Source organism: Eublepharis macularius, chromosome 9 (genome assembly GCF_028583425.1).
Source record: "Eublepharis macularius isolate TG4126 chromosome 9, MPM_Emac_v1.0, whole genome shotgun sequence".
Classification (NCBI taxonomy): Eukaryota; Metazoa; Chordata; class Lepidosauria; order Squamata; family Eublepharidae; genus Eublepharis; species Eublepharis macularius.
In genome coordinates this window covers 33,873,748-34,017,926 of record NC_072798.1, presented here as the reverse complement: position 1 = coordinate 34,017,926, position 144,179 = coordinate 33,873,748, and the positions used below count along the sequence as shown (strand labels likewise).

The following is a 144,179-nucleotide window of genomic DNA, read 5'->3' as shown; positions in this document are numbered from 1 at the left end:
TGCATGATCTTGTTGGAGGCCACATTGGTCAGGCTAAATTTCCCCAGGGGAAAATCAGCACAAGCCCAGGGGAAAAGTTGAGTTGCTAGCTAAAGGAATGCAAGAGGTAACCATCCTGGCTAGCATCCAAAAACCCTTGAAACTTTTTGGGAGACCAAAAAGGACCTTTAAACTTGGCTCTTCCTCAAACATCAGCCACCTCTGATGCATGGCAGACTGTTTTTGAAAATTAGGAGAATTTCAAAGCCAGATGGCATGAAGCCAGTTTAAAGAGAAAAAGTGAAAAATGCCACTGGGCTAGCACAAGCCCCTAAGCATGAAGTCATTTATTTGGATCCGACCACTTTCAATGGCATTAGGTGTTTTTGCTGTGATTTTTCACCCTGTGAAGGGTGGAACTAATACTTGGGATGACACCAGTAGTATGCCACCCGCATTCTGTGATGGTATAAGGCCATGAGGACTGTACCATAAGTTTTTCTGAATGCTTACAAGAGTCTTTACTTTTAGTTATTAAGGTGTACACTTTCACGACTTGCTGGGGGGAGACTGTAACTGAGAGAATATTGCAGAGGTGCCTCCCTCCTCCCTGCCAGTCCTCTTTCCAAAGAACAAAACAAACAAAAAAGACTTGAAGGGGGGTGAGTGAGAGTAATTGGCCATGGGAGGCCACTTTGAAGAAAAATGGGAAAACTACAATGATCATCTTTCCAAATGGAATCAGAAAGCTGAGAAAATCATACCATTAGGGATTATTTGGGTACTTTGGGAATAGTAATTTTCAGGAAAGAGTCTCAGCTGGGGCCATTCTTGTACCTTAAGAGCCACCCCCTGAAAATGATTCCTCTCCCTTCCTCCTTGGAAGTTAAATTTTTGAAAAAAGCTGTATAGCTGTCTGGCCAGCAGCAGGTATTTTGTGAACCATTTGCACATGGCTCCAGGTATAAAGGGTTCTGTGCCAAACTTAACATTCCTGTATACTTTTTGAGGAAGGGAAGTTCACTCTTTGAGCTCCCCTGCTCCAAGCTCATCACTATCACTCATCAGGACTCAAGCCCACACTATCAGTGCAATCCTAAGAAAAGTTACTCCTATCTAAGCCCATTGGCTCAGATGGGAGTAACTCTTCTTAGGATTGCACTACATGTCTGGGATCTGAAGGGGATCTAATTTGGGGGACAATCAGTCTTTGCATCACCAACAATTTGTGGCCCAGGGAAGTAACCATATGATAGGGCCGGGAGCAGGACAAGGGATAAGGTCTGATCCTTAAACGCTTTTGGAGGATAAGTTTGTTCTTTGTCCAAGCAATAAGGGGACACAGCCTGAGACTGGTTTTTAACACCCTACACTCCAAATCTAGCAGAAGCTGTGTTACATCTTTCAGAAAGTATGGGTGTATCTAAGATGGTAATTTGCTCTGCTTTCACTCATGGAATGGAGAGCAGGCAAGAGGTTTGGACATGTAGATATGCACAAGAGACTCTGTTTGATTTAGGCATGGTAGTAATAAGAGTATTCTGAATCTGTTGTCTTCAACTTATGAACACAACATCTTTCCAAAAGTCAAAGATTTGCAAGGTGTTTTGGCCTAGTGCCAGTTGAATTTAATCACTAAACGCTCATCTCAAATTTGTTAGGCTCAATGGTTTGTAAAAAAATGTCATTAAACATGCAAAACACAAGACTGATACTTACAGTGAAATCCGAAGCAGAGTCTAAGCCCATTGAAATCAATGGGCTTAGAGTGGAGTAGCTCTGCTTAGGATTTCACTTTTTGTCTACAAGAAAGGGAGGGAGAGACTATATGGAGTGAGCCCATGCTTTGGGCATTGTGGCACATCAGAGACTAGCATCTTCTTTTGCAGTTTCTAGTGTGGTCCGGAGGGTGTGTTAATTGGTCAATGCATTCAGCATAATAGAAACGTTGGTGTGCTGTCATGAATACAATGACTGTTATATATGGAGCACTTCTCACAATGAATAGTACTTTGCACCAGCAACAATGGGTCACCTAGAGCTGAATTTATTCATCAAGTTGCTCCTCAAAAATTCTTTCTGAATGATGACATTGAATATTCACTGGATGTCTCTAAATAGTTATACTTTTTCCAAATAATTTCCAAATGCTTGATATCTGTATGGGACACCCGATAATATTGTTTTCAGTACTTGATATTAACTGTCACATATCAAACACTGAAATCAGTTCTGGTAGGACTGACAGCAGATACACACATAGCACTTTTCAAACTTTTGACCATCTGAGAACACCTCCCACATTGGTTGTTGTGGATTTTTCCGGGCTGTATTGCCATGGTCTTGGCATTGTAGTTCCTGACGTTTCGCCAGCAGCTGTGACTGGCATCTTCAGAGGTGTAGCACCAAAAGACAGAGATCTGAGAGATCTGAGAGATTTCTGTCTTTCGGTGCTACACCTCTGAAGATGCCAGTTACAGCTGCTGGCGAAACATCAGGAACTACAATGCCAAGACCACGGCAATACAGCCTGGAAAATCCACAACAACCATCGTTCTCCGGCCATGAAAGCCTTCGATAATATACCTCCCACATTGATTTGACTGTTCAGGAATCCCTGCACTTTGAGGGCTTAGGTTTTTTAAATGCTGGGGGCTGGCTGAAGCTCTCCTGCTGGCTGTTTTTGATGGCCATTTAAGGAATTAGCATAGAGAACTTAGTGCAGCTGCACAGAGAGGGACCAACTTGGGGGTGTCTGTAAAATCCCCCCTTTGTTCAATCCACTTGAAATGTAAGGGTTCTTTAGATTAGAGGGTGGACTGTGTTCTGTGCAATTTTGATCCCATTAAGTGCAAAACAGCTGCCCCAAAGCATCCTATTGATTCCCCCTCCCCTTCCCCACCGAAAAGAACAGCAATGAAAATCAGGATAACAGAAAAAATGAGCAATTTTTAAAAACCTGACCCATCAATGCCCCACCAGAAAACTACTCAACCATATTAAATGTTTCATATAACAGCCCAAGATATAAAACCACAACAAATATTTTCTAGATGCACTAATCCCTACCTTGTGCTGGTCACCCGCCTTCAGGAACATACATTCAAATCCAGCAGACTGTTGGATGAGGGACCTCAATAGATGGAGGGACTCACAACAGACGGCTGTGGCCTTACCTCCCCATTCCCCTGGCCTACCCTGCTGCAGTCCCCCCATTGCAACCTGTTTCTTCTATGTTACACCAGAAATGATGTCATTAGCCGGTGCCATGGGTGGGTATATGCATGCATGACACACATGCCTGTGGCCTGCCTCCCTTGTTTGCCAGTGCCTCCCTCCACTGACAAGTTAAGCAGCAGTGAGGAGTGGCAGTGGTGGGGTGGGTGGGCCCCCCATCATAGCAGGATCTGGCAGCCCTGTGTCTCAGGGTTTATGGAGCCAGACACCCAAGCTGACAGTTTTCCATGAGCCCATGTGCACATAATGTTCTGAATCTAAACACTAGCACAGCATCTTCAAAATCTCTCACCAGCCTGTGTGTTTCCATAAATGTTTCAAAAAATGTAGGAGACACCTGCAAAAAGTTGGGACATCTGTGGCCTGAATATCTGCACACTATCCTTCACATCCTCCAATTGCTTTCTTTCCTGAGTCCCACTGGACTGACATGAAACTTATGATCTGCTGTTTAAGTACGCCTCTCTTCCTGCCATGAATCTTTTTCTATGCCATGGTGAAAACATTTGAAATGTGGGGAGGGACCTGGCGCCCCCCATTAAAAGGATCAGGTAGTAGGTAATGTGAAAGACCTCTACCTGAGACCCTGGAAAGTTGCTACCAGTCTGAGTAGACCATACTGACACTGATGGACTGAAGGTCTGATTCAGTATAAAGTGGCTTCATGTGTCTATGCATCATGGTCCTAGCCTGTGGCAAACGGTTCATGTGTACTTACCTTCAGGTGCATCTTTGTAACTATATACTATGCACATAGTGTGTTGTAAGCCACTATGTTTCCAATCCTTCCTGCCAGTATTTTATAGGGGTGGCATATGTACATACCACATGCTTGCCAATGGCAATGCGATATTTGAAATGCTTTCCCAAGGCCACTATGTATATATTTGTTGCAAGTGGGTCCTCCTATCCTCTTTGAGGCTCATTGCTGGTAAGATCTGGTAAGATCCCCCCATTAGACAGTTTGAGACAATTCATCAGATGAAATTCTGGGAAAATATATTGGCTCTTCACTGATCAGCTGCAAGTATCTTGTTTGCATCCAGAAAGGTAGTTCCCACTGTTGAGAACACAGGAATCAGAGACCATCTATCAAGGTTGAACTGAGATTATTTGGATTGATTTTATTGAACAGCAGTTGAGAAATGAAAACACCTAGGGGTATCTCAAAACTCTTCTATTATCAAAGTAAAATGTCTGAACACACAATTCAGTTTTTAGACATGGATGAAAACATTTTGTTAAGATGCTCCACAGATGGGAACAACATTGCCCAAGACAGATTTTCCTCCCCTGGCAGTTTCCTATTCACCATCTAGAAATATTGTTGCATATTGTTTATGAATTTGCAATAGAAGCATATCATGCATTTCAAATAAAACAAAAGGGAAGAGTTGGAATGATTTTTACTCCCCCCCACCAAAACAAACCCTGATTAGCTAGTAGCTTTTGTAGGGGGGGGGGGGAGATACCTTGATGTGTTTCCTCTTAAATTCCTTCTTTAAAAATGATTCCCCCCCCCATTTCTGTCTTTCCCACATTTAGGAAGCTTTTCTCCTCAGAGCAGTCTAGGCTTTGTGCATAAGCTTTACCTCTGCAATTGCTTACGTATTTCTCCTGGTGGTAACAGAACTCATTTATTTGCCATTGGTGACAGACATGGTAAGAGGAGTTCTACAACAGTGCTTCAAATGAGGACTAAAACTTCAGCAAAACTATCCTTGATGATGCATGACTAGGGAGAACTTCATTTCATTTATTTAGGTGACTGTAGAGAACACCCCATCCTAGTCAAGAACATTTTGTAAATCTATACACACATTAAAAGTCTACTAAATCCCAAACACAAACAAATGCTAAACTCCCATTCTATTGGCTTAACTGTAGTGGAACACCAAAGTCAACCAGTCAACCCAAAACAGCCCGATTGGCGGCCGGTGCACGCCACGGGCTGCAATTTGCCTCCTTGAAAGGAGGACAAGACAGCCCAGTTTCCCGGCATCTGGGACTTTTCTGGGGGGCAGAGCCTGCAGTCTGTTCAGGAGGCTCCGCTCCCTTTAGCCGCAGTCCTTTGCACCCTAGGCGCTTCCCCAGTAATGGGGAAGAGGGGTCTGCCGGGAGTGGATGGTACTGCTTGAGACGGCTGCCATGCTGCATGGGCAGACTGCCTTGGGGAACCCCGTGTACAAGTCCTTTCCTTACTGCTGTATGGCTGAGATTTAGGAGCTTGAAAGGGGGGATCCAGTTTGCCGGCTGTCTGGGTACAGGCCATCCACTAGGATGGCCCAAACCTGGGGATTTGGGGTTCGCCCAGGCAGGTCAAGGCAGAGGTCCAGTGGGTGACCACGTGGCTTGACCTGTACCAGTTGTCCTTGCTGTAGTTATTTGTTGCTGTTCTGGGTTAATGTTTATTAATAAAAGTGGCCCTTGGATCAAAGCTTGGTATCTGTCTCTTCATTCTGACTGTGGTGGCAAATAAAAATTAGGGTTGGTTACTGATTGCATTTAAATCAATTTTCATCTCATCAAAACACAATCTAGAATGCTAAAGGAAGTGAGAGAATTGGAATAAACATATATGCCATTCATGATCAGAAAAAAATAATCTTTAATATCAAGGAGACCCTGTATATCTGCTTCGCATGCAGAAAGTCCTTGGTATTTTCAATTCTTGGCATCTCCAATAAAAAGGCCAGGTATTAGGTGACATGAAAAACCTCACCCTGAGACCTCAGAGAACTTCTAGCAGTTAGCATAGACAAGACTGGCGTGGATAAACCAAAGGCCTTATTCAGCATAAGGCAGCTTCAGGTGTTCAATACATTTTCTGTTTCTAGTGTGCTCTTTCTCCAAATAACTCGTTTATTAGCTACTTATTCGATTTTTACCCCACTTCTCTCCCATAAGAGAAATGAAGGTGGCTTACATAGAGTGTGGCTGGGAAGTCTCCAAGCCTGTCCCAGTAGAGCCAGACCTGCTTAGTTTCAGCAAGCTGGATTCATCACACGAACTCCAACCATGCTTGCACAAGAACAAAAAAAAAAAAATATGAAGAAGCTGAAACAATATCTGGAGAAGAAATGGGAGGTGGGAGGAAAACTGTGGCAGTTTGAGAACTACTGAAGTATAATAAAATGTAGAGGGGGGTGACTTTACCGGGGGGGAGAAGAGATAAATGTGAATTTATAAGCAGTTAGATTAACAGATTGACATATATATAGATATATATAGGCTAATAAACAGAATATTGATAGAAAATAATTAACTATAAGGATTAAAGTAAAGGATTGAGTAACCAATAATATTTTCTTTCTTTGACAAGATTTGTACAATGCACCAAACTGAATGTCTGAAGGTATAGACGAGTCAAATTGATTGACTATGTGATGAGAGCTACAGAGAATTATTATAAAAAGACAGAATGAGTAATATATAGAGAATAAGTCAAATTGTTTGATTTAAATGAATGTAAGATTTATATGGTTTATGATATATAGAAATACTTAAAAAATGGAAAATGGGACAAATTGTTTAAGATGGAAACAAAGACTTACAGTTTGGGTATATAATATTAAAAATAGTTAAGATGTACTGCTTAGAATAATGGAAAATATATATTTGTTTTAGATAGAGGAATCTAATAGAAGTAAGGGAAAAGGGACAAAGGGTTGGAAAACTGTTGGAAGTCAAAAAAGGGGGGGAAAGGGAGGGGGTTAGAAATTGAAAATTGGGGAAAATTGAATGTAAATGTAAAAATAATGGACTCTAACCCAATAAAAAATTTTTCAAAAAAAAAAAAATGAAGAGAATACATTGCGCCTATTGTTTGTGCCTGCATAGTCAGCACCCTTTATTCATCCCAAGAACTGATTGTACCATTAGCTGAGTTCACTGGCAGACACACGAATGGCATACAGAGACACCTAAATAGTAAGTCTCAACCCCCAAAACCTAATGTTTCCCTTTTAAAAATTGGAGGCAGATTGTACTGTTTATTGAATGTCCTTGCTATTGATCATACTGAAGTATTGATCATACTGAAGTATGATCAATAGCAAGGACATCTGCTGCAATCTGCCTTGAATCTCAGTGAGAGGGACAAACTATAAATAGCGCAAATGAATAAATAGAGTTGTGGGGGAGAGCATCTGTGAGAAACCAATTTCATGCAAATGGTCATATCTGGATTCATTTGGTTGTACCAACACAGCTCAGCTGTTTGATTACAACTGGGTGAGCACAGTGTGGGCTGAACCTGAAGGTCATCACGTATACCTGTTCAGCTATTGATAGGTTCTATGATGTTTATCCCTAGTCAAACTCATTTGAAATGTGGTGCTGGAGGAGAGTTTTGCAGATACCATGGACAACCAAAATTACAAATAAGCGGGCACTAGATCAAATCAAGCCTGAATTCTCCCTAGAAGCTCAAACAACAAAACTGAGGCTATCATAGTTTAGTCACATCATGAGAAGACAAGATTCTCTGGAAAAGTCAATAATGCTAGGGAAAGTGGCAATAGGAAAAAAGAAAGATCTAAAATGAGATGGCTTGACTCAATAAAAGATGCCTCGTCCTCTAGTTTGCAGGATCTGAGCAAGTCTGTTAGTGATGATAGGATGTTTTGGAGGTCTTTCCTTCATAGGGTCGCCATAGGTCGGCGGCAACTTGATGGCACGTGACGTAACACCCTCCCCGCTAGCCAAACAGGTAGAAAGTGTCTGGTTCTGCAATGTGAAGGGCTGCCACTATCCCTGGCTATACATCAGAAGCAAGAAGTGAATTAGCATGTTAGGGATCTGTAGTGCTCTTGTGCTGGTGCTCTCTAGTGATCCTGTGAGTCTTCCATTAGGCTCCCAAGAGCTGATCCTGTTTTTCACACAGAATTCAACTGATTTAAATGTGCCCATTCAGCTTAACGGGAGTGACAGTCTTCCCTACAAAATTCCCAAATGCTTTCTGCAAATTCTTATCATCACCTGCAGGAATGCAAATGCACTTGTCAGGATGGAACAATTGGAGAAAACCATGAGAAGAAGCTATGTTGCCAAACAGAAAAGGAAAACAAAGCAAAGGTAAATGAGGTAGATAAAAGATAAGGGGGAAAGTCCTTGGCTTTCAGAAAGGAATTTCTTGTTTTTTAAAAGACCTTTTTTTACTTCAGCGGTGTGAGCCTTTCGCAAGCAGTGGATGCCAGCTGGGAAGAAACAGGTGCGAAGATGCTTCCCTTTATGACGTGGCCTCTTGCCTAATAGGCTTGGAACTCAGGCCACCAAATGCATTTCAATTAGAATCCCAGGCTTGTCCCAGAAATGCCAAAGCAATCTGCAGCACAGGCAAAGCTCCAGGTTAAGAAATCCAACCTATTAACTGCTTGTGCAGATCTAAGCAGGTGAGGTGAAGATCCACCTTTGCTCCCCTGGCCAGACGGTTCTGTGCTGCTCCAGATGAGAATGTCCAGATCATAAAAATGAAATGTCACACCCCCAATGGAGATGCTAGACTCAAACACTTGGATGAAACTAGGGCATATTAACAGCTGACCCATACAACTGCCTAAAGCTCCCCATGCCTTTGGTGAAGGTTCCCTCAAAGGCTCCCCAATACCGTTGCCAGCATTTGGGCAACTGAACACTGGCCTTAGCCTCAAGGTGGCAATGATTCTATACTTGCGTTTCCTTGCCTCCATATAAACTTATGTCAAGAGATGCTGACCACCTTCATCATCCCCTGAAGCTGGTCAGTAGTACATGAGTTCAAGTGGCATTACTGTGCACTGAAGGAGTTCCATATCCAGCTGCCCCCAGATACGTACAGCCACCTGGGGCTGGTTTTTGTGCCTCCTCTCATCCTCAGAATCCTCACCAATCTAGTCAAACTTCAGGCACATAACCCATACTATTCCTGTCAACACCATAACCGGCTCCTTTCTAATCTGATTTGAAGCCTGGTTATAGGACTGAAGTAGCCTTGGTTACCTTAGCTGATGACCTGTGCCAGACTGCCAGTTTTCTGCCGTGGTTAAGAGCAATAGGACTCTAATCTGGAGAGCTGGACTTGATTCCCCACTCCTCAACTTGAAGCCAGCTGGGTGACCTTGGGTCAGTCACAATTCTCTCAGAGCTCTCTCAGCCCCACCCACCTCACAGGGAGGTGAGGATAACAATAACACACTTTGTAATCCTCTCTGAGTGGGTGTTGCTTTCCTGAAGGGTGGTATATACACTGAATGTTTTATTATTATTATTATTATTATTATTATTATTATTATTATTATTATTATTATTTAAGATGGACAGAGGGAGTATGACTCTATTGATTCTCCTGGATCTCTTAGCGGCTTTCAATACCATTCCTTTCTTTTTCAGAGCTCCTATGATAAAATGATCTTCTTGTGCAATAGCTAATAGAATAAAAAATTAATTTCTAAAAGAAAATATGCTAGACAGAAATTTAACAACCAACAGGGTTATATTTGGATCACTATCTACCATCAGCTAGGGAAGAATCTCCTCTAGAAAATTATGAACTGGAACCCAAGTTAAAAGTGGTAAAATCCAACAATTCCTAAAAACAGTAATAAGAGGGTATTCCAATATTTTACAAGACAAAGTGTCAATTTTACACTGACCACAAGAACAAAGGTGATCTGAATATGGAATATGATAAAATCTGCCATTCAGTACTTCAGAGGGGTTACCATTCAACTGAGCTAGGGAAAATGCCTGGACATAATAAAAATTTGTTAATTTGTTAATTTGTTTTATTGTTTGTATATTGATTTTAGTTCTTGTTTTTATCGATTTTAACTGTTCACCGCCCAGAGCCCCTGGGGATGGGCGGTATATAAATTGAAATATAAAATAAATATAAATAAAATAAAAGTTAAGTATCTCATGTTTAATGGTAAGGACCATGAAGGTAAGATACCAAGAAATTGGCTCAAGCAGACTGTATGAGCCTGCATCACCATACTATTGTAATCAAGGACGGTAACAACAACAACAACATTTGATTTATATACCACCCTTCAGGCCAACTTAACGGTTCACAAAGTGTGTTATTATTATCCTCATAGTCACCCTATGAGGCTAAAAGAGCTCCAAGAAGCTGTGACTGACCCAAGGTCACCCAGCTGGCTTCAAGTGGAGGAATGGGGAATCAAACCCAGTTCCCAAGCTAGAATCCTATTGCTCTTAACCACTATGACAAACTGATAAGACAACACTTACCAGTAGATAGGGTCTCTGCCTCATCCAGTGCAAGAATGTCTTTGGTTGTGTGAGCCCCAACAGGCTTTCAATACCATTGATCAAGGTATTTTTCTAGACCACCTTTCTGGGCTGGAACTGGGAGGTGCTGTTTTGCCATGGTTCCAGTCCTACTTGGAGGCAGGTTTCAGAAGGTATTACTGAGAGTACTACTGCACAGCTCCTTGACTTCCTGACAAGTGGGGTTCCAGAAGGTTCCATCTTGTGCTCGATGCTTTTCAACATCTATATGAAACTGCTGCAAGAGGTTGTGCAGAGATTTGGACTGGGTTGTCACTAATATGCATATGATATTCAGCTCTATCTCACATTTCCAACTGATCTCGGTGTGTGTGTGTGTGTGTATGTTATGGAACTGGTGTCTGGATGCAGTTTGGGTGGAAGCAGGCTAATAAACTGAAGCTTAATCCAGACAAGATGGAAGTGCTAACGGTGAATGGAAAGTGACCCATGATTTAAGGTGTTATCTGTTCTGGATGGGGTTGCATTCCCCTTGAAGGAACAAGTCTTTAGTCTAGGGTTGCTCTGGGACTCTGGCCTATTGCTGAATTAGCAGGTGGCAGCTCTGTGTGCCTTTTGCCAACTTCGACTGATAAGCTAGCTACAGACTTTCTAGAGCAGAAAAGATCAGGCCCGTGTATCATATGCCCTGGTTACATCTAGATTCATTTTCTGCAATGCACTCTACTTGGGGCTACTCTTGAAAAGTGTTCAGAAACGGTGCAGAATGCTGCAGCCCGGAGGGTGACTGCAGTGGGTCATAGGGACCATATCACTACAGCCTTGGCCCATCTACATTGTCTACTAATTTGTTTCTGTCAGCGGTTCAAGGTGCTGAAGTAAGGCTTCTATGACTTGGGACCAAAATACCTGAAGGACTGCCTGGTCACTTATAGGCCTACCTGATTGCTACAAAACATCTTCTGTATACTTTGGATCCTCCACCTTCTGAGAGTAGGTTGGTGGAAACCCAGGAGTGGGCCTTCTTGGTCATGGCTAGAGATGGGCACGAACCACATTACGAACTTCAAAAACCCACGAAATTGGCGATTGCGCGATCACGATCCAGCGGTTCGTGATTGTCCACGGCCAATGAACCAGCGTTCGGGAGACACCTGGTTCGGTGCGTTCGGCCACAGTTTGGGAAGGCAGACAGTCAGGCGCCAGCAATCAGTTTCCCTGGCAACAGAGCCGGGGGAATGCCTGAACTCTGTCTGCGCTCCTTCTATCACCCTGGAAACCCAAATGGAATCCCAGCTTACCTTGATCGGCAGGTCTTCCTTCCAACCACAGAGCTGCAAAGCGGTTACAAGTTGGGAGAAGAGGGAGGGGGAAGGGGGTGTTCTGTAGCCATGAGCACTCCAGTCTCATCCCTGCAAACCCTGATAGGCAGCTCTGACGGCCAAACACAGACCTCCTGCATTGCTCAATGGGACCTGTGCTTATAAATAGCCATGGGCTCCCAGGCTGGGTTTCATATTCAGCGAGCAGTGGAGTGGGACAGAGCTCTTGCTTGCCACTTGCTAGCCTTTGGGGAGAGAGACTGAGAGTATAATTGAGCTTGGATTTTTGTGGGAGTTTCCTGGGGGCCTTGGATTGGAGAGGGTATAACTCCAAGATCCCTTTTGCAATCTTGTCCAAACTTGGGTGATGGCTGTAAGAGAGCCTGCAAAAGACTCCCCGGGAATATGGGCTCTCTAAGTGCCACGGGGGCCGTCCCGCGCCCAACAAACCATGAACCGTGAACCGGTTCGGCAACAGAAAATGTTCGTTGTGGTTCGCAATCTCGGGATCATCATCGGCACTGAACCACGAACCACTGGTTCATTAAATTTTTTTGGTTCATGCCCATGTCTAGTCATGGTATTAAAACTCTGGAATTCTCTGTCCCATTCTGTTGCCATCTTCCACCAGCAGGTAAAGACTTTTGTTTTGTTTTGTTTAGTATTTCCTCAGTGATCCATCTCTCCTGCCCTATGTTTTAATTTGTTTTCATGGTTTTGTATGTGTATTATAGCTTGGTTCTAATTGTTTCAATGATGTGTTTTGGTTTTAATGGTTTTTCAAGGGTGTTTTCCTTATGTATGTCTTTAATCTGTTAGCCATCTTGATGGTTCTGAGGCCAGAAAGATAGGGTATAAATTTTGTAAATAATAGTAATAACAACCACCATCTCCAATTGGTTAGCCATTGCCTAACCATTCCCAGGTGTCAGGATTCAGACTAGTTAATATCTGATCTCCTCTATAAGAAGACTATATAAAGCAGACAAAAGAACAACAAGCAAAAGCAGCCATGCTCTGAGCTAATTGCAGAACTCAAAAATATTCCTGCTTGGGCCTGAAGTGAATTCCATGTTGTGCCTACTGAAGGGCAGATTGGGCAGGCAACTTCCTCAGTATGAGCCTGCTGAAGAAAGGTAGGATGGTGTTCAGTAGTTCCCTCTTCCTCTCTTCCTATTGGCCAGGTTGCCTGAGAGCCAAGCTACAAGTGACGCCTGACACAGGTTGGACACTTGTCAGCTTCCCTCAAGTTTTGATGGGAAATGTAGGCGTCCTGGTTTTACAGCTTGGCTCTCTATTACAGCTGCAAGACCAGGATGCCTACATTTCCCATCAAAACTTGAGGGAAGCTGGCAAGTGTCCAACCTGTGTCAGGTGTCACTTGTAGCTTGGCTCTGAGACAGCTTGCCTGTCTGGCTCTGGCCCACAAGAATCCCCTTTCCAATGGAGTGGGGCAGAAATGCACCAAGCTTCATATTAGTCTGGTGGCTAAGCATGGAGGTTGTTTGTTTCATGAGAGTGTTGCAAAGGAGCACACAAGCATTCTTAGCAATCAAAGTATTAACAATACTTGTTTTGCTATTGAAAAGCAAAGGAGCAAAAACAGCTCCATAGGGATCTTAGTACTGCCATAAAGTTCTTTGATTAAAGTATAAAGACTTTGGATATACTCATTTTTTACTCTGCAACGTCTAGGTTCCTGTCATTTCAGGACTTTGCAAACTCCTTGAAAGGAGATGTCTCTCTGCCTAGGCTGAGGCTCCAGTGGCCAAGCAGGGCCATTATCTTTTCCAAGCCAGCTGGCAGCTCCAGAAACAGATGTGTCAAGTTTGAAACAATGGTAACTTGCTGTCCAGAGAGGTTAAGAAAACATCAGCTGAGGTGGAGAAGAGCTTAATTACACAGCACACGGCCCGCTGGAGGGAAAGTTTCTCAACATTTCAAATGAAATGGTTATGCACTTGGGCTGAAATCACTCCTCCTTCCAAAGAATAGAGCTGTTAGCTGACCACAGCATCCAGATTGACAACTTAAAACAACTTCTCACAAATTAAAATTCAGCCCATTTTCTTTCCTAGCAATTCTCACTTCATGGGTTTTTTTAAAGAAGTGTGTGCCTTAAATGTAACATAGGCAGACAACTAAATATGTGTTTGCAAAACTTTCTTTCTTTCTTTCTTTCTTTCTTTCTTTCTTTCTTTCTTTCTTTCTTTCTTTCTTTCTTTCTTGCTTTCTTGCTTGCTTGCTTGCTTGCTTGCTTGCTTGCTTGCTTGCTTGCTTGCTTGCTTTCTTAAGTGAGCCCTCAAGGAGCCCAATAAGCTTGGTCCCAGAGCCTGACTGCAGCTCTGAGACAGGGTTGGGGCTAGCCCACCACCCCACAATCAAATGAGAATTGAAAGGGGGGGAAAGAGACAGAAGAGTGAGCCCTCAGCTGGGGAAACCAAATAAGCTTGATCCCAGAGCCTGACTGCAGCCCTGAGACTGGGTTGGGGCAGAACCCTAGGCTAGCCCTCCACCACCCCACAAAAATTTAAAGGAAAAAAAATAAACAGAAGAGCAAGCCCTCAGCCAAGGAAACCCAATAAGCTTGCTTCCACCCTGAGGCCCTTCTCTAGGGGAGACTTGACCAGGCCTCCCTGCAGAGTGCAGGGTAAATCTGCTGTTCATGTGTCTGGTGGCAAATTCAAAATCAAGGTAAAAAGGACGTGGAGCTCCATTATTCTCCTTTTCTTTCTCCTAATGCCCCCCCCCCAATCTCAGTTCATCTGTGAGCACTTCTGGAATGCTGGAATGGAGTCCCATCATAAGGCTGCCATAGAGTGTTGGATAGCCACATCCTTATCTGCACCACGATATTCAAACAAGCTCTATAGAACATGCTGGCTTAGGGTTGCCAGGTCCCTATACCCTCCCGGGGGGGGGGAACCTGGCACTTACCCCAGGTCTTGAGTAGGCTTCTATTTGTGTATGTGTGAAGTCACTTCTGGGAAGAGACATCATCATGCCAGCCATGGCCATGCTCTCATGCTTTGCACAGGGCTAATTCTGGCCTGTTTGGTGCCCAAAATGCCCACAATGAAGTGCGTGAGCTCACCCGTGGCTGCCGCGATGACATCACTTCAGGAAGTGATATTGTCCCACACCCTGGGAGCACATGTGTCACACATGTTCCTGGATTGCCTGGCAATCTCTGTGGGTGGCCCCAAACTTTTCTCTGGTCGCCAGCAACCCACGGGCAAGAAAGTAAACCACCAGGAGATTTCCCACCACCGTTGGGCACCTGGGATCCGTACGCTGGATGCATCTTTTGATGTGGGTATGTATTCACAATCAATGCTCAGCTAGGTTTGGGCCTGTAAAATCAAGAGGGTTTGCACAGGGCATCAGATAATCTCTTATGTAAATGGTTCTTTAATTATGGATTTTATAGATTTCACTATTTTTTAAAAATGCTGTTTTATTACCTCTGGATATTGCAGCACTGTTTTGCTACAGTCCACCTATCAATGGGGTATTTATTTTTCTGATGTTGGCAAGATAACTAATTTCCTGTCTCATCTTTTGCAAACCATTTGCTTTTTTTTTTTTTTTTTGGTTCAGCTAATATTTGAAAGCCCTCCCAGTTTAGTAACCTAAGCAGATTTCATTAACCTGCTGTTTACTTTCTTTTCCAGATCAATTAGTGAAGGCAATAAATTAAATGAAACCCAATACCAATTGCTCTGGCACCCCAAGTAGCTACCTCTTCTAAAACTCGGCCCACTGCCATTTATCATTACTGTTCATTAATGATCTTTTGGCCCATTTATAGCTCATCTGGCAACAATTCTAACCAAAGCAATTTTAGTTCATTTTTCAAGCACAATTTTGTGAGATGTGGTATTGAATGCTTTACTACACCCAAATTCTGTTGCATTCCCCAATTTCTGCTAGAATTAATCATTCTATTTTTAAGAATTCAAGTCTCCCTGGAATGATTTAGCCTTTATTGTTTGCAGAGGCAGCTCTTCTATTCAGGTGAGAAAAGCACACTGGGAGAATTTTCATTTTAAAAATAAGACAAAGAGCCATACAGGCAAAACAAAATAAGCTTTATAGTAACCCATTCCTTTCCTAGTTCAGTGTCTTCGGCTTTTCCTTTTACCTTCTATGAAGTGCAGGGACATTTTTGCATATGTTTCCATACGCAAAGGGTCAAGAGACCTTTTGTTGTCTTTAATGAAAGTTTAACATTCAGAGGAAGAGCTGGAATACCTCTTAATGGTATCCTGAGGCACTTGAATAGCATTCAAAGGGAATCAATATGTGTCACACACAGACCTTCCATTAGCAAAAGGCATTTGGACGGCTCCAGACTTGTCACAATGATACGGCATGTGAAATTGAGTCCCTGGCACAGTTTATTTTCCCATCTGTAATTTTGGTTTTGCTTGTTCGGTGTTCTATCACTTAGGTGCAGGACCTAGTTATCATTTATGGAGCCCTGTCAGAGCATATACTACCACATTACAGAGTACAGAAAGAAACCAGTGTCAGCTCCAAGAATTCTGCTCAGCATCAGATGATGGGGAAAATAGGGAAATGGGAAAAAAGACAGAAGGACAAAGGTGACAAATAGAAGAACATGAGAAAGGAGAAAAATATAAAGAAATGCTTCTTACTCCCTAGCATTGTACATTTGGGTATATTCAAGATGAAATTATATCCAAAATTAGCTTTTTGATTTCTACCAAAAAACACTCGCCAAATTCTGGGAGTAATTAAAGTTTCTTTCCTGGAATTTTCAGGAGTGTTTGGGGTTTCGAGGAGGTGAAGGAGTGGGAAGGGAAAGAGGAAGCCAAGCTGGGAAACAGCTGTTAGTCAGCATCTCTCTTCCAGTGGTATGGAAAGAAATGGCTGTTGTGACAGCCAAGTCTCACAGGAGTCTGGGAGCCTGCCAGCCCGCCTACCATTTTTCTGGCTGAGATGGTTGGCTATGCTGCCTCTAATGCTGACAGCACGGGCTTCTAGTGGGGACTATGCTGGCATGGTAAATAGAGGGTTGGCTTTCTCTTTTCCCCTCCCTCCATCCCCACCCCTGCTGCCTTGGGGGTGGTGGAAATAACAAAAATAACGGTTCATATCAGTACACAGTCTTCATATACAGACCTATACATAAAGTGCTAGTGCAAACCGATGGTATCGCCTATGAACAATTAATACTTCTAAAGTCCATCAAAATTCTTGGAATTTATTCCAAAATTTCATAGGGTCAAATTTCAAGTATAGGTCTGAATACATGCAGGTTGGATTAGACCATCTGACAGGCAGGCCGGTTCATTGGGGGGGGGGGGTCCTGTTTCCGAGTCTTTGTCAAAGATGGTTATCTCACCAAAATAATTTTCAGTATTCAAAAACTCCCATTCAAACTCCACTAAAGAAAACTTCGAATGCTGCTCCTGAGGAAGGCTGCATGTCCAATCTTAGGCCAATCTTAGGCCTAGGACTGATCAGGTGAGGTGCCCTGGCCAATCACACAGACTTTCTTGGAGGGGAAGAACTTTTAAACTGCAGCCACTGGTTACATTTACATTGTCCTTTTTGTGCCCCTTGTGTGCTGTGCTCAGTGCTTCTCATCAGTTTGATCTGATTAATTTATTATTACTTGTTTTCTAGACTAGAGGACTGGGTGGAGGAGAAGCAAATTATTTACCCAGTCCAAGCAGGTTTTAGAAAGGGCCTAGAGACTATTCATCAGTGCCAAACTCTCTATCATTTGGCATATTTGGGTATTTATGGCTACTTGAAGTCTTTATACATAGCATTTGTTGATTTGGCCACAGCATTTGACTATCAATAGATGCCACCTGTGGGCAAAGTTGGCGGGCTTGAACATCAACAGGACTTACACAGTGGCATCCTTGGTAACCCTATCAGTCAGTGCAGTTCCTTTAAATACCTTGGTGTTACTTTTAGAGAGACCTTAAATTGGAATGCTCATTTTGAAACAGTAAAATCTTCAGTGCTAAGAATGTTAGGGTCTGTCATGTATTTCTACTACTCGAAGGCTGGATGTCTTATAGATCCAGTTTTGAAATTATTTGAGAGCGAGGTCATTCCTCATCTCCTCTATGGAGTTGAAGTTTGGGGATGGAGAGAGGCAAACCTATCTAGTATAGAAATAATCCGGAACCATTTCTTAAGACATATCCTAGCCCTCCCCAGGAGGTCTCCAGCTGCTTTGATCAGGTCTCCCCTCCCTTAGAGCCCGAGTGCATCTGGCCATTATAAAAGACTGGGTAAAGAATAAAAATCCTACCCAAGTTTCACTCAGTCAACAATCTTTCAGTTCTTTGATGGCCAATACATCGCAGTGCTCTGTTTACCTTAATGAGATATCCTTAAGGTACTCCATTCCTGATGATCTTATAGGGTCTCTGGCCACTTACCCCCAATTTAGGGACTGGATTTTTAACTCCGACACATTGATCAATCACTCCCAAATTCTAAATTCAAAAGCAGCACCGTGGTTCAAATGTATTAAATTTGACCACGTCCACTCTCCTTATCTGGCTAACATCTCTAATCATAATCATAGAGCATCCTTTACTCTATTGCGATTTCAATCCATGCCCTCGGCAATATTGTCTGGACGTTATTCTCAAACTCCTATAGCCCAAGCAGTCTGTATCTGTGGATCCAATTTTTATCTGGTCTAAGCTTATACACAAATGCGGAGAAAATCTCATTTTTGCTTTCTGATGTTGATGTGTACATTTCATACAGAGTTTCACTTTTTGCCTTTGCTGCTATGAAAATAAGCTCTAATGCAGCCAAGAAAGAGGGTGTTACTTGAACTCTCAGTTTACTTATTGATTGATGGTTTTAAATGATGTCTGTTTTAATGGAATTTTTGCAAATCTGTACTGTATATAGTTGTATTTTACCTAACTCTTATATTATTTAATGGGTTTTTTTGTAATTTTGTGACGGCCTATGGCTATATACAATAAACTGTGAACTAATTTATTATTACTATTTGCTAGCCTTTCCTCCATTCTTTTCTTTCAGGAGAAGGTTAGTAAGGGGGGCACATTTTAGTCAAGGGGGCAAGTTTGGGAGTGGTGTCTGAAGAAGGGAGCTCTGACTCTCAAAAGCTTATACCCTGAAAATCTTGTTGGTCTCTTACGTGCTACTGGACTGAAATCCTGGGAGAGGTTTTGTTTTTATTTTTGTTTTGGGTTCTATCCAGTTTAATATTTAGTTTGTTTCGATCTTCTGCCTTTCCTTTTTTGTGCTTCTGAGGAGTTTTTTCTTGCTTTTCTTGTGTCTCCCTCCCCCCGCCCAACTTGGGCCATTGACTTTTCTGGTTACGTTCAGTTAAGGGGGTTATCTGTTTTCTACATTTTTGCAGATTAGTGTTTTTTTAGTACTATTGCATTTTTTAAGTAGGTTTGGTAGGAGACTCCCTTTCCTCCACAATGCAATTGGTGAAGGTTGCTCCAGAAACTAGTGGCAATTTTCACATCTTTTTCTACTTTGTGGAGATGATGGCTGGGGACATGTTATTCAAGCAGCTGTAAAATTGGACTCCTTTGTCTAATTCATTTGAAACTTGGGAATCTTTAGAAGATTGGATAGGTTCCCTGATATTTCGATATTGTTTGGTTAAAAAAAAAATCCATCCTCTCAGGAAAATCTATCATTTTCTACATATGAAAAACAATGGGCAGACATTTGATCCAATCTTAATGAAAACAGAAATGAATGTAACAAGTCGTTATGATACAGCAACACCATTTCCAAGAATTCTTAAAACTGATACACCCTTGCGTTTCTTATGATACAGAATTAAAACAATTTTTCCAGTGCATACCCAAGTGATGCCATTTCCACAGACTCAAACTGTGCCCTGCCCCCCACAGCTGCTAATTGCCCTGCTGTGAGAACCATACAGAAAACATACAGTTGACCTATATATTCACCTTAACAGGGAGTCCAGGGAGTGACGTGAGGTTGAGAAAAAGGTGCAAGGGAAAAGGGTTATACTTTTCTCCCCCCATCTAATGTCACTGATCCAAATACCACCCCAACCAGGTATGGCTGCTATTTACTAACAATAATGTTTGCAAGATCATAGAATCATAAGGTTGGAAGGGACCTCCAGGGTCAGATAGTCCAAGCCCCTGCAAAATGCAGGAAATTCACAACTACCTCCCCCCACACCCCAAGTGACCCCTGCTCCATGCCCAGAAGATGGCAAAATACCGTCAGGGTCCCTAGCTGACCTGGTCTAGGGAAAATTGCTACCTGACCCCAAGGTGACGATCGACATTACCCTGGGCATGTAAGAAGGGGCCTCAAGAACTTAGCACTGATGTAACCCTTCCTGCCCTCCCTCTCATGAACTGCTTAGGTTCACAGAATCAGCATTGCTGTCAGTTGGCCATCTAGCCTCTGCTTAAAAACCTCCAAAGAAGGAGAGCTCACAAAGCTCATATACTTCAGCCCTTTGCTAGTATCTTCCCAAAGAGTGTGATTTATGATTCAGAAAGTTGTCAGCTCGAGTTTCTCCTTAGTTGTGAACTTATCAGGTGGCCTTAGCCTCATCCCCTCACCTGCAACATGGAGGTCATAATGCTAATCTGTTTTATAGACTCATTGAAAAGAATATTGAGATAATGTATTAGAATCGGTTTGCCTAATATAAAGCACTAGTTAAATGTTAAGTTTTCAACCCCCACCCTCCAACACTGCAGATAGGAGTCTAAAGCTGAACCTGTGGTTATTGAGTAAGAAAAAGAATGATCTGACCGACAGGGTCTTTTCAGCTCACACTTTTATCTATTACAGTGTTCCAGCCTTATCTCTCTCTCTCCTATGTCACAAGTGATATGCTTCATCTGATGAAGTGATAAAATGGGCTGTCTAGTTTATGAAAGCTTATGCTTCCATAAAGTCATTACTGTGCAGTCCTAGGCAGAGTTATTCCAGTCTAAGCCCAATGAAACCAACAAGTTTAGGCTGGAGTAACCCTGCATAGGGTTGGGCTGCAGGTGTTCTGAGATTCCACAACACTCCTTTTTCTTCAAGCACTATGTAGGAGTTCTTGGCTGTGGTACATACAGCTACAATTCAGGTTTATGTAAACAAAAAGATGTTTTTTTCCAAATGTTTGAGAGAGGGAAAGGGCAGGTCCCATCGTCTGCACATGACACCGCTTTTAATGAGATTATTATAGAGAGGACACTTAAGCCAAGGCGAGGGCTGAAAGGAACTGTGTGCTTAATGTACTGTAATTATAACTGCAAATTGAACTTCAGCCCAAGGCTTTACAGCACAGCTATAAAAACTAAAATCAATTTTAATCTTTAAGGGCACTTTGCTACATTCTTCTTCTCCAAGGCTAGCTTAGCTAGGTCAGCCCAGGTAGAAGCTGAAAATTTAGTATGAGCTTTATCTCCCTTAGCTATAAATGTCATTTCCTGTATCAACGATTGGCTTATGGCCAACCACATTATACTTCCCTTATGTATATCTATCAAAATATTAGAATGCATGTTTTAGGGGACATCCACCAGTTTGTATGAACCAGGGCAAGGCCTATAATTCCATCTTCCAGACCAAGTTAAGTGCACATTCAAATGTCAGTTGATCTTAACTGTACTGCCATTTCCTTGTTGTTTCTTCAATGAAAAGCCCTGGAAGTTTGCTCTCATATGTATTTTACTCACAGCTACATTGCATCATGGTAGAGCAAACCTTTTTTACACTGCCCTTGTGCATGCATATTTTTCTTGAAGACCATTGCTTGAACAGCTTTGAATATCTTGCTATTTCAAAAACACAATTTTTGTTCAGGTACAGCCTCAAAATGTACTCATAAATGTGACTTGTAAATGAGTTGAAGTTGTCTTACACTACACTTGATCTTAGCCAAAAGGCTGAGAAGTGGCCTTAATATTATATTAAGTCAAATTCCTGGTCCATCTATCTTGGACTTATCTACTATGGTCTGGCAGCAGCTCTCTAGGGTCTCAAGCAGAGAAAACTCTTACTCTGAGATCTTAGAGATGCAAGGGAGGGACTGGATATGAGAACTTCTGCATGCAATGCATACACTCTCTACCGGGGAGCAAGGACCTCCTTCCTATTAAATTAATTCACTGAAAATATTATTTATTTATATTTATGCCCCACTTCCTCATGCCCAAATGGTGGCTCAATGCAGGTATGAGCTGCATATGCTGAAAACATCATTACAAAAAAACTAAAAAGAACAGAAAAATCCCACCCCCCCCCAGCGCCAATAATTTTTGTCTCACCCTCTCAACTCATTTCACTGTAGTTTGGTTGAAGTATCCTCAAAAACATCTTTAAACATGAAGTCTTTACAATGCTTCTGAAACACTGCCATTTTGGGAATCTTCCTCACCTCCTCTGGAAGGTTGTTCCAAAGAACATGTGGAAGAAAGAATTGCTTGAACCATGACAGAGCTAATAGACTTCAAGGATAGGACACTCAAAAGAAAGTTTTGGGAAGATCTAATTGGTGCACAGGTTCATACCTTCAGTCCTTCAAATACATGGGGCCCAGGCTTTGAAGAGCTTGAAGAGCAGCTCCTTGGATTTTACAGAGAAGCAAATAGGTAGCCAATGTAGAGAATGTAAAATTGGGGTGATATGGTCATAACTCAGAGCTTGAGTCAGTAAATCAGCAGCTACATTCATAAGAACATAACATAAGCAAAGCCATGTTGGATCAGGCCAGTGGCCCATCCAGTCCAACATTCTGTCACACACAGTGGCTAGAAATCCAGTGCCATCTAAAGGACTGTCAGTGAGGCCAGGACACCAGAAGCCCTCCCACTGCCTTCCTTCCAGCACCAAGACAACAGAGCACCACCTCCCCACAAAGAGAATACCATCTATCTCCTGTGGCTAATAGCCACTGATGGACCTCTGCTCCATATATTTGTCCAGTCCCCTTTTGAAGCTGGCAATGCTTGTAGCTGCCACCACCTCCTGTGGCAACGAATTCCATGTGTTTATCACCCTTTGTGTAAATTCAATACCAATTGAAGTTACCAGATTGCCTTCAAGGGCAGCTGCATAAAGAATGCATTGCAGTAGTTCGATGTTGAAGTTACAGAATCATGGATCAGTGTAGCCAGCTTGGCAGGTTCTAGATAGGGAGTAGAGATGGGCACGAACCTGAATACGAACCAAAAAGCCCCATGAACTAGCCCGGTTCGTGGTTCACAAATGAGTGGTTCGTGGAAGCTCGTTTCCACAAACTTCCACGAACTGGTCTGCTGGTTTATTTGGTTCATTTTAGAACAGCAATGCCCCTTTCCCTGCTGCCGCAAACTAGAAGGGAAAGGGGCATTTAAACCCGTGGATCAGCTGCTTGTCGGGGAGATCCCCAATAAGCTGCTGATCATTTAAACAGCGGGCCAAGCCCCACCCACCGTTTAAATGGCCATTTCCCCTCTGCTCCGAGCAGCAGGGAAATGGCCATTTATACTGTGGGTGGGGCTTGGCTGGCTGGCTGGGAGTTCCCAGTTGGCCAGCCAAGCCCCACTGTTTAAATGGCCATTTTCCTGCCGCTCAGAGTAGTGGGGAAATGGCCTTTTAAACTGTGGGTGGGGCTTGGCTGGCTGGGCAGGAGTTCCCAGCCGGCCAGCCAAACCCCACCCACAGTTTAAATGGCCATTTCCCTGCTGCTGGGAGTGGCCATTTAAAAAGCCCCTGTTTAAATGATCAGCTGCTTGTCGGGGATCTCCCTGACAAGCAGCTGATCTGGGGGGTTAAATGCCCGTTTCCTTGCTGCTGCTAAGCGGCTGGAAAGGGGCATTTAAACCCAATGAACCATGAACTGGTTCGTGAACTTGCCCCAGTTCATGGGAGTTTGTGGTTCCTGGTTCGTGAAAAAGCCATGAACTACGAACCACATGGTTTGGTTTTTTTGTGGTTCGTGTCCATGTCTAATAGGGAGCCACTTTCCATTCTACGTGCAGTTGAAATAATGCACTTGACTGAATTTGTCCAATCCGTATTCAGAAGTGATGGAAACATTAGGGATGATTTGATTTGCAGAAATAAAGAATATGAACATTGCTCAATTCCTGTCCCCCCAGATAATCACTTTGTGTGATTGCATTGATGATTTGTTCATAGTTGAAAACAAGCAGTATTTGAAATAGTTTTGCTTTTATGTAGTGTCTATATTCAGCCCGGTTGCTGGCTGGCTAGCTGTTGTTGGTACATACCTACAATTTATTGGCTAGCTCAGCTTATATATGTCCCAAAGTCTCAGATTTAGAATGTGCATGCTGCTTTTGTACCTGTGCAGTCAACAGCATTAATCAGTTAGTGTCATTCATCATTTGGCACATGCTCGGAACTTACTGGACCGAACTACAGTTCACAGATGGCAGTGTAATAATGCACAAAGTATTTGCAATCCATTTAATAACCTTCAGTTAACATGAACATTCTCAGCTTCAGAAGTCAGGCAGGCAAAATTGGCAAGGCTGTAATAGTAAAAAACATGAAGGATGAAGATTACACTTTTAACGAGGGTTGCCAGTCTCCAGGTGGTGGCTGGAGATCTCCTGGAATTACAACTGATCTCCAGGTGACAAAGATCAGTTCCCCTGGAGAAAATGGCTGCTTTGGAGGGTGACTTCTATGGCATTATGCCATTCTGAGGCCCCTCCCTTTCCCAAACCTTGCTCTCTCCAGGCTCCATCTCCAAAATCTCCAGGAAATTCCCAACCTGGACCTGGCAACCCTACTTGTAGCCCAGGCATTGGGGACAAGGGCAAGTTCCAGGCTTAAGGCCTCCTTTCTTAAAGCCCCCCCCCTCACTCACACATGTTGGCTTAACTAACGATTTATTACAACAGGAAAATTACAGTTTTGCACACAGCATAAGGTAATCCCCACCCCTAACTCCTTTCTCCTCCATGAACCAAAGGCCTAGTTGTCAGCATCCCAGAAATGCTGTTTTCCTGTTGAAGTTGGTCCAGTCACACTCCCTCAGAAGCAGGTTTCCAGTGGGAAGTAAAGTTCTCAAGGCTTCTCTCCTCACTAGAGATGGGCACGAACTGCATTACGAACTTCAAAAACTCACGAAATTGGCGATCGCGCGATCGCGATTCGGCGGTTTGTGATTGTCCACAGCCAATGAACCAGCGTTCGGGAAAGGCCTGGTTCAGTGCATTCAGCCATGGTTCGGGAAGCCAGACAGTCAGGCGCCAGCAATCAATTCCCCTGGCAACGGAGCTGGGGGAATGCCTGAAATCTGTCTGTGCTCCTTCTGTCGCCATGGATACCCGAATGGAAGCCCAGCTTACCTTGATCGGCAGGTCTTCCTTCCAACCACGGAGCTGCAAAGCGGTTACAAGTTGGGAGAAGACACCCAGTGGAGGGAGGGGGAAGGAGGTGTTCTGTAGCCATGGGCACTCCAATCTCATCCCTGCAAACCCTGATAGGCAGCTCTGACGGCCAAACACAGACCTCCTGCGTTGCTCAATGGGACCTGTGCTTATAAATAGCCATGGGCTCCCAGGCTGGGTTTCACTTTCAGCGAGCAGTGGAGTGGGACAGAGCTCTTGCTTGCCACTTGCTAGCCTTTGGGGAGAGAGACAGAGAGTATAATTCAGTTGGAATTTTTGTGGGAGTTTCCTGGGGGCCTTGGATTGGAGAGGGTATAACTCCAAGATCCCTTTTGCAATCTTGTCCAAATTTGGGTGATGGCTGTAGGAGAGCTTGCAAAACACTCCCCAGGAATATGGACTCTCTAAGTGCCACGGGGGCCGTTCCATGCCCCATGAACAGTGAACCATGAACTGGTTCGGTAACAGAAAATGTTCGTTGCGGTTTGCAACCTCGGGATCGTCGGCGGCACCGAACCACGAACCACTGGTTCATTAAATTTTTTTGGTTCGTGCCCATGTCTACTCCTCACCACTCCAGTTCAAAGATAGATGGAGCTAGGGGCTAGGGTCTAACCTCCTCCAGAAGATGTGATGTCCCCAAAAAAGGGAGAGCCCGCACCAAAGCTTCTTCAGCTGAGAACTTCTAGTACACCAGTCCTTGGAGAGACCAAACTGACTAGGCCCCTTGCTCCACCTCCCCCCAGTTCTTTTTTTCCCAGTCACTCCTGCACACACTCCTCCTAATATGCAAAGTAAGCAGTTTCATTATCCATCCAAAAGCATATATCCTCAAAGCTATATACACTGGTGAATAGAAACAAGGTTCAAAGCCTGTGAGGCTACCAGGAGAAGTGGGGGCATGAGAGCATTGGGAACTGAGGCTGGTAAAGAAGACAGATCAAGAAAACAAGGATAAGAAAGCAGGGCCTTGCTGACTGTGTTCTTAAAGAGAATATTCAGATGGGTAGATCTGAAATAGGACAGTTTATATAGAGCCATCAGTCAATCAGAAGAGAGGGCTGGGAGGAATTTTTAGAGCAAAGGAAGTTAGGTAATGTCTGCCACTTATCAAGCCTTCCAAGAGGCCTTGCTAGATGATGCTGATCTTAGTCCCATCAACTGATATGACCAAACATGAGCTCCCTAGTTGGACAAAAAATATTTTGGGAGGTAGAGTTTAGTTGAAGAATGGTGCTGGCCAATTGTTCATTATCATTTGTTGATAGTTATTAGTTCATATGGTCTTTTTCAAGTAAATTACTTATGTGGGGTTTTTTTTTTGCTTAAAATGATATATTTCAAGATATAGAGCTGAGCAGATAATTAAATATATTCATCAAATTGTTCAATACATTTCTACACAATACCTTTGAATAAATTATTCAACTTCTTAATTATTCATCTCACACTAATTACTAATTTTAATCATTTGGGCATCAGTCCTAGAAATTTGCACATTAAAAGATAATATTTTGGTGAGTGGTTTCATGGAATTCAGTGGCATTGCTTACTTTACTAAATTTAAGCATACATGCCAATGCTTTTCATTGTATTATATAGCCTGGAGAATGGCCTTCCTTGTTCCTGATTCCTAAGATCAGCTGATCTATTCTAACAGTGTCATCAGTTCACAGGAACTGAACACAGATACAAAGAGACACATCCTTCAAGCACAATTGAAAGCATATATACTTGGAATTAAGTCATGAAAACCAATGAGACGTACTTATAAGAACTCTTCCCCATCAGACCAAAGGAATACCCAGTGAGGTGTTCTAGGGGATTGGGCTGTAAAAACACTTTCCTTTGAACTCTTGTGTGTTCAAGATTGCAAACTTAATAACAACATGCATGCTTTGCAGCAGGCCCAATAACATCACTTCTGATGCAATCTTTGAGACTGTCACTTCTAGGTCATACTGGAAGTGAGATTATTGGGGCCCATTCAGAACACCTGTGCTCCCATTTCACTGCATGTCTGCAGCCTGCCTGCAGCCTACCTCCACACCTTTCCCCCCCTGCTGGCCAGGTGAGTTGTGTTGGGGGCGGCAGCTGGAGGTGGGGGGGGGGCTGGCAACCCTAATTTTTGGTAATCCTCCTTGGCTAAATCAATTGGTGTGATTATGCAAGTTTTAGACCATATTTTAATACACAATAATTTGGAGGTTGCCATTTCCCTAGCCATCTGTCTTCCTAGCAAGGGATCCCCTTTTTCTTTCTTCTCTGCTGTGTGAATCCAGTTTTAGGAAGGCTGACAAGCTTTACAGATGATCTCTGCAATGATCTCAACATTTTTTTCACCAAAGATTAACACACACACCCTGCCTTCAGTATTTCTTGCCTCTTATCCCCCCTCTTAACTGAAGCTCAGAACTTATATAATTATCTGCAATGCATTTGAAGGGGAGAAACTTTATGGTCCAAAACAGCCAAGGAATGACATGGTGCATATCTGAAAAGACTGAACAATTGTATCTTGTCTTTTAAAAAATGCCTTGTGGAATAGTCTGCACTGAAAAAGAGCTTGTGTCATGGTCCAGGACTTTGTCCTGTGTGCTAATTGATGTAGAGCTTGTTATGACTAATTGTTCAGATGTCTATTTAGTATTGACTTGAGTGGAACCTAAGACATGCTTCAAAGAAATGATGGACCCAGGAAAAATACTAATTGTGTATCAGCAGAAGAGGAATGGACTCCTCCCCTTCTGTTCAATGCCTGAGAGCTTCTTGCAAAACATGAAGGAAATCTGTGACTGCTGAACTGTAACCCCTGACAGCTGTCTTCATGTTGATAGTATTTGAAAAAGCAGCTTATTCTCTGGGGTCTACTTAAGAATTTACTGTGGAAAAGTGAGGGGAAACTATTTGAAGACTTTCTGTCCTGTGACTAGCGGGGAAAAGTAGTACAGCTTGTCTCTCTCTTTCCTGATAAATTAACCCATGTTATTGTCCCTCATTCTTGTGAAGTCTTTGGCAACTCCAGGGCTCAGTGGCCTCTCTGAACTTCAAAGGAACTTTAGAAATCACTACAAAGCCTGGAGCTCAAAGTTCTCAGCCAACCACCATGACATTAAATCAAAGCTCCTAACTTGTTTGCCAATGATCTTGTGTGATTGCCAAATCTAGTCTAGCCTGTAGCTTCAGGACAATGAATTTTCAAGCAATATATTCATTAAAAACTCCCTTTGTTTATAAAAAAAAATACAAGAAGGAAAGTTTCTTGTATGGCTTGGGTGTTATTTTATGCATATGTGATGATTTTTGCCCAGAGGTTTGCTCAGCTCCCCAGATGTAGCAAGAGTTTGAAACATTAATGGTTCTGAAATACATATTGTAGAATTTGACTGTTTAAAAATTGCTACTGTTCTGCATAAAACACATACAGAACATCTTCCACTTTGAGCAGCATACTAGAAGTCAGACAGTATCTGTTTTCAAAGCAAACTGTGGTGTCTGTAACCAACCCTACAAAAGAAACCAAGCAAGATTCTAAGTAACCTTAGATTTCCAGGGTATGAGCTTTTGGGAATCAAAGGTCTCCTGGTTGCTCCCAAACACGTAATTAGAAGCATTGCAGTACCCTCTTTTATAGGACCCTGATGGGACTGCTTCTCAGCTTGAAACTTTCTATTTAGGCAAAATTTCCCAGCATGCACTTCTAATAAAACAGGAGGCACCCAAATAAAGTCTGATTTCTAAGCGTAGAATCATGTTACTGAATATGACCTCACTTAGGTTGCTAGCTACTTATAGGGAGACGAGAATTGATTTGCTTCTTCGAGCATATCCCTTCTGAGGCAGACCTCTCAGGGAGGCCACTGTGAGAGCATTATATAGCATAAAGTCATGGCAGGAGAAATTCTAACTAATTTGAATTTTTAGTTTCTTAAGCAATATAGTCCAGTAGCACCTTTAAAACTAACCAACTTTACTGTAGCATAAACTTTTGAGAACCACAGTTCTCTTTGTCAGAATGGGGCCGAAACTCATGATAATGAAAAAACCCAGACACATTAAATCACAGCCAGAGGGGGGAAAAAAAATGGTGCATATTTGGTTGGGAAACCCTAGATCCAAAACTGAAATGGAATTTTTTTCAGTGAACACCCCTAGTGAACAGAAAATGGAGGAAATGAGAACCATATATGCCACACAGAGCTCCTTGGGGGAAGCCAAGAATAAAAGTATAATAAATAACTAGGATCATTATATTGAAAGAATCTTGATGATATTTCTACCCTGACTTCTGAAATTCCTATTTTAGCAAGGGTAGGGGGTCAGTCAACATGGACAGAAAGGATATCATAATTTATATTCATCTGAGCAAGCAGAGCAGCTGCACAATACATGCTGAGAATACAAAATGGCACCAATTACATACAAGCTAGTTCGGGCAACTTGTATATTGATGATACCATATGAGATTCTTCTACATTTACACGTATGGTTATGAATAAGTTGGGAGCCTGTGAGGAACTGTGAGTGAGAGTGAGTGCAGTTCTCCTCTTCTATTTTGAAATTTACAAAGGAATATTTTTTCTATATATCTAGAGAAGTTTGTTAGATATGTTTAAAGAAAAAAGTGAGTGTTTTGCTGGTTAGCTGACATATTTATCACACTCTGGACTTGTTTGAAATTGAGATAGTGTCCCCTTGTTCATAATACTGTTTATTCTGAGTGAATGGAAAGATGGTTTTGTGACATCTTTGAAAAAGCGTTTGTTCTAGCAAAGCCTCTTATCGGCTGAGATAAATCTTGCAAGATCTCCTGAGATTCCATAGGTACAAATACAAGTTGCAATTTCCCTCACTAGAAAAGCTGGCTGAATCCAACTCATCATCTAGCAATTCCTTATTCATTTCCAAAATTACTTAATTGTATGTTTGTTGGGCTATGAACAGAACTTATTTATCCCCTCACTGATTTCTGTTTATATTGACCAGGAAATGTATAAGCTTGAAATTTAGGGTCCTACCTTCTTCTGCAGTCTTATTATAACCAGCTTATTTTTTATTTTTAATTTTGTGCATTATATCTATCTACCTGCAATTTTTATGTTATTAGAAGGATTTTATAGGCTGAGTTTGGGACTAGAGTCTTTGTATCAGGCAGTTTTATTTGTTGTATTGTGATTTTATTGATTTTTTTTTGTATTGGTTTTAACTGTTGTAATTGTTGTAAACCACTTTGAGTTCTTAATTGAAGAGAAGAGGTATAAAAATTGAATGAATGAATGAATTCATATTCCTGCTTACAAGTTGTATTTTTTTTGTGAAGTTAAATTGCTGAACACCAAAGGGCTTCCCACACTGTGCACCCTAATTGCAGAGCATCTGTCAAAGTCTCCATGACATTCAAATTTTCTTCCATTTTCAAGTAGTTTTTTAAATAAATAAATGACAAAAGAAAAACCAAATGAAATATGTCAAGACAAAAGACTTAAATGCATTTAAACAACGTTCTGGGCTTCACAATTTTTTTTTTAATTTGCAAAATTTACAGGTTGTATTTCAATATCCCAAAGTGGTATTCAGATTAAAATAATAAAAAATATGAATACATAAACAGAACATCATAACAACATCATAATAAACTAATGCAATATTACAGCAGCAAAAATCAAAACAAAACCCAAGTCTAGACAATCAGAACCAAAAAAGCCTTAAAAAAAAAGTATTTGAAGAAAAGCAGCATGAAGAATCTTATGGAAAGGTGGTTCTACAGCTCTGGATTCACCACCACTGAAAATGTCCCCCTGTATCCTACAGTGGTTGCTCTAAACCAATCGTTCCAATAAATCTAAATCAAGAGTGGCATCATTCTATATTCTTGGCAGGGCATGATATTTTCCAGACAAGCAACCCTGCAAATGGACACTTGGGTTCCATACTAAACTGGCCTCACTTAAGCAGTCAGGGCTTCATAATAGTGAAATTTGTATTTGGTCTAATTAGGCCATTGATTTGGGGAAATGGGAGGGGGAGCTTGTAAGATCTCTTCAGAGGCAGAATGGCTGTGGTCCTTTGAGTTTCCACAATGCACATGAACACAGAAAATATATTAAATGCACACGGTGACTCAATACATCTTTCCTTACAAATGAAGCTGTAAATTAAAAACAAACAAACAGTCAGCTATGTTCATCATGAATCAAGATTGTGTTGGCATTGGATAATATGAAAGATCTGATTGATATGCGACTGCTAACTTACATGCTATAAGCCATCAACACAGATGTGTGAACTGGCTGAGAATGTGACCAGACCAGAACCAGATCCTCCAGATGAATCTCAGCCTTTTTCTTGCTTACTGAGAAGCATGTTAATGGACTGACCTGCAGAGGAAATAATTTTGGTAGTCTTGCATTACAAGTGCTGAGATCTATCTTCTTGCTTTAAATCCACATATGAAAACTGATTAACACAGTAACGCCTACTCAACAGGCAGGGTTAGTGAAAATTAGTAGTGACTTAGTCAAGAGAACTATGACACAACTCCTGGGAAAATGGGAATCTTTAAAAAAAATTCTAGGTTTATGAGTGTCTGTCTAAATATATCATATTAAAACTTTGATTCACCCAAAAGTTAATTTCCAGATGGATTTTCATCTCTGCTGGTGTCTTCAGGTCAAGGAGCTAGGCTGGGGAAAAGATATTATTATGCATTCAACTTTGCTCTGTAAGTAGGAACACCTCTTTAAAACTTCCCACAAGATCGTTCTTGAATGTTCTCATTCCAAACTATCCTCCAGTCCTCCCCATGATGGAGAATTCCCTTTGTTTCCCAACTCAGCTTCTTCATTGTACTGGCCTGTTGCTGTTCTTGATTAATCTGAAATATTAGATACAGTGAAACATGCTGCTTACATACCAGGTTTATAGGAGCAAAGGGCACCATTAGCAGGTGACATGTACATTCAAAACATGCCTTAAATGTTGCCAGAATTAGATGGTCAAATTACTCATGACTAATTAATTAGACTATGAATTTTTGAGCTTTTCCTCCACAACTAATTTTTATTTCCAGGAGCTTGTTTGTAGTTCATTTGTATTCCAGGGGAAAAAAGCTGTGCGTATCTTTTAAAGCTAATTATGTATTTGTTATTGGAGCCATGAGATTCTCTACCCAAAAGATTCATTTATTTATTATTTCTTCATTTGATTTTAACTGTGGAAGTCAAAGTGATGTGCATGACCTATTTTATCTCACAACCATTTTGTTTTGCACAATTATTTAAGTTGCAATCCTAAGAACTTTTTCTCTTCAGTAAGCCTCATTGAGCCCTGACCTAGATAGCTCAGATAAGCCCAATTTCATTAGATCTTGAAAGCTAAGCAGGTTTGGCCTTGGTTAGTAATAGGATGGGAGACCTCCAAAGAAAACCAAGTTGCAGAGGCAGGCACCTATGTAAACCACCTAGGTTAGTCTCTTGCCAGTGATTGTCTTAAGTAAGCTATGACTTGATGGCATTCTCCACCTTCAAGCCCCATTGAATAAAATGGAACTAACTTCTGGGTAGAACACTTTCTGGGATTAAGCCCCATGAACAGGATTCTGAGTAGACCTGATGAAGATGTTCTCTCAGGCTCAGCTGGGTTGCATCTTGGGGTCTGCAAAGCTACTGGACTGGCACTTTCAGGAAAATGTGTTAGGGAGATGTTGGGGGGAGGTGAAAGTGAGTTACTGGTCTTGCGTCCGTTACTGGTGGAGAACAAAGACCAATCCCACAGTATTCCTGGATGTCTGCAATGTAACAAACCACTGCTTGCTTGCTTATTTATTTATTTATTTATTTATATTCAGTTTATATTCTGCCCTCCCAACACCAGCAGGCTCAAGGCAGATATAGTACCTTTCAGCATGCACAGAATGATATAATGTTGTGGCAAGTTTATCTTTACACCACAACCTCATAAGAGGTCTCCAACATTAAAATCCAATGTATCATGCTAGGCCTGAAGAATAGGACTTTCATGAATATACAGTAATTCCTAAATGCGTGTAAACAACAAAAGAGGGAAACAAAAGCAAAATGAGACATTTCTGAACAAATAGGTTTATGAAGCACATTATCCAGCACATTTAAATTTGCATTTCAAAAGATGCCCTTACAGTTATCATCAGGAGGGACACAGATATTTTTCAAAATTGGATTTATTGAATTAAATTTTATAGTATGGGAACAAAGAGATCAAAAATCAGTGTAAGGAATAGAACCTAGTATGCGGCAAACATGAACAGTTTGTTCCTGCTAACAATGTCATGGTACACAGCAAGCTAAAATCTAAATGTAACTGTACTTCTGCAATTTGAAACTCGCTGTTCTTGTTCGGGGGTGAGTACCCCAAGCACCCTGGACTTGCCACAGACCCCTTACCTGCAAACTGATGGCACGCCAGCAGCACGCACAGAGAGCCTAGAGGAGTTGACACAGCTCCAGCCAATGGAGAGGGAGGGGGGAAAGGGGCCAGCTGGACAAGCCAGCCAGGCATGTGCTGCCTTGCCAAACCTTAAAGGGCAAGAGGCATGCATGCCTACCTGAGACACGGATGCCAGGACAAACAGGCTAGACACCCCTACCCAAGTCCTAGGGGGAACCAGCAGCAAAGTTTACCCTGGGGAACTGGCCAGAATCCAGGAGGCCAGAGTGGCTCCTCATGGGCAGATGCAGAGGTGGCCAAGCCACATTGCCTGAAAAGGCCCTGCCAGCCCCATCCTGCAAGAAAGGATAACCCAGGAGGCCAGGGTGGCTCCTCGTGAGCAGAGGCAGCCAAGCCGCATTGCCTGGAAAGACCCTGCCAGCTCCATCCTGGAAAGGATACGGGAGGCAGGAATGAGAGGAGGAACACCTGAGGGTGCCACCAGCTGGGTTACATCTAGCTCCACCCTGCAAGAAAGATTAGGAGAGCAGGGAGAGACTGGGATGAGAGAGGAAACACCTGAGGGCATACCCAGCTGGAGGGCACCTGGGATAGGACAGAGCCTGGGAGGAAGGGAGGGGGAAGTTGGGAGAAGCCCTATAAAGGCAGGCTCAGTAGGCAGCTTGTGGTGGGTTGTGTAGGAGTGGTGAGAGGTGAAGGAATGGAGGGTTTAGGAGTGGGAGCTCAACAGGCCTGTGAGTGGTAGAGAGGGAGCAAGGGTGGTATATACCTCCCCTCCTTCCACAGAGCTGGAACCTGTGCTGTCACTGTCTGTGCCTGGGAGCTGTACTTCAGGCCCACCAGTGCTCTGTGCAGCTGTGCCCATGCCAAAGCCGGACAGTTCTACAGCCTGGATATTTTTCAAGGTGCTGTTTTGACCTTCCAAGTTCTAAATGGCTTGGAACCAAGGGCCTCAAAAGCCACATTCTCCCATATGTAAAGCAAAACTCTACATTCCACTTTCATTAGAGTCAAGTTGATAATTACCCAGCACTATAGATTGGGAAATTCCTGGAGATTTGGGGGTTTGAGCCTGAGGAGGGCAGAGTTTGCAGAGGGGAGGGACCTCAGCAGAGTATAATGACAGAGTCTGCCATCCAAAGCATCCAGGGGAACTTACCTCTGCAGTATTTTTGTGGTGGCACCAAAGGCTCTTGAATTCCTTAAGCAGAGTTGTTCATTGGACTCCATCTCTGCTTGTCTTTAGCCACCAGGTACAGATGATCTTACTTCAAAGTACTTTCAGGTTCAAAAGAGATTAGAGCTTAATTACTGGGGAGGTTTTTCTGTTTTTTCCCCTCTGTTGATTAAGTGGTCTGCTGTTGATGGTTGATTTCCTGTTCTATGGCTTTAGCCTGTTAATGCTTTGTTTATTTATGGTATTGTTTTATGTTTCATCTGCTCTAAGTTACTTTGGAAATCAATACACAGAGAGTGCAGGGTATAAATGCTTTAAAATAAACTTGTGGATCTATGCAATTAAAAGAGGATCTTAAATACCTAATAAGCTAAATAAATAAACATGGAATAAGGATTGTGAAGCACCTGATATGTACAAGTCCTGCAATGAATCAAGTACTTGCTGTCTTTACAGGATGGAAGGGGAGCACTTTTAGGGCTGGGCACCAAGGAACTTCCCATTTCATTTTCAATACCGGGTTTTCAAGAAGAATTATGTTTCATTACTAATCTGTTCTGGGTTGGCTGGTGCTGACTTGGAACTGGTCCATTTGGCATTTTTCCATTTTCATGAGTTTTGGTCCATTGCAGGCACATTGGCTGCACATGTGCAAATGCATGCTGCTCTTTTCAAGGGGTGGAGTGAAGTCAGCTGTTTTTTTTTTTGCACTTAACCAAAATCAGCATCAACCATTAGTCCCTGTCCAGGTAAACCATTGCTCCACTAAATTTTTCCTCAAGGACAATAACACAAACAACAATGGAGCTGTAGAAGGTGAGTGTTGGTGGATGGAGCAGTGGAGGTGGGGTGTTGCCAAATAGGAGAGTGCTCCAACAAGTGTAATGCATGCACTGCTTCATGTTCACTGCTGAAAGGTACAGACCGAAATGTAACATGCAAACTTTTGGGCGGGAGGGACTAGTTACAATTTAGTTTCCTGGATTTGGTTCATTGTTCTGGAGGCTGCTTTAATGAGCCAAACCAGCGAGTTCTCTGTGTATTTTTGGCTCATTTTCCCCATTCTGAACACCCCTAATTGCTTCCCACAGGAAGGCTATTTTCACTAGTGCTTCTATGGTAATTCTAAAGTGTGCTTTAGGACATTTTTAAAATTTCAGTTTGAGACTATGAATTTTGTCTTAACACCAATATTTTTAGAGATGAATCAGATGAAACTGACCACATAAATGTAGATTGTTCATACCTTAAAACTGAGACAGCAATCCAAAGCAGGTCTACTCAGAAACTTATTTAGGCCTATTCAGTGGAGTTTACTTACAGGAAAATGTTCTTATGTCTAGAGAAATCATCTCAATGTTATAACTCATAGGAAAGATCTCAGAGGTTCAACAGACCACCCCATTCTTTGGGACCCCCGGACAGAACTTTATTCCCCAAATGCAGAGTATTGAAAGAGCTTGAGTTGGATCCTGCCAGAGAGTGTAGGAACCATGTTAGGCTTACCATCTCCTCACTGAGAGCAGAGTCACCTGGGCTCAGGAGCACATGGTCTGCAGCTGCTAGAGGAGGTAAGGGCTTTTTGCCTTTCTTGGCTGTGGTGGGTTAAGCTGAGAAGCTAAGGGTGGTCCTCTCTAGCTTTGGGGCTTTTTGTGTGTAGTTTTGTGTTGATTTGAGTGTAGTTTTGAGGCTGAGTGTGTTTGGGCTTGATTGTGTTTGAGGGTGAGTGTGTTTGTAAGGCTGCTGGGGGTTGCTGGAGTACAAGCCACACACCCCCTTTGTGCTCACCTCCTGTGCTTAGCAGGAAGTGACCTTTTGCATTGAAAAGGCAACTGCTGGGCAGGGGCAGGGCAGAGCAGAGTCACCTGGGCTCAGGAGCACATGGTCTGCAGCTGCTAGAGGAGGTAAGGGCTTTTTGCCTTTCTTGGCTGTGGTGGGTTAAGCTGAGAAGCTAAGGGTGGTCCTCTCTAGCTTTGGGGCTTTTTGTGTGTAGTTTTGTGTTGATTTGAGTGTAGTTTTGAGGCTGAGTGTGTTTGGGCTTGATTGTGTTTGAGGGTGAGTGTGTTTGTAAGGCTGCTGGGGGTTGCTGGAGTACAAGCCACACACCCCCTTTGTGCTCACCTCCTGTGCTTAGCAGGAAGTGACCTTTTGCATTGAAAAGGCAACTGCTGGGCAGGGGCGCGAGCCTTTGGCGCGAGCCGAAGGGCGAGAGCTAAAGGGCTCTTGGCCTGTGGCTCTTAGCCGGGGGATCATAGCCGTTTTCTTTCCTCTTAGTGTGTTATTCCTAAAACAGAATAATGAAGTCAGAATGCCAGCAGGGGGTTGGGGGCTTTCCAGTGTATTGCACTGAGTGTCACATGTATGACTATCTGCCTTCTGGTCAGAAGTCCTGGATGTGTGCTCGCTGCAAGGAGCTCCTGGTTCTCAGGGAACGAGTACGTACCCTTGAGGCCAAGGTGGCTGACCGGGAGAAGCGGAGACAGTTAGATAGGCACGAGGACAAGATTCTCAGGGACAGGACAGATGTGTCCCACTCTAAAAATGGCAGCGTTCTTGTTGTCAAGGAGAATGAGGATCTTGTGGAATCAGGGCACCGTATTGAGGATAAGGGGAACATGCCCTCAGAAGGGACCTCTTCTTCAGTTGGTGAGCAGGTTTCCTTTTGCATCAAGGAACCATCCCTGGGTGGGGCGGGAGGGAGGCTCTTGGTAGTTGGTGATTCGATCCTTAGACAAGTAGATAGCTGGGTGGCACAACCGCGTTCTGACCGTATGGTGACTTGCCTGCCTGGTGCGAAGGTAGCGGACATTACGCGTGTTATAGATAGGCTGGTAGATAGTGCTGGGGAAGAGTCAGCGGTCGTGGTCCATGTTGGAACCAACGATGTTGGGAAATGCAGTCGTGAGGTCTTGGAACAAAAATTTAGGCTGTTAGGCAGGAGACTCAAGGCCAGGACCTCCAAGGTAGCCTTCTCAGAAGTGCTACCTGTTCCACGCGCAGGGCCAGAGAGACAAACGCAGATCAGGAGTCTCAATGCGTGGATGAGACGATGGTGTAGGGAGGAAGGGTTCAAGTTTGTTAGGCACTGGGATTCTTTTTGGGACAAGCGGGAGCTGTACAAGAGAGACGGTCTCCACTTGTCCCGAGAAGGAACCCGGCTGCTGGCACTTAAAATCAAAAAGGTGGCAGAGCAGTTTTTAAACTAAATGCTAGGGGAAAGCCGACAAGAGATAAAGTGTCTCTGGTTCAGGATGGTTCATCTCAGAGAGATGAAGGGCTAGGTATAACACTTCTACAGGGAGATAGATTAGAGTTGTCAACTGAGATGGAGACAAACAGTGCAGATGACCTAACTACGTCTCGAGGCAAAGTGTGCCGGGGAAGTTACAGGTGTTTATATACAAATGCTAGAAGTGTCCGAGGTAAAATTGGGGAGCTGGAATGTTTAGTGTTGGGCGAATCCATAGACATTGTGGGCATATCAGAAACTTGGTGGGATGAGGAAAATCAGTGGGACACGGTGATTCCTGGATATAAATTATATCGGAAGGATAGGGAGGGAAGGGTTGGTGGTGGGGTGGCTCTATATGTCAGAGAAGGTATACATTCCAGTAAGATTGAGAAGGTAACTGAATTAGATTCGCTTCTGGAAATGCTATGGGTTGAAATTACGGGCCCAAATGGAAACTTAACTGTGGGAGTTTGTTATCGCCCTCCAGATCAGAAAATAGAGGAGGATTATAAAATGATGACAGGATTAAAGATGGCTGCTAAACAAAAAAACTGTGTTGTAATGGGTGATTTTAACTACCCACACATTGACTGGGCCAATGGGTGTTCGAATCGGGGGAGAGAAAGTGAGTTTCTAGACTGTCTCAATGACTGTGCTATGGAACAGATGGTTACAGAACCTACTAGGGGAGAGGTGATCCTGGATTTGGTCCTCAGTAATGCTGAAGACCTGGTGAGAGATGTAAATGTGATTGCACCACTTGGGAACAGTGACCATAATGTTATTGAGTACAACATATGTATAAATAGGAAATTGCCAAATAAGACCAACACAGCCATGTTTAACTTCAAAAGGGGTAACTTTTCTGAGATGAGGGGGTACGTGAAGAAGAAACTGAAAGGGAAAGTAAAAAAGGTCAAAACACTTGGGGAATCTTGGAGACTATTTAAAACTACAATCCTGGAAGCTCAAATTAAATATATACCGCTGGTTAGGAAAGGCACAAATAGGTTTAGGAAAAGGCCAGCATGGTTAACAAGCAATGTAATAGAAGCTGTAAAAGGTAAAAAGGATTCTTTTAGGCAGTGGAAAACTAGTCGGAGTGAGGTTGATAAAAAGGAGCATAAGCTGTGGCAAAAAAAGTGCAAGTCTGTGATCAGACAGGCAAAAAGGGAATATGAGGAGCATATTGCAAAGAACATAAAGAAAAACAATAAACAATTCTTTAAATATATTAGAAGTAGGAAACCAGCTAGGGAGGCCGTGGGGCCCTTGGATGACCAAGGCGTAAAAGGATTACTAAAGGGTGATAGGGAAATGGCCGAGAAGCTGAATGCGTTCTTTGCTTCTGTCTTCACTGTGGAAGATAAGAAGTGCATGCCCACTCCGGAAGCACTGACTTTGGGAGGGGTTTTGAAAGACCTGAGTCACATTGAGGTGACGAGAGAGGAGGTTATGCGACTGCTAGATAATTTAAAAACTGATAAATCACCGGGCCCAGATGGCATACATCCAAGAGTTCTGAAAGAACTCAAGTGTGAACTTGTAGATCTCCTCACAAAAATATGTAATCTGTCATTAAACTCTGCATCTGTTCCTGAGGACTGGAAGGTAGCTAATGTTGTCCCCATCTTTAAAAAAGGTTCCAGGGGAGATCCGGGAAATTACAGGCCAGTCAGCCTGACGTCAATACCGGGTAAGTTGGTGGAAACTATTATCAAAAATAAAATTAGTGGGCACATTGATGACCAAAAGCTGATGAGGAAAACTCAGCATGGGTTCTGTAAGGGAAGATCTTGTCTCACCAATCTGTTAGAGTTCTTTGAGGGAGTGAACAAACAAGTGGATAAGGGAGACCCGATAGATATTGTTTATCTTGACTTCCAGAAAGCTTTTGACAAAGTTCCTCATCAAAGGCTCCTAAGTAAGCTCAGTAGCTATGGGATAAAGGGCCAAGTCCTCTTGTGGATCGAAAACTGGCTAATTAATAGGAAACAGAGAGTGAGCATAAACGGGCACTTCTCACAGTGGAGGGTGGTGAGCAGTGGGGTGCCACAGGGGTCGGTATTGGGTCCAATGCTTTTTAACTTGTTTATTAATGATTTGGAATTGGGATTAAGCAGTGAAGTGGCTAAATTTGCAGATGACACGAAATTGTTCAGGGTGGTGAAAGCCAGAGAGGATTGTGAGGCACTCCAAAGGGATCTGTCGAGGCTAGAAGAGTGGGCATCCATGTGGCAAATGAGGTTCAATGTAGCCAAGTGCAAAGTAATGCACATTGGAACCAAAAATCCAAAATATAAATACAAGTTGATGGGGTCTGAACTGGCGGAGACTGACCAAGAGAGAGATCTTGGAGTCATGATAGATAACTCACTAAAAACGTCAGCACAGTGTGCGACTGCCATAAAAAAAGCTAATGCTATGCTAGGGGTTATTAGGAAAGGGATTGAAAACAAATCAGCCGGTATCATAATGCCTCTGTATAAATCGATGGTGAGGCCTCATTTGGAGTACTGTGTACAGTTCTGGTCGCCACACCTTAAAAAAGATATCATAGCACTGGAAAAAGTACAGAGAAGGGCAACTAAAATGATTAAAGGGTTGGAACACTTTCCCTATGAGGAAAGATTGAGGCGCTTGGGGCTCTTTAGCCTGGAGAAAAGACGACTGAGGGGAGACATGATAGAGGTTTACAAGATAATGCACGGGTTAGAGAAGGTCGAGAAAGATGTGTTTTTCTCCCTTTCTCACAATACAAGAACTCGTGGGCACTCTATGAAATTATTGAGCAGTCGGGTTAGAACAGATAGAAGAAAATACTACTTTACACAAAGGGTGATAAACACATGGAATTCGTTGCCACAGGAGGTGGTGGCAGCTACAAGCATTGCCAGCTTCAAGAGGGGACTGGACAAATATATGGAGCAGAGGTCCATCAGTGGCTATTAGCCACAGGAGATAGATGGTATTCTCTTTGTGGGGAGGTGGTGCTCTGTTGTCTTGGTGCTGGAAGGAAGGCAGTGGGAGGGCTTCTGGTGTCCTGGCCTCACTGACAGTCCTTTAGATGGCACTGGATTTCTAGCCACTGTGTGTGACAGAATGTTGGACTGGATGGGCCACTGGCCTGATCCAACATGGCTTTGCTTATGTTCTTATGTTCTTATGTTCACTATCACACACCTTTTCCGGCATTATGGGGAAGCTACAAGGAGCTCTGAAGCCTAGCTCAGTAAAAATCACCCATTTCAAGATGATTTTCACTGAACTTGGATTCAGCATGCCACACAGCTCCTCTGTCATGTTGGAAAATGACATTTTCTGGTATGATGAGGAGTGTGCAAGCGTACCCTGCTGCCCCCCTGCCCTGGCTCTTGGGGACACTACAACTCCAAACCACAAAAACAAAAGTCATTCAGGATTGAATAACTGAGGCCCCTTTCACACTTACAGTTTAAAGCACCATTTTTTAGCAGTCAGGGCAATCACAGTGGCTTCAGCTTGGCACTGCTCCTTTCACACTGTTCCCAGCACTTTCAATTTGGCCTCTTGTGATTCCTTTTAGTCCTGCCTCAAAGCCTCTGTTCAGTTTTGGGCTTTCGGGGCATTGCAGTGCACGTCACCATTTTTTAAAAACTTTGAGCATGACAAGCCCCCCCCATGCCCCTTCAACCACCCACCCCCACTCCATTCTTCCCAGGGGTAAGGCAGGACTTCAATTTGCATGTCACCATTTTTTAAAAAAACTTTGAGCATATGTAGTAATGTTTCTAGATTATTACATCTTCTGATTGACAAGGCCCCCCATGCCCCCTCTTCAACCACCAACCCCCACCCCATTCTTCCCAGAGGTAAGGCAGGACTTCCCTCCCCAGGGGTAAGGCATGTTGAGGGTGGGAGGTGACTCATACCCACCCCCAGCTCAGATGAGACCTGCCGAGCTGTGGCTTGGCGCACCTCAGCTGAGCATGCAGCGAGCTGGGGCTCGGCTGGGGCAGGTCTCCTGCTCGGCGAAGCAGGAAAGAGGACGCCCCAGCCAAGCCACGGCTCAGCACATCTCATCTGAGCTGGGGGTGGGTATGAGTCTGCTCCCCCTCCCACCATGCCTTACCTCTGGGAAGGGAAGTCCTGCCTTACCCCTAGGAAGAGTGGGGTGGGGGTGGGTGGTTGCAGGGACATGGGGGGGCTTGTCGATCAGAAGATGTAGTAACATAGAAACATTATTATGCATGCTCAAAAGTTTTTTTAAAAAGGTGCCATGCAAATTGAAGTCCTGCCTTACCACTGAGAAAAGTTGGGGTGGGCGATTGACAGGAGGGCTGCAGAGGAGAGCAGCAGGCTGTGAGCCTGCTCTGCTTGCATAGGAAGGCTGCAGAGCGGCCAAAAATGGCAGAAAAGGGGTTCAGAGAGCTGACTTTGGCAGGTGTGGTTAATTCCACACAAATCAATCAGCTCCCAGGGAAAAGGGAGGGGAAAGAAGTGCTGCAAAATGTTCACCCTGGCATTAATCAAGTCAGCCCTGACTGGGTAGCTGATTAAAAATTAACTGTATGTCCACAGGGAGAAAAATCAGGGTAATGGGGGGAAAGAGCAGTACCGCATTCCATGACTAGCTTGCAAGTGTGATGGTGAAGATCGGCAGCAGGAATGCCCCATTTTGCAGAGGAACGCTGAGCATCAAAAGGAAGGGTTTGGGTTTGCCCCTCATTGTGGGAACAAAACACAATGAAACATGAAACCAACAGGCAACAGCAGCATGCAAAGACTGGCACTATAGAAAAGTTGACACTTATTGGCACTATAGAAAAAGACACAAGTGATCAAGAAGTAGGCTTGTTTTTAATGTTGCTGGACTGCCCTGTTGCTCCACCTGCTGACACTCGACTTCTATGGGTCCATTTTGTATATGTGTTACTGTGCTTGAGGGAAAACCTCAGTGGATCAATGATTTAGACTAGGAGGGGGACTAATGGTTGATGCTGTTTTTGGTTAAGTGTGAAAACAGCTGCCCCAGAGCCTCGTTTCCATACCCCCCCCCCAAAAGAACAGCCTACATTTGCACATGTGCATGCAATGGACCCAAAGGGGGAAAAAATCCAAACAGATCAGTTCCAAGCCAGCATTGCAGACCCAGAACAAACTAGAGATGGAAGGGTATTATTCTAGAACTTCCCTGGAACAGAAACTGAAACACAGACTCTCTTGGTGCACACCTTTATTCAACACTCCAGTAAAAAAAGATAATTGCATCTGGGATTCATGCTTTCTTTCAAACCGTTATGATGTATGTAACTAATATGGCATGCAGACTAAACAATAAGATTATGAACAGTTGTGCTGTAAAGCATTTTTCTCTACTGTCTACCCGTATGTGTCACCGCTTGACAATGTGAATTCCCAGACCTGATATCGTCCATGCATTTGCTACAACTTATATGCCTGATATTTCTTTCCAATAATAGCTTCCCTTTAGGCATGGTTATTAAGGCCACCATCTCTGTGAAATAGCTTGTGTTCACTGAGGCAGACGCTTAATGGGAAGTGATACACTATAGCATGCTTTAATCCAATACACTGAAGGAGGTGAAATGATGGACTTTTTACTCATTTAATCCACTTAATTACTTCATTCACAAATAGTGGAAGAAAAGTCTGCACTTCAGGTAATGGCCAGAATATTTGATTCCCAAATGTTCACAGGGTCAATATGCATAAAGTGTAAAAAATGGCACCAAAACATAAATATTTCCATGCGGTGTTAGAAAAATGAGCCACCTACATCGGCATTCTGTGTCTCAACACAAGCCAGACAGATGCCTTAGTGGCACATAAAGCTGTTTTCCAAACCTTGTTAATTTTTCCTGTCAGATAGTCAAATGTATATGATTTTTTAAAATGAAGGTTGTTCCTTGGAAGAATACAATTCATTTTAAAATTACATACAACCTCTAAACTAGGGCTGGATTAAGGGTATGAGTATGGTTGCCAAAATAGTTGGGGGAATTTCTAGAGAGTTCTTTGACATGGTGACATCACTTCAGAGAGATTACCCAGAAATGACATTACCACATTGCATGACATCATCTCCCCCCACCATTTTTCTCCCACTATTCCATTGAGAGAACAGCAACAAGAGCTGCTGTAACGTAGTGGTTAGGGGCTGCAAATCAGCACATTGCTGGTTCATATCCCACTACTGCTATGAGCTCAATAGGTGGCCTTGGGTAGGCCACTCCTCTCAGCCCCAGCTTCTCAGCTGTATTGTGGGGATAATAATACACTGACTTTATTAACCGCTCTGAGTATGGCACTAATCTGTCTAGAAGAGTGGTGTCTTAAATGCAGTTGTTGTTGTTGTTTTTGTTGTTGTTGTTAGACAAGATAATGGAAGCTGGAGGTAGAAGTTTGTTCTCCAAGGCTGGGCAAATGGTAATGCTAGCTATCAGGGTCCAAGGCAAATAGAAAGAAAGGGCCTAAATATTAGCACATATTGAAAAAATTATGAAGTCATCAAATAATCTAAAGGTAACAAATATGTTCAAATCCAAGAGAAAATCTTCAAACATAAATAGTTAACTACACTTATTGCTGACTGACAGTGCACTTTGTGTGAAGCCTAATACCAGTAAAACAAGAGTGTAAAGATCCTATATTCACCTACAATCATCAGAACGAGGCAGCCAGGCTTGCTTAGGGCAGTGCCATGAGGCTAGGGGTGTCAGCCTGTTGGAGTGGGGTGCTGGATTTCTCCTAGAATTACAATTGGTTTCCAGACCAACGAGATCAGTTTTCCTGGAGGAAATGGCATCATATTAGAGTTACTAGGTCTCCTTATGTCTCCCTAGCCTCCCTAGAGTTACTAGGTCTCCCTAGCATCCTGGTGGGAGGCAGGGGGGATTTGGTGCTTACCTTTCTGGCCTGGCCATGTTCCTCCCTGCGTGCATGCAAAGCACGTGTGCCCCCTTGCATTGTGCAGGGTGGAGGCTTGTGCCTACTTTGCTGTGGACTGATTCCAGGGGCCAAAATTGGCTTGCAGTGAAGTGTGGGAGTGGTCTCAGGGCAGCGTGATAATGCTACTCCCAGAAGTGATGCTGTCATGCCGCCCCTGGAGTGTGCCCAGGAGGGCCATTCCCATGCCTCCCCCCCCCACCAGCCAGGTGATCGGTGTAGTGGGGTGTAGGGTGAAAGTGGGGGATCCCCCACTAAGGGAATGGGTTCCCTACATTATATCCCTGCTGATTTCCCTTCTCTCTCTAATCTCCACCATCCTGAGGCCCAACCCCATATCTCCATGAAATTCCCAATTCAAAATTGGCAATACTACAAAAGTCTCAGAGCATGCCTGCACCTGACTGCTGGGGGAATGGGAATGTTTGAGTGCTCTCTCATGTTAACAAACAGCTCCCTTCCCCCAGCCCCTTTATCTATTAATGATGTTGAAGAACTACACAGCAGGGAGAAGAGTTTTCTAGTCTTTTCTCTGATGCTTTATAGTTGCAGGCATTTAAAGACAAACACACAGAAGGGAAGATCCTCTCTCTTTTTTAAAGCAGTAGCCTCCTGTATGGAGTGGAACAAGTCACTGCAACACAGTTTCTAGGTCTCTGTAGCATATTATCATTCTGTTTCTGCAGAGCCAGCAGGGGAACATGTTCCTGTGGCTGAGTGGGTAGTTCCTAGAGAGCACAGTACACCAACATGGTTCAGTGCTTAGAGTGTCTGACTGGATCTGGGAAAACCTGGTTCAGATCCCCACCATGTCAAAGAAATTTGCTAGGTGAGCTTTGACCAGTCACACATTCTCAGACTAATTTACCTCACAGGGTTGTCATGAGGAAAAAATGGGGAGAATGGTGGGGTATAAATAGAACCAATCAGTCAATTAGCAGTGTCCTGAGACCTAAATAAATTGTCAAGGACTAAAGTCAGAATCAAACTAGATGTTACACTGGCTACAGGTCCAACCCAAGCCTGCTGATGCCACTTTAAGGAGAATTTAGCTGTTTAAAAATTCCCACAAAGTATGGTTGCCAGGTCTTCCTGGCAATGGGTGGGAAGGTGCAGGGGCTGATAGTCAGTGACACTGGGCACTGTGGCACTCCCAGCTCAGCCGTGCTGGCTGCAGGAGTCCTCCAGCCCTTCCACTGTCAGTATGATGACATCACTTCCACAAGTGACATTATTGGCCCTGGCTGAGAGCATACTTGTCGCCCACTTGCCTGGGCTGCCTGCCTGTGGCAGGCGATCACTGGGCAGCTTGTTTCCTCTTTTCCCACCACCAATGGGCACTTACACAAGGCCTAATCCTGCTTGAGCCCACAGCATGGCAAAAACATAATCTTAGGAGCTAAATTCTCCTCTAAAATGGCATTGGCAACCATGGGTTAGGCCTTTGGCTGCCATAATATCTAGTTTGGCAGCTGTTTTTGATTCTATCTCTCCTATATCCTTCCTTTAGTAGATGGGGGGGGATAAAGGGGGAAATAGGGATGTTGCACATTGCCACAGGCCCTTGCCAACAATGTCATCACATTGCCAGCAGTGTTGTTTCCTTTTCTCCCAGAAGTGACATCATTACACCGGCAGTGAAGCCATAGTTTGGTGGCAAAAACCATAGAGCGATTCCAGTGTGCTGCTGGCATGATGAAGTCACTTCTGGAAGTGATATCATTACATTGCTGGCAATGTGATGTCATTGATGGCAAGAGCCTGAGGTAGCAGGTAAATCCCATTCCCTACCCCCATAGTCCTCCCCTGCCCCCCTCTTTGGTTGCTAGGTGCAACCTGGCAACCCTTAGGCCCTAAATTCCCTAAAGGTCATTTCCATACTTTACACATTGAAATGCCATATTGAGCCTGCCTATTTTCCGTTTTTTATATTGCTTTTCTGTTACAGTTCTCAAAGTGGCTCAGGGCATATTAGGGTGGGGGATTGGGGCCTGGCACTCACCTTCAGGGGGGGGGGGTGCACAAGCAAAGCATGCTCCCACAAGTGTGATGACATCACTTCTGGGAAGTGACATCATCACGCGCCGTGCCCCACCCCCCCGGAGCACACCCACGCTCCTCAGGGACTTGGATCAGGAGCGCTCCTGCCCTCCGCAATGGCCCCAAATGGGCCTGATCCGTGCCAAAATGGGCTCATTTTGGGCAACTTTTGGTGTGGATCAGGCCCCTTTTGAGCTGCTGCAGAGCGCAGGAGCACTTCTGCCCTCCGCAGCGACCCAAAACGGGCCCGATCCGTGCCAAGACTAGCCTGAAATGGCCTAATTTGGGCACAGATTGGGTCTGTTTTGAGCTGCTGCAGAGTGCAGGAGTGCTCCCGCATTCCGCAGTGGCCCCAATCCAGGCCAAACTGGGTCAATCCAGGTGGCTGCTGCACACAGGAGCACGCAGCACCACAGGGGAGTGTGCACAGAAGGTGCGCCCCCCTGGCAGCCAAGTAAGTGGGGGCAGGGTGTGAGGGTGGGGGTGGGGGATCCCTCACCCCACCGGTGGTATGGTATCCCTAGGGCATATACATGGATTTCCCTTCCCCCTTTTCTCACAGTAACTCTGTGAGGGAGAGATTGAATAACGGGCTGAAGATCTCCCACTGAGCTTTTTGGCTGAGTTTAGAAGTAAGCACTTAAAAAAATAACCCTCTAGTTTTATTAGCTTACTGGTTAATTTGCCCCTGCTATCAGCTTTGAAAGATTTCATTAATGTGGTAGCAGCCAGAAATAAAACAATTTTTAGGCATTCCTTAATTTTAGAGCCATATATGTTGATGACCATTCCTACTGTATGCAGAAATATTTCCTTTTGCTAGTCTCAACCCTGACTCACAATAATATGAAGTAGGAAGGATTTAAAATGTCTCATTCCTGTTATTTTGACCAGGAAAAAATCCTCATTTTGATTTCACTTCTCCTTTGTGTAATCATATTTGAGAGTCTGGTATAAGTGTATATAAAACAAACAGACCTACAAAACCAAGAGCAAAAAGTGGAGAATGGAAACCATTGACAAAAATATTAATGAATATAAATTAAATAGAATAAGGAACATTTACTCATACCTAGTCTGAACAAACAGGTTTTTTTTCTTTTTCTGTACTGATATTCTATGTTCTCTATTTATTTTGTCAGAGATTGTTGGGGGCAGTATTGCTCTGTATATTACAGATGGCACAGAGTCAAACAAGCTAGAAAACATTAGAGGAATAAACTCCCCTACAGAATAGCTACAGGTGGAAATACTGGGCCCTGGATTACTTAAAAGTGAGGTTGTATTATGCCTCCCCCCAATCAAATCCATGAGGCAGATCTCAATGTGGAGAGAGAAATTAGAAAGGTGACTGAAGTGGAAAATAACACTTGGTGACTTCATCTACCCTCACACTGAAGAACTAACGTGATTGAGTCTGTGGATACCAACTAGAGTTGCCGGGTCCCTTGCTTGCTTCAGCAGGAGACCTCTTGCACCCCCTGGGCTGTTCACACCACTGCTTAGCTGAGTGGTGGGAGAAAAGGGGGGAAATGGGGGCAATTGCTGGTGATACAGTGACATAACTTCCTTCAAGAAATTTTGCCAATGATACTCTCACATTTGGCCAAAACTTTATGGTGAAACCATTGAGTTTGGGCTGAATGGTAGAACATGGCTGGTGAAGCAATTATGTTACTTTCAGTCACACCACAAGTGATTTCATCATGTTGCTGGTGATGTTGGCAAGTTGCTGGTGAGGAGCCCCTCCCCCTGGGAGTCTCCTGCTGGTTATCATTGCTAACTCCCAGTTGGGAAGTTCCTGAAGATTTAACATTGGAACCGGAAAGAACAGGGTTTGGGGAGGGGAGGGAATTTAGCAGATTATAATGCTGCAGAGTCCACCTTCCAAAGCAGCCTTTTGTTCAGAGGAACTGATTTCTGTAGTCTGGAGTAGAGATGGACATGAACCTGAATACGAACCAAAAAACCCCATGAACCAGCCCGGTTTGTGGTTCGCAAACGAGTGGTTTGTAGAAGCTTGTTTCCACAAACTTCCACGAACTGGTCTACTGGTTCATTTGGTTCATTTTAAAACAGCAATGCCCGCAGCGGCAGGGAAAGGGGCATTTAAACCTGCAGATCAGCTGCTTGTCGGGGAGATCCCAAGAGAGAGATTAGAGCATGCTCCTTTCCAATGTCAGCTTCTCAGGCAGAGGCCCCATATCAGAAAGAGAAAGAGACTCACTGGGAAACTAAGGCTGAGAAGGACAGGACACACAGCTCTTTTCATTTTTTTTGTGTTGCCTAAAAAAAAAAATCCCCAACTAACTAAACATTTTTTCTAGGATGGCAATCGTCAGTTGATTTAATTGGTAGATTAATCATCTACATCTTCAGTTGATTACTTGTGGGGCCAATTTTAATCAGTATGGCTGCAAGTTAATCTCTGTGATTTTGAACTGATTTTCTTGTCAGACACCTTCAGCTTGTAGAAACATATGTGGAAAATCTTTTCAATAATATGGAAATGTTTATGCTGAATCTATCAATAAATAAGTTAAAAGAGAGAGGTTTACAGAGGGCCAAAGTGGGAGTGGGAGTTGTTACAGGCCTAAAAGGTCTTGAAGGGGCACAAACAAGGAATCACTCACTTGTGGTTTTTGCAGGAAAAAAGCACCTCAGTATAGGACCCCTGTGTATTTTATGGTGGCATGAACATAATCAATTGTATACTGGGGTGCAAAAACAACACTACATTTCTCCACTCGCCACATATACCAAGCCAAGTTGACACAGAAACCACTGCAAACTTTATTTACTGGCCTGATAGTCCTTGGCCCTATTTAAAATTAAACCACCCTGAGGTGATTTTTAGTGGCAACACCGAGGCTTTTCTGCCCTGCTTCAGTGTACTTTCATCCAGACCTTCCTCACTCTTCTATAAACCAAAGAGAAACACAGACAATAAAAACACAAACTGAGCAGGTTTATTTTACTGGGAAGAGAAATAATTAGTGGATGATCAACACTTTAAACAGTTGAAGCTTTCTGTAATGTTTGAGTCAAAGATACAGGTTTTTTCCCCCAGCAATAAGTAATTTGTGTCAAAGCAGAGAGAGTACCAGTAATGTCAATTGCTTCTGAATGCTAGTTTCAGCCACACATGACTCTGACTGAAGAGTGGGTCTGTGAACACTTCCCTTGTGCCATTTTTCTGACCTGAAACAGCCTCACAATCTCTACTTGCCATTTTGGGTCAAACGTAACAGAAACTCTGTAAGTTACCTTATATTTGTCAAAATAAGGGCAAAAAGATATATGGGCAGGTTTGCTGAGAGCAGGGGATTAGCAAGATAGAATTCTGGAGGCCGTGGTCACCTCAGTACCCATGAAACCATACAAGTGAGATGATTTGTACTCATCTGGTAATCTTTATGTAGGAGCACAGAGTGGGTCTTAGTAGTCATGTGTATGAGGCCTAATTTTGAGGGAGGGATAGTGTGAGAGAAGGGGTTGACCTCCCCACACACATAACATGCTGCAGCTAACTGTTGGAGACTTGGTTAAGAGCTTAGGGGATCCAGCACTACTGCTAGAAAAGCCTGTTAATGCAGCTACAAAACATGCCTTCTAAAAACCATCTAGCCCAGAATACGACCCCCTACCTTCAAATGGCTGATCTGGTCACTTGGATCCATGCCATGGTAACATCAAGACTGACTACTGTAAAGTACTCTGCATACGTGTACCTTCAAAGTAAACTCAGGGCCAAACTACAAGTGACAAATGACACAGGTTGGACACTTGTCAGCTTCCCTCAAATTTTTTTTTTTTATAAATTTTTTTATTTTTCATAACTACAAAACACTACACAAGACTATCACAAGGAAAGGGGAGAGGGAAGGGACAAAGGGGGGTGGAAAAAGAAAAAGGGGGGGGGAATGAACTACAAACACTAAACACTACACTTCAATGTTTCCCTTCATACTGTCATAATACAAAAATAGCTCCATAGGATAATGATGGAGTGGTTAATCATACAGAGAATAAACATTTCAAATTCTGATTAAACTTTCCTCCCCCTTCTAGGTCCTGGACGCAGTTCTCTCTGTGCAACCGCTGTTGCGGTGCTCTCCTCCTCCTCCCCCCCCTCCGGCTCCTCCTTTTCTTCGTTCTTGGTGCAGCAGAGTTCTGGGTTTTTATTCTCAAAATCCTTTAGTTGATCTTCTGATAATATCTTATAGGCCTGATCTTTATATCTGAACCATATTCCTTCCGGGAATAACCATTTGTACTTTATTCCATGGTCCCTCAGAAGAGCTGCAAACTTTTTATATTTAAAACGCCGTTTCCGGACTAGAAATGGAACGTCCTTCAAAATCTTGACTTTCAAACCCATAAGGTCCAAATCCGCATTGTATGAGTTATATAGGATGGTGTCCCGAATCTTTTTAGATGAAAAGTCAATAATGATCTCACGAGGCAACTGTCGCTTTGTTGCATATTTTGAAGAAGCCCGACGGACCTCCAAAATGGCGCTTTTAACCTCTTCTTTAGTCGTCCTCGCGGGTATCGCCAATAGTTCCGAGACCACCTCCCACAGATCCTCTTTTTCCTCCTCTTTCACGTTTTGGAGACGCAAAATTGTCTGCGTTCGTTCCATCTGTAACCCGATCAGCTGGTTCTCAACCAGCTTCAGCTCCTTTTTTGTAGCCTTCACAAGTGACGCACTTTCCAGAGCAGACTTCTCTGCCCCCCCCCCGCTGCTGCCTTAATGGTTTTCACTTCGCTTTCAATTAAGCCCACCCTTTGATCAGTTTCGTTCAGCTTGTCAACAAAGGGTTTTATGGCTTCCACCACCGCCCTGCGCACCAACTCTTCGAGCGACTCCCCCTTCAAGGTAGCTGAGATTGACTTACCGAGAGCGGGACTTTGCTTCTTTGCTGCCATTTGGGGGGGGGGGGGGCGCCAACAAAATTCTGGAACTCAACGAAGGGGAAGAACGAGTCTTCTTCAGATCAACCTCTCCTTCACAAACGCTTGTAGAACAGAAGGGATTCGCTTGTTTACGGGCTTCCGCCTGTTTCTTTTATTTGCCGTTTCTCGTTGCCCGGCGGCACTCGAGGCGCCGCGCACGTCTGCCGGCCTCCATAGGGACAAACGGGCAATTCCCCCCCCCCGCATTAATTTCGGGGAGTTCTTCCCGCCGCGTCCCGGACCCTGGCTCCCTCCCTGGGAGTCCTGGGGGCTAATCCTAGCGGATCAGCCGCCCGGTCAGGGTGCCCGGTCGTTTCCTCCCGGACCAGCCGAGAGGAGCGTCCGGCATGGCTGAGAAAACGAAACCGAATCAGCTTCCCTCAAATTTTGATGGGAAATGTAGGCAGCTTGGTGGAATGTTGGTCAAGTGACAGTTGAAAACTCCATTGGACAGCAGTTGGAGAGCCAAGCTGCAAGACCAGGATGCCTACATTTCCCATCAAAACTTGAGGGAAACTGACAAGTGTCCAATCTGTGTCATTCGTCACTTGTAGCTTGGCCCTCAGAGACTCCAGTTGGCGCAGAATGTTGCAGCTCAATTATTATCAGAAATTAGGCAGAACTTGCATTGTACCCATTCTGCAGCTATTCCATTGGCTACTCATCAATTACTGAGCTCAATTCTGTCAGGTCCAGTGTATATCTAAACTGTACTGACTCCATTTTCTAATGCTTCTAGTGTTTAAGTGCTTTCTTCCCAGGTGCACCAGTTCCCAGGCAGCATTCCCACCGGAGGCGACTGTTTTGTCTAACACCGTTCCACCAAGCATTGGCCTTGAAGGAGAGCAGCTTCCCAGGACTGAGAGATGTTGTTATGAGAACTGTAGGGGGAGGCAAATCCAGATGGGTATTGTTACTTTGTACCTCATGCTTTGCCCTTCATTGGTAACAATGACTGTGTACCATCCTGAGTCTCCTATTCAGGACTGTGGACTATAATGGACCTTTTCTGCAGTAAAGTTTCCTTATTCAATCAATGGACTCCTGTTTGCTTTTGAAAGGGAACCTGTAGGAAGAGCCTTATCTAGCCACAAGCTGACATTTTGTTACCAATCATGCCTGAGTCGGGCCCAGCGGAATCCAAGGGAGTCCCGGACAAGGATCCCTTGTTTGATCCGTATGCGTCCCCCGACAGTCAAACAGCGCAACCCCAAGAACCTCAAGAATCGGTGTCGGTCGGGGCCGGAGCTTCAACCTCCACACCGCCTCTCATCGACCTCGGAGGTGAGGGGACCAGGCCGAAGGCTACCGCTCTCCCCTTGATCTCGTTACCCACCCCGTCGGAGTGGGGAGCCAGACCCCGAGAAACGCGAGAGCGCCGGGCCGGAGGACTACATCCTAGAGTTTCGATGGACGGGCGCCGAAGCCTAGGAACTGTCCCTGAGCTGGATAGCAGCCAGCCGTGGCTGTTTTGGAACAGGACGACCGAACGTACGGACGGGAATACATCCCACCACGGCGCCCTGAGTTGGGATTATTCGGAACTTGCCCCATGGAAAGAGCCAACGGAAGTTCCTGAACAAAGTTGGGTGCAGATGCAAAGTCGCACCCATGCTGTAGATTCCGGGATCTCGGCAGTGACGGGTCTAGCCAAAGGAATTTTAGCAGCGAGATCGAGAGTCGATCAAGGAGATCCTCCGCCTTGGGGGCCGTTTTCCCCGGTGAGTACAACCGAGGGAGATTCCGCTACGGGGCAACCGGGTCCAAGCCGAATGCAACAGTTGGAAGCTAGACTGATTGATATGGAGGAAAGTTTGGCTCATGCCATCCACCTAATCTCAGCGATGGGGGCAGGAGAGAGGCTTTCACCTGAAGAAATGGCTGTACAAATAGCCACCCTCCAAAGCGTTATGTCCTATCCAGTGGAGGAAGTTGGAGAACCGGGGGAAACGCCCGAGGAACCCCCTAGATTAGACGAAATTCCGCCTAGCGGGGATACTCCAGCTGAGGCACCCGGAGAGACTCCAACGGAAACCCCTAAATCAGACGGGGATACACCTGCCGAGGAGACTCCAGCTGAGCGGCCTGGAGAGGGGGAAGAAATACCAACCCGTCCAACCGAGACGACGGTGATACCCCCTCCTGCTTCTACAACGACGGTACGGCCGACTCAGACGGAAGAGCCTCCGGCTCCTCCTGGGGAGGAATTGCCACAACACCCACGAGAAGCGGTCCCCATTCAACTAACCCCGAGGGACGGCCTACCGGCACCTCAAGATCAGCCTCTGCTTCCCAGGATCACGGTGTCGGGAGGGGCAAGCCCGCGCGACCCACCACCCATCAGACCTTCGCCGCTGCGGCCCCTTCCGCTTCGACCGCAGTTAACCCCGTTGCAGCAACCGATACGTTTGCCACTTGATCAACCCGTGTTACCACCTCCGAACCAACCGGTGGGACCTACACCACTACGACCCCACCAACCCATCCCTCAGCGGCCAGTCACTACACAGCCGCACAGGCCACCTCCACCTCAACCGCTACTGCCAGCACCTCCTGTATTGCCACCACAAGCCCGACCGAGATTGCAGCCGCCTGTCCGACCACGACTGCAGCCACCGGCCCAGCCGAGAGCACCACCGCCAGCCCAGCCGAGACCGCCACCCCCGGCTCAACCGGTGAGGCCGCCGCCAGCGCAACCAGCACCGCTACCACAAACGGGTCCCCCCATACCTCAAGTGCCATTGATGCTTCCGACGGACTTCTACCCAGCACCGGCTCCGAGGCAAGACCTCCCGATGGGTTGGGTGAAACTGGAAGCTACTTTTGATGGAGATCCCTCCAAACTGGGATTTTTCTTAGTGCAAGTGGTGCAATTCTTCAACCGGTGGGGACACCTCTTCGGCAGCGAGGCCAGTCAAATTGAACATCTCGGCTCCCGCTTACAAGGCAAAGCAGCGGACTGGTATGTAGGACTATACAATATCGGGGCCCCGGAACTCGATACTCTCCAGGGGTTGGTGGATGCTATCCGAGCGCAATATGAAGACCCCTTAGAGGAAACCAGGGCCCGAACAGAATTGCAAGCCCTTAAACAGGGCAGTATGTCGGCGAGAGACTATATTACGAAATTCCGACAATTGGCCGCCAAATGCCCTAGGTGTGAGGAGTCCACCAAAATCATTCTGTTCAAGCAAGGACTAAACCCGAGACTTTTGGACAGAGCCCTCATGCAGGACAATCCCCCTACGTTGTTAGGCTGGATCCAACTTGCATGCGAAGTTGAGAATCGCATTTTGGAAGTCCGTTTGGTTGAACAACAACAACAAACGGGACAAAGAAGACCCTTGACTTTACAGAAGGGAGGACGGGGAGCTGGGTACGCCACCCGTGGAGCGAGAGATGCTAGATGGCAACAAGGGCTGTGTTTGCAATGCGGACAAGCCGGTCACTTTGCAGCACAATGCCCCTACCGGCCTGTGCAAAGACCTCCGCTTCAACTACGGCGCCCAACCCTTGCTCCATTTCCTACTCTCCAACGCCCGATTCCCGCGCCACGCGCGAACAGAGGCCGCGGCGCTTCCCAAAGGCCCGCCTCAGAGAGAGGACTGGAAGCGGAAGAAGTTATGGAATACGACCCCGCTTCCCCAAACGCAGAAGTCAATCCAGAAAGCCCCCAGTCGGGAAACGAGATGGATCTGTCGTAAAAGGGCCCAAACGACAGATCCGCCCCAAGCCCGTCCCTGCACGGAACCGGCCGCCTGGGTCCATCTTATTCATGCCAGTAACTCTAATCAACCCAGAGAGAAAAATGCACATCCGAGTGCAAGCCCTTATCGACTCGGGCTGTTCGAGAGACATCATCGCCCCAGCTTTAGTCAATGGACTAGTCTTACCAACTCGGGAATTACAAAATCCAGTAATCTTTGAACAAATGGATGGCACCAATATGAACCCCGTTACCACTGAGACCATCCCAGTGATCACAGGCATGGGACAACATTGGGAAAAGAGGTCTTTTGTCATCAGCTCCACTGCCAAATACCCGTTAATTCTAGGCAGCAAGTGGCTATGTGATCACAATCCCTACATAGACTGGGCACAAGGATGTATCACCTTCAGTCATGCCAACTGCAAAAATCACCGTTGGAACCAAAACTGGGGCAATGATCCAACTCATACTGAAAAGGCCCTTCTTACTCAAGAAGAAATCAACCAAATACCCGAACCGTATTGGCCTTTTCTAAACGCTTTTTCCGAGGAGGAAGCTGATACTCTACCCCCGCACCGACGAACGGACTGTGCGGTGGAAATTTTACCCGGAGCCTCACTGCCCAAAGGACGACTCTATCCCATGAGTCTCCATGAACGAGAAGAGCTCCGGAAATTCATCGACACCAACCTCCAACGAGGGTTCATCCGCCCAGCCAACAGCCCCCACGCCGCTCCGGTTCTCTTCGTGAAAAAGAAGGATGGGGGACTACGACTGTGCACGGACTTTCGAGGACTTAATGCAGTGTCCACCAACAACGCCTATCCTATACCACTCATCCGAGACCTTCTCAACGTCGTGGCCCAAGGTAAGATCTTTACAAAATTAGACTTAAAAGATGCTTACTTCCACGTCCGTATCAAGGCAGGGGATGAGTGGAAAACCGCATTTAATACGCCCCTCGGACAATATGAATACCTAGTTATGCCTTTTGGATTGACGGGAGCCCCGTCTGTATTTATGTCCATGATAAACGAAGTTCTGCACGAATTTCTGTACAAAGGGGTGGTGGTGTACCTTGATGATGTCTTAATTTATTCAGACACAGAGGAAGAACATATTCAAATGGTACAAAAGGTCCTGGCCACCTTGATGAATAATAAACTACCCATCAAGTTGTCCAAATGTGAATTCCATAAAACCGAACTCACTTACCTTGGGTATTGCATCTCCCAAGAGGGTTTAAAAATGGATCCAACCAAAATACAAGCGATTCAAGAATGGCAAACACCCACCACCCGTAAAGAACTACAATCCTTCCTGGGTTTTGCCAACTTCTATAGAGACTTTATAGCAAATTTCGCCCAAATCACGCTCCCCTTAACAGAATTGTTGAAAACAAAAGATAAAGGGGACCAAGCTAAAAAACCCTCCTCCAAACTACAATGGACCTCCAATTGCCAAACTGCTTTCGAATGCCTGAAAAAGCAATTTGTAACGGAACCCATCCTCGCCCACCCCGACGAACAGTCCCCTTTCGTAGTGCAAGTCGACGCCAGCGATACGGCAATAGGGGGAGTTTTACTGCAGAAGGGGGAGGATGGGACGTTGCGGCCTTGTGCGTTCTTGTCTAGAAAATTTTCGGAGGCGGAAAGGAATTGGAATGTGTGGGAGAAGGAGGCTTTTGCAGTAAAAGCAGCCCTTACTAATTGGAGACATTGGCTGGAGGGGGCGCGATACCCCTTCGAGGTTTGGACAGATCATAAAAATCTGGAGGCCCTCCGAAGCCCACGCAGACTGAATGCCAAGCAATTGCGATGGGCGGAATTCTTTTCCAAATTCAACTTCACTCTAAATTATCTCCCGGGCAAGACTAACTTTTTGGCGGATGCCCTATCGCGCATGCCCCAACACAGGAGCAAACGGGAGGAGACTGTCGACACGGTCTTCTCGCCTACGCAACTTGGGGGCGTGGTGACTACTCGCAGTCGAGCCAAACAGCCCCTCCCGGCCAACCAGGAGTGGAAATCGAAACTTAAAACTGAGGTGGAAAAGGAGGGGGATAAAGCTCCGCGAAACAAGCTGGTCCAATCCCCACAGGGGGATTGGCTAGCGGGGAACAAGTTTTATGTCCCGGACAGCCTCCGGCTGGAGGTTTTGCAGCGCTGTCATGATGCTCCCACTGCTGGTCATTATGGGTATCTGAAAACATTGCATCTAATCCAAAGGCAGTTCTGGTGGCCGGGCATGCGCAAAGACATTTCCCAATATGTTAGTTCCTGCCCCGTTTGCCTCAGCGCCAAAACCAGAAAAGGAAAACCTCCGGGTCTCCTGCAACCATTGGAAACACCCAACAGACCTTGGGAAATAATATCTATGGACTTTATCACTGATCTACCTGTTTCAAAAGGACATAATTGCATTTTAGTCGTGGTAGATCTGTTCTCCAAACAAGCTCATTTTATTCCCTGTACTGCTATACCCACCGCTCGAAAACTAGCAGATTTATTTTTAAAACACATCGTAAAATTACATTCTTTTCCGTCCAAGGTGATTTCGGATCGCGGCGGACAGTTCGTTGCCAACTTCTGGCGGGAGCTTTTGAGAATGTTGAATATTGAGCAAGGCATCAGTTCAAGCCACCACCCACAAACCGACGGACAATCCGAAAAAACAAACCAGATACTAGAACAGTTTCTTCGTTGCTACATTTCTTCGTTGCTACATAATTTCCAACAAGATAATTGGGTAGACCTTCTCCCTCTGGCCGAATTCTCATATAACAACAGTGTACACGCTTCAACTGGAGAGGCCCCTTTCAAAATTGTCTATGGAGCTCACTTCAATCCCTTCCCGTTGGACGCTCCCCCTCTCCATTCCTCTAATTTGCCAGATGTATCTTCGTGGTGGGGGGAGGCGGCGCAACAATGGACTCTTATTAAGAAACATCTTGAAAAAGCCAAACTGGATTACAAAAAATACGCAGATCGCCATCGTGTGGCCGAATGGGATTTACAACCTGGAGATCATGTGTATATTTCCACAAAGAACCTGAAACTAGCTCAAACAAGCCGCAAACTCGCTCTGAAATTCCTAGGACCTTTCCCTGTGCGCAAAATAATAAATAAAGTGACTGTTGCTGTAACTTTGCCCAAGAACTTACGCCACGTACACGATACGTTCCATGTCAGTCTTTTAAAAAGAGCTCCTACCGATGACAAGTGGCACATCAAAGCTCCACCCATTCCAACTTTGATTGACGACCAAATACACTATGAGGTGCAACAAATTTTGGACTCTAAACTCAAACGAAATCAGCTTTTTTACCTCATTAGATGGAAGGACTTTGATTCTGGGTACGATGAGTGGGTGAACTCTGTACATGTGCATGCTCCTAAGTTAACCAAAGCTTTTCATACTCGCTACCCATATAAACCAGGGGGGGATCTGTTTTAAGGGGGGCAGAATGTCAGGTCCAGTGTATATCTAAACTGTACTGACTCCATTTTCTAATGCTTCTAGTGTTTAAGTGCTTTCTTCCCAGGTGCACCAGTTCCCAGGCAGCATTCCCACCGGAGGCGACTGTTTTGTCTAACACCGTTCCACCAAGCATTGGCCTTGAAGGAGAGCAGCTTCCCAGGACTGAGAGATGTTGTTATGAGAACTGTAGGGGGAGGCAAATCCAGATGGGTATTGTTACTTTGTACCTCATGCTTTGCCCTTCATTGGTAACAATGACTGTGTACCATCCTGAGTCTCCTATTCAGGACTGTGGACTATAATGGACCTTTTCTGCAGTAAAGTTTCCTTATTCAATCAATGGACTCCTGTTTGCTTTTGAAAGGGAACCTGTAGGAAGAGCCTTATCTAGCCACAAGCTGACAAATTCAAGCTATTGGCTATCACATACAAAGCCTTTCATGGCCTTGGTCCCTCATATCCATGAGAGTCCCTGTCTCCCTGTGCTCTCTCATGACAGCTTCGTTCATCAGAACAGGGCTTTCTACGGGCAACATCCTGCAAATGGGCAAAATCAACAGCTGCCCGTACAGCATTTTCTCTGTGGTGGCCCCCACCTTGTGGAATAGCCTCCCTGAAGACGTCAGGAAAACTCCCACTGTCCTGGATTTCTGCAAACTGTGCAAAATCAAGTTATTCAGGAGGGCTTCCTTACACAGATAACAGGGCTCCGCTTTATGGAAATGCTTCAAAGAGATGCTTTGATGAAAGGTTATGGACTGTAGACTATACTACTGAGTACTATATGTTATTGTATGTTCCTACTGGGTAGTTTAGACATCATGGTAATTGCTTATGTTTGTTATCAGATTTCTGCTTGTTTTCAAATTTCTGCAATTTATACCCTATGGTATTGTTTACTGAATATCCCTTCTGTTGATAGCATTGGCTTACACTGTGAAATCCTCCTTGAGTCTCAGTGAGAAAGGTGGACTGTAAATAATGTAAATAAAATAAAATAAACAATGTGGTACTACTTTTAATGAAAAAAGCTTGAGTATTTGAATGCTTACTTCATTTATACCTTGCCTTTCTCCCCAGTGAGGACCCATAGCCGCTTGTATTGTTCTCCTCCCCTTTATCCTCACAACACTTGGAGGAGGTCAGGCTGAGAGTGTGTAACTGGTCCAAGGTCACCCAGCAAGCTTCATGCTAGAGGGGGAGATTTGAACCTGGGTCTCCTAGATCCTAGTCCGACATTTTATCTACTACATTACCCTGGGTCTCACCAAATGCATCCAACATTTTGTCTAGGTAGGACCTAAGCGATGATCATAGCATGACCTCCCTGGATTAATCTCTTTGGTAAGCAGCTGACATTACAGACTTTTTTTAGAGTGGAGCTTGGCAGAGATCACAACAAGCACTCCCTCTTCTTCCACAGCATCCTTCTTTCCAGTAGCTCACGACAGCATACATGGACAGCTTCTCTTTTTAGGTTTGTTAGAGTAAGAGTTTGTGACCGGTCGAAAGAGATGGTTCCAGTACGTTTTATGGCTGAATGAGGATCTGCACCGTGGTATCCAGTTCAACTCCCACATTCCAGCTACTGTGCTGCACTAGTTCACATACCATAGGGTGCCATTTTGCTCTCCAGTGACTTTAGCAGAATTGACTGTGCAAGGATCTTTTCTGTGGATCCACATACCCTCTCTGCCTCAGAATTAAAAAGAAAATGAGATCATAAATGTGAAACTGGGAGAGCGGAATTAATATACTTCTTAAATCTTCTGATTTCAGAGTTTTTCTGTCAATTGCAGATGTGGAAACAGAGCCACAGTATTCTCTGCCGTGGAAATTAAACAAATGACTGTCCTGCAGGCAAAAGTTTATAATTTTAGCATAGATGCCAACTAGTGGCATATTTTGTATTTATAATTTTTCCGTATGACCATTGCCCTTAGAAACTTGCAGAGTTCCACATGCTGCTGCAGTTAGCAATTCTACTAAATTGTTTGGGAGTTTTTCTCTAGGTTTTGCCTCTCTCAGCACTTATAAAACACATCTTCCTTTCCCCTCACCTCCTTCTGCTGTTATTAAGTGAGGTCAGATGCTTCGGAAACCCAGCGACTCTAATTATCCACAAAAGTAATTAACATTTCTAATAGAAACTGCCACTGTTGGTTTTCATTGGGGGGTTGCAGGATAGCAATATGGTAAAGAGTGTGGTAATTAAAAACTCATTATTGCTGGGTCCCCTTCACGCCCTCCATTTAATAGTGCCTTTGCTTCTTAAATGGATAGACTGAGACTAGCACAGGATGACGCTCGGCTTCTCTGGAGAGCTTGGTATCCGATTTTCTTCTCCACATTGGAAAAGAAAACTTCTCTCAAGTAAGGAGGAAAGGGATAAGTAAAAAGAAATCAGCTTCTTGTAAGTAATATGTCTGACCCCACAGATAAAAACTGGCAGAATAAGAGATGTCTTAGAACTATTTTAATATGAAGAGCAGTTTATTTTGGAACAAACAAAGATTTTGCGATCTTAGGAAAAACCCATGAATTACCAATCCTTAAACATGGTAAAATATAAGGGAATGTTTCTGAACTGTACATTCTATCACTATAGCCTCTTGGGAAAAGAAAATTGATGGAGTTCCTGAACTTACCCCAGAAGCCGTCACATGAGAAGGTTACTTACAACAAAGCCATTGGTTATTGTCATGCCAAAATTGCCAAAGGACCATAAGCATCAGCTTGAAGCTATAGCTGTTCAGTTTGGTACACACAGAATAGGGATCCCGATCCCAGGTCCCTCACTAGGGGTGGGGATCACCTGCTCCCACTCTCCGCCCCCCACCTTCACTCACTTGTCCAGTGGATGGGAAAGGTGGGGGAACAGGCCTGGGAGTGATGTCCCTCCCGTGCTTCACAGTGGGTCAATCTGGGCCCTAAACAGTTCAAATCAGGCCAGTTTGGGGCCCAAATTAGCCTGCTGTGAAGCACGCATGCGCTCTTGGGCCTGCATGATGATGTCATGTCCCAGAAGACCTCATCACACAGGCTTGAGAGAGCACACATGAAGAACAACAACAAAAAAGGTGAGTGCCTGGTCCCTTCCTCCTGCTAGGAGGGTACAGGGACGTGGCAACCCTATCAAAGAGTACTTAAAGGAAAATCAGGTGAATTAATACTGGATTCACCTGAATACAGGGTGATTTTGGTGAAGTTGTGCTGTATCATATGCTGTAGGTCTGGGTGGGGTATTTTGTTTTTTTTTAGCAGACTACCTAATTGTTTTCCTCTCTATAGGGAATATTTGTGTTTAGAATGTCCAAGATTTCTCCTGTGCTTTATGCTATATAGAGAAAATACCCTTTCAAAGGTGAATTGAGGCTGCCTAGGAAAAGTGAAGGGATCCAAAGGCCTTATTTTGATCATGTCACCCATTTGCGGCTTGCAACTAACTTCTCAGAACCTCTTTCTTCTCTTTGGACATCCCATTCTACAAGAAATATTTATACTTGGCAAGCAGCACAAGTTTCTAGTTACTTATCAGCATTCTTCTGTTGTTTTATTTATTCCTTTCCCTTCTCATTCTTTATTTTTAAATTTTAAACTATCTTTATTTTTTGTTCTTAATTTGTACAGCACCTAGTATAATATTATTAACAGCAGTAACAGCGATATTTTCATACTTGGAGTAAGGGCACAGAATCTCCTCTAATTGAAGCACACATTTAGCAGTTATTTATGCTACAATAAATAATTCTTTGAGGTGACACAAAACCTCCCTTTTGTTTACATGGAAGAAGAACAATTGTAACATTCATTAAAATGCATTCATCCATGGAGTTATGATCCCTACAGTGAATTAATAAGTATTATTAATGTTTAAAGAAATTCAAATTAAAAGAAATTTATATCCTAGGAAATGATAAGGTTTTTTTCTAGGAATTCATGTTCCGTTTAAGAAGTAATAAGTGGAGGACCTGCAAAGTCTTTTGGGGAGGAATCTCATTTTCCCTTCCCCCACTATTCCTTCCTTCCTTCCCTTCCCTGAAAGCCCCCATAGACTCCCCCTTTTCCTGCTTCCTTCTTTCCTTCCCACCCACCAGCCAGCTTTACCTCCCCCCCCCCTTTTAAGCTTTTCCTCCTTCCCTCTCCCTGGCAGCCTATATCCAGGGAAACTGTGGTTGTACAGTATTGACTACGGGGCTGGGCTGACACAAGTTGCGTGGGGCTGGGTGCTGTTTTTTAAGAATTTGCCATCGACCACCATGGGTCCAACGATAAGGCAGGATTGTGGAATGTGCTGCCAAGGTTGTGTTATGAACTTTTTATGCTACCCGTTTTAACTGTTTTAATTTTACACTGAAGGTCAATGCTCTAGTCTAGACTTTCACTTCTTTTACAGAATAATAGAGAGATTCAAAGAAACTCATTGTACCTGTGAATACAATAAAGACCAGAGGTCAGTTGTGGATTGAGGTAAAGATAGGACTGCTGTTGGCTGGCTTCTTCCTATGGGTCTTCATAGTATATTTTTTTTCCTTAGCTGAGAAAAACCTGAAAAAGATTTTGAGTGTAACATAACTGGATACACTAGCAGCCAGTTATACCAGTACAAATATTTAGGATCAATGTGTTAGTTTGACATATAGAAGTCTACAGGTGATGTAAGGTAGAGGGAAAAGGCATAGATAAATGATATAAGGTGGGAAATTTAAATTTAAAATTTGAATTTTGGTGAGAGGAAGTGGTTGCACAAGAAGGGGAAAAGATGAAAGACTTTGACTTGGACATGACATGACAGGATGAGAAATTACACAAGACAGGATATCACATCCCAGCTGAGCTCCCTCCCCTCTGTCTTCCCTAGACACCACCTCCAGATCTCCAGGAATTTCCCAGGCTGGAGCTGGCAGCCCTACCAGCCAATCTATCTGGAGGTCATAGAGGCCAAGGCCTTCATCTAATGTAGTCTCCTAGCAATCATATTTGCAGGTGTGTTGCCTCTGACCTAGCTGGCTTTAAATGGAGGAGTGGGGACTGGCTCTCACCAAACTGGCTCTCTTAGATGTCATTTTCTTTTCCATTCTGCTCTGCTGCAATAGGGTAGAACAACTGGAAATCACTACAATTCCATAGACTGGGACAGAATTCTGAAATGCTGGTGCATTTGTTTTCCCCTGGTCCATTTAGCTCACAAACACCCAGACCAACAATACTTAAACAGAACATTTCTCACAGATACATTAGCTATCAGACTCACATTAAAGCTAATAGCACCAGACTGCCTGAGTGAACATCATCACACCTTCCCTATTTATTTTGTCCTGCATTGACATCCCTAAAGAGAAATACAGCAGCCTTGTTGGATGATTTAACTTTATTTGAGGTTGGCAAACAGATGCATCACATGCATCAAGTAAAATTGTGTCCAGCTAAATAAAAGATATTGCACAACTGGTCACCAAGAAATATTGGCGGTTTAAAACACAACCCAGTTAAAATGCTAGAGCTAGCTGAGAAAAAGGCCAGATTGCCTTATCATTTTTTTTTCTCTAAGGCCTAGAAAATGCTCCACTTTCCCAGCACATGGACCCGATCCAATTCAGGCCCCCATGGCAGCTATAAAAGATTTGGAAGATCAACAGTGAAATCCTATGCAGAATTATTTCTTTCTAAGCCCATTGAAATCAATGACTGGCAGTGTTATCCTATGCTGAGTTACTCCAGGCTCATCATATTGATTTCATTGGGTTTAGACGGAAGTAACTCTGCACAGGATTGCACGGCCAATCAGTGATCTCTAGTCTATAACTCACTCCCAAATTTACGCAGAGTAGAATCAGTCCAAAGGGTTTTGTGTGTGTGTGTGTGAAATGTAAATGGTTTGATTCTACTCTGCCAAAATCCCGGGTTGTATTCTGGAATGGATTCTACATATTGAAGCCTAGAATATTTAGTTTCTGCCTAGCTTCTGATTGCCCTTCTCACTCCCCTCCTCGCATTGTGAGAAGCTCACATTAAAGATTGATTTACATAGAAATTAGGTACCACAGTAAGTAACATAGACATCATATGGGAACTATAGTGTTATTACAGAAAAAATGTGTACTGCTACCATCTGTAGAGTTATAATGCAGATGGGTGTGAAAAACCTGATCTGTTACAGTAAGTATACATCTTCTTCAGGGCAACTTTTAATTTCCTTACATCACAATTTTTCAAAATTGGCTCCTATCCCTTATGAGAAACTTTGTTGTAATGAAACCAGTGCTCTTTGCTATGGCTTAGCCAAACTGACATATTGTGTGTACTTGTTATGATGTTCCTGACAAGGGAGGTTTGGCTCTCAGAAGCTTATACCCTGGAAATCGTGTGGATCTCGAAGATGCTACTGGACTTGAATTTTGCTGTTGTTAAATGGCTGTCACTAAGAAAACATGATCTTGCCCTTCCCATCCCTTGCTGAATCATTATTAACTATACATGGGGCAGGGGGGTGCCATATACTTTCCTAGACTAATTAATGGTTCGATATTTAGAGTGCTTCATTTGAATCAGACTTCATTAGCATGTAGAATGGGAACATCTTAAAATAAACTTCCCTGATTAGTTCTTCTAAAGCTCCATTTTGTGTACTCTATATAGCTTCAAAGATATCGACCAGTCCATGTCTCAAGGAGCAGGTAGTAGGCATGCTGAGCTTTTAAAATGATGACTATGTCTGCCAAGTGAGCATGTCTTGTTAGACTTCTGTGATTATTCATGAATTAAGCCTTGGATCGGCTTAGCACACCTTTGCTGTTTGCCACCCAACTTGAGCACAAGGAAAGTCATCTTTGGGGCTGTGCAATGGCTTTAGTAGATGAGTTTCATTTCCTTCTGCCTTGTGGTCATTTTTGCACCCCAGTAGTAGAGAAAAGTTAATCTTCTCTCAGGGTCATGGCTGAGTCAAACAATTAAACGGCACTAAGTACTCCATTTACCCACTGCTTACACTTGTGCAGCATCAAGCATAATTTAACAAACCTGGATAGTTTTCTGCTTGTTATTAGAGATATATATGATTGCAAGATTTATTATCTAGGGTCATGGGTTGGACATGAATGTTTGCATAAGGAAGGTATGTGAGCAGCAACAAACCAGTAAGTTTGAAAGAAAGTGAACCAGTAACTTCAAAATCCACTATGTTCTTTGGGGCTTGACAGAAGCAAGAATGTGGGTTGGGATGTTTGCTGTAATTTACGGCCCAAGAGCCAAATGCATCCCACTAGTTATGACCTACAGCCTACCAAGTGCTCAATAAAATTGTTTTTGTTACTGGTCTTGGAACTGCAAGGCCATGGTTTCCAACCTTCAGGTGGGGCCTGGAGATCTCCTGGAATTATAACTGATCTCCTGGAGAAAATGGAGATCAGTTCCTCTGGAAAAAATGGCTGCTTTGGAGGGTGGACTGTATGACAGTATACCTCTTTGAGGATTGCCCCCTCCTCAAACCCCACCCTCCCCAAATCTCCAGGAATTTCCCAACCCAGAGTTGGCAAACTTTGCAAAAACAGAGTTGTTGTCAAGCATTAGACAAGCTATGATACTAGGATAACCTACATTCAGTACCGTAAGTCATACAGCCAAGCTACAAGCGACGCCTGACAGAGGTTGGACACTTGTCAGCTTCCCTCAAGTTTTGATGGGAAATGTAGGCATCCTGGTCTTGCAGCTGTAATGGAGAGCCAAGCTGTTAAACCAGGATGCCTACATTTCCCATCAAAACTTGAGGGAAGCTGACAAGTATCCAACCTGTGTAAGGCGTCACTTATAGCTTGGCTCATAGTCTTCAGGTCCGCTGTTTGTTATAAACCTTACCAAAACAGAATGATCCACTTGTACAACGGGACACGAGTGAGATCTCAAGTTATCCTTCAGTTAATAAAATCAGTGCCCACCCTAGCAGTCAGAAATATAAATGTAGCCAGGAAAATAACAGAGAAATGGGCAATTGAAAGAAAGGAAGCGCAATACATGATAAAGTTACATACAGAAATTAATTGGTACATGTAAATAAACCACCCTGGACATTTTGGGTGTGTGTGTGGGGGGGGAGGGGTGGTAAGGTAGAAAGGTCACCAATAAATAATGGAGGAAAATTAAGTAGGGTATCTTTGAATTCCTTGCCTTTCAGTTATCCTTGAGCCTCTGCATTTGGAAAATATTTACCCTCCCCCCCATCTATTCCTTTATTGTCCCAACCAGGGCTTTTTTTTAGCTGGAATGCGGTGGAACGGAGTTCTGGCACCTCTTGAAAATGGCCACATGGCTGGTGGCCCCGCCCCCTGATCTCCAGACAGAGGGGAGTTTTAGCTTGCCCTCCATGCCAAGCGGCATGGAGGGCAATCTAAACTCCCCTCTGTCTGGAGATCAGGGGGCGGGGCCACCGGCCATGTGACCATTTTCACCGAGGGTGATTTAAACTTTAAAAAACTCCCCCCTTGTTCCAGCTGACCCAAAGTGACATCGTTGTGCAGTCCTGAATTCCACCACTGAGTTCCACCACCTCTTTTCCCAGAAAAAAAGCCCTGGTCCCAATGGTTCTCTTTGCTTCATGTTACATTCCTCCTGAATTCCAGTTTAACTAGGAGAAGTTCTACAATTAATTTCAGAAGTGCAGCATGCAGTTTATTGCAGCTTTCATTCCTTTTAGTTCACTTACATCTTTTTTCATCTTCAGGCTACTGAGGATTCTTGATCTAATCATACAAATGAGCAAATCAAGAAGACTGCTTTTTAAAAAGTGTATTATCAATGTGCACATGGACATCAGTAATACCGAAGGGACAGAAAAAACAGTGTACTTAAGAAACCAAAGGATGAGGCACACTACACACACCCAGGGTTTTGAACAAAGTTCAGATTTTTTTTAATGCATTGGATCCACTTCAGACGCAAGACTAGTAATTTGGCGCTTCAAAATATAGGGAGAAGTTTGGACTTCCGGTTTGGGATTCATGGAGGTCTGACGCAGCTCCAACTGCGGAGCTGACCGGACTGCCGTTTTAATCAGCCGGCGGGGGCAAAATAGCCCGCGGCCGACTGCTCTCAGGCGGAGAGCAGGCAAAGAACGCTCAAGACCTCAGGGCGCGTTGATCTCGGGCGAGGGGGGGCTCTACACGACGGGCCCCCTCACGACCCTTGAGGTCCCACCCTGTGACAGGTCGGCAAAGATCTCTGCGGTAGTTTCGGGGCCAATGCGGTTGGCATAAGACCTACGTACCCAAGCTTCAATAGGGGAAAGAGGAGTGGAGGGAAACGAAGATTGAAACAGTGATTACAACCCACGGAAAGTGAATGGGAAGGTAGAGATCACTATCTTCTGATACGGGACAGATTGTTAAAAGTAAAGAAGATTAAAAGTAGATTTTAAAACTGCAACAGGCTAATTATAACGAGGAGAAGACTCGGCAAGAGTCGAAACAGAAAAAAGACTAAGTTTAAAGAAGTTATTAAAGAATTTGGACTATTGTTTTGAATACTTGCGGTTATGGAGCTGTGAGAAAATCCTGCCATCGCGAGAGCTACTGCGGGAAGTCGGGAGACAGGAAGTACGTAATAACAATAGAGTTGCTGGAGAGAAGCGGCCCCTGCCGGAGGGCAGGAAGAAGGGAATTGCCATCTTTGAAAGGGGAAAAGCCGCGGCTTCAGCGGAAGAGGAAGTAAGCCATTTTGGATTACAAAAACCATAGAAGAACCATAGAGAAAAGACGCCCGACATTTTGGATTTTCTAAAAGTTTTTTCTTTGCAAAAAGACTGGGACATTTAAATTAAAAATTAAAAAGACGCTTAATTTCACGCCACGGAGTTAAGGAAGAGGGCGGACTCGTGGGAGCGAGCCAAGGCAAGCCCCACGATGTCGAAAAAAGAGTGGCAATCGGCAATAGAGAACCTAGACAAAAAACTCTTAGAAGTGATTAAAGAACTTAAGGACATGAAACCGGAGCTGATCAAAGAGGTCAAACAGACAGTGAAAAGTGAGCTGTCAGAAGTAAAGAAAGGTATGGAAATAATGCAAAATGAATTGCAAGGAACACAGCAGAGAGTTAAAGTAGTAGAAGGCGCGGTGGAGAATTTAGCTGACACGCAACAAACAGAGATGAGGCTGATGAGGGGGAGAATGGCGGTTGCGGAAAGCAAACACATGGAGAAGCAGCTAAGATTTCGCGGTTTGCCGGAAGTGGAAGGAAAAACAGCGCAAGAACAGATGACGGAGGTGTTAGCTGAATACCTGGGGAAGGAGGAGGAGGAAGTTGTGGCTATCCTGGACGTGGTATATCGTGTAAATTCAAGAATTGCGACCCAGAGGAAACTACCAAGAGATGTGATTGTGCAGTTTACGACCCGAAATATGAAAAAGAAGGTTGTGACTAAACAGTTTCAAGATCCATTGGAGATTGACGGCAAGACGATTATCATTATGAAGGAAATACCCAGATCGGTGTTATTGGACCGGAAAAAATATAAGGCGCTAATTCAGATTTTGAAGGACATGAAAATCAGGTACAGATGGGAATTACCTGAAGGAGTGTCCTTTGAATTTGGAGGGGCCAAAAGACGCATCAGATCGGAACGAGAGATGGAGCGATTTATAAGAGACAATGAAAAGGACTTACCAGCAACAAGATTATGAGTATGGAGTGTAAAGTTATATCTTGGAATGTAAATGGACTTAACTCACCGAATAAGAGAAAAAGCATCTTTCACTGGCTATTAAAACAAAAATGTGATATTGTTTGTTTGCAAGAGACCCATATTCGAAAACAAGATGTAAAGTATTTAAAATCAAAAAAATTGGGCAATGATTTTGCAGCGGCCTCCAATAAGAAAAAAAGAGGAGTAGTGCTTTATATTAAAGAGGAGCTGCAGCCAAAGTTTGTAATGAAAGATGTGGAAGCCAGATTTATAGCAGTGGAATGCGTATGGAATTTAAAGAGAGTGCTGGTAGTTGGAATTTATGCACCTAATGGAGCAAAAGAAAGCTTCTTTGAGGACTTAAGGAAGCAACTAGATGAACTTTCATATGATCAGATAATACTTGCTGGAGACTTCAATGGAGTGACAAATCTGGATTTAGACAAAAAATCATCAACTGCACAAAAGAAAAGAGGATTGCTACCAAAGTTGTTTTTTGAACTGATACAACAGGAAACTTTAGAAGATGTATGGAGAAGACAAAACCCGAAAAGCAGACAATTTACGTTCTACTCCGCAAGACACTTTACACTATCGAGAATTGATATGATCTGGGCCTCAAAAGACTTAGCGTTATGGACTAAGGAAGTGGAAATAATGCCGATGGTAGGCTCGGATCATAATCCAATTATGTGGAAATTGGGGAGAAGGAGCAAAAGGAAAGGATGGAGAATAAATGAGGACTTACTTCAAGAGGGAGAGAATATGGAGATGCTGAGAAGAGAGACAAAATTCTTCATACAATACAACATGAATAAAGAAGTACCAACCAACAAGGTTTGGGACACCTATAAGGCAGTAATTAGGGGCATACTAGTGGATTTAAATGGAAGAGCCAGAAAAAAGAAAGAGGAGAAGAGACAGGAGATTATGGAAAAAAATAAAAGCCAAAGAAATACAGTTAAAGAAGAGACCAGGGAAAAAGAAAATTTACCAGGACATTAAAATATTACAAGAACAGCTGACAGCAATGAATAATAAAGAATTGGAGTGGAATCTCAAAAGACTGAATCAAAAAGGGTTTGAAGGTGCAAATAAACCTGGGAAATATTTGGCATGGCAATTGAAAAAGAGAAAGGAAAAGAAAATAATAAACAAAATATGTGAAGATAACAAAACGTATTTGGAACAGACATCCATTAGTAGAGCCTTCTATAAATTTTATGCTAAATTGTATAATAAGAAAGAGGTGAATAAAGAATCAATAGCGACATATTTGGAGAAAATGAAGCTCCCAGTAATCTCGGAAGCGTGGAGAGATAGACTGAACAATGAAGTAACGGATGAGGAAATAAAAATGGCAATACAATCAACAAATTTGGGAAAGGCACCAGGGCCAGATGGACTTACAGCTAAATTTTATAAGACAATGGCCAACAAACTGGTTCCATTCCTAAAAGAAGTGATCAATGGAGTATTAAAGGATCAACGGATTCCAGATACCTGGAAGGAAGCCAACATTTCACTGATCCCCAAAGAGGGCCAAGATCTAACTAATGTGAAAAACTACAGGCCTATATCCTTACTTAACAATGATTATAAAATCTTTGCGAAGATACTGGCAGAGAGAGTGAAGGGGTGGCTTTCGGAAATTATTGAGGAGGAACAAGCAGGTTTTTTACCTGGTAGACAAATCAGAGACAATTTAAGGACAGTGATCAATGCTATTGAGTATTATGATAAGCGTTGTGACAAAGAGGTTGGTTTCTTCTTTGTTGATGCAGAAAAAGCGTTTGACAATTTGAACTGGGACTTTATGTTTGCCACTATGGAAAAGCTACAAATGGGAGAAAAATTCATAAGAGCAGTTAAAGAAATCTACAGAGACCAGAATGCAGCAATTGTGGTGAACGATGAGACTACCAAGAAACTGACTATAAGTAAAGGAACAAGACAAGGTTGCCCGTTGTCTCCGCTGTTATTCATTTTGGTACTGGAGATACTGATGATACAAATACGACAAGATGAAGAAATCCGCGGAATAAAAATAAAGGACTTTTCTTATAAAGTTAGAGCATTTGCGGACAATATAATGTTAATTGTGGAAGATCCAATGGAAAATATGCCAAAAGTGATAGAGAAGATCAAAGAGTTCGGAGATTTGGCAGGGTTTTATATTAACAAAAAGAAGTCAAAGATATTATGTAAAAATATGACTAAGCAAAAACAACAACTGTTAATGGAAATAACGGACTGTGAAGTAACAACCAAGGCGAAATATTTGGGAATTGAACTGACTGCAAAGAATATAGATCTATTCAAAAACAACTATGAAAAATTATGGACTCAGATTGAGCAAGATTTGATCAAATGGAATAGATTGAATTTGTCATGGTTGGGAAGGATTGCAGCAGTTAAGATGAATGTGTTACCAAGAGTAATGTTTTTGTTACAGACAATACCAATTATCCGAGACTCTAAGCAGTTTGAAAAATGGCAGAGGAAAATATCAGACTTTGTTTGGGCAGGCAAGAAGCCTCGAGTGAAAATGAAAGTTTTACAAGATGCAAAGCAAAGAGGCGGAATGCAACTGCCCAATCTAAGACTTTACTATGATGCAATTTGCCTAGTGTGGCTGAAAGATTGGATGACGTTGAAGAATAAGAAATTATTGGCCCTAGAGGGATATAAAAAAATATTCGGATGGCATGCATACCTATGGTACGACAAAGTAAAAGTGAACTCTATGTTCCTACATCATTACATACGGAAAAGCCTATATGCAACCTGGAAGAAGTATAGAGACTTCCTACAAGAAGGAACCCCCATGTGGGTAGTTCCGTATGAAGTAATAGATCCGAGAGCTGTCTATACTGAGCAACAGTGTTTAACATATAAGGAGATAACCCAAATAGAATCTTCCAAACTTAAAATAAAGACACAGGACGAGTTATCACCCAACTATGATTGGTTCCAGTATAGGCAGATCAGAGATCTCTACAATACGGATTGTGCAAAGAGAGGCATAAGAACAGAGAATTCGGAACTAGAGCAGACACTTTTAAAAGAGGATAAGAAGGAAATTTCCAAGGTATACCAAGTACTGTTGAAATGGTATACTGAAGATGAAATAGTTAAAGTACAAATGGTGAAGTGGGCCATAAACTTTAATAAAGAAATAACAATGGAGGCATGGGAACACTTGTGGAAAAACACAATGAAGATTACAACGTGTACTAATATTAAAGAGAACATTTACAAAATGATCTATCGTTGGTACATGACACCAAAGAAGATTGCGCTAGGGAATCTGAACACTTCTAATAAATGCTGGAAATGTAAAAAACATGAGGGCTCTTTGTACCATATGTGGTGGACGTGTGAGGTAGCCAGGCAGTACTGGGGAGAAATAATAAAAGTAATAAGTGAGATTCTACAATTTCAAATTAATAAGAACCCAGAACTCCTGCTACTGAACCTGGGAATGGAGAACATTCCAGCCCAATATAGAACACTGTTATTTTACATGACAGCAGCGGCCAGACTTTTGTATGCGCAAAAATGGAAAGTACAAGAAGTGCCAACTATTGAGGACTGGACTTACAAATTGCTGTATATGGCCGAAATGGACAAAATGACAAGAAAACTGAGAAATCTGGACCCAGGACAGTTTAACACAGACTGGGAGAAGCTGAAGCAATATGTGCTGAAGAAATGGGAGGTGGGAAGAGAACTGTGGCAGTTTGAGAACTACTGAAATATGACAAAATGTAGAGGGGGGTGACTTTACCGGAGGGTAGAGAGAGAAATGAAAATGTCTAAGCAGCTATTTTGTTAGAGTGTTATATATAGAAAAATATATAGAAAATGGATAGAAAATAATTAACTATAAGGACCGACTAATTAACATTGTTTCTGGTATAAACGTGTAACATGTTAAACTGAATGAGCCTACCTGAAGAAATATATGGATCAAATTGATTGATAACTTTTGAGGATAGTTATACAAAGCAATATACGGAATATAAGTTAAATTGGTTGACTTATACAAATGCATGGGTTATATGGTTTATATGGTATATGGTTTATAGAAATATTTGAAACCAGGAAACTATGAAATTATGTTAAAAAGGGACAAATTGTTTGTCTAATATGGAAGAAGGGACTCAAAGATAAGGTATAGAGTATTAAAAATAGTTAAAGAATTATTGCTTAGATCAAAGGGAAAGTATATGTTTGTTAGATAGATGAATTTAAAATGAGTAAGAGAAAAGGGACAAAGGGTTGGAAAACTGTTGGAAGTCAAAAGAAAAGGGGGGAAAGGGAGGGGGTTAGAAATTGGGAAACGGGAATTGATTGTAATGTGAAATTATATTATTCTAATTCCAATAAAATTTTATTAAAAAAAAAACAAAATATAGGGAGAAGTTTGGATGAGGAGAGTTTTGGAAGCTTCCCTACTTTTCACTCCTTGGCTTGAATACTGGAGAATGTTTATTTCTCATTGAGCATTTTTGCAAAATCCTCCTGCATGTTTTCCTTTTAATATCAGAGATGATTTGAATTTCTCATCCATGCTTTTTTGATGCTAAAAAACCCTGTTTTGATTTTGCTTCTCCCTTGTGTTAATCAAACCAATGAATAACGATTTCTATGACATTTTCTGTTTCCTCCCATCAGTTTTTGTATGCTTATTGTACATTAATAAATCAGAAATATATATTACATATATAAATGACATATTATATATGTTTAAATATCACATATAAATTATATATAAAAACTGAAAAACGTACATGCATGATACAATTTTAGAAAGCAAAGATATATGAAAATGACACAAATGATAATATATACCAATAGAAAAAGAAACTGAATAGGAAACATTTTGCCATTTCAATTTAATAATCACTAGAGGGGCTAGGGGAGGAGGGGGTATTTTTCTTAATTAAAGTGAAATTTCAGAAATGGTGCCAGTAGAGGATTGCCAGTGGAGCACTGTCAATTTGTGGGAGCTTTTACAGGTAGGAACTTGTAAATTGGCATTACTCCGATGTTGCAACATCACTTCTGTCATGACCTGAAAGTGACATCATCGATTCAGGGCGATGGTCTAGGACTAGAGATGGGCACGAACAGGAAAAAAACCCTGAACATGATGTTCGTTGTTCGTTGCCATCCACGAACAGGGATTCACGAACGTCGACAGACATGACATATTCACAAACATGTTTGTAGTGGGAGGTTCGTGGAAGCCAGAACGGCCCCTTGGGACTTAGCTGAACTTGAGCCGGGGAAAGAAGAGTCCATGGGTCTCTCCCCTTTCATGTCATTTTCTCTTCACAATGGCAAAAACTGGACTGTCTGCTGGAAGCTAATTGAGGAGTTACAAACTGACCTTCCCAATGTCCAATACCCACCAAAGTTGCAGGGAACATAGTCCTCATTGTCCTCTGAAGACCCCCCAAGTTTCAGAGAGATTGAACCCTGAGAAAGGCATGATCCATGGGTCCAACGAAGGCATGATCCACCCCGAGAAAGGCATGATCCATGATCCCTTTCATGTCATTTTCTCTTCACAGTGGCACAGTGAGGGGTTACAAACTGACCTTCCCAATGTCCAATACTCACTAAATCGGCAGGGGGCATAGTCTTCACTGTCCTCTGAAGACCCCCCAAATTTCAGAGAGATTGCACCCCGGGAAAGGCATGATCCATGGGTCCCCCCCTTTCATGTCATATTCTCTTCACAGTGGCAAAAACTGGACTGTCTGCTGGAATCTGCTTTGAGGGGCTACAAACTGACCTTCCCAATGTCCAATACCCACCAAATTTGCAGGGGACAGAGTTCTAACTGTCCTCTGAAGACCCCCCATGTTTTAGAGAGATTGCACCCTGGGAAAGGCATGATCCATGGGTCTCCCCCTTTCATGTCATATTCTCTTCACAGTGGCAAAAACTGGACTGTCTGCTGGAAACTACTTTGAGGGGTTACAAACTGACCTTCCCAATGTCCAATACCCACCAAATTTGCAGTGGACATAGTCCTCACTGTCCTCCAAAGACCCCCCAAGTTTCAGAGAGATTGGACCCCGGGAAAGGCATGATGCAAAGGGGAGCCCTTTGCCGTCATTTTCTCTTCACAGTAGCAAAAACCGGACTCTCTGCTGGAAGCTACTTTGAGGGGTTACAAACTGACCTTCCCAATGTCCAATATCCACAAAATTTGCCAGGGACATAGTCCTCACTGTCCTCTGAAGACCCCCAAGTTTCAGAGAGATTGGACCCTTGGAAAGCCATGATCCACGAGTCCCTCCCTTTCCTGTCATTTTCTTTTCACAGTGGCAAAAACTGGACTGTCTGCTGGAAGCTACTTTGAGGGGTTACAAGCCATAAGGAAAGCCAGAAGGAGTTCAGACACAGTTCAGACAGTCCATGCCTACATTGCCAGGGGAATTGATTGAAACGCGCCAGACTACCTGGCTTTATGAACGGCTGACGAACACCATGAAGAGGGCTTGGAACGGGGCCTCACAAACAGCTTGCTTGCAAACAGTGGATTGGGCTGTTTGTGGCTTTTTTTTTGTTTGTATTGCTGTTCATGCCCATCTCTATCTAGGACTCCCCAAAACTCTGTGGTTTTACCACAGAGTTTCAGTGGAATCCTTAAACATTGCTCTGACATAGTGACATCACTTGTGAGTTGGATCTGGAGGTAATGTCCCATTGTCAAAGCAACACCAATCCCCTCCCCATATTTCCCCTACCATCCTACCAAGCTGCAGTAGGGGTTGGAGGCTGCTAGGCAGAAGGTTTCCTGCTGAAGCAGAACACCTGGCTTATGTATACCTGTAACTTCCCTCCTACATCCTTGATACATAGCAGTTGATTTACTAGCCCTTAAGACGTCCTATGGGGAAGCACATTTGGATAAGAACTAATGCTTGATTGTAGCCAAACATTCATGTCAGTACCTTTGAAAAATGATTTGGTTTCATCTAAAACTTGAGAGCAATCTGCTCGTCTTCTCATATGATTCCGACAAATATAAATAGAGGTACCTTCCAGGCTCAGACATAAGAGGCAGAAGGGTATCAATGTGAACATTATATTTTCCTTAACATTTTCATTTCTACCGGCTGCTTTTCCTTGTAACTTTACAAGGCACTCTGGGAACTGCCATCTGTTCCAGACTCTACAAATGAACAGAAACCCTCCTCCTCTTCTTCCAGCTTTATTGAAAAAGAAGGAAAAAGGTTACCCAAAATGCTAGGCAGATCTCCTGTGAAGCACGGACTTATTTTAACTTACCATTTACAAATAATTATGCAAATCGTGCTGCAGATGCAGTGATAATTCCCAAGCTGAGCCATACCTCCCAAAAATGGTGGCAGGAAAAGATCCTGTCATTCTAAACAGAATGATTATTACTAAATTATAAAAAGAACAGTCAATTCTGGCATCTGTTTGCTGAATCCCAACCCAACTTCATGAAAAAAAAATTGCACAAGAACATAGTGCCTTTCCAATTGCTCGTCTTCTGATGGCACTTCTGAATAGTTAACATTCCATGTGGAAAAATCAAAGAGAGGGACCTAAAAGATTAAGTACCTTACTGATGCAACTGTAATGAGTTGGATTCCATGGATCCTATCCACTAGTCTTAGTGTTTTGTACCGACACAAGGAGGCTTCTTTTTGTGTCAGTGGAAGTTTCCTTGCATCAGAAGGAAGCGCCGCTACTGACACAATGGAGCTGTCCAATTGCTCCACTTCCATTCAAGCACAACCTGCACATCACTGTTAAGCCAGATCCACAGGGAAACTGCTTAACCCCACTGGGGTTTGAATCGCCACTCTGCCATGGACGCTTGCTGGGTGACCTTAGGCCTACTAGAAATAATTATATTTTGCTTGATAACAAAGCTCAAGGCAATGCATCCACCTGGACTGAATCGAGACATTGGCTCCCATCTCATTACCAATGCTGATTTCTCCATACCCCCTCTGCATACCCCACCCTATTCAATCACGCCTGCCATTGTCATTCACCAACTATTATCATTCGACTTCTGCAATCACACCACTGTCCAAGATAAAGGACAGATGGACTCACATTCTAGCTGTATCTGAAGAAGTGAGCTGTGGCTCACAAAAGTTCATACCCTACCACAAATGTTGTTGGTCTTACAGGTGCTACTGGACTCTTGTTCTTTCCTACTGCAACAGATTAGCAGAAGTGTTTTCCGCAATGTGTAGTAATTAATCTTCAGGCAATCAGTTTATTGAGGCAGATCCCAATCATGGCAATATCTTGGTGTAGAAAGATACAGCGCTGGTCTAAAAGATAATTTTGCCTATTTAGCAACAGTCAATGGCATCGAGGCTGGGTGTGAGTGTGTGGATGAGGTTATCATGACAGGAGCTCTGAGAAATACATCTTTACCCTTGGAAGGCCATGAGGCAAGAAGAAGAGAATCTCCCAAGAGGAGTCAGGAGAAGGCCTTCCCACCATAGACAAAGAGAAGTTGCTTACTATCAAGAGAGTTACACAGACACACAGAGACATGCCACACCCTCCAATGTGCAAAGTATGTTGAGTTCTCTGTTCTACCAGGGTCAAACATACCCTCTCTCGTAGCCTAACTTACCTCACAGTTTATTTTTACTTGATATTCCACTTTTCTCCTCAGCAGGGACCAAAGCAGCTGACAACTGCTGTGAAAGCGAAATGCAGGAGGGGAGCTCCATGTTGTCAGCTACTTTGGAGAGAAGTGGGATATAAATATCGAAATTTTTAAAAATCTTTTAACACTAAATTCTAACCAGAGTCACTACTATCACAATATCAAATCTTTAAACCAAAGCTGGCGGAGATGCCTGCTGTTAACCAAACAGACAATAATGAGAGACCAACAGGAATGTTATATATTCCATTCTATAGAAGTATAAAGATTATCCCTTTATTTACAGGGATATTTCAGCCTTCCCACATGACAGCATTGCACTTATCTACAAAAGCAGATATGCAATTATTGCAATGCATATCCAATTCAATGTTGCACATCAAATTCAATAGTATCATTCACAATTGGCTTAATTGTGCATCATGTTCCCCATTCAAAAGCATAAACATTCTCTAAGCAGCATAATTCAGAGCTGAATCCTCATTGGACAATGCATGTGCAATTGGCTTAATTGCACATCAGCTGATGGATCCAGATGCCAGTGTTTTCATGGTTCACGCAATATTATTCCCCAATCCACTTTCTGTTTGGAACAGATATCTTCAACAAATAATATGTGGTTTTTCTGCATTGGAGACAAAATAGCAGATACTGAAAGCATCACTCCCTGCATCTGTTCTATTTGAAATTTGTTTTTTTCTTTTCTTTTATGACTTTCCCCACTTCTTGGATTACATTTTACTCTGGTATCTTAATGCCTTTGGTTGGCTTGACAGAGGTCATAGAACAGATAGATTAGGGAAAAAAAACCTACACATTTTTTGGGGGTAGCAAAGCTGAAATCCAGCAAGTAGCCAGCAAAACAACTGTATTCTTTATTTTCTTTGTTTCATAGTGAAGCCAAAAACAGTAATTGTTGATCACAGAGCTGTAAATTCTTACAGAAACAAGCAAAAAATCAAGCATGAATGAGTCCCTTTTTTCCGATGAACTTCTCTCCAAAAACCTTAGTACTACATGCAAAACAATTAATTTCGTATTGGCTAGCACTCTTTGCTGCTCTCAACTTACTGAGATTAGGGAAAAGCCAGCCAGATCTGCAATGAAAGTTTACAAAAGTGGCTGATGGAACTTATTCATAAAGTTACCATCTTACCCTAATTTTGTGTGTATGCCATATGATCTTGTTGTGAGATCCTAAGGAGAGTTACTCCAGTCTAAGTGCATTGGTCAATGGGCTTAGACTCGAATAACTCTCCAGAGGATTGCACTGTTGGTCTCTCAAAGATAAACAAAATACGAAGATTCCTTACTTGTGCCCCATTCTGATTACGAATACAAAAATACCTACTAGTTTGGCTCACATTCTGCTTGCCAGTTTTGAGCAGGAAGCCAATTTTCCATTGAACAGCTTGGCTGCTTGTGAGCAGCTTGAACCTGTTCAATACAAGTTGTGTGCAGTACAGTTGGCAGTATTTCACACATGGACATTCTTCCACTGCTCAGTGTCAGTCCTAATCTCACCCCTCACCCCAACTTGTTTTTGCAACTTGTTGTTGCTGAGTGCTGCTTGGTAGCCAGTCATATAAATAAAGAGTGAGCAAATCAGTCAATCAGCTAGTACCCATTAACTAGCACCAAGTTCAGTAGATGGAGGGGGCAGCAGGACCATTTGACCTGGGCCTCCAGTGTAGAAAGTTCTTAATTTTTGCCATTTGCTAAATTTAACAATTTGTTTTTATGTGTATTGTGTGTCATGTTTTATTTTTATTACAGCTATGGAACTGAAAAGCGCAAAGTGGCCCAGGTGAAAAATACTGTGTTTTTTAAAAAAAGTTTTCTCATTTGGTGTTTATCTAACTCCCATGTTTTTGACATTTTTTCAAGCATTATTTCAGCATATAAGTCAGCATTATGTATTATATGCATAAATGATATACAACATATGTATAAATACCATATAAAATGTGTAAAGAAAACTGCTTAACATACACATGTCAAAATTGCTCTTAGAGATGGCCTCAGATGATACAAGAGCAGCCCTCAGGACAAGCTTTCTAACCACTCTAAAACACACACAAACAATGCAATCCTGTGCAGAGTTACTCCAGTCTAAGCCCACTGAAATAAATGGCTTAGACTGGAGTGACTCTGTATAGGATTGCACTCAAAATGAACCATAGCAGGGGAAAATGTGCTCATCCCAGTGTCAGGTTCCAGAGTATGATTTGCACACAGGACTATGAGTCTGTCTACATGAGACTGCTTACACAAGGATGTTCAAGTGTAGGGAGACGTAACGTTAACCGGGAACTGTAGTTTTAAAAGAGAGAACCAAAGCTCTGTCAATTTCACCTCTCTACACTGGGGTAGTTTTAAAAGACAGAGCTGGCAGAGCAGAGGCAAAGATGAAATTAACAAACCCTCTCTCTTTCTCTCCCCTTCTCTCTCGCCCCCATCCTTTCCCTTCTTTCCTTCCTCTGCCAACTCCCGCCAAAGGTGGAGCTTCGCCATGGCGTATTGCAGAGGGTATCAGAAATCTCAATTTGCAACTTCACATCTTGGCCAGATGTTTGGAGCAACTCAAAAGAAAGGGAGGTCAGAAAGAGAGAGAGAGAGAGAGAGAGAGAGAGAGAGAGAGCATTTCTTGGTGGAAAAGATGGAGGAAGGGGAGAAGAGGGAGAGAAGATGGAGGGGGAGGAGGAAAGCACCATTTGCCATGGTGCCTGCTTAGAACTGCTGCACAGGGGAGGCGGTGAAGAGGGGTGTGCGTCCAGCCAAGGGCTTGCCACAGCCTCGCAGCCAGCAAAGCACTCTGTGTGTGTGTGTGTGTGTGTGCATCTTTTGGACAGAACCAGCAGAGATCACTCCTCAAAGGGTTTGTTGATTTCATCTTTACCTCCAAGAAGTGATCTCTGCAGCTCTGTCTTTTAAAACTACGCTTCCCGGCTAACATTGCGTCTCCCTACACTTGAATGTTCTTGTGTAAAAAGTCTTGTGTAGAGAAACTCTGAGCTACAGGATGCTTTCAACTAACATTAAAGTAGTTGGGGGGGCAATGGGAAGAAGTACACTGATGAAACTTAAGTACTCTGAGTAAAAAGATGCAGCAATTATATTTGCGTACAGTCTTTTGCGGTGCTAACTTAGTTTCTGCTGTCTTTAATTTGGTATTCAGTTTCCATGGTTTCATGCTTGGTTGGAGATGGAATATTTAAAGCCTCCAAAATAAATTGGCCTGAACAAGTCAATGTTTTTGCAGGCTTAGCCCACGACTAACGAATGGTGAATATTCTGGTGTAAGAAAAAAGGGATGGAGTGAGAGAATGGATGGAGGTGGGGGATGGAGGGGAAGTTTCTTGTTTGTTTGTTTAAGAAGACTCCGAATGACTTGGGCTCTGATTTGCGGTGCAGTTTCCAGCTGCCTTGGCTCATATATTTGATGCCTAGTGAAAATGAAGCTTTTCAGGACAGATGTCTCCACATTTCTTTCAAGCATCTGTGTACAATAACACTAAGCCATTCCTCACATGCGAAGAGAAAGCACATCATGGATAGGTGTCATATTATTGATTCTGGAATTATGTTGGAGTCTTCTGTGCCTTCACTCCACAAATTCCCTGAGGATTGAGAATAAATTCAAGGAAGGTTCATGATTCCTCCTTGCAGCTTGATTGTTGGGTAGAGAGAACCACTGCAAACCATCTGTCTGCTGTAAAATGAAGTGAAATGATAGTTAGTTATATTACAAGGCATATATGCATTTCACTAAAGATGAAGGGCAGGGGGAAACAGAACAGAAATTTGTGCTTGAGGAAAAAATCAGTGGATCAATCATTTAGTCTAGGAGAGGGACTAATGGTTGATGCTGTTTTTGGTTAAGCACAAAAACAGCCACCCCAGAGCCTCGTTTTCCCACCCATCCCTGAAAAGAACAACATTCATTTGAGCATATGCAGCCAAAGCTCACGTAATGGACTGAAATGGGGAAAAAAAGGATCAGTTCTGAGCTGGGACCATCCCAGTGGGAACAAACTAGTAATGAAATAGGGTTGTTCCAGGACCCCTGGGACCGAAACCAAAATGGAACCTTTCTAGATGCAAACCTCTATTGCTGAGCTGGAAAAAGTACAAAGGAGGGCAACCAAAATGATCAAGGAGTTGGAGCACCTTTCCTGAAAAGAAAGGCTGAAGAGACTGGGACTTTTCTGTCTAGAAAAAGATTGCTAAGGGGAGGTTTATGAAATTTTACAGTGGTTTATAAAATGATGTGTGGTGCTGAGAAAGTAAATGGGGGAGATTTTTCTTCTTTGCCATGATACAAGAACTCAGGGGCACTCAAATGCAATTGTTAGGAAATAGGTTCGGGACAAACAAAAGGAGATGTTTCTTTACTCAGTGAGTAATTAAAGTGTGGAATTCCCTGCCAGTGGAGGTAGTGATGGCAAAAGCATAAAGAGCTTTAAAGGCGAGTTAGATGGTTTCATGGAGAAGAGCTCCATCGATGGCTACTAGCCATGGTGACTGAAGGATCCTTCAGAGGCAGCAAACCTCTGGATATCAGCACTGGGAGGCAGGATCAGTGGAAGGTTTTGGGCCCCCACTGGTTTGTTGCTCTGTGAAACAGTATGCTGGTCTGATCCAACAAGCCTTCCTTATATTCTTAGGAAAGTTCGGTTTTGTACCCACTGGCTCTACTCCACCTATATTCCTTGTTAAGAGTGGGGAGCTCTTCACTCTTTTCGCAGTAAAAGTACAAACATATTCAAGACCCGTGGGCTGAATTCTATCTCAGTCTTAAAGCACTTTATGCAAATTTTGTCAATTATGTACCAATAAAATATGCAAATTAACCATAACCCTCCAGCATATGCTACATTTCTAATCTGCTGAACAAGAGCCTCGGGGCTAAACAAGTTGCCATGCTTGCCTCAAGTGCGGGTATTGAACTTAATCCCCCTGGCAGCCCGATTAGCATGCGGAGCAGCCAGATGGGTCCACTTGGCATGCAAAGGGCAGTTCCCACCTCCTGGCCACTAGACTCCATAATTTGTTCTTCTGAAAATTCCTACCAGTGGCTACAAAGGTGGATATATCATTGCTCTGGAAGCATGATTTAACCCTGGCCCCCAACTCTCTTGTTACACAACAATAGAAGCAAACCACAAGCATTTTTTTTGTTCTTGTTCGTATTTTGTTAAGTGCTGGGAAGTTCAGGACAACCTTTTAAATGTCACTTTGTATATATAACTGGGGATCTTTTTAACATTAAGAAAGAATTGATGAGGCCATATTTCCCCCCCGCCATATACAGTAGTTGTCATTGTCAGTGGCTTTGGCCTGCTTCACTTTTGTTGCTATTGTTGATTATTCTTTTTATACCGTTCATATAAAATTTATGTGTAGTTGATGATCAAGTAATGTTGAAAAATGCGTACATTTTTATTGGGAAAATTCAGGGTGAGAAAACTGAAAGTGGCGTGACAATAATGATTCACTGGCTCGTTTCTCACATGGGAGAAGCATAATTGAAATGGGGAATATTCAAATCGTACTGACAAGCTTGCAAAATTTGGTCTTAATTCTCTTACATCGTTGATAATAATTGGCTTTAGCCTTGAGAAGTGGTAAAATAGAATTTGGGCAGAAAAAGACAAGGGTAGGGCATCCAGATCATGATGTTCCAATAACATGATGACAGGTTAAGATAACATTGATGTTTTGCTACAGGTAAGTGCCAGATAAAACCACAGATTAAGAGTGAGGAAACTGAAGAATTGTAACACGAAGGGGAGGGATTTAGGGACTGAATTGTAAAGTTTCTACAGCATAATACAGTCTTTAACTACAACTCTTTGAGGAGGCATTCCCTAGAAGTGTGCAGTGAATTGATTACACTACTTCAGTATTGCCCCAAACGTTTCAGTGTCTGTATTTGACAAGGGCCAATACATGCTTATTAGCACAACTGGCTCATCTGTTACTTTAGCAAAAACCATTATTGTGTATGACAAACATCTGTTCCACATCCACAGACATACTTCCTGCGGATAAGGTACATGAGTGCTGTGTGCTGAATTGCTCTCTGTGTTGCCAGGAGCTTAGAGCAAATGCTGCAGAGATGGGTTTTATTATGTGAGTTTAGCTGCTAATAGGAAAGTGAAAGGAAGCAAGGCCCCACATTGGATAACAGCAGCCCTTCTGTATCAGGTGCAGCATTAATGGATTTCAACAGAGCCTCATCAAGTTCCTTGCTGCTAGGCAGATGAGGAAAAAGGGATAGTAAGATAGGAGGGGAAGATGTAGTAGAACAGAGGCTGCACAAGAAACAAGAGTTTGTGGGGGCTTTTGCTAATGCCTGTTTGTTTCAATCCCTGCTTTATAACCAGGTTCAGTGCTTACATCTCAGACTTCCCCATGCTTGCTTTTCTCTCCTGCCTTCTCAGATTCAACAAATGTCAAATTCAATATCTTGGGGAGGCTCTGCTGTTTGTGCAGTCTGACAATGAAATCTATATCTTTATTCACAACATTTAGTGAATTCATAAACCAGGTCGATATCAGCCTAATTGTTATTTCATCCCTCCGAGTCGATTTTGAGTCAGCCTTCAGAATACAGATTGATGTTTGCATGGGGAACGCTGAGACCCTTGTCACCTTGCATAGCCCAGTGACAAAGGGAGAGCAAATTAATGGCTCAGCCAGCAAGACTGACCTCCAAGCAAATGGGACAAGAAAACAAAAAACCCTCTGTGAAATGTCAGATCTAGATTCTGGCTGCTCTCTGGCAGAAACAAAGACAGTGGGCAGAGAGGATGTGATGCTAAACCTCTTTTATATATCTTATCAGCTACTATCCAAAAGAGTAGGCAGTGGGCTGTGATTTCTAAAGACATGGTTGGAGGAAACAACAGGAGAAATCACACAGAGATTTGCATCACAAAACAGTGATAGGAAATGGGACAAAAGTAAACTATCGGGTTCTGGAAGGGTTACAAGCGGGGATGCTGAGAATTTGTTGACAAATATTCAGTGGGCAAATGTACCATTCTGGACAGCTGTAACCACCCAGGAGCTCAGATTTCCTTGTTTCACTGCTGTCTGACTTGAGCAGTGTGCCCAACAGTACACTGGATGTGCAGTGCTGTGGTTGCTAACTTGCCTTACTTTATGATTTGTGGCCTTTTTTGATGCTTACAAAGTAAGCAGAATCAAACTCTCCCAAGGCCATTTTTTGGGTCATGCCATTCAACAGCAGATACTACCCCATTTTCCCTTCATAAACATGCAAGAAATGCTGCCAGCCCAAAGAGATCAGCAGCCATTAAGACAGATTACACAGATTACACAGACTTAAACAGCAAATGGCAACAGAAATCACACTGACTGAAAGACTAGCTTGTTCACTGTTTAAATTGGCTGCAAAGTGACATGTATCAATAACAGGTCTGCCGGGGAGGGAGTTACTACTAGGGCATGAACAGGAAAAAAACCCCAAGCATGATGTTCATTGTTCGTTGCCATCCATGAACAGTGATTCATGAAAATCGACAAACATGACCTGTTCACAAACATGTTCGTGGTTGGATGTTCATTGGGGCCAGAATGGCCCCCTTGGGACTTAGAGAGCCCATATTCGCAGGGAGTGTTTAAAAGGCACTCCTCCAGCCATGGTACAACTGTGGTCAAGATTGCAATATGGAGCTCAGAGTTATACATTCCCAAAGCTGGTGCCCCCAGGAAACTCCCATTCGATACAATAGGAGCCATCTGTTGACTTTAGCCCCGTTTGAAGAGGTGGACCGCAGATCCCTGGTGGGCTCGGGGAGGTGGTGGCAGGCCGCCTCCCTTTCTAGGGGGCAGGGGGTTTGGCCGCATGGTACCAATAATAAATAATAGCTCGGCCCCAGAGCCTACAGCAGTCGTGGAACCAGAGGGAGGGGGTGGCACTCCCAGAAACCTGACCAGATCAGGCAGGACAGGCACTAACAATCACTGTGAGCCCTCAGCTGAGGTGCCCACTGAGCTTGGCCCCAGAGACTGGCAACAGCCCTGGAACCTGAGGGGGTAGATCCCTATCCCGCCACACACACACACACACACACATTCAAGCTCCAATGCACTCTCCCTGTCTCTCTCTCAAAATGCTGACGTTGTCACTTTAAGAGGAAAAGGATGGGAGTTTGTATATAAATAATTTGTAACAAATGGGAGGTATGCAAGAACTGATTGATCTGCGTCAACCTTCGAGCATGTTATGGAATGAAAATGAGAAGAAACCGGTCCTAATTCGGGTAAGCATAAATGTACAGGTTGTCTTTATTCATTGTAAAAACATAAATGTTTGAACATGTATCACTGTGTGTGTAAAAAACTTTTATAGGGATCCTTCGTTTGCTCCTGAGGAAGTCGGGAAACGAAATCTGGCATTGCAGCCAGCCCCCAGCTTGGGCTACCTTGTCTGCAGGGTCTCTGTTTGGAATTACCTGTGGATACAAAAAGAACAAAAGGACATGAGAACTGTTGCATGGTAGAAAGGATTGAACATTGGACTTACATGACTGGTTATCTCGCAGAGTATATCCTGTTTCCTTTGAATACACGGGATGGGAGAGTGTTGTCCTTTGTGATTGGAATATTGTTAAGATGTATATATTGGAATATTTAGCATTTGCTTTATAATAAATGTGTAAGATTTCTGAATATTGACACGGTAAGAGTTTGAAGTATTATTGCCTTTTCATTCTTCCACTTTTGTCCAGTTGTGTGTAACTGGGAATTGCCTTATATTTGTATCGAAACTGAAAGCCAGAGCGGGGAGCACGTTGCCTTTTATAACCAGAGTTCCCATAGACCAAAACAGGAAATCTGTGGTTGGCAGTCAGAACTGCCTAACAGGGTTTGGAGGGATGAGATTGCTGTTCCCATGGCTACAGAAGACCCCCTCCCCTCTGCTCTTTGCTCCCATGTAACAAATTTGGAGCTCCACACTTGGAAGGAAGACCTGCCTATTAAGCTAAATTGGGCTTAGATTGGTGTTTCCAAGGCAACAGAAGTATTTCAGACAGAGTTCAGACAGTCCCTGCCTACGTTGCCAAGGGAATTGATTGAAGGTGCCAGACTATCTGGCTTAACAAACAGCTGACAAACGCAATGAACAGGGCCAGGGGTCATTTCGAGGGGGAACACACTGGAATGCCATTCTGGTAGTTCCGCAAAGTCAGGTGGCCGTGCCATTCAGGCCTCGATTGGGGCCATTTAGGCCTCGATTGAGGCCAAAACGGCTGCAATCGGGGCCAAAACAGCCTGGATCAGTGCCAGGTGGGGGAAGCGTCCCCTGCCCTGCACCAACCTGATCCCGGCCACATTGGCCCTGATCCTGGCTGCAACAAGCCTAAAATGGCCATTTTTGGCCATTTTGGACCAATTTTGGCCTGTATGAGGACCAAAATGGCCAGGATCGGGGCTGAAACATCTGGGATCGGGTCAGTTCCAGGCAGGAGGAGCCTCCCCCACCCAGCACCGACCCGGTCTCAACCTGTTTAGGCCAGGATCAGGGCTGAAACAGCCCGGATCGGGTCGGTGCTGGGTGGGGGAAGCCTCCCCTGCCTGGTACCAATCCTGTTCCGGCTGTTTCAGCCCCAATCTGGGCTGAGACAGGCCCAAAATGGCCATTTTTGGCTGTTTGGGCCCGGATTGGGGCCAAAGGGGCCTGGATCAGGTTAGTGCTTGGCAGTGGAGGCCTCCCCCACCCAGGACCAACCCAGTCCCAGCCCCAATTCAGGATCAAATGGGCCCAAAACGGCAGTTTTTGGCACTTTTGGGTCCAGATCTGGGCTCAGGTCAGTTCTGGGCAGGGGAGGATTCTCTTGCTTGGCTCTGACCAGATCCGGTCCTTTTCGGCCCTGATCCTGACCCAAAAGGCCCCAAATGTCCACTTTTGGCCATTTGGGCCATTTTCTGCCGGGATTGGGGTCAGAACTGCCGGGATCTGGTTGGTGCCAGGTGGGGGAACCCTCCTCTGCCCAGCACTGATCTGGTCCAGGCTGTTTCAGCCATGATTTCGGACCCTTCCCCTGCCCGTCACCAACCCAATCCAGTTCTTTTTCTATGAAATGACCTCTGAACAGAGCGTGGAACGAACACATGTTCGTTCGGAATGTGGCCCCATGAACAGCTTGCTTGCAAACAGCAGAACTGGCTGTTCATGGCTTTTTCTTGTTCGTATTGCTGTTCGTGCCCATCTCTAGTTACTACACCCAGTAAGAGAGCCAGAGTGAGAATGCATATACATGAAATGCTGTTGATTGCACTATACTTTAAGGGTGTGCTTAAGAGGGAAAGCGAGCTAAAACTACACACAGAAATTGCTGGTTTGGCTCATTAAAGTAGCTTCTGGACTGGAGGAAAAAATTCTGGAAACGAGGTTGTAATGAGCCCCCACCCTTAATAACTTGTGTGTCTTGTTTTTTACTGCACAGAAGGTGTGGGGGCAAGCCAAGCAGTGGAGTGGGCCATCTGGCAGCATCTTGTATTCCTTAATGGCAAGTCTGTCTGTACTCGTCATGCAACCTGTTCAATCCAAAAGTGAGAGACTAAGCCCTTAGTTTTAATTCCATTGGTGGGAAGGTGCATGGCATGCATGAGTGCAGTTTTTCCTCAGCACTTCCTGTAAAATGGCATTGGTATTGAGTGGCTCATAAGGATCAAATTGCAAAAGGTTTGCTTCACACCAGAAAGTGGAGCAGCAGAAGGCACAGTGCTGTCAGCACCAGCATCACCATCGCCATCCCTTTCTGTGAGATTTTACCTAGAATGCAAGGAAAGGCCAGCAACATCAACAAGGATGTGCACATGTGAGTTTGAAGAGGGAGGGGTCTCCTTTGGCCTTTGAGGCCCCCTGCTGCCGCAAAGGCTCATATTATGCAGATTAGGGTGAACATTGAAAAGAAAATTGGGAAGTATAGTATAGAATCATTGAAATGGGAAAGAAAAAGTGATTATTAAAGGAGAGCTGCACTGAGGAGCTCCCAAGTATGTGGAGCTGGTTCATGCCCATTCAGTAGCCTTCTGTGGCTGCCCTTCGCTTAGGTGCCATGGTGCCAGGCAGGACCACCACTGTGACTAAAGAAGTCCTCCAAAGATAGCAGATCGAGGAGGACCAGGAGGATTTTATTCTTGCCCAGAAAGTCTTCTGATTTTTTAGGCTTTTCTGAGTAAAACAGTAAACACAGCATTAAATGATGGGGCAATAGCAGGCGTGTGCATTGCACACTTGCACATGCATGCACACCCAAGTCTTTCCAGATCAGTATTCCACATGGAAGGACCAAACTGGTCAGATATTTTCTTTTTGTTTGTCCTCCTGTGATTTCTCTTTTTTCCTTTTTATTCAACTCTGGGTTAACAATTTTAGTCAGAAAGGGAGACTGGCAGCCAACAACCTGTCTAATCTTTTGATTTATGCATAAAAAATAGGGGAGGGGGAAGGCCATCGTCCCTCTACTTCCCTTCCCGTGAAGGAAAAAACAACATCTAACCCTACCTTTCTGTGTGCTTTTATGCACAGTGCAAGAACAGGCCAGCAGCCAGCAGGTTTGTCCCGGGGCCAGCTGCTAGAAAGCAGATTAGGGTGAGTTTGCTCCTCATTGCGGAAACAAAACTACAAGGCACAGGGAAACATAGCATAACAGCAGGACTTAAATGTAATAATTTATTGGCCTTGTCATTATCATAAAGAAACAACTGCACTGTGTGGGGTGGGTTGCAATGAATCGCTGTCCTGCTTGCATGCCATGCTGGCGTGCTGTGCTGGCACACCTTTGCCACTAAGTTTTCCACCATTGTGTGTGCCTGCAAACACTTACTTTCTTTGAGGTCCACTCTTGTGTCAGTTTTCATGTGCTTGAGGATCAAAGGGTTTTTTGGATGATGCAGTTTCTGGTTAAGCGTTTCCCCAGCTCCCCTCTCCCCACAAAAACAATATGTGTGTGTTGCTGCCCTGTGCAACACTTAGAATTATAGAATCATAGGATTGGAAGGGACCCCCTAGGGCCATCTAGTCCAACTTGTTTTGATGCACACCTTCCCCAAGCATTCCTCAGATTTCATAAACACAGAACTCTGTTCTCAACTCAGTAGGTCAATGGTTTAGAAGGAGGCTTTTATTCTGTGCTAATCTGGTGCCATTGTGTGCAAAAAAAGATTCCCCAGAGCCTCACCCTCTTGAAGAGAAGAGTGTGTATTTGCACATGTACGGCCAACATGTGCAATGGGCCGACACTCATGAAAATGGCCAACATGCGCAATGGCCAAAAGTGAAAACAAACAAACAAAAAGCCCCGTCATGGAACACAATTGTTCTGGAATCTCAGGAACTGAAACAGACATGAAAATTTTCTTGGTGCACACCCCTACTGTACTGTATTCTTTGAATATCCACCAAACATCTGAACTGCCTGATTAAAAATTGGCTTCCTGCTTGTAATAGCAGAGCAGAATATGATTTGAATCAGTGGATGCTCCTGTATTCTTAGTTATATGGTGCTAAATATGGCAAAAATTTAGTTCTATTTCTTTCTCAGGTCATGTGCACATGAACCATTTGCTATGTTTATTTATTATGTACATTTTTGTGTAAATTTAATTGAAGGAGATCAGAGCAGTGAATGTGGTTTTCCCTTCCTTCATTTTACAACCCTAGAAATAGGTAAAACTGAGAATGTCTGACTGTCTAAAGATTCAGAGGAGTTAGTTACAAAATAGTAAAGAATCCAGTAGCATCTTTAAGTCTAACCAACTTTATTGTAGCATAAGCTTTCGAGAACCACAGTTCTCTTTGTCAGGTGTATGGAGGGTATGAAGAAACTGCCAGAGGTATATCGGTGGTGAGGGGAAGAGGGAGTAGATGCAAATCACTTGCAAGATTCATGAAAGAAGTGGAGTGCACAATCTAGGCTGGGTGTGACCCCTTCCCCTCCATAGCTGAATCTGAATGCATCTGATGAAGAGAGCTGTGGTTCTTGAAAGTACAATAAAGTTGGTTAGACTTACAGGTGCTACTGGACTCTACTATTTTGTGACTGTCTAAAGGTCAACCCAACAAGCTACACAGCAGACTGAGGTTTTGAAGGAGAACAACTCTTCTACCATGACACCACTACACCATCACAGCAGCAGTGCATGATATGATGTGCTTTGCTAGTGGCAGCTCCAGGACAATCAAAAGGACAATCAAAAGGACGGGGGTATTCCCAGCCCTACTGGTGATTGGATTTGAACCAGTGACCTGAGGGATGTTAAGCAGATATTTACCACCACCAGTAGCAGTTCTGAACAAAGAAGAAAAAAGCAGACAGGACAACAGCACCAGCCAAGGAAGACTAACTCTTCAAATGTCAGTATGCAAATAATATAAATAATCATAAATGGATTAACTCATTTTGAAGACGTTCATTTCCCCACAACCTACAGAAGGAATGTGAAGATTTACAGATCAAGGGGCAACAGGTGTATGAAGGTATGATAGACAGGAACAGGAAGATGTGGCAGTAGAAAGGGGCTGGAATGGCACACTGCTTATCTGGAGTCTTGTGGCCTGAACTTCTCTAAAGTTTTCCCTCTAAGCCTTTAGCAGAATTGACTTCATGCTTTCTAATTTTCCTTGAGGAGAGGACTGGATTAGAAATCTGTTGTGACGAGTGACATGGCAGCTTCCCAGAATTCCCTAGTACTTAGATTCTGAGTTTTGCATAAGAAACCCTAATGTAGCCATAGGACTTTCTAAAACCCATTATGTTCTTAAAATGCAGTATACCCTGTCCCCCTCCCCTCTGGTGGTAGAATCTCCAAAGAAAACAGTGTGAAAGTTGATCATTTTTCATTTAGAATAAACAAAACGGCCAGAAAAATGTCCATGGCTACAATTAAGTAACATACTCAGAACACTTTAGTGAAGCTATTCATACTTTAATTCCTTGCCCTCTTATATAGTCATCTTTTTATATGTCATCCCTCTCTAATAAAGTTTCATAATTCTTGCTAGTCTACTATAAGGGTTTAAAATAACCTGTATTTAGAAATGTATATATGGCAGACTACTGTATTTCTCAAAGGTGGGGGGGAAACCCATTCTTGTTTCTGTTCTTATGGGCAGGGGGGATAGCCTGCTGGGGATTTGGATCAAATTATATTTTCTTCTAAACATTCGTCCCCTCCCCCAGCCACCTTGATTTAGTAGGAATGGCACAGAGAGAAGTGTAGGAGAGTGAGAAAAGAAATATTAAGAGTTTGAATAGCAATTTTAATAGAGACATTAACTGGCAAAAGCAGACCCTTTTGTGCTTTTTATTAACACAAATTCCTAGTCATTATGTCCTTTTTCTCCCTCTCATAATATTATTCTCTTCTTTTGCTGGGTTTCCATTTTAGCGGCTAGAGCCTGACACAGTGCATTTATATTCTGCTGATAATAACAAGGTAACTTCTTTTAAACAGTCCATTTGATTACTTGTGCATTCTGGTATGCGTCAATTATTGCTGTTATAAAAGTTACAGATTAACCACTGTCTCTATAGCTGGCATGGATCAAAGCTGCCCACGCACTGCTATGTCAGTGCACCAGACTCCCACGGCAATTCCCGTTGTGTGTCTGCTTTGCTTACTGTTACATGAATTATTGCAAAACTCAATTCTGGTCTCCTACACAGGCCCTTCTGCTGAAACTTCATGGTAATTCATGAAGCTTCATTTTATGTTCATTATGGAAGGCTGCTTAGTGTGTATTTTATGCTGCTGTCATATCCTGGCTTTTTAAAATGGCATTGGCATGGGTTTTTTTAATGCTTGTGTTTTAATGGCTTTGTTTTTAATGGATGTATTTTTATTAGTTTTGTATTTATCTTAGCTGTAAGCTACCGCAAGCCTCTGGAAAGGTGGCATATATGTTTTCTAAATAAATAAATAAACCGGATCCTGGTGTTCTGAGTGCTAGTCTCAGGGCCAAGCTACAAGTGACAAATGACACTTGAACGGCAAGTGGATTGAGTGGAGGGCAAGTGAACAGGGAGAAATACACTTGCCGTTCAAGTGTCATTCGTCACTTGTAGCTTGGCCCACAGAAGGCCAGACTTGATGATACAAATACAATAACCTCAGCTGCACAGGGCCAGGCCAAGGGAGCATTTGCTTGCCCTCTCTTACCTCTTGTTCTGGCCCTACAAATATATGCTTGAGGGTTTAATATCTGAATAGATACCCAACTCCGATATTTTATATGACATTTCTGCATTTTATCTGTATATATGTGTATGCCAGATTTGAACATCAGTCCGAGTGTGGATATTTGGAAGTGGGGCAGGTGCCCAAGTAGGGTTGCCAACTCTGGATTGGGAAATTCCTGGAGATTAGGGAGTAGAGTCTGTGAAAGGCAGGGTTGGGGAAGGGGAGGAACCTCAGCAAGGAATAATTCCCTTAGAACCCACCCTCCAAAGCAGCCATTTTCTCCAGGGGAACTGATCTCTGTTGTCTGGAGAACAGTTATAATTCCAAGAGATCTCCAGGATCCACCTAGAGGTTGGCAACCCTAGGTGGGAGTGACAGGAAGGCCCTTGTTCTGCCCAACATGCAGCCCCCTGGCTTTGAACTACAGCTCTATGGTAAACCCTGGAATAAAGGCAAGCTTTTCTTCCCTAGAGAAGAGAGGACACATTAACACCGTCTCTGATTCCCAAAGAACGTTATCAATAAGTGGATGGAAGCAATGCAGATTATTTTGTCAGCAGTTTTTGAGCTCTGTCCCTAAGAAGACATAGGGTTCTAGCAGAAGGACCCACTGCCAGTGGTGGTCTGCATGCTTTGAATGCAGAAGATTTCAGGTTCAGTTCCCCTGCAACTGCAGTTAAAAGAATCCCAGGTAGGCAGGTTAGCTTCATTCAGAGTTGATAGCACCAAACTACATGACTTAGGGACCTGATTGAGGAGGCAAGTCAGGATCATGCCCACTGGGAGCTGAGTCAGTAGACACAATACTGATCCTCCCACCTCCAGCTGCCACTTAACCCTCAAATGCAAAATGAAGCCACCCACCAGACAAAATGCTTGTGCTAAAGTTGAGTGCACTAACTGCAATATAATAACATAACATTCAATTTATATACTGCCCTTCAGGACAACTTAACGCCCACTCAGAATGGTTTACAAACTATGTTATTATTATCCCTACAACAATAACCCTGTGAGGTTGGTGGGCTGAGCGAGCTCAGAGAGAACTGTGACTGACCCAAGGTCACCCAGCTGGCTTCAAGTGGAGGAGTAGAGAATCAAACCCGGTACTCCAGATTAGAGTCCCACTGTTCTTAACCACTACATCAAACTGGCTCTCACAATATGAACTCATGCCTGACCTATTTCCCAGGGAAGATACTGGAGCAGATATTAAAGGCATCAATCTGCAATCATCTGACAAACAACATGGTGATATGGGGAAGTCAGCATGGATTTGTCCCCAAAAAGTCCTGCCAGAACAACCTCATCTCCTTCTATGACCAAGTGACAGGCTTACTGGATCTTGGGAATGCTGTCGATATAGTTTATCTGAATTTCAATAAAGCTTTTGACAAGATTCCTCATGATGTTCTGATGGGTAAACTAGAGGACTGTGAACTGGAATCTAGGATGGTTAGATGGATAGGGAACTGGAAGGTTAGATGGATAAGGAACTGGAAGGTTAGATGGATAGGGAACTGGCACCCAAAGAGGAGTTGTCGATGGCATCATGTCTGATTGGAGGGAGGTATGCAGAGGAGTGCCACAGGGCTCCATTTAGGGCCCAGTGCTTTTAAATATTTTTATAAATGATCTGGATGAGGGTGTGAAGGGATTTCTCATTAAATTTGCATATGACACTAAACTGGGAGGACAGAGAGAATTCAATGAGATCTGAACACACTGGAAAAGTGGATGGATTTCAATAAAATGTGATTTAACATGGACAAGTGCTGGGTTCTCCACCTGGGTAACAAAATGCAAAGCATTCATACTGGATGAGGGATAGACTTCAGTGTGTGTGAACAAGATCTTGGGATATGGGTGGTTGGGAAGCTAAATATGAGCAGTCAGCTGCCTAGGGATGTGGTGGGTCTTCAAGGACCGGTTGGATGAATGCTTTAGGCTGTTAAGACCTCTTCCAACTCTATGACCCTATGGTTCTATGACTCTATGCTCCCTAAGAGGCTGCAGACTGAGTTTGTCAAGATTTGGCCAAACAAAGAGAGGACAGCTTTAAGCAGCCTTCTGTTCTTGGCCTTCTCATTGGCTGCCTTGCACAAGGCAGGCTTTCTTTTTTCCCACCTCCAGTGTCTGGTGCTGCCAGTTCTCTGAGGGGGATGGGTGCAAAACTGCCCCAGCTATTATTTGGGCAGAAACATGCTTGTTTATTTATTTACTTCATTTATACCCTCCTTTCTCCCCAGTGGGAGCCCAAAACAGATTCCATCATTCTCCTCTCCTCCATTTTAGTCTCACAGCTACCTTGGGAGACTGAGTGTGACTTCAGAAGGTCAGAAAGCTTCCATAGGCAGAGTGGGGATTTAAACCTGGGTCTCCCAGATCCTAGTCTTATACTCTTCCCACTAGGCAACATTGCCTCTTACGCTGGCTTGAGATAATTTACTTAGTATAAAGATTCTCAACATGTACTGAAGTGTTCTATCTAAGAATGGGCTTGAGCTGCTCTTCTAAATCTTTCACATTTAGAGGATGTAATGTCTCTCTCCTCCAGGACCAGGGCTTTGGGGGGTCCTTGGGCTTCCATAGGAGGCAACAGCCTAAAAAGACATTCACCATGGGCAGAAATCCTTGTGCCAGTGGGAACCTGGCATTGGATCTATCCCATAGTGTTATGTTTCCCACAGCATTTTGCCAAATTCTTAGAAATTTGGTTTAACTATTTTAAACTACTCCTAGTTTCTCTTTAACCTCTTTCAAATTCACAGTTGTGTGGCATCATGAGAAATGCAAACCACTTACAGGCCATCCATATTTGAAGAGATCATCAAATGTCCCATTCCTTTAATCCAAAGTGCTCTGGGCTGCACTTTGTACCTTTTAAAATTCCAATTTAACTAGGAAAATTTCAAAAATTAATTCCAGAATTGGATCATATGCAATTTACTGCAATTTTTAGCTTCATTGTTTTCACTCATATAACCAATGTGATTTTTGCATTTATAAAATGCTGCAAAATATCTTAATGTGGATCATAACAACCCTGGGAGGTAGATTAGGCTGAGAGTGTGTGACTGAGAGCCAAGCTACAAGTGACGCCTGACACAGGTTGGACACTTGTCAGCTTCCCTCAAGTTTTGATGGGAAATGTAGGCATCCTGGTCTTTCAGCTGTAATGGAGAGCCAAGCTGTTAAACCAGGATGCCTACATTTCCCATCAAAACTTGAGGGAAGCTGACAAGTGTCCAACCTGTGTAAGGTGTCACTTGTAGCTTGGCTCTGACTCAAGGTTGCCTGGCAAGCTTCCATGGCAGAGTGAGGATCAGAACCAGCGTCTCCCAGATCAAGGGGGTTTTGTGTGTGTAAAGTGTGTTATGGCTATGCACATGCACTTTGTATATTAAAACACGAACATCAAAAGGATTCTTGATATAATTGCATCACAGTTGTTTTTTTGAAGTATTTATCAGTAATATATGAGGGAGAAAGTGAGGGAACTGAAAGTTGCAGCATAATTGGTTCTCTGTATGCAGTTCAGAAATAAAAAAGGAACAATGGAGAATTCCTAATGTGTCAGTTGCCTAGAAACAAGACCAGGTAAACTGGAATTCCAAAATTAGGGGATAAATTTGGATGAGTAGAATCCTGAAGATACCTCAATGTAACATACCAAGTCTCACAAGAAACCACAAAGGACAAGGAACTATAGTTTTGCAAGGAACAATGGAACAAACTGTAGTTCATGGATCTTGGAGTACAGAAGAGCTATAAAAGAGAATGTATGGTGCGTATGGACTAGGATTGTTAAGAGAAATTCTCTTAATTCCTCTTTACTTAGTTTCTCCCTGAAATCCAACAGTCCTTTCCCCCCTCTTTTTAGGAATTTGGAGTCAATTTCTAAAAAGTTTCTTCTTTATTGAAGAGAGGAAAGGCAGGAAAGGAGTTTCTACAAGTTTCACTCTGTAGATGCTTGGAGGCAGGCAATGTCTCCTCAAGTGTTATCTTCCTGCTAGAGCACCACTCTGGGTGTTATCACATAAAACAATTGCAAGAGCTGAAGTTACAAAAGTATGCCTTGATATCTCTTCGAAGAGAAATTAAAGAGAAATCCTGCTCTTGAAAAAGGAAAAAGAGAATGAAAGGAATCCATGGCTATATCTAAAAAAAAGTGAATGTCAAAAAAAGAAAAGAAAATCCCTATCCTATAACAACCCTAGTATGCACACCAACACAACCATTGAAAATGAACAGGTGTAAGACTTTTGTTATTTCAACTTTCAATCATTAGTTCTTACAATAAATAAAAAAAGATAACAGGAGGAGTATTTGAAACATCCAGTATTATCTTAACTTTACTCCCTCAGTTCAATTTCCATATATTTTCATCTTTATGTTATTCTGTTCTGGATCCTATTTATACACAGGATAGGGTACATAAATTGCTACTTGACCATGGAGCAAAATTATGAAAGGAGACTAATCCTGGGGTACATCAAGCCATGACAGATTTCGAAAACATTTTTCTCATAATGTGAGGTGTTGATAAAATGGATGGAAGAATATTACTTATCAGTAGTAGCTATGTCTTCACCTTAAGATGCTGTAGGTCTATGCAAGAATACTTGAAACTGACAATTTATTTAGAAGTATTAACAGTTTGGCACAGAATTAGAAATAATTAGTTTTGCTGATTTTCAGGGTACTGGTTATGAATCAGAAAGTATCACAAAAAATTAGACAAATCATAAAAGAAACAGGAAAGGAATTAAACTTCAATGATCTCTAGGAAAGCTAAAGTAGTTGTTGAGGGGCCGTGGCTCAGTGGAAGAGCATCTGCTTGCATGCAAAAGTTTCCAGGATTGCCCCAGCATCTCAATTAAAAGGATCAGGTAGCAATTACTGTGAAAGACGTGAACCTGAGAAAAGTGGAGAGCTGCTGCCTGTGAGAGTTGGCAATATAGACTTTGGTAGGTCAATGGTGTGATTCAGTGTAAGGCAGCTTCATGCACTCAGTTTCTGACATTCCTTGGTTTGATTTGAACTCGATGGTTTCATTGTTTTTTTAAGGCCATGGAACATGTTCAGCTTACTGATGAACTAGAGATTGATGTTGGTGGTTCAGGGTTTGGGGATTAAGTCGCTTTTTTAAAACCTGCAACCTGGTAAATGAACATCCCTTTATTATGCTGAGAATTGAGGAGTCAGTGATTGTCACTTAGGAAATTAGACAAGATGGGGGGAAAGTTGGTGAGGGGCCATGGCTTCTTTCCCTTCCCTGAAAACTCCCATAGCCTCTCTCATTTTCCTACTTCTTTCTTTCCTTCCCTTCCACCAGCCATCCTACCATTATTTCCTCCCCTGTCTTCAGATTTCCTTCCTTCCCTTTCCCTGGCAGCCTCTTCCCGGGAAAACTCTGGCTGAGTTGCACAGTGTCAGCCACCAGTCTGGGCCCAGTTGCATGGTTTCAGCAGGACTCAGCCCAGTTGCACAGTGAAGTACCTGCAAGGATGTGAGGAGTGGGTGTAGTTCACTGTCCCCTATATCCTCTTCCCATACCATTAACTCTTTCCTTCCTCCTGGCATCTTCATCTTTCTCTGATTCCTTTTCCCCTTCCCAGCAACCAGCCAACTTTCCTTTTATCTGCTCCTCCCATCTTCACCTATGTTTATTATTTATTCAGTTCATTTAAACCCCACCTTCCTCTGCAATGGAGCTCAAACATCTCATAACATTCTCCTGACTACCATTTTGTCCTCAAAACAATCCTGTGAAGATAGGTTAGACAGTGTGTGTGAGTGGCCCAAGGGTCATCCAGGGAGCACCATGACTGAATCCGGATTGAATCTTGGGTCTCCCAGATCCTAGTCTGAATCTCTAACCACTACACCACACTGGCTTTAGTGGAGTGGCTGCTGTTGAACAGTAGCAAGCATCTGGGTCTGGGTGAGATGTGCAAGTCATGTGGTAGTGAGTCACCTGGTGGATGCTGCTGGGACTGGCCATGAAGAGTCCTCCCTCAAAGGCCAAAACAGCCTGGAAATGACACTGCCCCTCCCCCTGCCTTTTACTGACAGAAACCAAGGCTTGAAGAACAGCAATATTGTTATGGTTGCCTACCAATGGCCTCTGAGGGCATTTGTTTCTTTCAGTTTGGGGGACACAGTGTATTTTTAAAATTAATTTTGGATTTTATCTGTAAACCTGAGCTTTTCTCAGGTTTGTAGAAAGACCTGTCCATGGCCTCAGTCTTCAGATTTAAATATCCACATATTCGTCCATGTTGAGAGTGAGATATATTAATAAGAGCCTCCAGGCTGCATTCCAGTGTGGGTATGGAAGTGGAAATGTTAAGTTTATTAGCCAGCTTTGGATTTATTTATTCACTTTCTTTTCCCCAATGGATTTGATAATGAATTCTGGAACAGGCATCAGGAAACATTACAAGCCATTAGAGAAGTGTTTAATTCTAAAAATGACAGGCATAAAACAATCATAGAACAAGGATAAATATGATCTAAATTTCAGCTGAAGATCTGAATATGGATTTGGGGGGAAAGAACTATGGGAGGGAAGCAATACTTACTGAATGTTAAATAATCCCTCCTCCCACAAAAACACACACACTTCAAAACTGATAGATTTGGGTGTCCGAAGTGTTGCCTTTAAAAAACTTTGGTAACCTTTTTCAGAACTATTCAATGCTATTCTGTACTCAAGCATTTGCCCCAAACTCTATGATAAAACACATAAGAAGCCCTGCCGAGTCAGTCCAGTGGTCCATTTAGCATCACACAGTGGCCAATTAGTTGCCTGGAGAGCTAAGAAGCAGGACATAGTGGACAAGGCCTTCCACAGCTGCTGGCCCTTGCCCTAATGAGTCCTCCCCCAAAGGCAAAAAGAGCCTCAGAAAGGACCTTGCCCCTTCCCTAGCCTTTTACTGACAGAAACCAATGCTGGCAATACTGTTGTGGTTGCCTAGCAATGCCCACTGAGGGCTTTCATTTCTTAAAGCTACAGGCACTACTATCATTTAGGGTGGGGGTGTAACCTTTCCCTTTTTTAGATTTCAGGTTTTTCTGCAAAATTGGAGCTTTTCTTAAGTTTGTAGAAATATCTGTCTTGTCTGTCCATGGCTCAGATCTCTGGATTTAAGTATTCACAGATGGGGCCAAGCTGAGAATTAGATATATTGATTCAAAAGCAATGTTTTAATAAAGGTTTGATATTTAAACTTTTTATCCAAAAGGGTGTCAGACATGTTTGTAAATGCTGATAGGAGATATCAAAGAGCTTTGTGTTGGATCCTGTCAGCTTTTTCTGTAGCAAAAAAGAAATGAGGGATTCCCTTTGACCACCCAAAACAGCTATATCAAAAGCCATGGCATGGGACCTGCACCTGTCACAGAGGTTGTAATAAAGAGGGGAATTGGGTGAGATCTCCTGAGAAATCTGGCTGGATTAAAACTAATATCCTTAGATTTGGGGTCTTTATCAAACCCACTCAATCTGGTTTTAAAGTAGGGCTGTAAAAATCCATACCATTTGTGGATTTAAAATAGTGCTAGGAGGAAATGATATGAAGTATTAACCTAGAAGAAGGTGAAATCTGAGTAAAACCCCCAGTGATCGGTAGCCTTCCCCCACCCCACTCCCAAATCCTATGTGGAATTAATCTAGATAAATGAATTGATTTCCCAGATGTCTTGACTCTGGAGTAGATTGAGACCTAGTCCTTCCACATAGTAATGAAAGTGCTAATACGTTTCAGCACCTAGGGGTTTTCATCACAGTCACAACCTCAATATAGAAGGAGGGAGAGTCAGCAGTAAGGCTTACAGGAATGTCAGGACTGAAACCCTAGATGCTGTGTTGCATCAGACAAACTAGGCTTATTGAAACCACGAGAAAGGTCGTTTCTGTTATTAAATACCTCTCTAGAAGCTGTCATGAATGTGTGCTACAGCATCCAGTGGACATTAGCATTAAACATTCTGAGACTTGGGAGAAGAAAACAGATAAAATCTACTAATCACATTAAGGAGCATTCCCACTACTGCACAAAGTAGAAATGGTTTCCTTTTCACTCGATGGGATAGTTCCAAGTACATATGTTAATTTGCTTAAAATAATATTGCACTATGAATAGATACCTCTTCATTGATTAAAATACATGAGTACATCTCTAGAATTGATTCAGAAGAGGTTTATTTTCCTGTGAAATAGGATGGGGGAAATGATCTTTTAAATGCTTAAAGTGATTTTGTAGGGGCATAGGTGAATTGATCCTACAATTAATTGATTTAAATCTAGATTGTAAAATTATAAGCCAGGAAAGATCCTAGAAACTGAGTGCATTTAAAGATTGTCTAGTCCATCATTCTGTCCTAACCTGCAATATGATTTAAGAAATCTCTTATAAGCCCTGTCCACATGTTACAGTGAAAGTAAATGTAATGGTATACATCTGTTTGTAAGAAAGCCAAAGTGCATTCACTTTTTGAATGAAACTGGGGAATAGTACAGCTGTACATGAGAATTATTCAATGCACATATAATGAACCGTTTTAACAAACCAAACCGGCAAGTTCTTTGTGTATTTTCAGCTCGTATTTCCGTTATGCGCATCTCTAATGTCTCATTCCTCATTCTGAACACAGTAAGTTGCAGGGTGTACGAGTGCCTGCTTTGGTATAAAACCAGTATTATGAGTGGTGGTAAATTGTATCATGAACATATTATTGGTATATTTCATCAGCCTCACTATGAAGCATTTCAGTACTTACAGACATTCACTTTTCTCTAATGTACACATTTCACATGCTGCGATTACAATTTTTAACATCTTCATGATCTTGAATGAGGGATTTAACTTCAGTCCTACTTCCTCTCTCTCTCTCACACTTTCTCTCCCCCATTTCTGATAAATAATTCAATATCCTCCTGTCTTCTCCAAGAGATACTTTTCCTCACATAGAAACCAGTGGTTCAGTTTATGTCTGTAGTAGCTCCTGTGATCTCCAGATGAAAGGTGCTTTATCAAGGCAGAGTATTATTCTAATAAAATACTGAATCAGATGATTTAAAGAGTAAATATGCAGCAGGGGAAATGATAGAGGGTTACTGTCCGCCAACTTTCCCATTTCTCTGTAGGAGGTGAAAAGAAAGGAGCAACATAAGAAGGTAGAAACAAGTTGTATTAGATATATGCTCAACTCATTTCAAATGCTCCCCAGGAGTCCGTTCACTTATTTTGTCTGATTGTTTGGGACTTTTGCTAAGTACAGTTAAAACAAAACCCATTCACTGCCTACATTTTCAGATGGAAATAAAAACAAAGCTCTCTTGGGTCAAATCACAGCAGTAATGTTCATTTGAGGTAACAAGAAGTCCTTGCCAGAGTCAGGTGGGACCAGCACCCAGCTGGAGAGGGGCCATGGATGTCAAGGACCAAATGCCTGAAGCCAGCATGATCTTTAGCCCACCTTTCCCATAGCTTTCCTGCCAACTGGGTCTCCAGAAGGCGAGGAGTGAGCCAAGGGCTACAGAGTCAGCCATATGCTGTTGATTTGGTTCAACCAAAACCAGCAGTTGGCCATACGTCTGATCAGATTTTTGACTTATGCTCTGCATTTGATGTATTAAGGAGAAGTGATGAGATGACTTGGCTTAACTGTAGCTAACTTTCAATGGTTTATGTAAAATGTTTGAAAGTCAGGCTATAAGCAGGAGTAAGCAGACAAAAAGTAAGCAGGAGTCTTGTAGTACCTTAAAGACTATCTACATTTATTCCAGCATAAGCTTTTGAGTTTTGAGCCCATTTTGCCAGTCCATAAAAGCATAATGCTGTAGTGATTTTTTTAAAGGTACCACTATAATATTTCTGGGTCCACAGATAATAAGATTACTGGAATGAGCAACTGTAATTTGAATTGCAGCCTCTAAGCCTTGTTCTACAGCTAAGGTCCTGTGATATCAGGGCAAGTTCTCAAATAACCAATTCATTAACATAATAAAACATATGGGATTGTCTCCTGATTGTAAATTCTGCCACAGCAGCCATAGGCCACTGGTTGTTTTTGCTTCAACAGACCAATTCCTCTGGAATTATTATTACACAGAACTCTAGCTCTCTATGCATATCACACAATAGGCTGCCTACCAACCTTCTAGCAAGTATGGAACCAATCACGACTTAAATAAACTTGGGTAAGGGAGGAAGGAATTAGAATGCTGCCATTTGGAATTTCAGGACAACAGAAGGAACTCTCCTCAAGGATCAAGTGAAAAGGATCGAGTAAAGCCTAAAGGAGGAGGAAAATACCGCTATGATACTCACCATGCCAGGCCAAGGTAGCAAAAGAATAGTTTACATAGACCATGATAAGGTTATTAACTCCAGGTTGGAAAATTCCTGGAGATTGGGGGTTGTGCCTTGGGAAGAATTAGGGGAGGGAACTCAGCAGGGATGTGATGACATTGAGTCTGCCCTCAGAAGGCATCAGTTCCTGTAGGGGAATGGATCTTTAGTCTGGAGATCAGTTGCAGGGTCCCAGATTATTGGGTTTTAGTTAAGGCACGTTAACTAAACAAACTGCACGCAGAAAGCTGTCATCCATGTTAGAGAACCAATAGCTGTTTAGTTATCTAAAGAAATATATTTACATAAGTTTAGTGGAGAGAAAGAACTAGTAACTGATCTAACTAGCTAGGATGGCTTTAGATTGAAAGCAGGCCATCTCTCTCAGGAGGAGACACCATGCGGCCTCTCCTGGTGCATGCAGGGAAGAAGAGAGAGAGGAGGAGGAAAGAAGGGAAGGAAGAAGGTTCCCCTGGCAGGAAGGAGACTGATAGTAGCCTATCTATCTAACTGAGAGTGTAACTACAAGTGACAAAAGGCACAGGTTGTACACTTGTCAGCTTCCCTCAAGTTTTGTTGGGAAATGTAGGCAGCTTGGTGGAATGTTGGACAAGTGACAGTTGAAAAGTCCATTGGACAGCAGTCAGAGAGCCAAGCTGCAAGACTAGGATGCCTACATTTCCCATCAAAACTTGAGGGAAGCTGGCAAGTGTCCAACCTGTGCCTTTTGTCACTTGTAGTTCCGCTCCTACTCTATGGTTGTTGCCTTCCTTTTTTTCTGCTGGCAGTTCTGAGGCCTGAGCAAGAGGCATCACCAGTCCCTTCTTCTAACACAGATCCCCCTATCTTGAAACTAGAGTGGGGACTCCTGCTTGGCTCCTGGAGCTTTCACTACATTTGGGGATGATTCCTAAAGAATGGGCCCCTCTGAGATCCTATCGCTTCCAGTTGAAATGGAAGTGATGTTATTGGGGGTTCACACAGCATATGTGTACCATTTTGCCATGTGCTCCAGTCAGCTTCCTCACACTCCAGCCAGCTTTCCCACACTTCCACTGTGACGGATCCCCCAGCCTTATCTGGCTGACACCCTTCGATGCCACCCCTTGTGAATGATTCTGCTAGCTTAGGACGGTTCTGATTTGGGATCTCACAGCTCCTGTCACCACTTGTGAAGTATTCACTGGTCGAGGGACCCTTCTGACAGGGAATAGAAATAGGGACCACTTACACTCCAGCTCAGTAGGTGTGTTGTAGACCTCTCCTCATGAGGCTAGAACTCAGGCTGGAAGCGGGTTCACTCTCTGAACAGAATGGAATCCTCCTCAGCTCTCACAGACACAAACTGGAACTAGAATGTCACTTCGTTGCACCAGCACCTCCTCAAACTCTGCCACTTAGTCTGACAGGCTGAGAGCTGGTTCTCCTCAGGGCGTATAAGATAGGCAGGAATTATCAAACCGGACTCAGATGGTTAACAGAACAGATTAACTTTACTGAAGCACATTTTATCTTCCTCCTGCACAGCCTTAAACGGGTAAACGTTCCAGGTACCTCATTAACTAGTCCTCCTCAGAGAACTCTCTAAACACATCTGCCTTCTCTAGTTGCTAGCCCTCCACTTTCTTTTTCAGAGTCTCCCTTCACTGCCAAAACTCCCAACTAACTATTCTAAACGGTCTTAACTGCTCTTTTTTTTAAAAGATGTTTTATTTTTTTATTAACTACATTGACTAACAATACAAAGGGAGAGAAGGGGGGCAGGGGAAGGAAAGAAAAAAAACAGCAACATATAACAACACTACACTACACATAATGCTTTCCCTTCATACTGCCATTATTAAAAAATTAAAACTTTGTATAATATTGATGGAGTGGCTGACCTTGCAAAATACAAATTACAATTCAAATTAAGTCTTCCTCCCCCCCCCCCGGGCCTTGGACGCAATTCTCTCTGAGCAACTGCAGAGTCTTAACTGCTCTTCATTGCCACTCTCTCTCAACATTCTATTCAGGACCTGTCACTCAAACAGGGCCTGTCCGTCACATCCACACTTCCCCCTGCTGGCTCTGAGTAGGATATATGGACACCTTCCAGTCCCACTCTGTCTAGAGCCCCAAGTACCTGATAATGGCTGCACCTACAATCAAGGGGACAGAGTGACCAAGTAGATCTTCAAAGGGTTTATGAGAGAGGCTTGTCTCTTCTCCCTCAACAAACGATTCCTCATTTAGTCTTAGTAAAATCCTAACTGAAAAGAAGAGATGCACTATACGCACAAAAAGCAACTTTAGTACAAGGATGATACTGTTAAAGATTGGACATTTCTTACAGTCTCACAATATGTTTCTTATTTTGGAGCTCCTCAGATGGCAACTCTATTCAGAGTGCAACAAACTTGTCTTCCTTGTAGTAATAATCCCCTTCTTCCACTGTGTCAGCAGCCTGATTAGCCCAGTTTGGCCTCAGCTCATCAGGGTTTGCTACAGGAAGGATCTCTGGTCAACTCATGCCTGGAATTCCCTGTGGAAGGGGTCACCATGAGTCAGTTGAGTCTTTCACTGTGTGGCCAAACTGAATTCATATGGTAGATATGAACTAGTAACTGGATACCCCGCTCTCACCTTTTGCCCTTACTACCACTAACCTGGCTGGTGGGGGGGAGGGGGAGGGGAGGTGGGACTGATGTTATTGCACTGCCCTGTGAGCGCTCCCGTGCTTTGCAGTGGGCCAATTTAGGCCCCAAATGGGCTGAATTGGGCCTGTTTGGATCCCAAATGTGAAGTGTCTGTGCCTCCCCTGCCTTGCTTGATGACATCACTTCCTGGAAGTAACATCATCACGCCAATGCAGGGCTGTGCGTGCACTGTGCATGCACTCAAAGAGGGTGCTGAGAAGAAGAAAAAGGTAAGCACCAGGTCCCCCCACCACAACCCTACTGTCACTGCTTGCCCTGTTTCTATAATATTGTCCCATTTCTACTCATCTATTAGGGTTGTTTTGGAGATTTATAAACCAGATATAAAAAAAGTAATCCTTTAAAAGTAAATGGTGGAACTGAGGATGAAATCTGGTCATTTGCCAAAGCAACTCAGTGAAGTTTCAGATTAATGGGTAAAGTTCAAAACCATCTGCTGTTTCATGTGAACTTCCTAGGATCCTAAAAATTATCAGTAAATGTCACTGTTTACCAAGTTTCTCTCACTTATTGCTCCTACACAGGGCCAGGGTCAGCACATAGTGAGGTGGGGCAGCTGCAAGGGCCCATGGTTTCTGCTGGGGCCCACTGTTACTGATTCCCTACTCACCATCTCCTCCGATGCCTGCACTCACACCCTTCCACTGCCTGCTTGTGAGTGCTTTGTCACCTCTGCTCCCAGTGGCATATGCTGCCTAGCACTGTTGGAGGACATGTGGATAATGCCCAAAGCATCAGCATTCCTGGTGGCCATGGCAGTGGCACTCCTAGTTGCAACTCAGCACCATTGAGGAAAGAGCGTGCAGGCAGTGTGGGCAGCTGTGACTGCAAGTAGTGAGAGAGTTAGTGAGCGGACAAGGGAAAACTGCACAGGAAGATGGAGGCATGTGGGTGGGAGGGCAAGAAGGGGAGCCTGGGGGGAACATGAGCACACTCTGTCCAGGGCCCCTGGAACTGGCCCTACTACTCCTGAATCCTCACATTGATTTGTTGACAGCCAGTGGATGCATGCCATGCCCATGATTATGGCCATTCATGGGCTAAAGCTCTTAAGCTCATGTGCTCATCGCTCCATTTTTGAATTGTGTATGTCCATATTCACATGGAATGTCCCTATTAGGACTGATCTTCTGATATGTCAGCAGATGGCCTAAGAGATCTCAAGGACAATAATATGGAGAGTCTGGAAAGGGAGAGAAAAGCTAAAACCAAAGAATTCAAGCCATGTTTACAATCCAACTTTCTTTCAATTGGACCTCACTTGCTCTTGAAGGAAATAATGGCTCTTGCTGTGCTGATGAACTCCATAGAACAAATATTGGAGCGCCTCAATGCCCATCATTTTTGAAACGTCACAATTCTACTCCCAACTAACTCGGTGTTCTTTCTATGAATAGAATTGTTCTCCCCACCCCCATGGCATGGTGAATTTGCCTTACTGTCAGAAGCATTATTCATTCTTTTATTCAGTTGCAGTTCTCTCTTCAGTTAACCAATCCCATGCAATCCTCCCATTCACCAGCATTTATATCTTCATGCAGAGGCAGTTATGCCACTCCTCTAGTCAAGTTGTATAGATTTGGTTCTTTTCATCATCACAGATCTGCACCTCTATTCTCTTTTTCAAGTCATTGTTCTCTCCTATAGTGCTGTCTTCAATTGTTCTGTCATTCTATCCGTCTTACTATTCATGTTTCAAAGATTCTTGCAAATTCTAGTCCTCTTTAGTGATTGGTCTTTCTTCCCACCTCTCTTATTTTCAAGGCATTATCTTTCTTTGCTTGTTGAAACGGCAGGCTATATACAGAGACAGCCCAGTGGGGCTACCCTTTTCCACATTTTCCTTTGGCCCTGCTTAATTATTTCCTCCTCTGTTCATTGGTGTGTTTCTTTTATTAAGGAACCAAGAAGTGAAATTCTAGGTATGATCCTCCAGAGAGTCCTACAGAGGAACTTTGCTATATAGAGACATTCACAAGATTAGGGTAGCTTATTATCATTTAAGGGGTTTATCTTATGATAGGTGAAATGTGAGTTGGGTTGGGGATTCTCTCAACCCAACTCGCATTTCACATATTGTGTAAAGAGATGCGAAGACATTTTTTTTTAAAGAATTTGAGCTTCTTTACCTCAGAGACTTGAGGGGAGGAAACCTGTAAGTTCCTCTTGGAAGCTATATTTGCCATCTTTTCAGACAATCTCTTACTTTAGTTTTTAAGAGCAGCTTAATGTGTATTCATCCACAAATTATACTATTTATCCCCATCCAGTAAAGGCCTCATCTGTTGATATTTGCACATCTAGCTTCTGTGAAAGGCCAAATAACAGACCACTTTTTGTCTGTTAAGTTGTTAATTCTACCAGAATCAGAAAAAAAACTTCAATGCATATTAGAATGCTTTAAGTAGTTCTTGATTTTCAGCCATACATCACAGTACTAAAATACTGTAACCATCACATTTTTTAGAGTTCTTCCTGTTCCTGGCTTGGGATAATTTCCTTCTACTCTATTATCTTGCACTGCATCAAAGTATATCTCATTGACTGCTTCCTGTTCCTATTTCTAAGCTTTCTAAACCCCCTTTTATTACTTCTTCTTCCTTCCTGGTCTTCATAATGCCTTCCAATTTAATAACAGCTGCAAATTTCATTAATGTGCCTTATTCCAGAAGCCTAATGGATACATTAATAAAGAGAAAGTTAACTGTCAGATTCTCCCTTGTGATGAGTGCATGGAATGCTCCCATTAGCTTTGTATCAATATGCATTAATTTAGCACTACCCCTTGATTTGGGCCTGTCCTATTTGTTTTTGTCTCAAACACATGAAGCTGCCAGTGTCTACATTCTGCAAACACATGAAGCTGCTTTATACTGAATCAGATCATCAGTCCATCAGTGTCAGTATTTTTCCACTCAGACTGACACGGGCTCCCCAAAGTCTCTCGAGTGCGGGTCTTTCACATCACCTTCTACCTGACCCTTCTAACTGGAGATGCCTGGACTGAAGCGGGGACCTTCTGCATGCAAAGCAGATGCTCTGCAATTGAGTCCCAGCTCCTCCTTAGTTCTAGTGGCTGAAATGGAACTGAAAAGGAATAGTGAGAAGTCCAAAACAATGGTGCTCTGTGACTGAAAGTGATTGCTGCATAATAAATTCCCCATTACTGTATCCTTGGTAGTCCTGGGCTTTTAATGAAACCATGTTCAGGGCACATCTAGATAAGCTCTGCTTAACACATTCCCAGTGCTTTTGATGCTAAAGAGGACAAGGTTATATGGAAGAAGCACATACCGATGTTGCAATTTGTGTAGAGATGAAAACAATTTCTAAGTTGCCTACACATCCCTGCATAGTAGTCACATCATGGGTAAGAGAGTTAGCTGTGATCCAGTTCACTATTATCTGCTAATATCTCATTGTATGCTAACCTTGGTGGGCTCCACCAGGAACAGCAGACTGTTAGCTAAACCAAAAAAATACTGGGAGGTAGAAAAACAAAAATCTCTAAATATAATGAAACTAATTTTTAATATTTTTCTAATCTATTAAAGTGCAAAGTGCTAATAATGTGCCATAGCTACATATAAACAATTCATATACTTAATAATCAAGCCATGCTATAACCAGAATAAATAGTAATAGATAGCTATTAGGTCTAATAGATTAGCGCAAGGTTTTTTGCCATCTCATCAGGTGTACTTAGGGCCTCCTGAGCATGCTCCTGGGGCAGCATGATGATGTCACTCTCGTGAGTGATGTCATTGCAATGAAATGGTGGGTGCTGGGTTCCCCCTTTCCACCGAGACCTGGAAGCCCTAGGTGTGCTGTCTGCTGTGGGTATAAACCAAGCATCTATGCTACTTTCAGTTCATTAGAGGAAAAATTGAAAAATGAATAATACTTTGTGGAGATGCAGTGATGGGAAAAGCCACACCTTCTCAGTGTTCACCTCTCATGGAGTTGTTAAAGGTACAGTACATCAGATCTGCCAGTAAAAGAAGGCAACTCTATGCTTCTTTGAATTAAATTATCTTAGTACAACCTTAAAACGGAGCTTTGATTAGTTTTAATACTAAATTATGGGGAAAGGCCATGGGTCAGTGGTAGAACATCTGCTTTGCATACAGAAGATCCCAGGTTCAATCCCTGGTACCTTCAGTTGATAGGACCAGGTAGTCAGTGATGCTGCCGCCAGTCCTTTTAAGCCAGTTTGGTGTAGTGGTTAAGAGTACGGGACTCTAATCTGGAGAGCCGGGTTTGATTCCCCACTTCTCTGGTTGAAGCCAGCTGGGTGGCCTTGGGTTAGTCACAGTTCTCTGGAGCTCTCTCAGCCCCACCCACCTTACAGAGTGTTTTGTTGTGGGGATAATAATAGCATACTTTGTAAACCGCTCTGAGTGTGCATTAAGTTGTCCTGAAGGGCAGTATATAAATCGAATGTTATTATGATGATGTTATTATTCTGCCTGAAACCCTGGAGAGCTGCTGCTAGCCTGGGTAGATGATACTGACTTTGATGGACCAATGGTCTGATTCAGTATAAGGCAGCTTCATGTGTTCATGTGGTGATCTCACATTCTGTGAAATGCTTCATCTTTGATTTCTGGACATCAAGCTATTGTTAAAGGCATAAAAGTAGGCCAGGGTAGTCAGCAATTTCAGTTGAAAGATAGATTTGCTTCCTCAAAAAGACCTCTCAAGACAAGACCACTTTAGGGATGGATTGTAGTTCACTGGGAAAATGTATATTCCTTGTATTTTGGATCTAATCCTCAGTGCTTCCTGCTGGGATGGTACAATGGTCTGCTTCAGTATGAGATAGTTTCAAATGTTCTCCTGCCCCATCCCTATCTTAGCTCAGGTTTCCTTCATAGGAGGAAGAATGGGGCTGGAGGGATAATGGTTGGGATATGAGGTAATAGCCTAGCCTCATCTTTTACATGCTGATGGAGTTTCAGTCATCCATGTGGCTTAACAACATAGGAAAAAAATAACTTAATAGGGATTAATATTGAAGATTTGTTTTCCTTCACAGAAAAATCAGCTTATGCACTGATCAGACAAAGACTCCTTGACATCGAGATTCAGAATCTCAGGAGTCTTGCAATAGGCAGATGTTCACCCCTAGGTTTGGGGGTTTTACCCCATGGGTATAGGGCAGAATATCTCACTTGTTTATTGGCCCCACATTATCGCAGAGTTTATTCGTTAGCTCAGTTTAATGTGCTACCTTCTGCGATACCATAAAATGCCATATGCTAACAGGTTATGCACTTGTGCTCAGCGAGACATAGAAACCCTGGAACATGTCTTTCTGTATTGTACTTATTACTGTGATATACGTCCCACACTTATTGACCCGCTGTTGAGAGAGCAAATTGGAAAATCTGATAAATGTAAAGTTATCTTCCTATTGGCTACTCAGAACCAAAAAGTGATCGAAACTGTAGCTAAATTTTTGTATCTTGCATCTATGAGGCGAGTTGTGTAGACTGAGTTCTGGTTGCGTTGAGTGTTTTTGTTAACATGGATGTAATGCCAATAAAGGTTGCTGCTGCTGCCTGCCAGCTTATAATTCGGGTAATAGCTTAACAAGAGCACCCAGCACCCCCTGGAACTGAAACAAATTGATGCAAAGCATTCTCCCCCATAAGTTCTCACGGAGACTGTCTTCAAAATATTCTCTGGTGGCATGAACATTTATATTTTGAATCCGGCATCATATTTTGCCATGTGAAAATTGTGCAATAGAGTTCAGCGTTTTATAGCATCTCACAGCTGGCATGCAACAGCAGTCAGTATTTGAAAACCTTTGACTCGCAGCATGCAGCTGTAGTCAGTTTTTGACAAAAGCTGGCATGCTGAAACAGCTATTATCTGACAACAGGCAATCAGTAGCCACCAGCAATTCCCAGTGCTTGGTGGATGTCTTGGAACAGAATCCAATACTGCTTATGTGAGCAACATTCATTCCTGTGACCTATCAAACAACCAGACAGAGTTCTACCTGATCTGGAATTCACAGTGGTGAAATGTGCAATTTTGTCAGCTATTGAAATGGTTACACAATTTTGTCTCAGTTCTATTGTCCTTGTAGTCCAGGCATCATAAAAGGCATTGACTAGAAAAGACCCAAAGGTCACAGTCCAGTTCCCACTTTTCAAGAATTCAGAACAGGAAGAAAAACATCAATGCTGTCAAAAGAAATGGGAAAGAAGCAAAGGGGGCCTTCAGCTTCTTGCCTTCTGTGTCCTTTTCTGGCTGATATGGAGACATCATTCTCTCGTCTGCCTTTCCTTGTGCTGTTTGAAGGGCCACCATACATTACTTTTGCTTAAATATATGCTCAAATGTGTAAAAGGTAACAAATGGGATAATAAAACTTTCACATTTTGTGGTGGCTCTTTCCATTAATGATGTTCTCAATTCATTTGATTCTCTTACACAACTACAAGGCAGTTAAACATTATATACCATGTCTATGCAACTGATGGAAAAATCATTCTAAAAACTAAGTACACTTAGAGGGAAAGATTTAGGGAACAGGAAATGATACAAAAATGGAGAGCAGTGGGTTTCATTCGCACAAAGGAGAAGTAAAATTCAAATAGGGTTTTTCTTGTTGATACGGCAAGGATGAGCAACTGGAAATCATCCCTAGTGACAGACATGTTTGCAAACACTTGTGTCATACCGGTAACCTTGTCAGGAAGACATGAATTATTCCAGCTCCCAGCAGCAAACACAGGTTTGACTGTGGCCCTCCGTCATCTGTTTCTGCAAGCAGAAAATTAAAGAAATAAAGAAAACACGGGATTGTAGCTTTGGGGAGGGATATGCAGAATGATGAATTCGAAGAGGGGAGAGTTATCAATTTCTGATCCATGACAGTGTATTTAATTAATCTAGCCCCTCATCCCGTTATTTATGTTAAGACAGAAAAATTCCAATTATCTTTTTCTCACATTCCAAAATATATTCTAGAAGAATGCCCAAACTGCTTTGTTTTAATGATCAACAGAGGCAATGACAAGTACTTTTTATTATCGTGCTCTCTGTTAAAGTATGGTTATCCAATGCTACAAGTTATCTGAATTAACTGCATATATTCTCTGCACAGCCTCCTCGATGTAATCTCGCTTACAGCCTATGACTGCTGCAGTGAAAGCAGATTTTGCTGCAGTGGCAGTGAAGACAGAGGCTGGTGATGTGACAGTTCATGTGGCATTCTGTCCCAAAGTAAGGGGGACAGCTGTCAAATAGGGGCATGCATTTGGCATTAGCAAGTCAGAAAGCAAACCTAAACACCCTGCTTTTTCAGCCCTTTAACTTACCTGTGGAAATATTTACATATATGGTATTCTGGGGTTATATTCACACCCTAAGGCCAAATTCCATTGTACTCAGGTAGAAAAGTTTCCACAAAAGCAGAAATGTTCATGGTGGCAGAAGTCATTTGACAATATCAAAACATCCTGGACCTGAAAACTCACACAAGGCAGAGCTTTTCTTTTGAGTATAAGTGCTCTCTTCTTTTGCATGTCTTACTCAACTGTACTGACTCACACTGTGTAATCCTCCTTGAGTCTCAGTCTATAATCAATCTGATGAGACAGACAGATTATAAATAAATAAATAAATAAATAAATAAATAAATAAATAAATAAATAAATAAATAAAATATTGAACAACTCACACCACTTCTGTTCCTTTATAAAGCTTTAATTTTTAGAGAAATAACACCTACTGTCCTAATTTTTTAAACAAAAACACCTGCTATTGTTTGCAAAATAGTAGAGTCCAGTAGCACCGTTAAGACTAACCAACTTTATTGTAGCATAAGCTATTGTAGCAAGAGCCACAGCATAAGCTTTCGAGAGCTGTGGGTCCTCCTGAAAGCTTATGCTACAATAAAGTTGGTTAGTCTTAACGGTGCTACTGGACTCTTTGCTATTTTGCTACTACAGACGAACACGGCTAACTCCTCTGGTGCTATTGGTTGTTTTCACTTCGGGGTACTTTTCTACATCAAGATCACCCGCTTCTGTATATTCCCTCCTTAAATACGAGCATGTTATAATGCATGGTCGAAAGAAGATGTACAGCTTTGCCTTTCTTGGGGACGTATGGAACTGGTGTATTTTCTCTGTCAAAACCAAATACTAATGACAGCAGTTCTCTGGGTGAATATGGCTGCAGTTCAAGGGAGATGTATGGCTTGCTCCACCTAAGGGTGCCAATATATACCACATACCAGTATGTCAGGGCCTTATTTAACAAATCTTCTGCTGCTTCTGAAAATGTTATTCCTCACTACATTTCTTATACTAGTTACAACAGCTAATCCAAATTCTAAAAATCAGAAAAAATTGTTAAATGTTGGTGTTCTGGCAAAATTGTTAATGCAGTGGAGCTAGGAAGGAAATAAGGGAGACAGCAGGCCTGCAGACAGTGTAAGTAAGAGGGATGTTGACCAGTTGCCAAGGTTATACTAAACATATCACCAAAAATGTGTTTGTGGGAGGAGCAATTGCTAGCATCCTGGCACACTGATGACCAGAAGTGATGTAATGTCACTGGTGACACTCTAGCATTCAGTCAAAAGTCTATGATTAAACATAGTTTTGACCAAAAAATACAGTATCGCTGGCAATATCATCACATCACTTCCAGTCATGGCAAAAGTGACATCAGCATGTCACTAGTAATGTCATTACAGTACCACTGAGGGGTCCCAATAGTGAATCTCCCACCAGTTGCTCGCCTCATGTGTGCAACCCTATTGTCATGCAGGCATCCCGGCAACCAGCCAACAGGTGGGAGGGAGAATCTCTTGCTCCCACTAATTTGGATGCCCCCTCAAATGGCTTATCCAGAACTTCAGAGATACTGTACCTCGGTGAACTCTACGGAATATAATCCTTGGGGTACAATGTGCTAGAATCCAAGCATCAAGTGTTATACTCCAGTTACAGTTATAGTCGTTCAGCAGATTGCACATCAGTGTGGTGTAGCAATTAGAGGATTGGCTAGGATTAGGGAGATCCAGGTTCAAATCTCCATTCCACCATAAAGACCACTGGATGAGCATGGGCCTGTCAGTCTCTCTCAGCCTCACCTACTTAACAGAGTTCTTGTGAGGATAAAATGGAGGAGAAAACTCATAAATTTCCTTAAGGTCTTGGAGGAAGGATATGATAAATATGAAAAAAATGATGAATGATACTTTTCTCATCATGGAGACGCAGTGACTGGAAAGCCATACCTGCTGAATGTCCCCCCTTCATGATACTGGTAAAGACAACAGCAGCTCCTTGGAAAAACAGATGGATTAAAAAGTTTCAGGTGGGAAACCATGTTGGTCTGTAGTAGAAGAGCAAGATTTGGGTCCAGGAGCACATTAAAGATCAACTAGATTTCTAGGATATGAGTTTTCGAGAAGGACTGACTCTCAAAAGCTTATACTCTGGAAACCTAGTTGGTCTATAAGATACTACACGACTTGAATCTTGCTGAATTAAAAATGTAATTGATAGGACTGCCAGCTGACTAGAGAAGCCCTGGTCTGACATGCCCGCATGCATTTTAAAACAGTTTAGTGTACTGAAATCATTAACTGAAATCTTTTAAAGAAGGGATAGCAATGTAATCAATATATTGAATTCTCATCATGGCCAAATCTGTGAATACTTGAATCCAGATGTTGTAATGATTAACTGACAAGATGGATCTTTCTATTAACCTGAAAAAAACGCCCCATGTTTTCAGGAAAATCTGAAATTCTTAAAAAAAATACAAATCCCACAAAATACTAGAAGCAGCTACTGTACCTTTAAGAAACAAATGTCATCAGTGGCTATTGCTAGGCAACCACGATAGATTGCCAGCCTTCAAGCCTTGGCTCTGTGTGGAAAAGGTGGGACTTTTTTTAGGGCTGTTTTGGCCTTTGAGGGAGGACTAATCCAGGCCAAGCCCAGCAATAACTACTGAGTAACTTAATACCACACAACCGTTATAACTCAGCCAGGACTGACTGCTTGCTACTATTCAACAGCAGCCATAGTATGAACGCCAGTGTGGTGTGCCAGAGTTTCAAATTAGGATCCAGGAGAACCAGGTTCAAATCCTCACACTTCTATGGAAACTTCTTTGGCCACTTACAGTCTCACACTATCATACGTCACAGGTTTTTATGAGGTTATAATGGAGGGGTTCCTGACCTAGATAGCCCAGGTGAGTCTGATCTCGTAAGATCTCAGGAGCTAAGTAGGGTCAGTCTTGGTTGGTAACAACAACATTCGATTTATATACCACCCTTCAGGACAACTTAATGCCCACTCAGAGCAGTTTACAAAGTATGTTATTATTATCCCCACAACAAAACACCCTCTGAGGTGGGTGGGGCTGAGAGAGCTAGAAGCTGTGACTAACCCAAGGTCACCCAGTTGGCTTCAAGCATAGGGAATCAAACTATGTCCTCCAGATTAGAGTCCCACGCTCTTAACCACTACACCAAACTGGCCCTTCGTTGGATGGGAGACCTCCAACAAAGACCAAGGTTGCAGAGGCAGGCAATGGTGAACCACTTGTTAGTCTCTTGCCCAGGGTTCTCTATAAGTCAACTCTGACTTGAGGACACTCTCCACCACACAATGGAGGGGAGGAGAATGATGTCAGCTGCCTTGGGTCTCTATTGTGGAGAAAGGAGAGGGTTAACTGAAGTAAACAAATAATAAATATAGCTGAAGATGGAGTGTAGATAAAAGGTATGTTGGTGGGTGGGAAACAGGGGGAAATGAGGCTATGGGGTTTGCTAGAAGGGAAAGAGAAATTGTGTGGAAAGGGGGATACAGGGGAAAGTGAGATGCTTCCCGTAATTCCGTGTAGGTTTCCCACTGTGTAACTTGGCCATAGTTTTCCTGTATAGAGCCTGCCAGGGAGAGGAAAGGAGGAAAAGCTGGAGATGAGGGACAGATAAAGGTAGGTTTGCTGGGAAAGAAAGAAGAAAGTAGGAAAGGGAAAGAGGCTATGGGTGCTTTCAGGGAAGGAACAGAGGAAATAGTGGAGGAGGAGGAATTTGGCCCTCCCAGCCAGCTGTGTAGCTGCTTTGGGCTGGGGGCCGCCTTTTGACCCCCCCCCCCAGGAGGAAGAAGAGATGCAGTATGCTCTTCCTGACATCCAGGGATCTGGGGAGGGGGCAGAGCCAAGCGCTTGAGAGGCAGCTCTGCCCAAGCCTTCTCAGCAGTTTGCCTCATTCTTGGCCCACCTACCCACCCTGCAGTAGTGTAGATTTAGCGGGTCTCTGGTTATTAGGGCCAGGTAGGATTTTTTTCTCCTTTCTCTAATTAACTGACAGAGTTTGGAGTTTCTCGCCTACCTTGCACTTCTTGCATGGGTTGTGGTAACTGGCTTTGTGGAGGTGCCATAAACAGGTTTTCCTTAGCAGGATACGGTTTGGAAGAAATAAACAGGCTGGTGAGCACCCTTGGCACATCTCCATTTGAGGGGAACTCGGGGTCTGTCAGGATTGCTGATATTGTTTGACAGCTGCCAGCTGAGAGGGCAGACTGCCACATGGGACCTCCTGTACAAGTGTGACCCCTCATGTTTGATGGCAGGGGGGTTATTAGGCTTGGTGGAGCTTCTATATGCCTGGCTGTCCAGGTCCCAGCCATGCCTTGGATGGCTCAGGCCCGAGGCAGAAGGGCTCGCCCAGACAGGTCAGAGCAGTGGTACAGGAGTGACCCCAAGGCCTGACCTGTACCGCTAGTTAGGCCCTTGCCATATTATGTTTAATATTTTGTTGTTGCCAAACTAAAATGGCCCATTAGTTCCCAACACTTGTGTCTGCCTCTTCATTCACTGGGTGGGCAAATGAGTCCTTGTGGGTCTCCTACTTGTTTCTTACTATGCGTTCATATGAAGTTGCTGTTACGGACATAGCTGGTTAAAAAAAAATCACACATCTAAACATAAAACTGGACTCAGAATTCTAAATTTACAAAGCCTCTGGATCGGGCTGTTTGGATGATTGGAACAGCACCATAGTAACAAGTGTGAGGCATGGCTCCCATAGGCCAGAGTGGAAACTTGACTATATAATGAAAATATCAGGGAGTTTGTTTGCACCGACACTCTTGGGCCTTGTTCTGTTTGGCAGTATGAGTTTTCTTGTTGATCTTTCAGAACTACACGAAATGTTGTATTTTATTTAAGGGCAGATTAAATTAAGTTTGCTATTCTCCCGAGTGGCCATTTCTGGGAAGAAGAAATTGGTCATGAGGTTAGGAAAACTGAAGTGTAAGATTCTAGTGCTTAAAGAGAGAGTTTGAGAATTCAGAAAGGATGAGGAAAGGCAATTTAGAACAGTGAAACAGAGCTATGCTATGAATCTTTGCAGCAGAAGGAAAAGGTTGCTTTTCATGAGAAGGCTTTTGAAATATTATAAAACTGCATGTTCGCTGATAGCTAAAGTGACAGTTTCAAAACTATTATGATCAGGCGTTGCAGTCATCTCATCAATCACTTTTGTAGCTATAGCAACAGACATATATTCATGTTCTTCATGCTCAACATCTCAGTCCAATATTTAGAAAAGCTTAGTCCTCATTTAATGACACTTTTTCTTTTTAGTGTGTGTGAATGAAAAGTGACTTCTTGGTATAATCTACAGGCAGTTATCTGAACAAAAGTTGTGGAGGAAGTACATATTACCTCAGTAAATCTGTTCCCAAACCTATATTTGCTCAGGTAACTTACTTGCTCAGGTAACTGTGAGGACAGGGATGTCTGTCAACGAAAATCAACTGAAAGGAATTAGGATATCTCACACACTTAATTAGAGATGGGCACGGACAGGAAAAAAAATGAACATGATGTTCGTTGTTTGTTGCCATCCATGAACAGGGATTCACGAACATCGACGGACATGACAGGTTCACGAACATGTTCATAGTTGCAGGTTTGTAGGAGCCAGAACAGCCCCCTTGGGACTTAGCTGAACTTGAGCCGGGGAAAGGAGAGTCCATGGGTCTTCCCCTTTCATATCATGTTCTCTTCACAGTGGCAAAAACTGGTCTGTCTGCTGGAAGCTAATTGAGGAGTTACAAACTGACCTTCCCAATGTCCAATACCCACCAAATTTGCAGGGAAAATAGTCCTCACTGTCCTCTGAAGACCCCCCCCCCAAGTTTTAGAGAGATTGCACCCCGAGAAAGACATGATCCATGCATCCCTCCCTTTCCTGTCATTTTCTTTTCACAGTGGAAAAAACTGGACTGTCTGCTGGAAGCAACTTTGAGGGGTTATAAACCAGAAGGAAAGCCAGAAGGAGTTCAGACAGTTCAGACAGTCCATGCCTATGTTGCCAGGGGAATTGATTGAAAGGTGCCAGACTGTCTGGCTTTACGAATGGCTGACGAACGCCACGAAGAGGGCTTGGAATGAATACATGTTTGCCAGGAACGGGGCCTCACGAACAGCTTGCTCCTGAACAGCAGATTGGGCTGTTCATGGCTTTATTTTTGTTCGTATTGCTGTTTGTGCCCATCTCTACTCTTAATACTCACACTGCTTCTCCCCCTACAAATGCCATGTCCTTCAAGACTTTTTCCTATGCCTTATTTCTCTCAGGAACAAAAATAAAAACAAGCCAGGATCATTTTTAGGGTAAAGAGCCAGGAGGAGTTCAAGTACCCCACTTTTCTTGCCAATTCTCCCTGCAAATGCCTCAGAATTAGTATTAAAAGCTAAAAGCAGCATAGAGAACTCTAGGTTTCTACTTGTATATTTAGGAAAGGTTGAAGTTGCAAAAGTGTCGTTATAACTACAACAACAACATTCGATTTATATATTGCCCTTCACGATAACTTAACACCCACTCAGAGTAGTTTACAAAGTATGCTATTATTATGCCCACAACAATCACCTTGTGAGGTGGGTGGGGCTGAGAGAGCTCCGGAGACCTGTGACTGACCCAAGGTTGCCCAGCTGGCTTCAGGTGGAGGAGTGGGGAATCTAACCTGGTTCTCCAGATTAGAGTCCCATCACTCTTAACCACTACACCAAACTGGGGAAAGAATTCGCCTCTCCCCCTGTGCTATTGCCTTCATCAGATTTTCCACTCACACAGCTACTATAACAGATTTATTTTTAAAGGAAAGAAGTTCTGGCCTGGATCTTACAGCTTCACATCAAGTTTGGTCCTTGTGATGTATAGTTCTGTTCTCATTTGTAAGTTTTACAAGAACACCACAATGACCAAGACTGCTGTGGCCCATTCTCATTGGAGAGCAGCTGTGGCTCAATGGCAGAGCACTTGCATAGTGTGCAGAAATCCCAGGGTTAGTCCCCACCACTTGCACTTAAAGAATCAAGTCATATGTGATATGAAATACTATAGCTGAGATCTGGGATAGCTGCTGCTTTACTGAACTTGAAATAGCCTGCCCTATGGTCTGACTAAGGCACTTTCCTGCGATCATATAAAATAGGTTTACATGGCATGAGCTTTACAAGGCAACGTCATGCATAATTCAAATTTGCTTGCAAGTGCACAAAAACATATCATCCTGATTACAGTAGTTTACAATTATCCCCATTTGGGAACTCATAGGGCTTAAAATATTAGAAAACAGAGTAACAAATTTGGAAAGTTAATACTTCTTTTAAAAAATGTAAATGCAATTCATTCAGAGCTGCCTTAATTTTTTTTAAAAAGTATTACACAGTTCATGGTTTTAAAAAAACATTCCTAAATTGATTCCTTCTTTAGTAAAATGTGTTCTGCAGGCTTCCTGCTTTATTTGGATGAGGAATTTACTTATCTGGTCAAATCCCCAAGTCTCCAGACTTCAACAAGGAGATGTTGAGAAATAAAGGAATTCAAGACAACCTGGCTACTGTTCGTTTTGCCTGCACTTGCATGAATGGTAATGTTTTAATTTCTCTATTTGCATCATATTTGCTCCAGTATGCTGGAAAATATATGATCTGGGAAACTGATACACTTCCAGACATATGATCCCCAATTCACCATCCCTCTTTTCCCTCTCCGTTCAAGCTTTATTGAAACGTTTATGTATATTTCCCCAGCATGTCTGTTTGAGGCATGGGTCACTTTCCCTGTCAGACTCTATTTATTGCAGAAAACTGATGCTTTCCCTCCAACTAGATGGAGTGAAAAATGTACAGACACTTCAAGAACTAGGATGTTGGTTACTAGGAAACAGAATCTCTGGAGAGTAGGTAGGAACACCAGCAGCCTTGGACTCAGAAATTTATCATGGGAAAGATCTTGAAAAGATTTGGAATTAGAATAATGAGGTCAGCATTAATCTAAAATAATTGCTGATGTCAGAAGAGTATTTTAAAAAATCTAGCGGACTCCGGTCACCCTTTCTCCTCCTACATAAGCCTATCCTGTTTATTTCAGGAGTGGGCACAGACAAGTTCATAGGAAATACAGATCAGAGGCCCCAACAATATCTTTTCTTCTGCACGGTCAACTCATTGGCACTCTTCCTGCTTGTTATTAAACACACAGCTTTGCCACCTTTCCCAGGAGAAAAAAAATTGTCCTTGCACATCAATAAGATAAATGTAAGTCAATGCTTAGCCCTTTGCTTTAGAAAATGAGTTCCAGGTCATTGTGCGAGAAGATGTGGACCGTTTTGACTTTTCATTTGGGATGTGAAAATGTTCAAGGACATTTAGAGGTGTCCCATCATGTCTTCCATTTCTTAATTGTGTTTCAGCTCCAGCCTAGGCATTTTGTCAGAATGTGAAGTGAATTGTATATGTGATCTCCAGGTCAGCTTGGGCTGGTTCCAAACTAGCCATTTAGTCTGAATTGTCATGATTTCTTCACTCATTTCTTAATGGGCAGTTCAGATGGTGCCATAGTCAGTCATTGCATTCCATTATTTGTAATTTGTGTATGTGTGTGTGTTTTTAAATCTAATTTGTGGTCATCTTTCCCCCTTAAAATGCAATTGCACTACCTGACTGTCTCATGTGGACTGCAAAAGTGCTATTGAAGCTTCCTAGACTTTCTCTTTAAAACCCTTTCCCTTCCAACCTAATTCGTTACTTCCTGTTGTCTATTGTTGTTGTGGCTTTCATGAATAAATAGTGGGAGGAGTGGGTGTTGGGCGGGTGGGTTGAGAATAAATAGGTTTTTTTTTTACTTTGTAGTAATGCTGAATGTTTAAAAACTATTTTATGATCCATTCGTGTTCAGGGACCGCCTGGTCCTCTCTGTTCACCTCCATGGTTCCTGCTGAGACACCAAGGCCACTAAAACCCTCAGACACAGAACGGGGAGAGGTTCACTGAGACGTGTCCCTTCCCTTCTCTTCCCAAGTCTCTCCTCCATAGCTCAGGAAAGACCTAGAGCCTCCTCCTGGGCCTGCCATTTGGTCTCTTATGGGCCAGTCTTCATTTTGAATAGGCCAACCGCTTTTCCTGACTTCTCACACCGGTTCCTCCCCATTTGCCTGATAGCCTGGTTGGCCTGGCCCAGCTGCAGCAGCTGCTGGCAGCTACTTAAAGAAGTTACTTGGTGATGTATAGGAGCCCTCAGCTGAGGAATGACCTCTCTGGAATGGTTCATGTCCTGAGGACCTTTCAGGACACCACTGACCTCCACTTCTCTCATGGCCACCATGTCATTGAGGTGGGTTTGGATAGATGGGAGGCAGGGAAGGTACTTATTTAGAGCACCTGTCCCAGCTTGGATGGGAAGGCATGTGTTCGTTCTGCCACAGGCATCCCATCAGTGAGGTGGGTTTAAGCGGTGGCACCACTACCACTCAATCGAGGAGAAGACCTTTTGGTTGTTGTGGATTTTCTGGGCTGTATCGCCGTGGTCTTGGCATTGTAGTTCCTGACGTTTCACCAGCAGCTGTGACTGGCATCTTCAGAGGTGTAGCACCAAAAGACAGAGATCTCTCAGTGTCACAGTGTGGAAAAGATGTTGGCAGGTACTGTAGATCTATTCAGGAAGGTGGATAGATAGACTTACCCCCACCCCCACCCCTGGGGAATCTGAATACCCTTCCCTGATGGTGAAGAAGGTATCCTTTCCCTTTTGCTCTGTTGCAGCAACCCCGTTGAAGAGGTAAGTTCTGACAATGGCCACCTCTTCTCAATTGGTGGGGCGTCCTTACATATCCAACATGTGTCAGAGGTGGTAATGGGCCCGCATGCAAGGGGATTTAGAATAACTAGCCCTGAAGATGGGGAAGGCATCCATCTGTTCCCTTCTGTCCTCAGGGGGGGGCAGGGCTCACTTCCAGGGGAATCAGAATCGCCTTCTCCAAAGGTGGGGTGGACATCTGTCAATGGTGCCATGTCAGAGAGATGGTTTCTGGCTGTTAACACCTGGAACACTGCTCTGTCAGATCTTGTCAAGACTCAGTGGCTCAGCATTAGCACCATGGGCTGGCTAGCAGCACTCTCCAAAATGGTCCGTGTCCTGAGGAACTTTCAGGACACCACCAACCTCCTGTCATGGCCACCATGTTGGTGTGGCGGGTTATGGCTACTGACGTTTGCTGTTCTTTCCATGAGGGATGTTGCTTTCCCGTTTGTGCCTTTCTGCCTTCTCTTCCAGCAGTGGGACTTTGTTGTCCAGGGCTGAGCGACATCCCCTCCCCATTCTCTGTGAAAATGCATATGCAAGGGGGAGGCGGTCATTCTCCTTCCCCAGGTGTGGGAAGGCCTCCCTCATGGCCACCCATTTGTTGAGGTGGGTTTGGGAGGACAATGAATTCCTTGCTGTTGGAAGGCTTCCCTCATGGATATGGGCACATCCCTTGGCAATGCCCCGTTGGGCGTGCAGTGCCCCAGACACCATTGGGGAGATCTCTGTATGGAAGGCATCCATTCCATTCTGTTCTGTTGCAGGCACCCCATCGGTGAGGTGGGTCCTGCTCATGTACTCCTTTTCTCAATAGGTGGGCCGTCCGATGGTCTCTATTACATTCCTGGGGGTGGGGCGCTCCACCAAAGGAGAACTCTAACAGCTGTACCTAGTTGTGAGCTCCTGGCCTGGGTAGCAATCAAGGCCACCGTGCGGCCACACTGTTGGTAAGGTGGGTTCCTGTTACAGAACATGAATCATATGTAGAGTGATGGCCCACCCTTTTCATCCACAGTCCTTGCCCTTGCTTAAACAGGAGAAACTCTGGTTAGGATTCTCTGGTGGTGTGACTGCTACTCTTCTTCATGTCGTCCTCATGACAACCCTTTGATGCAGGTTACTTGAGGAAGGTACCCTTCTTTCCCCTTCCTTTCCATCACAGCCACCCCATTGTAGAGGTCGGTTCTATTGATAACCACCTCTTCCAAACTGGAGGGGGAGATTCATCACCATCATGTTTTCTGAGTGGGAACAGTTTCCCTCCTCTATGGGGCCTTTGAATCGACTTTCCCGATGGCGGGCAAGGCATTCATCCTCTCCTTTCCATTCCATCGCAGCTACACTGTCCTAGAGGTGGGTTCTGACAATGGCCACCCTTTCTCAACAGGAGAGGCATCCCTCCATCTCCATCTCTCCTATTGGGTGGACATAGAGTCACCTGCCTCGAATGTGGGGAAGGCAGCCATTTCTTTCCCTGATGTTAACATGGTTGTTGGCTTTTGCAGACTTCCTCACACAGTGCAAACGTACGCCCCCTTGAGGGATGTATTATTCTGCTTCCCCAGGGGTGGGGAAGGATCCTCTCATGGCCACCACGTTGTTGCAGTGGGTTCTGCCTGCCACTGGTCTACTGTATCCCAACTCTCATTTCCTCTGTACTAAAGACCCCCGCCCCCATCAAGGGGGAACTTACGAGCCTTGAGGAAGGATTACCTCGCAGACACCACCTTGGGATGTTAGATTCCTGATTGCTCTGGCAACTCATGAGGTGGACGGGCTTTCATCAATGTTGCATCCCCCATGGGTGGTGGGCCCCTATCCCCCAAGGGCTCTTAGAGTAGCCTTCTCTGAAGTTGGGGAAAGTATTCATTTCCCTTCTGTTCCATCACAGCCAACCCATCAGTGAAGTGGGTACTTCCGAGCACCACCTCTTCTCAATTGGTGGGGCTTCCTTAGTTCTCGATCATGTGCTTGGGGAGATAATAAGACCACCCTGAAAGGGGAATTAAAATTGCCTTCCCCAAACATGGGGGAAGGCATAAATCCTTTTCCTTTTCCATTGTGGGCATCGCATTAGTGAGGTGGGTTTTGGTTGATGGGAGGCGGGAAAGCTTCTTATTTTGAGCAACTGTCCTTTGCCATCCACCCAAAGACACGCTAGTCTTGGACCTTGACTGTCAGGGACAGATATCGGTGGGGAAGGAATCCGTCCATTCCTGATTGTCAACACTGAGATGGGTTTTGCTTGTGGGTGTCTTTACATCTCCATCCCTTTCCCAGGTGGAAAGGTGCCCCCCCAGAAGTCTTGAAGTAGCAGAGGGGGTCCTCCTTTCATCCACATCCATGTCCCCTTTCTGGTGGCCCCCGGGGGACTTTTAATCGCCTTCTTCCAATGGTGAGGAAGGCATCCTTTCTGTCAAAGGCAGCCTGTTGCCAAAGTGGGTTCTGTCAGTGGCACCTGCTCCTTCATGGAGGAGGGCTCCTTTAATCCATGTCCCTTTCCATGGGGGAAGATGCACTAGTCCTGGCACTACCGGAGACTGTTGGGGATAAATATTCTGAATGCTGTAATAAATCCCTTCCAGGTATGAAGTCACCTCCCCTATGGAAATTATGGCAGCATCCACCACGTTGGCAAGGTGGATGTGGATGAAAGGAGGACCCCCCCACCACAGGCAAAACCCACCTCAGTGTTGACAAAAGGGAACAGATGGCCTGAGGGGGAAGTAACGGAGGCATGTGGCACTTGACCACCTCCTGATGATGAGAAAAATGGGTGACTGCCATCAAAATAACCCATCTGGTCCAGGTGGCCACCTCCTAGGCACTGGGGGAGGTATTGTGGGCCACCCCCACCCCAAAGGCCATCACCCCCACACAGCCGACCATCAAGGTCATGACCAAGGACCAGTAGGCATCTTGCAGGGTTAGGATGGGAAGAGTGAACTGAACTGCACTGTTGTTTATCTGGTTGCAACGTACAGCTTGCTCCTCCCTCCTGAAAGTCTTCTAGGGGCCTCTTGATCCTAGAGACAGCCACTGCTCCCCCACCAGTGCAGCCTCCATATCTTCTTGCAGAGGTCTGGCTTCCTCCATTGGTGGAGCTCCTCATTATGGAATGCAATCCCAACGTTCAGTGGAGACCTGCTGATGCCCGGCTGTCCACATCTGCCCCCTCCCAATTTTGGTCTGTCCCCTGCAAAATCCTCACTTTCATCCTCCTTTCCACATCTGTCCCCTCAAGATGTCTACCCCCCCCCCCAAGAGTCTGCCTGTCTTTTAGTCTCCCCATGCCCAGGTCTGCCTCCTCATGATGATTTTTCTCCCTTCCATAGTCAGCACTTACAGCCTCCCCTTGACCAGCCCAATGGGGAGATTTCTATTCCCCCAAGGAGACTCTCCTTCCCCACAGGATTGCCTCTGTCTTGTCCTGTTCAGGGATATTCCGGTCTCCCCAAAGAACAGCCACTCCTTCTCTCCAAATTTAACCTGCTCTAATAGATTGTCTCTGTCCTCGTGTCTTTTTGGTGCTGCAAGCCAATTGCTGTTTGCGGACCCTATTCTATTGACTGGAAGTTTCCTGGGGGCAGCCACTTTGGGGGTCTGTAACTTAGATGTCCGAACTGCAATCTTGGCTAAACTTGGAAGGTGGCTGGAGGAGAACCTGCTGAAGACTCACTGCAAGTTTAACATTTCTTCAACTAAAATTTTCTTTATTTAAACTATAAACTACACACCACAAGACAATAAACAACAAACACAGAGAACAAGAAAAAACACACATTTCTAAACATAACACACTATCTGTAAAATTAAGAGGAAAAGAAAAAAGAAAGTTTAACATTTCTGAGTGTGAAGGAGATGGTCTTAGGGCCCCCAGAAATGATGGACCATGGACCAACGCACCTGGGCGGGTCCATGAAAAGTTCATGGTCTGTGGTCCATGAAACGCAGTCAATGGTTTATTCCTGGTCCATGCCTACCTCTAATCCTCATTATACAGCTAGGGAGCTGGGACTGAGAGGAGTAGCTTACCCAAGGCCACCTGCTGAGCTCATGGCAGTAGCGGGATTCAAACCAGCAGAGTGCTAACTTGCAACCAAACCCCTTAACCACTATGCTACAGCAACTCTGAATAATGCATTCATGTGTTGGTTTTAATAGCTTAATTTGTATGCTTTAAATTGTTAGCTGCCTTGGTGTCCCTGAGATAACAGAAAGGAAGGGTAATTTTTTTTTTTGTTAATTAACGACAACAATAATAAAAGTGATCCTTCAGCAACACAAAAAGATCAAGTGGAGCCACCCTTAGAAGTCAATTGGGACTGCTGATTTCATCAATTGTTTTATACTTTGTTGGCCAATTTGACCCAGAGTAAAAGTGCAACAGTCTCATGCTATGGTACCATCAAGGCCAAGCTTTGGGTTAGAACTGTGAGTAGAGGCTGAAAGCAAGCTGTAGCTTTGCGTTAACCATAAAGGGGTCCTCCTAAGACTATTGTCTAAAACTTCCTTTTGAATAAAGTAGTTTATGAGGAGATAAAAGGAAGGGTGCATTATTGGAACTGCTTCTATAAGCTAAACTTTGAATGCTAGCACAGAACATATTTTTTATTCAGGTTTCAGGGGAGACGTCTTGGACAGACAGGTCATTTTGATTCATAAATTTATGAAGCAGAAGTCATCAACTCTTCTGTGCCCTACCAACCCCATCTTTGTGACAGCAGCAATAAATCAGGAAAGAAATGGCTCCCTTCAGATTTAGCTTTGTTCACAATCTAGTGAATTGTCCTCCATGTGTCCCAAGGATTTAGTCTGGCCAGATAACTTGTCTGGTCTTACCTGCCTCTCCAGTTTTGTCCTGATTCTTCGCCAGCCTTGGTGGTACTGATGAGAATGCTTAACCCCAAATAGCAGGGATTACCTTGAAGGTCAACTGTGGTTTTTCACAACTGTCAGTATGCCCAACATCTGAGAAATCCTCAAGAAAGCATTGTCTGAGACCATGGCAGGCATGCACTTCCCCATCTCTATTACTCTGTGGAGGGAAACGTATGTCTTTGTCCACACTTTGTAGTGCAAATGGGAGATGCACTGATGATTCAGGTTTCAATGGATGGATGTAAATCACATCTAGTCTATATGTGGGATTTATAATCTCACCAAATAATGTGTGATTGGAAGTTTCATCCAAGTACAGGTTTCTTAACTCACATACCCTTTTCTAAAGCTTGCCTGTCTGGCTGCCTCTTTCCATTTCCCCTTCTTTTAGTGTGCTATCAAATTTCTCATCCCTAATGGTTTGACTTGAAAATGTCCATTTTGATTTTGATTTTCCTGTGTGTGATTCAAACCCAAGAGTCTTTATTGCTTTGGAATTGTCTGTTTCCTTGCACAAAAGTTTTCCAGTTCAGATTAATAAGTTTTCAGTGTTATTTTATTTATCAGTTATATTTAAATGATACTTAATGTAGGTAAAGGTAAAGCACCGAGTAATTACTGACCCATGGGGGGGACATTGCATCATGATGTTTTCTTGGCAGACTTTTTGTTATGAGGTGGTTTGCCATTGCCTTCCCCAGTCATCTACACTTTACTCCCAGGAAACTGGGTACTCATTTTACCGACCTTGTAAGGATGGCAGGCTGAGTCAACCTTGAGCCGGCTACCTGAAACCAGCTTCCACCAGGATCGAACTCATGTCATGAGCAGAGCTTGGGCTGCAGTACTGCAGCTTACCACTCTGCACCATGGTGCTCCTTGATACTTAATGTAAAATGGAATTAAAGAAATGAAGCAGGAAGAAAGCAGAAAAGAGAAGACACAGAAAGGCTCACACATGAAATATGAACTATACACAAATGAAGGTCTCCATCTATACATATTTGAAGGTCTCCATCTATCTGCATTTTTCTCTCTTCCTAATCTTTAAAGAAAACAACCAGTTTGAAAGAGATCCTCAGCAGCAACTGATTCTTCTTAATATAACCATTAACATTCCAGGTTATAATATCCTCTTCTTTCAGATGTTTCTCATACCATGATCTGACAATGTTTCTACGGGTGATTGATTTGATTTTGAGCTATAGTTTTAGCCAAACAGCATGCTAGATTAGTCTTTATTAACCCATTGTCATATAATCTAATTAAACCTAATCTAACGTCTCATGGTCTTTTGTCTGGCCCCTTGTAATGAGATTGAATTTGGAGAATGAAGCTTCACTTCTTCCTTGTTAATCACTTAATTCTAACACAGAAACCACTGAGGGCTTGAGAAAAGCAATATTGCTTACTCTCCACTCTCAAGACTTATTTTCATTAAATACCCTCCTCCCAAGATGGCAGGAGGAGGCAACTTTTCTGCTTATGGTACATTCTAAACATTGCAGTACATAGAAGAAAGATATTATATGGGCCAGTGGAAAAGGGCGAAGGGCAGGGCAAGCTAGGGTTATGTGTTTTGGGAATCAGGGAGCGAGACTGCAGTTATCTTGAGAAGGCTAAGATTTCTGTAGGAATTCAATTAAGTCACTTACTTGAGCCAATATCATTTGCAAACATGAGTGATGCCGTGGGTAAGTCAGCAAGATGATTCTTAGAAAAAGACCATCCGTTCCTTGCCTAGATTCCTACATTTTTTTGCATTGAACTGAGTGAAAGAAAATGTTGTGTTGACGGTGACCATGATGGAGCTCAGTAGTCCTAGATACAGGCTTGATTCAGCCAAAGTAAATGCGAATACAGTGCAAGAACTCACCATATTGTCCATCACAGAAGAAGCTCTCTTTTGATGGTGGGATAACTCAGTTAAAAGTACAGGCTTCATGGAAGATTTCTGCATGCACAACAGTCTTTGTGAGAGTAGAAGTGATAAGATGATTGCATACTTAGTGAAACGGATTGTGTCCCCAGTTTCTTTTCCATGTGTACAAGACATAGCCCAAAGTATTACTTTGGATACAATTTCAAAACCAAATCAAATACCAATGATGCAACTTGTCTGTTAGACATTCCATTGCTCTATATACATATTGCTATTTTGTTAAAAATTAGACTGAAGTGCTGTTATGTGTTGCAGCAGCCTTTGACCTCACCGAATGGTGCCAAGCCCATTTCCCATTCCAACCCTTGGGCTGTCTGTATTGTTTTCATCAGAATGTCATGTTGATAGAGATAGAAGGAATCAGCGCTACAGTGGGCATTTGCACTCCAAGCTGCAAAGACTGGGTGAGGGAATTCATCCAACATGATATCTTACTTTTTCAAGGCACACTTCCTTGGCACACAGTTTTGGCATCCCTGGGCTGAGACCTAACTCCTGGAGGCAAAGTATGAGTGATGAAGCTCTGTTTTACATTCGTAGCCACTGCAACACATTGCCTCTGCTTCATATATCTGGAAACCGAAATGCCCAGCAGTTCTGCCACTAACTTTCTGAGACTTCTTGGCAAATCTCTTAACCTCCTGTGTATTTTTGTCTCACCTCCTACTTTGAGTTTGTCTGGGCTCCAGACAGCCATCACTCCAAAGTAAACCCTGCCTCTCATTGTGTACATGAACAGCATCTAGCACAGTTGGTATCTCAAGAAGCTACTGTATAAAATATATAATTGGTGTATGCTTTTCCATCTGTTACGGAACTGAGCTAGGTCAACATGTTTTCTAGCTTCCAGTCCAAGCCCAATGTTTTGTTTCATTTTCCTCCATGTTCTTACAAAAAGATAAACATCATACAGTTCCAAAGAACTGAATTAACTGCTAGTAGTTTGCATCATTATCTCTTAGCCTGAACTAGCGGTGCTGAGGTTCAAACTAATTCTACAGAAGGGCAGGCAATTTCATGTTTTTCCATATAGCGTGTAAATTGGGGGCGGGGGGTGGAAGAGAAGTGAACGGATTTGTCTGTGACTTTCAGTCTAATACAGAAGTCTTTCTCTGATGAATATCTTCTAGGGATGTGTGAGCAGTTTTCTGTAAATGATAACAGAACACAATGAATTTTAATTTTTTTTAATGTTAAGCCAATTTTTTTTTAAAAAAAGCTTGTTATGTTGCAGCCTCCCTAGTTTTTTTGGTGGGTTGTGGCCAGTTTGGCTCTAATCTGATTGGTTTTTTCATGAGTCCTCCTGACCCTGTTCTTTGCAATGAGACCTCCGAGGTTCTTTGGGGCAGCTGTTTTTGTAGTTAACAACACCAAAATCTCATAGAACACAGTCCTCCCTCTAAACCGTCAACCCACCAAGTTTGAGAGCACACATAACAATGGGGTTTGGTGTTTATAGACCTTGAAGAATGCTTGGGGAAGGCATCAAGGCAAGGCGAGTTTTGACTGTTCTTTTGAAGGGGTGGGGGTGGGGAAATCAGGCTCTGGGGCAGCTGTTTTGATGCTTAACCAAAAACTGCATTGACCATTAGTCCACCTCCCTCTCAACCATTGATCCACCGAGTTTTTCCTCAAGTATACTACACATACATGAAACAATTGACCCCAAAGAAGGCAAGCATCAACAGCACACACATTATAGCAGGGAACTGACAAAACAGTAGTGGCGTGGCAGCAGCAGGGCGGCAGTGGCAGGCCAGTGCCTAAGCAAGAGAGCACTCCTTGACATTAAAAAAATCTTGGTTAATGTTCACTTTCCCCCTTTATCTAAGTGCTGATTAGCGCTAATAAAAGGTTACCTTTTTGTCCCGCTGTTGCCTGTTGCTGTCATGATTCCTTATGCTTTGCAGCTGGGGTTGAGAAAAAGATTGTTCCTTCTCTCATTTTGGAATGTGATACATTAGGAGTCATTCCATTTTCCTCTTTTTTCTGTCATTGCACTGATCAGTGGGAGAAGGTGCAGCTGTGCACCTCCTCCCTTTGGATATACACCAAATCTGTTCTCCTGACATGGAGCTGATCAGGAAGAGACCTGGACTATGAATACACCTGCCATCCCAACAACAACAACAACAACAACAACAACAACAACAACAACAACAACAACAACAACAACAACAACAACAACAACAACAACAACAACCCATTCAGAAGGGTGAAGAAAGTCAGTGTTGTTACTGTTATTATTCCAAGCCACTGGTTTTATTTCAAACCACTGGTCCTCCAAAAGATGGCAGAATCAAATCAGCCCTTTGTAGTTTATACACAGGTTCCAACCAGAACTGGCCAGCTGGCCTGCCACGACAACATACAGTGGGCAATCTTGGAACGTAGCTGAAAGAAATGGTCAATGTAGAGTAGAACTCAGCCCCTTACAATGTTGAGCACCCCCCAAATCAATGTCCATTAATGTTATTGTATTTGGGGAAAAACATTAAAAATTAAAAAGCATTTTCTGTCAGGAACTACAATGGCAAGACCACGGCAATACAGCCTGGAAAACCTACAATAACCATCGTTCTCCGGCCGTGAAAGCCTTCGACAATACATTTTCTGTTCTTTACTCATGGCAATATTGAGGAAGAGGAGCAAAAAACATTCATGTGTATCAGCACAACAGCAACTGTGTGCGCCCTGTCAAGTAAGACTCAGGCTGGTTTGCTAGGGAAGGAAAAATATGGCTGACTGGAGAGAGGGGTGGGTGGAGGGGGCAGAGACTGCAACCAGAGAAGGAGCAGCAGGGGCTGACCAAAGGTCTGAGGCTGGAGCTGCTTAGAAACCCTTCCTTCCAGAGGAGCTTGCAAGGACCTGATTGGAAGGGAGACAATGCCGTTGCCTAGGTAGCATCACAAAAACGGTGCACATTCCCCCTTCCCTCAAACAAAGTTAAATTAACATTTCTGAAGCTGATAGGCAGAGAAGAGTTGGTGGTCCTCTCCTTGTGATTGGTGTGATTGGCAAGGAGACAATGCCATTGCCTGGATAGGGCTGAAAAAAAATCCACTCATGCACATTGTGTAACCCCCGCCCCTTCCCACCAACAAAGTTAATTAGGTGGTATAACATAAATTCTCTCTCCCCTTGGGATCCAATTGGTAGAATGCCATTAAGGAAAACAAGATGCTGCTAGCCCAGTGCCTGCTGGCTGCTGCTGCACAGTAAGAACTGAAACAAAACTCATGAACTTTTCAGTGGGATGGTGTCATTATATAACTTGGTTTACCGGATTTGGTTTACAGAAGCTGCTTTAATGAAATGAAACAGTGATTTCCAAATTCAGGATGGCAAAGGTGCCACAACTCACTTTTCTTTGCATACATACAAAAGTCCTATTCACAAGTTATTGCAAATACATAGACAACATACATGAATATGAGTTCACCGGTTTATAAGAAAGAGCCAATGCACATGCATTGTTCAAATGAATCCAGGGTCCAGAACCCAGATAACTGTGGGGTTTAATCACTTGTACCTTTAAGGCATACTTACTGGTTCTCTGTTCTGGCCTAGCAGTCATAGTTTGGTGGCTGCAGTTAGCAGTATTCTCCAAGCCAGCCCTTCCCCGCTGGTCTTTGCTTCCTTGAAAGGAAGACCTGCCTATCAAGCTAAATTGGGCTTAGATTGGGGTTTCCAGGGCAACAGCAGGAGTTCAGACAGAGTTCAGGCAGTCCCTGCCTCCGGTTGCCAAGGGAATTCATTGCAGGTGCCAGACTGTTTGGCTTGAAGAACAGCAATGAACAGCAACGAATGAGGCTTGCAACAACCACCTGTTCATTTAGAATGGGGCCTCACAAAAAGGCTTTTTCGCAAACAGCTGATTGGGCTGTTCATGGCTTTTTTTAGTTCGTATTGCTGTTCATGCCCATCTCTAGTCCTGTATACTCCAAAAAGATGTATGAAACTGCATATTCAGTGTTTGGACAATTGAGCAACCCGTGAGCAAGCTTGCCCCCAAAGAGCTCAGGGAATCTCCTAGCCTTATATCTGAGACAGCTATGCTGTTCCTGAACTAGTTCAGAGACATCCATCTCAGAATAGTCCTCTGGCTAAAATGAGCTCAGCCAGGCTGCTCGTAGATATTCTATGTAAGCCTTCCTGTGTGACACTGAACAGGGATAGTCTACAATCATGAGCTACAATCAATGAGGATTCCTTCAACGTTGAAGAAAGTTGCTGCTGCTTTTTTCATAGAGCTGTATTTAGTGTCTCTGTGTTTGTTTGTCAGGAACTTTGTGCAGATGATCAGCATGTGAGGGTAATCAGCCCATGGCAGATGAAATAAGGTTACTCAGATTGGGCCTGCTTTCCAACCTTCACCACTGGAGGTTGGGTGTGTACAGCTTGCACCTATGTAAACTGTGCTAAAAAACCAGTCAATGTGTAGAGGTCACTATTAGAAATAGTTATATTTTATTTGGTAGCAGAGTTACCCATACAGAAGCATTTCCCCAAGTTTGCAGTGTATACTCTTCAGGCACTTAAATTGTTGAAAAAGAGAGAACTTACATTAGATTCCATTCACAGCAATTTTCTTATAGAAGAAATAATCCTTGCCTAAAGCATTGCTTTTTCTATACCACAGCCAACTAGTTCAGCATCATGACTTCAGGTGGGTATGTGGATCAGTCCTTCATGGCAGGAGCTCTGAAAAAGTACATCTTCCTCTTTGGAAAGCCATGAGGCAAGAGAGAGAATCTCTCTCAATGGAGAACGGGAGATAACAGAAGTCAGGAAGCATTCCCACTTTAGACAAGGAGAAGCAACTTGCTTATTAGGAAGGTAACACATATACACAGAGACACACATAGTATTCCCCCTCCCCAATGCCCAAGGCATGCTGAATTGCCTATCATAACAGTCACAAGGGCTAAGAAGGTACAGCACTACTCCCACTTCATCTCTGTGTCTCTTTCCATACCTAGAATGACCAGTTCTGAGAATAATAGCATACTCTGTAAACCACTCTGAGTGGGCATTAAGTTGTCCTGAAGGGTGGTATATAAATCGAATGTTACATTACGTTACGTTACGTTACGTTACGTTACGTTACGTTACGTTACGTTACGTTACGTTACGTTACGTTACGTTACGTTACGTTAACTGTGCTTTAATTAACTTCATTTTTTTCAGCATAATCGACTAATCCTTTGCTGTTCACAGCAATTTCCACTAACTTACTCTTTTTAAAATATACTTTTTGGACCTGTTGGATAACAGACACATTTACTGCCTGCTAATTTTGTGTTGGGATGAATTAATTTAGAAATGAAATTAATTAAAGGCAATGAAGTTTTACTTATCCATTATTCAGAAGCTCATTGAAACAAGAGGGAGTACATTAGCTTTATTTAGAGTATTGCTTTTCTTTAATGAACGCCTTTTTCTCTTCTTTAATGTGACTTTTAAGCAAGAGTTCAGTTTTGTATTATTGGTTTTTCTCTCTCCCCACCCCCTTGCTCTGCACAAATAATGTAATTAGCAACTTCCATTGCTCCAAAAAGAGCTGCAAACCAAAAACTCCAACAGTGATTGCATCAAAGACCAAATCTACAGGGTGTACATATATTTATTAAAATGCATGCCAACCTGCAAGAATGTTTCTTGAACTTCTCTTTTATCCTGACTTATTGCAGATAATTGGCAGGGTAAGGTGTAAATATGATGCTCTCTGATCAGACACAGAATGATTTGTACAAGTCTCATAGATAACAAATCCTATAAATTGGCGTTCAGTACTGACACACAGAGACTTACGTTGCTGCAGCTAAATCCAGATCCATTCCTGGCATGTGGGATTGCCAGCTGGCACAATCCCGAATCATCCACATCTAATACAAAAGCGGTGAGAGTTGTTATTTGGCAAGCATACCTCCAGACTGGAATATAAATGTTCAATTGTTATTGCCACCCCATTCAGAAAAGAGACGGACACCAAGTTGGATCTAAGGGCCACTTTATTAACTTAATACAAACAAAACAAGCCAAACAGCGGCAAGGACCTAAAGCGGTACAGGTCAAGCCACGGTGTCCCACCTGGACCACCGCCTTGACCTGTCTGGGCGAGCCCCGAAGCCCCAGGTGGGACCCATCCGGTGGATGGGGCGGACCCAGCCGGCCAGGCAAATTTGGTCACCCCCCCTTTAAGCTCCTGACACCTCAGCCGTATAGCAGTGAGGGAAAGGACTCGCAGGCAGGGGTTCCCGAAGGCAGCCTGCCTGTGGGCCTGGCAGCCGTCACAGCAGTACCAGCCCTTTAGGCAGGCCCCTCTTCCCACACAGGGAAGCGCCAAGGGTGCTCACCGTCCCGCACCCTACTCCTACAAACCAGCCATGACTCACCTAACAGGCACCACCTCGCACCAAATTCCTCAATCCCCATACATCGATGCAAGGTAGGCGAAAAACCCCCCTTTACCCAAGCCAATACGGAAAAGGGGGGGAAAAATTCCTACCTGGCTCCGAACGGCAGCCGGCTACTCCTGCACCAATAAATTAGGGAGAGGCGGGTGGGCCGAGCGACTGAGCTGCAATGAGCTGGGAAGGGCAGAGCTGCGTCACAAGGCTCGCTCTGCCCTCCCAGCCACTCCTTATATGGAATGGAGGGGGTGGTGCCGTCCATCCCTCAGGAGCGGCAATAAACGGCCCCTGGCTGAGCAGCATAGCTGCTTGCCAGGAAGGGGCCGAATTGCCACCCCATTCAGAAAAGAGACGGACACCAAGTTGGATCTAAGGGCCACTTTATTAACTTAATACAAACAAAACAAGCCAAACAGCGGCAAGGACCTAAAGCGGTACAGGTCAAGCCACGGTGTCCCACCTGGACCACCGCCTTGACCTGTCTGGGCGAGCCCCGAAGCCCCAGGTGGGACCCATCCGGTGGATGGGGCGGACCCAGCCGGCCAGGCAAATTTGGTCACCCCCCCTTTAAGCTCCTGACACCTCAGCCGTATAGCAGTGAGGGAAAGGACTCGCAGGCAGGGGTTCCCGAAGGCAGCCTGCCTGTGGGCCTGGCAGCCGTCACAGCAGTACCAGCCCTTTAGGCAGGCCCCTCTTCCCACACAGGGAAGCGCCAAGGGTGCTCACCGTCCCGCACCCTACTCCTACAAACCAGCCAACGCCCGGGCCAAGCCTCTGCTTAGGCCCAGGCGCCCCACTGATGGCCTAAGGCCAACTGAAGTCCTTGCCGCAGATCATCCAGAAAGATCTGGTTGCCTGTCTGAGACAAGTGCACCCCATCACCCCTGTAAAGGTTGGGGAATTCGGCCCTGATCCTGGGGTGAGGCAAATAAACGCCTAACCCCCTCCCTAAACCCTTTTGGATAGCCCGATTGGCTTTCATCCTGGCCCGCTCGATGGCCTGTCGATTTTCAGCCTCCCTCCAGACCCGCCGGGGGACCATAGCCGACCACATGATCAGCACCCCCGGCCAACGCGCTGCAATAAGGCGCATATCAGATAGCGCCTGGGAAGATAATGCCTTACCCTGCAGTAATCCTAAATCGTTCCCCCCTAAATGTATCACGAGGATGTGGGGTGGCGTGTCACACCCAACTCCAAACAACAATGGCAACAGGCCCGGCCACCGAAGGCCCCGCCGGCCACGCCATTCAACCGTAGCCCGGTCGCTAAGCCCCAGCTGGGACCCCACCGGCGTCCTGCGTGCTTGATGGGCAGCCCAGAATACAAAACTGTGCCCACATATCAAGATGCGCTGACGTCCAACCCGCGCCGCAGGACCTAAGAAAAAACCACAATTAGTAACGTTTAAACATGCTTTAACGGACGCACATAAGAGCGGTAAGCCGCAGACCGCCACCTGCCAACCTTCTGGATAACCTGACCAGAATACCCCATAGCAGCAGCTGTCGAAGCCGCTCCAATTCTAAAGGAATGAGTTCCAAAACTCACCCCCTGCAGTCCAAGCGCCGCCAGAGCTCGCTTAGTCACTGCCCAGAACTGGTAACGAGTTAAGGGGAAGCCATCCAGGTGCCGAAAAAGGCCCAGGTGCCCACTGCCCCTCACCTGCCAGTACCTCTTCAATGCACGGACTGGGCACAGCTCCGCTTCGGAGCAAGATCCCAATCGAATGCACGCCCCCTTACGCATCTGGTCCGTTTTAGACCAACGTATTGTCAGAGAAACCGAATCCCCTTTAAAGGTTAGGTCGCTAGCCATAAGAGCGCGGCCAGAGGTATCCTTACAAGATGAAGCTACCAGCTCCCCCACCCGGAGGGCCCCAAAAAAGGCAGTCAACGCCGCCGCGTGAAAGAGCCTCGCCTCATAACCAGAGGTACAAACTGTTTTCCAAACCGCACTAAGGCCCCTAAGCACAGACGGAGAAATGGGTTGACGCGGATCCTTATGGACCGCACCCTCCCTGGCCCAACCTTCGAGCATCTTCCGTACCCGGAAATCGCCCGTGGCCTCAGGCAATCCCCGAGCCTTGCTAACAAAGGCCAGGGCGGCCAGTTGCCCCTTAATGGACTTCACTGCCAGCCCCCGAGCCTTCTGGTGTACACAGAACTGAAGAATGTGCTCCACCGGAATGGGCCAAGTATCCTCGATCCCAGCTTCCCGCCTGAACCCCTCCAACTGGCCTACCGCTCTCCAATACGCCCTCCGAGTACTGGGCGCGATGGCTAGCTGGATGGCGCGGCACGCCTCGACCTCCCAAGCAGCCAAAGCTCTGGAGGCATCACTGCCGGACGAGAATCCGCCTCCGGGGCAAGCTGCCAAAAACGCTCCATCTGTTGGCGAGACAAAGCGTCCGCCACGCCGTTGCACACGCCAGGAACGTGCCTAGCCTTAAACAAAATATTGCGCCGGAGGCACAATAACGTAAATGCCCTCACCAACCGCATAACCCTGGGGGACTTTGAGGACAAGGAGTTGACAACGTGAACCACAGCCAAATTGTCACACCAAAAGTGGACAGTGTGGTTCGCCAGCTCTTCACCCCATAAATGGACTGCTACCAGAATGGGAAAAAACTCCAAAAAGGTCAAGTCTTTAACCACATCTGATGCCAGCCAATCTGCCGGCCACTGCTCAGCGCACCAGTGCCTCCGGAAGTAAACCCCGAAGCCAGTGGAGCCCGAGGCGTCAGATGTGACCTGCAGCTCAGCCTCCAGCAACAAATCATCCCGCCAAAAGGTAATACCATTAAAGTTGCTCAAAAATTCCGACCAAACCTCTAAGTCAGCATGCATGCCACCCGTCAAACGCAACCTGTGATGGGGTGCACGCAGGCCAGCCATGGCGTCACAAAAGCGACGCAAAAACGGCCTACCAGGCGCAACAGCTTTGCACGCAAAATTAAGGTGCCCAACGAGCTGCTGCAACTCAACCAAGGAAGCCTTGCGCTTACCCTTGAAGTCCCTCAGACGGGCCCTAAGGTCCTCAACTTTATCCAGAGGCAATCGTAAAGATTGCCGAACAGTGTCCAGCTCAATACCCAAGAAGGTGAGAACCGTAGAGGGGCCCTCCGTCTTCTCGTGAGCCAATGGAACCCCCAGCTCATCAGCCAACTCAATAAAGGTGGCCAAAAGCCTGGCACATTGAGACGACTGTGCCCGCCCAACGAATAAAAAATCATCTAAATAGTGGGCGGAGTCACTGCAAGCGGCACGCCTCCTCAATTCCCACTCCAGGAACGAGCTGAAGCGCTCAAAGGCTGCACAAGACACGGAGCAACCCATCGGTAGGGCACGGTCCATGTAATACTCACCTTCAAAGGCAAACCCCAAAAGCTCAAAGTCCAGCGGGTGGACCGGGAGAAGACGAAATGCAGACTTAATATCGCATTTTGCCAGCTCCGCGCCCACCCCACACCTGCGCACTACCTGCACCGCCTGATCAAAAGAGGTGTACCGGACAGAGCATAAATGCTCCGGAATGGCATCATTAACTGAAGCCCCTTTAGGATAAGAAAGGTGATGGATGAGGCGGTACTCACCCGCCACCTTCTTGGGGACCACCCCCAAAGGAGACACCCTAAAATTGGGGGTTGGAGGGGTTGTAAACGGCCCCAAAACTCTGCCCTCCGCACATTCCTTCTGGATTTTATGCCTGACAATTTCCTCCATGCCGCAAACTGAACGTAGATTCTCGGCCATAAATGGAGCCCGAGAACCCTGAACGGGGATTCTGAAACCATCCCTAAAACCTTCCAACAAATAAACTGCATCATCCTTAATAGGGTAATAACGTAACAGGCGTTCAAGGACCCTCAGCTTTACCGGGCTGGGACCCTTTTCCAGGCGGCTGCTGGCCGCCGGAACCGCCAGCACCTTGCTTTTTGCCTCCCCACCCTTGCCGGGCTTTACCGCATGCATTGTAGGGGTGCTGGCCCCCACATGATGGGCATTCATGCCGGAATCGGCAAGGCTTTCTAGGGCAGGTTCCTTTATAAGCATACTCCCAGCAGAGCAGCCGGGGTTGAACCTGCTGCCCCGCTCCGCCGCGGGTATTGGACGATTGGGTGTTACGAGAGACCACATGGCCGCTGTCCGAACGATCCCCTAGGTTAGGCTTAGCAGGGGACATCACCGACAACCACAGCTGTTGGTGAATGCGGTCCCACGGTAGGCTGGGGTTCATAGCCGCACGCATACGGAACTCCTCATCGTACTGCATCCATGCAGCACCTGAGAAGCCCGTATAACCCTTCAAAATGATATCAAGGTACTGGAACAGAGACGCAGCCCGACTGGGCTGCGCCCTGGCAATTACCCCAGCGTAAATCAAGAAGCCAGGCAGCCAATTGTTCCAGGTCCTATCGACCCTCCTCCTTTTCAGACGTTCCTTGTCTCTATCATCCATTTCGTCCTTGTCCTTCTTCTCTAACTCACGATAGAGAAGGGAAAAGACGTCCACATACTCCCCACGAAGAATTTTCTCCCTCGTGGCCTGCGCCAGATGGTCGCCTAATGGAAGGGCCGTATCACCAAAAGGCAGGGCATGAAAAGGAACCTGGCCATAGTTCAGTGCCGGGTAAGGATAATATCCCCAAGGGCCGGCCGAAAAGCCAGGCCAAGCGAAAGGAGGACCCCCCCAAACCTGAAGGGGAACCGCCTGCTGTTGCTGCGCACCTGGAGGAATGCTCTGATTGAAAGCGAGCTGCCCCCCACCTGCAAGAGCGGCTGCGGCAGTGGATGGGGCATCCTGTACTCCGCTGATGGACCCGCTGGCTGTTCCCTGCGCCCACGGGCCCCAAGGCCACGGGTAAGTGTGGTGAGGTGCATGATCCTTACCAGTCGCCTCCACTGGGTCCACGGCCACTGCCACAGGTGGTAACTCCTCCGGCACATCCACAACTTCAGCCACCGGTACCTGGTCCTCAGACGCCATCGCTGCATGGCCACCGCTGGCTCCAGCCGCCGGGGATCCAGTAGCGCCCTCCAAAGCAGCTAAACGACGCAAAATATCACGATTAGTTGCGTCCCTGGCTGCCCGCCGCACAGGCCGTACTGCTCGCCCACCTTGCTGCGCAGAGGCCTTGTCCCCTTTTGACTGCTCAAGAGCCTCTAGGCGCCTCAAAATATCCTGCTGGTCCCCCAAGGAATCATCCTCATCAGATGACGAAAGAGCTGGGGGAGGGGGCCGCTTAGACGGTGCCCTCCTAGCAGGCTGCTTCCCCTTGGAAGTTCCCTTGCCTTTCTTGGGAGCCATACTCCAGGCACGCCCGCTCGTAAGATACCAAGCACCCAACACAACTTCCACCAGGCCAAAGGCCGGGTGTAACCCCCCAACCCACTAAGCAAGACTAACCCTGCTTAGCTTCCAAGATCTGATGGGACAGATGAGACACCTATGAGGCAACAGGGAACCCAGATGTCCTTGCTCCTGTTCCGCTAACCCCTAGGCGATGCTCCCTGGCCACGTGCTAGACCAAAGGAAGGCACCGCCAAGGAGGGCCAGCAATAAAACACCAACCCAGTAGAGTAGCCCAATGCCCTTTAAGTAAGCCGCCCTACCCACTAGGCCACACTGCCTTGCCGAGCAGTAGCAGCCTAAAAGGCCAACCAAACAGGGCCACGCACAAAATGGCCGCCGGCCACTAACAGGCCCAAAATGGCGACTAGCTACAGAGGGCTATCTAACGGGTCCGCCCTCAAACGCCCCGTACGGACCCCGAGTAATATCGCTCTCCCAAGGCCAGCTGTGCGGCCGCGTTAAGGGGGACCCCAGGGGCAACTAAATGGTAGCCACCCCAGCCGCGCCGCGCCTCTAATGGCCGGCAAACTGCCGCGCTACGAAACGGCCTGCCCAGCCTCCCAAACCGTCCCGAGGCCGCTGCAGCCCTAAACACTTCGGCCAGGGAGCACTCTCACGCGTGCCCCCAGCCAACAAAATGAAGCAGCCGCGCGGCCGCGCCGCGCCTCCGCCGGCCCGGCGCACTTCCAAGATCCGGAGCGACCCTCGAGCCTCGCCAGCCGCTCCGGGACGATAAGCCTCGCCTCCGCCGCTCTCCCAGTGCAGAGGCAAGCCCCTAGGCCAAAGCCTGTGCACAGGGCCCTCAGTCGCTCTCAGGAGACGTCCTCCTCCTCCGAGCGACTGAGCTGCAATGAGCTGGGAAGGGCAGAGCTGCGTCACAAGGCTCGCTCTGCCCTCCCAGCCACTCCTTATATGGAATGGAGGGGGTGGTGCCGTCCATCCCTCAGGAGCGGCAATAAACGGCCCCTGGCTGAGCAGCATAGCTGCTTGCCAGGAAGGGGCCGAATTCTGCTTTTATAAAGTGGAAGCCCTACTGGTGTTAATGCTCTTTTAGCTGAGTGTTGCTTTGCACGGTTAACCAAAAGAACGGGAATACACAGGGTTGTAGTCAACAAAATGCTGTTTTTGGATCAGCCATTACCAGTATAGAAGATTTATATTTGGTACAGGAAAATTCATGTAATCCGCTTTAGAAGGATTACAGTGCTGTCCTAAGTCAGTCACACCCTTCTAAATCCATTGAAGTCAATGGATTTCAAAGGGTGTACCTCTTCGTCTGGAGTTGGGGAGCCCGCTGTCCCCCCTGGACTTACCTTTCCAGCACCCATGGTGGCAAAAAGTGGAGGGGGCGATGGGGGGGAGGCCCTGGCTGCCAAAAAGGCCAGCAGCAGCAACGAGGACACTGGCAGGAGAATCAGGGTGGCTGCGGACGCAGTGGGAGATGCCAGCAAGGAGACTTGTAGTTGTTGTTATTGTTTGTTTTTGTTGTTGTTATGGAGGCAATGACAGGAGACAACTCCCAGGAGCCAGAACAGCCATAAGGGCATCAGGGAGAGTAGCTGCAAGTGCAGCAGCCCTACGAAGTAGAGGCAATACCACCGCCCTTAGCAGCCACATGGACGCCACTGGGAGAGGATGTGGCAGTGACACTGCTACTGTTAGCAGCCACAAAGA

General features: G+C 44.0%; 1 pseudogene; it reads right to left on the bottom strand.

Moving 5' to 3' along the window:
* Positions 1 to 21,555: 21,555 nt before the first annotated feature.
* On the bottom strand, positions 21,556 to 21,706 carry LOC129336386 (U2 spliceosomal RNA; annotated as a pseudogene).
* Positions 21,707 to 144,179: the final 122,473 nt, after the last annotated feature.